We start from the raw sequence: 118,341 nt of genomic DNA, 5'->3' as shown, positions 1-118,341 counted from the left end.
TCAAACTTGAAAGATGGAATGGAAAGAGTTCATTTTGAAAATGAGAGGCGCGGGATACGTCGATTTGTATATATAAACCCTTATGCTTTCTGAGGACAAAGTTCAGCAGATAGTATTGTTGGCCAAATCAAAGAACCATAGAAGGGACTTTAAATATAACGATTGGTACTTGTTTTTAAAACTAGAAAATAGAATGTCGTGTACTCTCTTTAAGACTGTTAACAACACAGACTACAGATAGAATCAATGTTAATATCTAAAATCTGCATATTTGGCTAAGCACAATTCGTATGAATAAAAATACAAACATGGCTGTATATATTCATAGATCCTATTATACTTTGTATTCATTTGTCATTAGTTAAGCTATTTATATGGTATTACTGTGAGTAAGATTATCTTTTTCATCTCACCCATATCTTTAGGCTAAAGTTAAAAAATATGACATGACAAACCATGCATTAAATTTTAACTTTAGATCGAAAATTAGTAGATGAGATTTCTTTCTCCGAATCGATGTTCGATTCGGAGAAAAACATGAATGATTTGGAATTGGAGCCAATTCCAAATACCTGCTCGCGGACATACGGATTTTTGTTGGCAATGTAGCTGAAGGCATGTTTTGAAGATGCTGTGTATTCAAACAAAAACCAGCAGAATCACAGACAAGCAGCTGATACTTGAAGAACCAACACGAGATATATACTTCATTTATACCAAACATGGAGTCACATCTAAAGAAATGACAAGTCTGGGTTTCACAACTGGATAACTTTTTAAAAAGTTTACGTTTCAGCAAGGATAATTATACGTGTATTGTGATTGGACATGTGTATATGGGGACTATTAACCTGGCGTTCACTATACCAACAACATTATAGAAGCAACATATTGTACCAATAATGTTATAGGAGCAATTGTACCAACATTATAAGAGCATTGTACCAACAACATCATAGGAGTAACTGTACCAACAACATCATAGGAGTAATTGTACCAACAATATCATAGGAGTAATTGTACCAACAACATCATAGGAGTAACTGTACCAACAATATCATAGGAGTAATTGTACCAAAATTTTAAGAGTAATTGTACCAACAACATTATAAGCGCAATTGTACCAACAACGATATAGGACTAATTGTACCAATAACATTATAGGAGCTATTGTACTATAACATTACAGGAGCAACTGTACCAATAACAATAAAGGAGCAATTCTACCAAAGACATTATTGGAGCAATTGTACCAGCAACATTATAGAAGCATTTGTACCAAAAACGTTATAGGACCAATTTTACCACCATTATAGAAGCAATTGTATCAATAACAATTTAGAAACAATTGTACCAACAACATTCATGTCCTTATATATTTACATTCACCGAGTATTTTCTCATCTATTTCTTAAAATCAAACCTATTGCGATTCAATGAAACTACAAAAACATATCTGTGTATCGTATAAGCTGAAGTTGGCTTTATAATTCTTTTTTTATGTATACAAAACTACAGTTAGGTGCCTAATTTTTTAATGTTCTGTCTTTCTCATACGTAAGACCAGTATAGTAAATAAAAAGAATTTACAAAAGCTCACAGATATAACCTTTGTTAGTAAGCAACAAAATCTGATGAAAAGCCCAAGATTTGATCGCATGTCCATAGAAGTTCATATCCCAGAGAACAAGTTTGATATTGCTGTTTATTTAGCAAGGAATACGATCCATCAAATACGACTATTATACTCGGTTTTCTTAATAAAGTTAACGTCTTCCTAGCATGCTCTAAAATTGAACATTATGGCCAATTAGCTATATTCTGTTCATGAAAGAAAATACGGGAGATAACTCCAACTCAGTGCGTTTAATGTTAACATGGTGTGCAAATTTGATGTATCTATTTCGTAAATTTATGTCGACATCAAATGTCCAATCGTCCAAAGTTTAGTAGGATATAAAGTGCGAGGAGCTAAGAGCCATTCATGAGCTTCTGTAAGGTTGTTCATCTTTGAAATTTTAATGATCTAAGAAATATCAATATCAGTAAGGTTCTACATATCTTGCTATACTTCTCAGTTACGTATATATTCCAGACTGATTCTGTAAAATGCCTCCATATTTCCTTACTCTAAAAACATAACACAAAATCCATCCAGACTTTAGTTTTTGTTTGTTTATTTCATGCACCAAAAAGGTTCATCTATGGTAGCAACAAAAAGGTGGTGTATAAAACGTATATCCATGGCTACTGTAGGCACGGCGACTAAATATCCTGCTCAGCAGACGAGTCTCCATGACAACGACAAATTCAAAGAGGGTTAAAAATTTGAAGAGATACAATTATTTTAAACAATTATAAATATACCGGTATCGTTGACATTACTTTAACATTTACTTTAAAAATAATTTCTATGGTATAAAGACAGTTTCCATCTCCCTGTGAAACGAAAATGGGAGAAACAAATAAGCACCTTGTCACACTGTCTATGATTATGACGCGGCAAGGTCAACGGGTCAAAGTAAGCTGACGCAAAAGGCACGGTTGTTATGGAGACAAGTCGTCTTTCTTATAAATAACTTAATGAAATATTAACAAATATGCTATACGTAAAATGAAAAAAAATGTAACGTAAATATGAAACTCTAACATCCAACAAAAAAATGTTTGCTTAATTAATCAAACACAACCAAAATGAGGTGAGGTACGTATAACGGACGAAATGTACTGTAATGAACGTGTTGGATCAGGAAGAATAACTCTTGATAAATTTCATTTTTCAGGAGAGAGAACGAGAAAAAATAAAATGGAATTTATAAATATATAAACAATGTTTCATCATAGGAAAGGAAACAATAATACTTTTTTGTGTCTTCAGTTTTACAACAGGTGATTTTCTTATTGCACATTTTGGATTTAATCATCCACCTGACCCAACGAAAGTTGAGTAGTAAATAATACAGTTTATTCTTTATATGAAATCAACTATCCCATTACTCGTGAAAGCAAAGTAATTCACTACAACAAAGATAGTCCCTTTGTAGACTTAGCATGAATCAAAAGAATAACACATTCATTGGAGTCAATACAATATCAAAGAACTCTTTCTCTAGCAGTAAATCATAATCTTTTTTTCTGGAACATAATCCTACAACCACAAATCAAAAATAACAAGGACAAAAAAAAAAGCTCAGCATGCCATTGAATTCATTCAAAACTAAATTACAAAATTCTCTATTGAAAAAAAAAATCAAAACAGTTGAAATGTGTCATCAAATACAAGTGACACATTACGTCATTTTGTAGAATAACAACATTAAATATTCTCTTGAGAAACCCTAGTACATAGTATTAATGTATAAAATTGTCTTCCATTCATCTGCGATCATTTCCTCATTCCATTCATTCACACAAATCTCAAAAAAGCTGTATTTCTTAAGGTAGTACACTGCTACAAAAAGCATATAGGACTTGCCAAGGATATATAAATTTCTTGCATTTGATAAATAAAAACAAAATATGTTCACGAAATTTTTATAGAAACGGTAACCCATTCATGTACGTACGATGGTTTGATGGCTGATGACTGAGTATTTTGGTGTGCAGGTACATCATTTCAGTGGATGGGACTAAATGCCTCTCGAACAGTACAAAACGAATGAAAAGCTTTTTTCTCTCTAAATTTCACAATCAATCCATTTTGTAATAAATGCCTTCACAATTGACTCTTTTAAATTCATATTTTTTTTATAATCAAAGTCCCCATAATTTGGCAATTCGTTGAAGATAACTGATATCCCAGTCTGCAGTTTTAAGATTGTCATTTAAATGATGCAACCACAAAACAGGGGAAAAGAACATGTTTTGAATATGCAGCATACAAATTCATTTTCATACCCTTGTGTAATGCAGCTTTTTTTCTTCAAAACACTAAAAATTTCAATGAATTCATATATGTTGTACACACTTGACCAAAAAATTACAGATTTTTTTCATCAAAGACTTGTTTTTGCATTAGAAATACAGAGGACAATTCCAACACCTCAGCTAAACAGCAAGTAGTTGGGAGTAATGGCAACCTCTGACATTTTATGGCCACATCAACTGTCTTGCGGCACTGTCCGTCCTAGGATGGATAACTATCTTGTAATTTGATGGATGATTCTTGTTAGCAGTCTGCAGCCAATGAAATTTTCCCTCTTGTCCTGTAACAAAATAGAAAGCTTTTTTCAAACCATGAAATTCAAATTGAATTAGCTAATGAAGTTTTTTTTCTTTGTACCATGATAGAATGTGTATAAGATTTAGATCAGAGAGAAAAAAAACCACATTATAATTGTCTTTCCATTACAAATAATTACTTACATTGAACTCGTTGTACGTAATTTCCGGGGAAGGTTCCGAACATCCCCGTCCGACAAGAGGTTCCGACGTACCATCCATCGTCACATTTCTCCATTACATATACCTCGTCCTGTTCCCATAATTCCAGCTCATCATCGTTCATGGGCTTATATGCATAAATAGCTCGATATCTGAAATAGAAGATGCATTCAGTCAACAAAATGGTCAGTTTATAATCACTGAACTGCTGTTAACTATACAAGAAGCAAACCAAGTCTTAAAAAATGTATTATTTTATTGTTAATATTATACTGTAGCTACTACACCTTTCGAAGAGTATAACCTTGTTGGAACATAATAAATTATCTTATTTGGAATAAGGATCATAAACATTTTAGGAATTTCATGTGGGTCAAACAGAATATTCGCACTACATGTAATACGTGAAAGTGAACTACCGATAAATGGAAAGAAATCCACACACAAAACAAATTCCAGACATAATGTGTTGGAAAGATGTGCAAACATATAGGGACACAAATTCTAGGAGATTTTAATAAGTCTTTTTTTTCTATTATCACAACATACTCGATGGTTCACTCAAAGCTTACCGTTCATACAAAATATTCCCTACCACCATCATATTAAGCATTTCTCTGACAAAGACAAAACATGGAATCTAACTACAGGTTCTGGAAATATCGTCAGATGAAGTCAACTTAATCATGCAAAATTGTCTATCATTATTTTTTTCAGACATGCAAATTTAGAAGAAGAATCACAAACATACCAGTACTCAAAAAAGTACACAAATTTACAGTTTATTTCTTGGGATAAACTATTCTATAACATTACCAATTGCTTATTCATGCAGTGAAGCTCTGAATGAATATCATTTAAACAACTTTACTCACCTACTTAAGGCTAAATCCTCATCTACATTCTTATTCCTATAATGATCATTATTGTTCTCCATATAGTTTTTATTAGCACTGGGGGAGTAACCCATTTGTCTGTCAGAGTGTGTGGGGGACAGGGGCCCTCGCCCCGTCCCAGGGCTCTGCCTTGATCGTTGTGAATACTGATAAGATTCCCCTCCATTGTAATGGGGGGCATGTCCGTTGTCCATTCTGTCGTAATAACGCGGGGACATTGTCTTTTCTAGGCCAGGGCTCGCGTGATAGCCCTGCACATGTTGTGGAGATATTTCACTCTGTCTGTTTCCATATCTGTAGGCTGCTGGTGATTTGGGGGAGAATGCTCCTGGGGATGGCTGAGGGGGAGGGGTGGGGGCCTCCATACTCACTGGGGACAGCATCTCTGGGGTACCTGTTCAAAGTGATGAAGTGAAAATTATTAATTTTTTGTCTAAATAGGGCAAATCACTACACAAAAATCACAGGTTAACATATTAATGCAGATTTATTAGTAGAAGATTTTGTAGACAAGACTAGGAGATGTGGCCATTTTATAGATAGTGTTTTTTTTAATTTGAACAGAGAACAGATAGATGCATTTTATCTATAAATTATGTAATCTGCAGAATGCAAATGAATTTTATCATACAGAGATATCAATTAGTGAAAAAAACATAATAAGCTCAAAGATTACTGTATAGACCCAATAGTGATTAACGGCAAAGCCAACTAATCTAAATGAAGACAATATAATATAAAATTGGTAAAGGATGAGGAAGTATGAAGGAAAGAAGAGTAACAAGGGAGAACAAAAGACAGGTGTCCTGATATATACCTCTACCTGTCATAGGGGTGGTGATGACGGAGGGGGCGGGGGTGACCAGTGGTGTGGACGGCTCGTTAACCACCTCCACGTAGGCCACCGGGAAAATGCCCTGGCGATTTCCCGCTCGTCCCTCAAACCAGTTCTCATCCACTCTTCTCAGTAGTGTCACAATTTCTCCCTGTAAATACAGAAAACCAAATAAAGGTCATCATGTGACAAATCTGGACTTTCTGAGGTTTCTTTGTTTATCATATCTATGCAAAGAAACTATTTTCATCATATTGATCTCAATTCACTTGGTTTTAAAGATAGCACTGGATTTCAACAAACATCTTTGGAACAAATTGCAGAATAAGAGAGGATGTTGAATACCTTGCGTAAGGAAAGCTCCACGTTGGTCTGTCCATTGAAGTTGTATCTGGCCCGGGCCTGTCCTTCTGATTGCCGGGCTGCCTCCTGGGCCTGCTCAATGGAGGTGATCACCTAAGGAGGGAGAAAATGTTAAAAATTAAACTTTGTCTTCTTGAAAAACATATCACTAGTAATTATGACTGACTTTCACTTCATTTTGGTACATATACACTGTATACACTGTTGTTAAAGATTTTGGTGAGTTTGTACCTCCACGTAGTTACTGGGGAAGATTCCCTTTCTGCCATATCGCTCTCCTTCAAACCAGTTTCTGTCTATTTGACGAAGGAGATACAAGATGTCACCTTTCTTGAAAGAAAGTTCCCTAAAACAGAAAGTAAATCATCAAATGAAAATCTACAAGACAGACAACAAAGGGGAAAAAGAATTACCAATGACATCCACTCATTGTCAAGTGTTCAATGTATGACTATTTTCAAAGCAAAACTTTTTGCATTCATAAATCAAATGGACATTTATCCCTATGAAGTAAACTCTCCAGATGCAAGCAGAGAGACTTTAAAATCTTATCAGCACAGTATATGTACTTCTTGCAAATTTTACACACAAAAAAAACTGAAGGCTTCAGAGAAGTTAATATTCCCACCGATGCTGATGATCTGCCTCTACGTACCTGGGATTTTGAGCATTGAAGGTGTACAGAGCCTTGGCTTTGCCCTGAATCTGGAAGCCTCTCCTCCTGTCGGCGGGGACTCCATAGTGAGTGTTGATGGTCACAGGTTCGTCAAATCGGTCTGCTGGTATCGGCGACTTCTGAGAAGGACTGTAGATACCAAACAGCATTTCATTAATTCAGCGGTTCACAGATTTGAAAAACAAAACAATTTAATCTCATTATGTTGATCAACTGTCGCTTGTAACATCACATCAAGTTTTGTGTCAATGGTGTAAAGAAAACTATCAACAAAGAGATGGGTGTTCAAACAGAGATTTAAAACTGCAGACAGATCAAGAGAAAGTTGTGAAGACAGCTAAAGTGAAGATTTGAAGAAGAATGTGAGGTTAGAAAGCCAGAAGCCTTTGATTCTCAATTAGTAAGTAAGAAGCGTTGTTGTTAAAGACATCACAAATCCACTGGCACAAATGAAAACAACAGGAGCTTTCTGATGAAACCAAAAACTTTGGAAACATTGTAAGGAAACTTGTTCATCCATGCAAAAATGTCTTACACCATTGCTCAACATTCTGAAGCCATTAGAACTAAAAACTATTAATTACCATTCCCTTTGCTTTGCGTGTGTTAATCTTAACAAAGTTTGAGCCAACCTGAACGAACTTTACAGCAAAAAGCAAACTAGTATATATCCCAATTAATAAAAGTATCTAATTTTTGTCTATATGTATACATACTCTAAGCAATGATTTGTTAAATATGTACCAGGTATACCAAATAAATAATATTCGTGGTATACAAATGTGACTGCGTTCAATTAAGAATAAAATAAACCAAAAGCATTAATGTTGATGGCAAAATGATGGAATGTTAATCATATTTGGATGAGATGAACTTAGTTGTGGGGAGACTTAGCTCCCCTTTTTCCAAGAGATTAGTAGCGGTGTGTCCGGCAGGCAGCGTATACTCACGTCATATTGGGGTCTTGGTTTATGTTATTGGGATTGCTGGAGGGGACAAATTAATTTCGAAAAATCAGAATATGAAATCATAGTTGTGGATTAAATTCATATGTACAAAATGGGTTTCCCAAAGAGAGAAATTTAAAATAAAAACAAAATTATTCGGATAAATTGGGAAAGGGAATAAGTGATTAATCATTCTTAATAAATTAATGTGCAAATATATAAAATGGGAAAAGTTGAGATTTTTGTTCCCACCACCTGAATGCAAATATCTCTCTTCTTTTTGTTGTTCAACAAAACATAAGGAGTAATGAAAAGTTTTTTTTACTGTACTGAAATAACTTCTATTTTTTATATTTGAAAACATGACATAATTTCTCTGGTGTTTGTACTTACGTAAAGAAATCGTTGTGTCGCCTCGCCTCAATATCAGCCTCTTCCTGGAGTATTTTGCGGCGTCTCTCCTCCTCGTAAAGCTGTTCCTGTAATACATAGAACAAAGATGATCAACCCATGTTATATGTACCAGTTACAACAGCTTCTTTAATTCAATTAAAACATATTTTCAGCACATTCATGCATTATTGATATTCAAAGTTTCTTGTCAAGAAGGAGCCATATCCAAGAGGTAAAGAATTTTTTTTTAAGATATCTAGGAAAATAATGGACAGTTTGGTCCATGCTCAACAAAATCTAAGGCTTAAATTCTTGACCAATTAACCTTTGATCAAGATGATCAGTATATTATATATGACATTTCTTCGTTCAAATCACAGTATATACATCATTTAAAAAAAATCAAACAGCAGAACACTACACCTGAACAATATTGTTATTAAGCACATAAAGATTGTACATGTAATTAATCTTGTGGATAAATGTTATTATAATAACTTAAATTACCAGTCGCCTTCGCCTATACTCCTCCTCTTCCTCTTTCCGTCGCATGTATTTGGGGTCGTTAACTGGAGATGGCTTCCTCTGGTCTGAGGTGGTGTGTTTGAAAGCTACAAGTATATGTATATTATTAACTTCAGGTCAAGGTAAAATTAATTAGGGGAAATTACAAACCCACACAAAAACATGTAAAAAAAAAGAAGAAGAAAATGACCGAAAAAAAAATAAAATAAAAATATATTCAGGTCAATTATTGTATATATTTTTACAAAGGTTTATAAAAACCAAGGAATGTAAAATTTGACAGCGAAATTAAAATTGAACAACAGTTCAGGTTAGACAAAGGACATACAAGAATGCTAGCAAGGTTACAAGATATATAAGATATTAAATTGTTCATCTACATACATGTAGCTAGAATAAAGGAGCAGAAGCAATACAAATCATTATAGAGCTGAAAGCAAAGAAAATCAAAGATTTCCCAAACAGCTACTCAAAACACAGTCAATTTATAACAAAAAATTCTGCTAATTTGAAGTGCCAATGAACCATTGGTAGAAGGTAGTCTCTACACCTGTGATCCTCACAGGGCTACTAAAAGGGGGGACTGTGTGACATTAAAAGTCAGTTTCAGTTTGCATTCAACATTAACAACAAGATTAATTTTTTTGTTGGCTGGATGTTAGTATAGATTAAAGTCACAACTGTTAATCAACTCGGTGCTCCAAATGATACGACATTCCTGCTTGTAGAAACATTAGGGACAATATCTCGACCAATAGAAATCACGACCAACCATGCCACATATAGTCCACGATCAGATCAGGTACAAGTTGGAAATTTTTCATGCAACTGTAAATTTTCTTTTGAAAGAAGAAGAGCTAATCGATCTGACATGTAAAATAACTTACACTTTTTCCTCTCTGCACATTCTAAACAGGTATAGTACATTCAAAGTTTTGGGGAATATTTCACATTGCAATTGTTAATGTATTGGACAGAATTTTTTACAAACCTTTCTATATTTACTTCATGCTCGATAAAATGATTTCTTAAAATTCCAGTTACATTTGTAATATACATACTGAATATATTTGTACTGTAAGAATTATTCTACCTGTACTTGTACCGGTATATCATACATTTTTTCATATGTGACTTCATGCTCATAAAATGCAGATATATTTTAGTATAGTGTATAACATTATGCAAGAGTGATCGTGTGCAATTAAACTGAAAAAAAACTTGACCTAATAAATTCTGTTACAGTATTTCGAATGGATATTTTTGTAACTGTCCATGCTAGTATGATTCCTATACTCACCCTTCTCAAACTCTTTCAGAAAAGCAAACTCCTCATCAATAGCTGGGGATACAAAACGTAACATCAATTTAAATGGGGGAAGCCTATCACTTGGAGCACACATTACTTGGATTAAATTTTTGGTTGTTGGCCACACTTTTTCACCCAAGTAAGACACCAAAAATATAAGTATATTGCTATATAAACCCTTTTAATGCCAAAACCCTAATACAAAATATATATAGTGTGTGAGGAGCAAGCCAACTACTGCTGGTGAGACCAAAGAAAAACACACGTCAATCCAAAAAAAAATTTTAGGAGACAAATCTACTATAAGGCATTTAGATCTCGCCCAGCAAACAAGCAATACCTCCATTGGATTTGATTGGGGAAGGACTTGTGACCCCTAGCTGTTCGGCCGCCGATAGGCTACTACGTTGCCGAGGCAACTTGTAACCTCCTATCGTGATAGGGTGCTTCCGTACGGGAGGGGCAGGTGCCCCGTTAACCAAGTGGTTATCTACCCTGACTACAACTGGTTCGTATATATTGTAGAAGTGAGGTATGAGCTGAGGTTGAGGTGAGTGAGGAGGAGGAGGGACCTTTGGAGGCACCGCCTGGTCCTGCTCTTCTCTCTTTTCTATTTTAATAAAAACATGCAAAACAGAATGAAGAAAAAAAATATTCGAAGGGGAAAGAAATAAAAGTCATGCATGCAATACAGAATAACATAAAGCATGAATGTATATACAAAAGAGTCACATATCCTGAAACTTTAAACATTTGTTTTGGACTATTGAGTAACATTGACTTTAATTTGGTTTGTTAAATTTTTTTGGAGATTTTCCCCCTATGTATTCCACTATTTGTAACCCCTGATTAATATCATCCTCCCTTTTACTAACTTTTCTGGAATGCTCTCAACATAACTCTACATGAATAATCACACCATGCAATTAAAGTAAAACAATGATGACAGAGAAGTTGTTGTTTGGAAAAGAAACAAGCAATGAATCAGGAAGACATGCAAAGCTGGAGGGTGAGGGCTGGGGAGTCTGGGAAATGAAGTTTTATGAAATAATGACCTGCTATCGTCATGCTCTGCGTCTGATCTTGTTGCCCTCCAGATGACCGTGGTAGAGTTCCAGATGACCTTGGTAGAGTTCCAAATGACCTTGGGAGAGTACCACCACCAGCATTGTCACCCACTTTGAAAGTGGTTGGTGCCTTCCTGCTAGGAGCAGCTATTGTGTGATAATACCGATCCGGCATAGATTGTTGCAAAAACCCTCTCTTCAAAACAATGGGAGACTTTTTCTTTATTGGCATGTCCTGTTTGATCCTTTCTTGACTTCGGACATCAGACTTTGATGAAACTGCCACTTTTAAAGGCTTCTTCACCAAAACAAATTTCTTAACCCTGTTCCCTTGATCTACAGGGATGTTGTTATTATCATTTTTGAACATTTTTTGACTGTTACTCCACTCATGTTGAGGATCCTTGATTTTATCCTCTATCTGAACTGCTTTAGCGTCAACAACATCACTTGTTGATGAAGATGGATTTAACTTCAACTTGCCAACATCTTTATCAAACTGAAGACGATTTCTTTTCCCCATTTCTTTTCGTTCCTGAAATAGCTGCCTCAGACTCTTAACCTGACTGACAGTTCCTCCATCTTTGGACTGATCATTCTTGCTCAAATTCAGCTGAGACTTGGCAGACCTAGGCCTTAGGGGTATTTGATCCCCCTCCTTATTCTTGAGATCTGGGACAGACTTGGCTCTGGGGAACTCTTTATCTGCCTCTGAGAATCTCACACTTTGTGTCCCTTTGGTCACATCTGGAAGATTTACATCTGACTCTTCGTCACTATGCTTGACAATAAATGTTCCAGCGCTTTCATCAGATCCTACACTTTCAGTGTCATCTGAACTGTCATAATGATGATGTATAACTTCAGAATTTCCCCACTGTCTTGGTTCTGGGTACACCTCTTCTTGCTCTGACCTGTCAGTCTCTGAGGAGTAGAACCTCTCAGGATCACTGTCAATAAGTTCCAGCCTCTCGTTACTCCTGGAATGTTCCAGAACATCCTCCAAGTACTTCTCCATCATTGGCTGCCTATCCACCTGAGGCTTCATACTGAACCTACTCTGACTGAACTCATTGTTTTCTGCCAAACACCTCAGATTTCTAACATGAAACTTTACCCCACTACTACCAAGCTGGGTATTCTGACTAGTTATGACTGGCTTGGAATTATGCTCTTTAATGCAATTAGCTGTATCTTTCTGTTCATCAACTGGGTGCATTGTTGCTCTGTCAGAAATGTTCGAGTTGTCATGAAATTCTGCATGTTTTTGATTGTTTTCAAACATCTGCACACAGTTCTTAACATCCTGAATGGGAGAAGTGTCTACACCCCTCCTAGAAAAAACCCTGAGAGTGGAGGATTGCTTTGGGAGCACTTCTTTCTTTGATTCTTCTGGATATTCATTCCATAAAGCAGGATTCTCATTGACATAGGTGGCCATTATTTTCCGTCCATGAATCACAGAAATAGGCGATACTGAGAGAGATACTTTCTCTTCCACTGGAGGACCACCAAAGAAAGACTCCTTTGAGGAGTTGGTCCTAATGAGGGGGTTTCCATTCTCCACCTCTTTCTGAGTGTTTGGGGCAGAAAAAGACCTTACATGCAAAGCCTCAAGCCCTTTCAAACCTTTCTGATTTAGATTTCCTTCAACACATATTTCATATTTGTTTGGTGTCTGTCCTTCAGTCTGCATACTAGTAACAGCCATTTTTGAGGCAGGTGCTGTTTTAGTGTCGCTTGAATAAAAATCACTGCCTTGCCAAGACTGTTGTCTTTTTGATTTGGTGTGGTCAAAACTGTGATGGAAATCGTCATCAAAGAGTTTGAACTTTTCTGCTAGTGCTGCAAATTTCTTTTCCCGTCCCAAAGACCGTGTCCCATAAAATTTCCTATCAGAACCATCTTCAAACGAATCATCATTATCATATTTCATTTTTAGATCTTGAAGTGATTTTTGTTTTTGCATCAGTCCTTTATCAGCGTTTGGATTCCAATGCTTGTGAGCATGCTCACTTTTCCTGCTGAAAAACTCTTTATTTTTCTTGGCCTCATCTAACTCGAGGTAGAGATCTTCCAATTCCTCATCCTCAGCTGTGATGTCAGCATGCCAGCTTCTTGGCTTTTTTTCTGGCCTTAAACTTTTGCTACGTTTCCTCTCCAGCTCTGATATTCTTTCTAAGACCGAGTAGTGTTTCTGAAGGTTGAGAAACTTCTCAGACTTGCCACTGGAGTGCAGTAGTCCAGCAGTGTAAGACTGGTAGGTGTGTGGGTCAAGTCTAGAGGACCTTTCACTGCACATAGAGCTCTTGGCAGATAAGGAGTGCCACTGCCTATTTGAAGAGTTCCTGGAGTCATGTGGCTCAAAAGACATAATCTTTGACCAAGGATCCGGCATTGTGTATGTTGGATTGCTTGCCACAATTGGCTGAGATAATTCCTCTTTCTCAATATAATTTGCTGTAAGACCCTCATCATATTCTTGATGATGATCAACATCAGTACCCTCATCATAAAAATCTTCACCAGCATGATGCCTTGGTGAACTGTAAGGTGAATGCTTTGGTGATGCACTTGGCCTAGATGACAATGTCTTGATGTCATCTTTGAGCTGCAGAAAGTCTGAGGTTGACTTAGTGTCTCTGAACACATCTACAATTTTTCTTGGCTGGTTCCATTTCCTTTCAGTCTCCTCCTCCTGAATCAGTTTTTCCAGCCTCTCTTGCTCCTTCTCCATGTCAAGTGATGAGGAAACAACATCACTGCGAGGACTATGAGGAAGGAGGTCAGGCCTCCTCCTTAGTTGAGGACCATCCTTCTCCAGCTGTAAGTCTGAGGACTTTGGAGTGGAGTGTTTCTCTGGTATGAACTCCTCCAGACCAGCTGTTCTTTGGCTCCTCCTTCCTCCAAGATTTACTGTTCTCATACTTCTTGTGAGGACAGACATATTCCGGTCAACTTTCACTTTCTGTTTTCACAGTTTCCACCACCCACCTTGTTTGGTCTCTCAGCTTGCACAGTCAGTATATGTAGGTAACAATGTTTGATATAGCACTAGTCTCTATTCTATGTTAGTTCAGGGTAGACATGAGTTAGGATGAATACAAGTGAGAGCACAGTTACTGAGCACAATGTGTCACTAATGCACACTATGACTATGCCTGGCCAGTCTGCAAGAGAAAAACAGTAGAATGAGTTAAAGCATTCACTTCTTCAAAAGACAAAACAGGCAGCAAACTCTGGGTAAAGATTTCTAGCATACACATACATCAATTCTGAAATACCTATAAAAAGCAAATCCAAATGTTTATTATTATACTTTTTCTTTTTTTTTTCACAGTACATGTAACAGTCTTTTAGTAATTCCCAGAATTTATTTACAGTACAGAGTCACAGAAACACATGGGCCACACTAACTTTCATAAATCAATTTAAGACTTGAACAACTTCTGAGATTGATATTCATTAATGTTACTGGTAATATATTATTCATAAGAGATGACCTTGCAGTGACAGGCATGAAACAAGATGGCTGCTCAGACAAAGAGACAATGTGCACTAGTGAAACACAGATATTGGTTACCATGACAATTACACAAACACAGCCCAAAGCAAGATGACATGGAAATACAAAAATAAATGAGTGAGTCGTAATGCTAAGATGAACTGTTCTTCCTAGGTAGCTTAATACAGAGGCCATAGATGATGTACAGGGTCTAAAGAGACATTCCAGATTTCATTAGTTGTAAAAAATATTGCACTCTATTACGTAACAATGCGGATTAGTTTTTCTCGTAGCGAGTATAATGTTACTCCAGTATGATAATTAAGTACCATGGGACAGCCTATCAATATCTTATGTGCATGCGATACGTCGAAATTCTGTGTTAATTAATATTGTGGCTATAAAATACATGCAAAAACTATTCTGTGGTTTTCGGGATTTGGAGATTATTTTTGACCTCACTTCTAAAACAATGTTATAACAGCATAGTAGGCAATGAAAAAACAGCTTCTATGTCTTTGTTACCAAGCTATGTCAGAAAATTTATGACAAAAAATTATATGATTAAAGCAAATGGTCTTTTCACAAATATAGAACTAAAAGCAAAGAAGGTATTCTCTTTCTCTTTTCATTTCCTTGTTTTATTCAATTTTTTGCTTTTTTTTGGGGGGGGGGATTAATTTTTTGCAAAGAGGAAAAGGAGGAAAGGATAAGGATACTGGGTAAAAGAAATTGCAGATGGGATTTAAAAGGTGTTAAGTATTCAAACGACCGGGTGGTCTGGAATGGCAAGACATGTAAAAGTATCAAAGGTGATATAATAAATGTGATCAAAAGAGAACCAGTCAAACAATAAGCAGACAGTGACAGCTGGTCAGGGGAGGTTACTCACTGGATGGTTTCTCCGGGGCAGGCTTCTGAAGGCCCTTGATAGGGATGTCTCCCCCCTTCTGGACCATCTTGTAGGCCACGACAGGGTCTCCATTTTCCTCGTCTTTGAGATTCAGTGGGGCAGATCCTTGTTTCTTTCCCTCAGTGCTAAAATAAATGAATATTCGAATAATTTCCAAAAGGCTACTTGTGATAAAGTTTTAATTAAATCATTGGCAGGTAATGTAATATCTTTGCAAAATGATTTGAATAGGCCTCGATCAGTAAAAAAGAAGCTTGATAGTATGTGATAGTCTTACACATACAGGAAAAATATAAAGACTATAACTCAGATTTGTGAGTAAATTCACAATAATGAAGAATCATAAGTATACCTAAAGTTTTAGATATTTTTATGTTTAAAGTGCTTGTACTCTACATGTAGTGCATTAACAAGCTGTTCTTAAGGCAATCCAAATAATAACTACCGGTAATAATCAAACCATAGTAATATTCTTCACCTATTCTCCTCAATGGTATCCATGTTAGACACTATATGTATTCCTTCATATATACACAACACACCTTTAATCCTCCCTCCCTTGCTGACTATGTGGACTTGGTTGACCGACCAAATCAAAATTGAGTATTCCCACTCATGCTTATCCTTACTTATCTGGTTTTAGCATAATTTCCTTTATCCCAGCAGATAAATATTCATGAGGATCAGTCTCTAAATGAGATTATCTGGATGATAACCTCTTATTCCATTCTTTAAAATAATGTTGCAATATGTTACATATCCTAACATTTTTTATTAGATTACTGTTAAGAGTTATTTTATATCTTCTCTGTATGTGTTGATTAATTTGGCCAAGATCAGATTTGATGATGTGAAGGTAGGGTTTTCTTTATTTTCAAATTCTGTGGGTGTTTACAGCTATTTGTTCACTCTTCGTACTGATCGATGTTAGTCCTTATTTTCATGTAAAACCTATTGCTTTTTCAAAATGATATTCAATACATGTACCGCTATGTACACACCTAGTCTGCCCAATATCCGGGTCAGATTTCAAGACAAAACAATATATAATAACAGTACTCTAAAGCTAGCTGGTAGCCATATACATGAAACATGATGTAAAAGGACCCCTCTGTTATAGTAACTGCAGCCCTTATTCAAACAGTAAATGAATTTTGTAAGGGCCCCTACTTGGTTACCCAAGTGAAATGTTCAGATTTCATCAATATGATTGTGTGAGCTAGCCTATTGAATTCAACCTGCTCCTAATCTCTGCTTAATAACAATATGCATGTCACTGATAAACATGAAACTATACAGCTGGTTAACCAAATAGATTCAAAAATACCATACCATATCAGACAACTGCAATATTGTAGCAATGGGCACACCAGAACAACCATTACTATATGCAGCCTCAGTATCAGATATAAAAGTGTGTGAAGTCTGTAAATATTTCATTAGTTAGTGGACCTGGCCTAGCTTTCAGAATCATAAACTGAGATGAGCTCACTTTTGGTCCATGAGTTTCACCTTTTCCCCTAATATATATTCCTTTTAATATTGGTGAAAGAGTGAGAGCTTGAATAACACTTACGGCTTCTAGGTCTGATCCTCAGACAATAATTAAAAGTTAGGAGAGTGAATGAAACACCTATACTGGTTGGCCAATTGTACTGTACTAAACCCCCTAGGGACACAGGTCTGTTGATTATGACAATATTTATGTTCTGAGGTCAGACACACTTTGGGTGTGATTCTTTTCTGCCCATTGAGGGTTAATATAACAGGGTACTTGTGGAATCTTCTAACCCACTCCACCCACCCACTCACTGGGCCTCATGTCAACACAATTTGTGGGTTGCTAGAGTTTAGAAAACTGAGTTAATCTACAACAGGTGGCCGACAAAAAACTTTTGATAAGATGTCTTTTTTTTTTTTTGTAGGATTTATTTTTTCTTCCATCAAATGCTTCTTCAGCCTACACTGCATACACACCCATGTTTCCTTGAAGGCAATTGACAGATTGTTTGTGTTTTAATGCAGATGAAAGTGCACTCACCATTAAGAGATTGTATAGCAACTCTTGAGACCACTTCAGTTTTGGTAAATAAAATGCATGTTTTGTAAGTACATGTATATTTAACTTCAAAGACTTTTAATGGAGAGCAAGAGGGGAACACTGTGTTGTCAGCTTTCTGTTTATGAGTAAAGGATTTTAACACTGTGGACCTTGATAATTCACACTTTTTGACTACACCCACACTATGAAGTACCTAAATAACTGAGTCAATTAAATTTTTCTTCTGCTTTATTTACACTGTAAAGATATCTTATTTTTTATCGTTACTTTAAAGAATTAAATTAGCTGTAGTACTTGTGCGGTATATTCAGCCTTAAATGGTATAATATATAGAGAACTCTCAAGACACATGATACATATTTCAGGTAAACTTCTCTAATGGATTGACAATTGCACGTTGATATTATTAACAATTGATATAAGATCAATGATAAGATTAAGTGATTAGGACACTGGATGTCTCTCCCATTTCTGTCACTTTATCCCACCTCCCAATATAACATATAACCAGCCACTGAGGTGTTGGGCTAATTAGTTCACCAGTAATCATTATTACCCCATCAGTGGATTACAAATAAATACATTAGCACATGAAACACTTTCTACTCCCCTGGTTTTCTCGGGGCAGGCTATTAATTAAGGAATCCCAGCGCACAGCCCAGCTACCATGTGGCTCTGTTTACCCTGAAACAATCAAATTTTCTTGCCACTGCCCCGCTATTATTGACACTGCCCAGCTAAGCATATAAAACTTGTTTTGTGTGGAAAGCTGTCCTTTGTACTCAACAGCAGCCTCGGAGATTTCCTGGGCGTTTCTTCCTGGATAGGCCCCCATAAAACAAACTACATCAGTGTATACCCTCATTTCGAAGTAAACATGAAGCTTAGCACTTGCCCCAAACAAAAGATGACTGAATCAAAGTCAAATATCTTTCCCTGATAATACCTGTTTTAGCACTGATATATTTCACCCGAACTAATCTTTAAATGTTCAGGCACCCCCCTATCTCTCCGAAAAATGTCCAGCTTTTTCAAAGAGGTCCTGACACCCCTCTATGAATACACATTTACATGCCACTAGCTACCATAGAATAAGTGTATCCAGTTAAAAATCTGTGTATACACCAAGGTGTGCAATAAATAAAGGTGCCCCCCAAGTGTGGAGAGCTGCATAAGAGTTTTGAATTATTATTGACAAAAACATAACTAAAAGGATCAGCACACTTTAAAAAAATCAATATCAATGGGAACTTGACGAGTGAAGGGCTCATCTAGGAGCCATCCTTCTTATCTGTAGACGAGAAAAGCCCCCCAGGTAAAAAAAGTAAACTGGCACAAAGAGGCAATTTTTCCTTTTGATGCAAGCATTGCACACTTAATGTGTAATGTTTCCGCTGAATTATTGTGAAACGGCAATCAAACACAGTCAGTGTTCAATATCTCAATGAAAATATCCAATCGATTAAAAACTTCAAAGAAGAAGAATTCTAAGTGATGCATTTAACACTACATACCCATATAATTGCTCAATTAATTTCATCATTTTGAGGCAGGTGCACAGTAGGTAAAGTCCAGGCTGGATTAAATTTCCATTTAAACACTTTTTACAAACAAATCACATTACTAATCAGTTCATACACACATGCAGAATCATTTGTGAATTTTTCCCCGGCATCTGCTTTCAACAGAGAATTAAGAATGTCCACCGAACACTATTAGCTCCCGAGATCTATAGGAAGATTATGTCTCTCATTTTCAGTTTCATTCATCTTGAAACAAGTTGTTATCCATGTATTGTATCAGGCACTGCTGAGGCTCAACCAACTGTAACCCATACAACAAGCCGATCAGCAAATCTACCTAGGGGCAGACAACTCCAGCCAGTCTAAAAATTCCTTTGTGGAGTAGGGGGAATCGTAGAGTTATCTCTTTTCAGCTGTCAAAGGCCCCTTTAGGAATCTCTAATTAGGCCATAAAAACCCCAATGTACTGGACCTTTAACTTTTGTCTTCCTCCTGTGTTTATATCCACCCCACATTGCTTTTATTTACAAACTTGACAAGAATATAAACTGACTTCATATTGTTCACCATTCTCAATTAACCTTAAATACTGTGACATTCTTAGCACTTAGCTATAGACTTCATTAAGGATATATATCCTGTACCAGAATGCAGAGACAACTGTTAGAGTTCTTATCTATATACTGACATGAGACATTTATAGAGAGCCAAACGAAGATCTTTTTGTAAGTAATTAATTTCCTCATCAACAATTTGTCTTTGCCTAGCAGCATTAGAAATCCCTCAGATCCTTGATAAGTCAATTAATTTGAATTACTTATCTTCAGTTTAAGGTGGATCTACAGGGACAGTGCGAGCCACCTTAATTCTAACAGATTCTAAGTCAAACAAATAATCCAATAAAGATTTAATGCCGTCTCTTGAATGAAATACTTACTAGTCAAACAAAACATGCAATAAAAATTTAGTGTCTGAATGAAATACTTACTATCGACTGAACTGTCCAGGCTTCTCTATGGGTGGGTTATGAACAATGCCCTACAAAAATACAGGTCTCATTTAGTATTCGTGTTGCATGATGGTAGACATTTACTTGCGTTTGGTCAATAGTAAATGATAGAATTAGTTAACAATACCAAAGAGAATATAAAGGATTTCTATCCCATGCATAGTTCAAAATCCCAAATCTATCTATAGTATTGAATCGATGTCAGAAAAAGTCCAACATTTAAATTCAAAACTAAATTGTTTTATATGTTACATGTATATGCACTATAAAGCAACAATAAAAAAAATTCCAATTAAACAACTAACAAGCTAGCTCAGTAATCTAAATTATCTACAAAAACTCATATCAAAATTCAAGAGATAGGAAGCAAAAATTAAACATTGTTTGAAACCTATTTCATTAAAATTCATGCATTTTGATATTCAGCACAATTAACGCACTGCAGATTTAATCGAAAAAATTATACAGTCATGTATCTTCTTATTTTTCTTACAACAATCAGAATACACAGAAAATGAATCAAAACTTACTTAGTATTTTTTCTTCTCCACATATATAAGTACCGTATATTTTCTGTTACATTTGAAATCTTCCATAAACTGCATGTCATGCAGAAATATGAATGACATGATTACATATTGTGCACTCAACCAAATGCTGAATACCATTTTTGACATAAAAGAATACCATGCAGAGCCAACTACACAAGATACTGGCTACAGGAAGGTAATATATGCCTAACTAATGTGAAGCCTCGTGGAGCCTGCACTACAATATCGCGCAAGATTTAATGAAGTAGAGCAAGATAATATGACATAATAATAATAATGTATGCAATGATACAACATAAATATTCATTCCACAAGTCATGCATTATGTGAGTTTTCAGTGTCAGACCTGTTTAGAAAAACCATTATCTTTTCCAGCTGATTCATGACGTTATGCAAACAGAGTCAATTGGCTTTATAATCAACCGATAAAGTCAACAAAAAAAACGAGATTAGATCAAATGATGGTATTAATTGGTCGACAATGTTAGAGTTTTCCAGTTAATATCGTAAAACCGGTGTAAACAAAAAAACATACATGGGGGGAGGTAAAGGACCAGATAGCAAAAAGTTAACAAAACATCACCTCCTTACCCAATCTATAAAATAAATTCACCGTGTGAGAAAAGGGAGAAAGGTAGACATAAAAAAAAAATATTAAAAGGATCAGTACGTGTGCTTGTAACAACATTGATTAATAATGGGTCTACCTCACCACTTCACAACATAAAGATTTCAAAGTGAGTGTGTAAATAAAAAAATAAGTACTAAAAAAAAGATAAAAAAAAAAATAAACAAGAGAAAGCGGAAGAAAATGAAAGCTTTCCTGCACACCTAGAGGCAAATGGTCACATGACACACCTGGCCGAGACCGTTTTTTTAGGTGGTTATTATTATTGCACTTGTTCGTTACCTGTTCCTCTCTCTCCTTCCGACACTTATTCTCAAAGGTAGCGAAGGGGGTACTAGTGGATTTAGACCTATTCCTCCCACCGGTGCTCTACAGGACAATAACAAAGAACAAAAACATTGACTGGATCTGTACAGATGTCATCACGCTCACTCACGCCTACGGGAGATGTAGCGAGTCGTCAAACATCCAAGTCACACTGAGTAACAGCCACCTCTAACAAGCAACGTATACCCAATTAGTAGTCTCACCTGTCTGTTTATTTTCTATACTCCTATCCCCTCAATTAACACACCAGTGTCACATATGATGCTATATTATTAATAAAATCCTCAGTTGGAGGTGCTAATGCATGCACATATTGACTATAGATTAGTTAATTTTTCATTTTTTTGTCAAGAGGATTACAGTACTCAGCTCCCTATCAATCATAAAACCAGACTTACCTGGGCTAAAACACAATTTTACAGACCAGGTAATCCTTATAACCAAGAGAATTCTAAACAGCTGTATCTATCGAGCATTTCTGTCACAGAGTTATCTTTCCTTACCACAAAGGTTTCCAAAGGTCAATAGATAACAAATCAAGTCATCAACTCTCGACCCCCACTGAGAAAACATGTAGCATTTATAATTCAGGGATTTCCATCCCTGACATACCCACACAAGCAATTATACACCTCTCTAAAGAGGATATAACAAAGGAGACGTCATCTATTCTCCCTTGGGAGGCCTCAAGTTAAGCACACCTGTGTTCCGCAGCATCTCGGAATCAATATTTTGCCAGATAAAGAGATCAATAGCAATCAGAAACGTATATGGAGGACATATCATCAAATCCCTGACAATTCTCCAGCACAAGCCTAAGCCCTGTGTCTGCTCCCCTAATGCTATGCTTTATGACTATAAGGATGTTCAATTATTTATTATTTCCTTCTTACTGTGGATTTCTTTCAATTTATTGTATTATCTGACATGAAGTTGAATTTTCCCACAGGTAAAAAAAAAATAGAACAGCTGTTAGGATGAAAGAAAATGTAGAACCAAAGGACGATTTTTAACAAAATGCTACCTTCAAAAACAAACCCACATGCATCATAATGCACCATGAAGTAAACATGCTGATTGTCAAATAGAGGAGCATTCACCATTATCAATTTTACTCTTAAGAGAGCAAACTTAAGGAGAATTCAATCAATGCATTCTGAAATTCTGTTTTACAAATTGATATCCATGCCAATGTATAAAAAGAGATATAGTCAATTTGCATAATGTGGCTATTTCCTCTTAGTTAAATGTTTGCATTCTCACAATTCAATACAAACAGAAACTACTGTTCAAGACACAAATAAATTGTTTTGTTTTTTTTTTGTTAAAAAAAATTTGTTTACATACCACTTTGCTCTCTTGAAAGGCAATGGATGAAAATCCTGGTTCGTAATCAACGATGCTACGGGGCTGGTTTCTATATATCTCGATCTTGGAACGCACATGTGGTGGTGACCACTCGCTATTAGAGAGAGAACAGAAAAATCAATGCAAAACTCAATTCTGCATAAATTTCTCCTGTATTAAAAAAAATGAAAATCTATATTTGGTCATTCATCAAAGGCAACTCCCTTTATAAAATATGAAAGCATCTGTTACCACAAAGTTGTTCTTAAAGCTATATGCACTGAACACAGAGGTGTAAGGGATATAAATATCAATCAAGAAAATGCACTGTCTTAAAACTACAGAGTCAACAAATGTCTCGCCCACTTCCGCAAATGATAACATTGCACCCTGTTGGACAAATTTGCATATCTCTTGAGATTAGTAGTCGAATGAAAAAGGAATTGTCAAACAAACACAGAAAAAAAAAACTGAGGAAAACAACAGAGAAAGCAGGGTGTGAGACGTTAGTGATCTTATAGGTGATCAAATGAGGTGAATCCAAGTGAGCTGAGCCAACAAATGGCCAAGGTACCCATTTTAGGTGGAACTCGTTTCTTCACTTCCCACACATTAATTGTGGTTGTAAACTTGGGTATCTTTTTTACTTTGGGCGTCGACTCAATAGGGGTGGGACATAACAGCCGTTGTTTTTGAAATTGCTTGATTCAGCTATCATTAAAGTGTCATAATCTAAATCCACCCTCAATTTTGTCAACAGCATTAAGATACATGTAATTTAAGACGTTTTATCATTGCTCAATTTATACATGTAGACTTCATTTCTTGATAGAGAGAAGAATTATAATTATTATTATTGATTGCTAGATCTTATCAAATGCATGTTCAGAATCAATTACCTATAAAGATTTTTCTGATATTTGAAAGAAGGCATACAATGAAATACAAAGAAAATAACTATATGGGACAGAAAATGAGTACCTATAGTGGTTTAACCAAAGGAAATAACGTTAGAATCAAATAAATAACAAATAATAATTAATCATAACATTTTGAAATAAAATTATAAATACATGTATTAAAAAAATGAAAATAACATGGGTTTGGAAAAAAAAAATAATAAAATGGGAATAATTTTGGTAACAACACAACTTAATTGAATAACATGTAGCAACATACTCTAAATATTTGATGAAATCTTGCAAGTCTTTGGGCATTTCATAGTCTCTGAAAAGTGGAATGAGAATAAGCACACATATACACATGTATGGCTTAAGTCTATGAAATGATTTTAATTACTTTAAATAAACTTTAACTAAATATTTTCGACGGTTCATGATCATGAAGTATTAGGTGTTTAAATTACTTTTGTTACATTTTTATTTTAAAAGAAATGAATTTTTTACATTTATTTTATATTATATATAAATAAATTTTAACGACAGTGTAAATATATTTTTTCATGCCTATTATAAAGTTTAGGGAAAGTGCATATATCTTTTCTCTAGCCTAGAAGTTTTTCATGCATTTGAGTTACTTCCCTTTGGACATACGCTAACTTTAAAATGTGCTTCGTGAAACATGTAAATGATTTGATGACACAAAAACAGTTAGATGCAGATTAAGCCACAAGACAACTTCACACTGATTACGAATTAATCCATCCCATAATTCTTACACACATCACTACCTATGAGAACCATGCCTTCGTTTCCAACTTTGGCGACAGGAACTACAAACGATATTAGATTCTTCATGCCACACCAACCAGTTTTAGGCACATTTTATTTTTATTTTTAAAACACTCTGGAGCATAAGGTTCACTCTGTGACAAGATATTAACACATCGGGGTCAACGTCATCTATAAATGTAGAGTGGTTTTTCATATGGGTCATGCCATATATTATAAACAGTTTTCTATGCTAATGCGATACATTTAAGGAAATTTATGATATAGGTTTATAGATCTATGAGGAATGAAGAACATGCCCTCTTCACTTATAGGTACATGTACTACATAAATAAATCTAATGGTCATTCAAGGCAAAAATGTTACACACATTATTCACCAAGAGTTACGGTTACTGATGAACTACACAAATACTGGGAAAGGTTGGGTTTTTTTGTTTGTTTTTTTTTTTTTTGTGAGATATTGGGACAACACTACTTACGGCAAGCTAAAACAATGGAGGCAACCAGCAAATGAAACCAAAGTCATGTGCACAAAAAAAAAAAATAAAACCAAAGTCAGCCACACAAGCTTCTTTATCTCTAAAGATCAAAACCAAATCATCCAAATTTTCAATTACACATTTCAACAAAAATGCAAACTGATTAAAAGGGGAGATAACTGTGAACTCACATTGAGCGAGGTTCTCTGCTCTTGACGTCAGACAGACTTTTCGTTCTTTGTTTCAGTCTGTAGTTAAGCTCAGGTTCAGATCTATACCCGGCATCTACATCTGAAAGAAACAGTTATAAAACTGAAATATTTATTTTAGTCCCCCAAAATATTTGTTGCTTATGGTTCTGTCAATAATAGTAATCATTATATATAAAACATGTCTTTCTCAAATTAATTTTTATTTCAATCAAAATCAAATTTAATAATATATTCAATTGGCTAACAATCAATATCACTTAATTAATAAAATTTTGGTACTGGTAATTTCTAATGCTAATAAAAAATGTATAAGCATAGTTAGCTTACCATGCTTAGGTTTTCCAGAAAACGTATCACGTTTCTGTTCAAATGATTTCTTGGCTTCAGCCACTGATGGTGACTTGGAGGGAAGGGTGGACGCTTTGTCTAGGGTGGCAGAGCTGGTGAATTTGGATGGCAGTTCATAACTTGGACGATAAGGGTTTTCTTCTGAAATTACAACATTACAAGGAAAGTCAGTATGTGAAGTTTCCTGCCACAGAAATATTGTACATGTATCAAACATTTCTCTTTTTAAACAATTTGTAAAATGCAATCCATTAACTTTTTCAGATTAAATTTCAATGCATGCAATCAAATGAAATCCTTTAATCATAAATTATTTTATTTTATAAAATCAGGTTATTTTGTTGACATAATGTGAATATTATTGGATGCATGAATTTTTATAGGGCTATATATTAAGCCATAAAATCCAAATACATGAGGCATACATGATACTGAATTTATGATGTAAAACTAGGCACAATTCAGGAACACTTGTTTTTATACCTGGTATGCCACACTGAATTCAAAGATGTTGAAAAGCAGAATGCTTTACTTCGACAAAGAAGTATCATGTACATTTAAAGTATTTACTCATTATATATTTTTCCATGTACATGTAGTTATATCCATGCAGTAACCCATATCCCTATATATACTCACACCTATCCATACAGTTAACCATATCCCAGTATAATTAGTTACTTTTATTCCTATTTGTTCATGTACACATCTCCCTAAATCCTTAGTAACTTTTATTCCTACCCTTACAAGTACACATATCCCTATGACCTTACAGTAACTTTTACTTCTATATCCTTTATGCAGTAAAAATATATCCCTATATCCTTATAGTTACTTTAATTTTTACAAACACACATATACTTGTATATCCTTACAGTTACTTTTTTTCCTACTATCCTTAGAAATACACTTCTCTATATCCTTAGAGTTTCTTTTATTTCTATATCTTACAAATATATCCCTATATCCTCATAGTTACTTTTTTAAATCCCTATTTTATATCATTTATCCCCCACTTTCTTTCTCCCTATCCTTACAGTTACAAATATCCCTATCCTTACAAATATCCCTATCCTTACAGTTACAAATATCCCTATCCTTACAAATATCCCTGTCCTTACAGTTACAAATACCCCTATCCTTACAGTTACAAATATCCCTATACCTACAAATATCCCTATCCTTACAGTTACAAATATCCCTATCCTTACAAATATCCCTATCCTTACAGTTACATATATCCCTATCCTTAGTTACAATTATAATATCCTTACAGTTACAAATATCCCTATCCTTACAGTTACAAATATCCCTATCCTTACAGTTACAAATATCCCTGTCCTTACAGTATGCACTATTCACCACTTACTGGAGATTGTTTCCTCTTTTACGACAAGTTTAGGAGGACTAGGAGGTTCTGGATCTAAAATAACATGGAGGTAGATGATCACATGCAACAACACAGATACAACACTAGGTGAAGGGGAGTAAATCTACCATTACAATATATATAATATACACAAGAGGGAAATCAAGCTAGCAGAAGATTAATCATTGACACAATACACCTGGGTTTCTCATGCAAAAGATGTTCATGATATGTCTTTTCATCCATTCATCTCTCTCTCTCTCTCTCTCTCTCTCTCTCTCTCTCTCTCTCTCTCTCTCTCTCTCTCTCTCTCTCTCTCTCTCTCTCTCTCTCTCTCAGAATTCGATTATTTTGTATTTATGCTACCTCTTTATCATTTAACACTAAACTATTTTAAACTTAGAGCCACCTACAAACAGTATGATTGATAATGTAATAAATTTCCATTGTTAATGGTAGACGACGTCACATACAATCCATTAAACACTACTGGCAATCAAAACACTTCCATAAAAGGATAAAGATAATACAAACTACTTCATTACTACAGGTATCCGTTTATATAAATGTGGGATTCTAGCAGTATACAATCTGCCACAACAAAGTTTGCTGTGTTTATATATACTGGTACCTTTAGGTTTTGGAGATTCTTTCTCCTCAGGAAATGCATATGTTGGTTTGTAGGAGTTTGAGTCTGGAAAACAAAACAAAAAGTTGCTTTAAACTATATAGTTTACAAGTATTTTAAAGTCACTGGTCTGCTTTAGGATAATATACAGTTGAATGTTATTTTCAAGTTCAAAATGCATACACTAAAATTTTCTATGAACATCAAATCATTTTGACAACAGACATTCACATAAAAAAAAAACCTAAAAGTTTTAAATAGAAACAATCCATTTAAAATAAATTTGTAACAAATCATTCTCACCCGTTCCGAAAATATTTTTGACTTCAGAAAGCATATGAGTAAAAAACAAAAAAGAATATACTGAAATGCTCACAATTTTCAACAAACTAACACAGTAGGATGCACAGTCTGGTGTAACTGATGTGCAGATTAAATGACAATGACATTTAAAAAAAAAACACAAATGAACTGCAACATATTGATTGCATCAAGCATGCAGTGATTCACACATGTTATGTAATACACATACAACAGACATGTCAATTAAAGGGGAGTTTAACCAAACATAAGCCTTACAAATAAAGATCTAAAAAAAATGTCAAAATTTTTGGCGAATTAAATAAAAATTGAACTCAATTTGATTGACCAAAAATTTATATTTGCATGAAGATGATCTCCTGTGACCCATTTTTTAGGCTGTGTAATTTAAACAGGTTACGGGTGCTTAAGGCCTTAAAGCTTGGATTACAATATTGTTATTTAATCCTATTTGGGGTAACAAGTGTCTAATTCAATGTCTCTATTCATTCTGAAAACTGGTATCAATATTAAGTAGGTGTAATACCAACAGATTTTAAAGAGCACACATAAATGACATTAAACACTGGACGAAAGTAGTAGTTACAGTTCAGTAAAATATATATATACCCTTAGGCTCCAAATCTGTAATGTATATATATGTATCTATGTCATTAAAATAGGTATCATTTTATTTACACAGAATTATTGGTTTAATGCACAATGAGAGTTAGAGGGAAATTGTAATGGTGGGGAATTTCGGAGGGAACAAAACATGCTATTGGTCGTTGGAGTATTAAAAATGTCATGCCAATCATTTGAAATCAAAGCAAGAGAAAGCAGGATGTTGCATCAAAGTGTCACATAGTGAAGATTGTCAACTCGAATCAAAACTTAATCATTAATAATTCCACCAGCCCGATTCAAAGCATACTGAAAAACAATTCAGTATGCAATGCCAAACAGTTTGCTCTGGGATGCAAGTAACAGTGCAAATTAAGGGAAAATAAATTCAATGCTTGATATATCAACCTGCGTCTTGAAAAAGGCTATCCATAAGTCTAGCTAACTCTTCCAGATCTGAAAGAAATAGCCTGCAATGTTCACCACAAGGCAGAAACCAAAAGCAAATTGTTGTTCCTATTCTTACATGAACTTGTTAGAGTCGACCAGACTGTAAGTACAGTATCTAATGCACTAGGTTACTATACCTTCAATGAGTTTGCTATATTTCCTACTTTCCATACTCTAAGTTCTAATTTCAAAGTACACTTATATGTGTGCAATATTGCTACAATTATGTACCACTTATATAGGGCTGAAAAGACACTACTGCCTACTAGATAAATTTCACGTCTATATTTACATGAATGGAAAGTCTATGGTGAACACGATGTTCCTTTGTTCAGCTTCCTATGGTACTTAACAAAATTACATTGTTTCATTTCTAAGAACCTTTATTAAAGTTCACTAAAAAAAAAAAAAAAAAAAAAAAAAAGCTCTTGAAAGGTTAGTCTTTATACCAATTCACACTTTAAATTAAAAAAAAAACTTTGTAATGTGTAAAAAAAAAATTTAAAGGAAAAAAAAAACACCCTGATTTGTATACACAGTAACAGTCTAGCTATTACATATACTACTACACTGTACAAAGAGGAATCTGTCTGTAAAGACAAATGATACTGAAGGTTGTTACATTACATAATACACTACCAGATCTAGTACTAGAGACTTTGATCCAGCTTGTGTCCATGAGCTCTGAAATGTCACAAACATGCAATTTTAACACCTTGGTATGCTGAGCTGTCATAATTCATGGAGAGAATTTTCTTTTAAAAATGGCAAACTACCTTAAAAAATTTTGATTACCAAAAAAAACCCTTTTGTTCTTTGATTGATGAAAAAGGGGCACCTGCTTAACATTATTTAATCTTAACTACAAAACCTAATGTAAATAGGAACAAATGCATCCTAATGATAATAAATGGGCTACCCCTGTCTCTGTTGGGGATTTTTTTTCCTTTTGGAACCCAATTTTCATGGGACAAAAACCCCAAAGAATAGCATATTTGTTTAAAAGACCAAAGGTTGACAGCAAAAACAAACACAGGCATATGCCAACTTAACCCAGAAACAAAATATTTTCTGTCAACTAATGAAATGGAAGGTCTTTTGTCTCCTCAAATTTAACAGCTTGGTAAAATCTATTGGGAGATCCATACAATATCATTTTGCATACTCAGGTACTGAAATTTTTGCTCCAACACCAAATCCATCAGTTTCCATTTTAACAGCTTTTTATTTTCTTTTAGAACTTTGATTCTGTCGGACCACTTAAGGAAATGAATTAAAGGATAAATAAACATATTCAACTTAAGGCATCTTTGTTTACAAAATGATAAATGTACACACTAATGTCAACACGTTTAATTCTCCATCCTGTAGCTTTGTGTAAACTGACCCTAGTATATCCATAGGGATTTGTAGAATTTGCCGTGTTATGACAGAAACATTCTACAGCTATTAGGTTACAGTGAAATTCAATCTACTAGTATGATACATGGGGCATCCATTTCAGAACATGGTTTATAAAACATGCCAGTCACTCATGTTACTAACACAGTATCACATTGTACTGTTAATACTGACAATGACAATAACCGACAACACAGATGTTCACTTAATATAGTACATGTTTACAAAAAAAACCTATACCATAGTCATCCTAATAACCACAGCTTTCTCCAATATGTGCATATCAATATTAAATGTGATCTTATCTTCCAAAATTTTAAGCTTATTCTCTTGAAATCATTTAAATTTATGTGGGCCAAATTTGTGGATATAATTGCAAGATTTTTACAGGTTAATTTGGATTCACTTTTAAGTACATAGTACTGGTAAATAAAGATCAAGTTTCATAATTTGCTGAGGGTTGATGTCTTTATCTGCATTTTAAGTGAATCATAATATTTTCATAAATAAATGATCATGTAAGTTGTTAGCAATCCATATTGAATTGATGGAACAAAATAAGATTTAAAATTACTTGTTTATAAATCAATTTTTTTTAGAATTTGTATCCAAGTGACTATGCAAATCAGTAACACTTTATATTCTTCAATTTTTTTATTGTTATTAGGACAATTATGGTATATTATAATAACTCTTTACATGCAAGTCCTGCTGATCTTGAGAACACCATTTATGTTACCCAGACAGGATAGTACACTGATTAAATAGGTCTTGAAATTACCATACTGACCCAATTCATAACTATATAAGCATTCAGTTTTCTGGGTCAAATTTGGTTACCTTCTTTCTTGCCGGTTTTGTGGAGACTCTTGAACATTTGTTTGTACCAGTCATGCTGCTTTTCTTCATCCACATTCTGTGAAAAATAAAAAGTAGAAAAAAATCAAGAGAGCTTCGACCAAAACCTGTATTTTTTCTACCATATATCCCATTCATGTTTTATAAAATTTAAAAACTTTTTTTAAGTTTTCAAGATTTCAAGAGTATAGAATGGTTTTACAGAATGATTTTTTTTCTTCCTCTTCAGAATCACATATGTACTAGCTATATAGCTTTTATGGAAATATGCTTGTTGGTGAAAAATAATATGTCTATTTTCAACGTACTGGAAAGTATTTTTCCATTGAAATAAGAAATTTTTAATTTTTTTATGAAGTAACCTAGTGACACAAATTTTGGAAACTTGTACTAGTTGGATTTCAAATCAAATAACAGATATATGTTATATCTGAGATCAATGCAAACCTTTTCATTGCCAAGATTTATTATAAGCAGTTAAGAGTTAATTGAACTATCAAAGTAAACATAATAGTTGGGTATGACAGAAATAATGTACTTAATTTGCAAATTGACACATCTTCCCCTGCAAATCTTAAATAACTACAAACAGCTTAACAAAAGAGCAAGAATGCAAATATATCCTCATTATCATATCTGGTTTCAAAGACCGATGCAATGATATCCACACGTATCTCTAAATGCTGGAAAAGAGCCGCGATTGCTCCCACTGATTTAAACATCAAATTCATATCATAACGAAGCGCCTTATCAAAGGTATCTGTAACTTTAATCTCATTTTGGATAACTGTTATTCAAGTCATTGTCAAAGTTCAATAGTCCTGGGCTTAGACAAACTCTTGACCTTTATCAATTCCATAAAAGACCATTCAGGACAAAAAACAATTCTATCCCTCTTTAGATAGTCCTTATTCTAATGGCAGAAATATCTTTTTTTATTCAATTAAGGGGTCTCTATAATGTAAACAACAACGCAGAGATTTTCCAATTTCCAGGTGTTTGATTTGATTTTAATTTCTCAGGACTAAATTCTTAAGACCCTCTTTGATTCCCACAGATATCCCATGGTGTGCAGTTTCAAGATGTGTTTGCTCTACTTATAAAAAAATATTTATGTTCCAATTTCGAATATATTTGGAAAATACTACCAACAAAAGCAAAGCCCATAAGTACAGGATACAGAATACACAAAATTGGTGTAATTATACGTCAAAATTTAAACAACCAATAGCTGCCTCACAATGGGAATAAGTGTGTAAAGAATTTTGAATTCTTTTCTTTTTGTTCTATACAGATAAAGAATAAATTAGGTCATGTCATAACAATGAAAATATGTCACAACAAAGAAAATTCAAGAATGTAAAAAATTTTAAATACCCGTCCGGTACTCTCTGACACGAGAGAACTGCCCTAACAAGACTTACTGGTATACCCCTCCCCCATGCAACTTGGATAGTTCACTAAACAGAGCCTAGCTCTTTTTAAAGTTCATACTAATCCAGTAAGTTACGAAATGCTTTCAATGCAGACAAATTTGAAGTCATTATAATATTAACTTAGACCTTGACATATGCAAAATGACCTTGACTGAAAGTTGAAAAGTGACTTTTTGATCTATTGTTTAGGGTTTTAACTTTTAGAACCAAGGGCTTTATTACAAGACAATCAAATCTACCATGTATTCTAAGTTCTTCTTATTTACTAGCGGTGGACAAAGAAAATTGTTTACAGACAATATTGATATACATAGAGATCAGTAAGGCAGGCAGTTTTGACATAAATTCCCAAGGGTTTAAATTAAGTTTTCGGGGGTTTCTTCTAAACAGTCTTAATGATGATAATCATAGCTGATTATAAACTAAACACAAACTCGCATCAATCAAAATTATCATACTAATGTATCATCTTTAAGTGACACATGGATTCCTTTGCTAACCAAATTCCACTGTTAAAAAGCATAAATTCATCCCCCTAATGACCCCTTGAGAAACCAAAAAAATTTCTTATCCTTTAAGTCAGGTATAAATAATTCTTAACTTCTTCTAATCAATTAAAATCTCTTTTTTTTAACAGACAGGTTGATTTTTTATGCACAGCATTTTAACAGCCTCCCCCATTATCAAGGGTGATACAGACGAACAGATCAAGAATTTGGTTGATTAGTGCTTGCACCTTCCATCTACCTGTCTAGTTTAACGCTATCCAGACCATTAGAGCTACATTCCATTGTAAAGGCCAGAGACACAGGGCTTTGTACATTGATTATACTGCTTATTTTTAACCTTACACATATCTTTTGATGATTATCAAGCTTCTATGTTATCTAGTCACATACGTATGTTGTGTACAACCTTATTTTGTGAAAATTACAATTCTGCATTAATTATTCAAAAGAACACATTTTCTCAAGTCGCATGCAACATGGACTGCATATTAATTTCAACAAGAAGCTTGATGTCTTCATAATTAAACAAAGGGTTAACCAGTGAACAACATATCAAGCATTTAGAAAACACATACCATTCTAAAGGCCAGTGGCATGCCCTTCTCGTCGATGGGTCCAATTCCATCGTACTTCTTTGGTTTTCGTTCCACGATTTGGGAGTCCGTGATTTCCTCTTTGGCAGGCATTGCATAGTATGTATCCGTGGTCTTCACGCCTCCGTTTACTGAGCTTTGCTCCGAGATATATATTGCACCTTTAGGTATTTGACCTTCTGTAAAAGTGGAAAAGGAAAAAATGGTGTCAACAATTTTACCTTTGCATAAAGGTATTTATACATATCAAAATATACATATAAATTATAAATTATCATCCCAGGCCCTCAGTGTTATGAAAACTCACCAGAGCTATGAACATTAACAAAAAACAAGCACAGCACTCGACAACAAAGGCTTGTAGCTAAATCACCTTTCGTCTACCTTTTAACAAAAACATCTTATTCTTGTCACTAAGTGAAAAAAGAGGAAACTCAAGTCAAATATTATCAAGGAAAGCCATCACACATCTTTCCATCTCGTTTTTTGGCCCTGGGGGCACAATGCAGTATTTCTGGCCCAGGAATGTATGTAGTAAAGTGTGACTGCAGTGTTCTGAATGAAGTCTGTTCCTGGTCATTTACATGTCACGCCCGACCGGTCAGGAATGTGCTGCAGTATGAGGGGGATACAGTCGGCCTGTCGTGTCTGGCTACATCAGATTGTCGGTCCTGACAGGTGCCTTCCTCACATTACAGACAAGTTAGTGGTCGTTAAATCAGTTAATACACACATTTCTGTCACCTTGTGAATACAACAGCCTTGTTACTTATCCGTTATTGTTACCAAGATGTAACCTATGAGTGACAGTTTACAATGGCAACTCTTCTAAAAAGCATTTATCAATAAAACAGACATAAAGTTTAATGCTTTAAAAAGGTTTACCTCAAAGATTTTTATTTTTAAATTCATTTTATTTTTCCTTATCTGTGCAATGTCAATTAGACAGTTGTAAACTGTGGAATGTGATGTTTTTCTCAGAAAATATCTTATTTCAATCAAGATGACACAAACTAAGGAAGGATTGTCAAATTAAATTCTTAAACCATAATTTCTCCTGTAAGAGTTTTTTTAAACACAGACTCAAGTAAATTATAAAATAAATAAATGCTTTCAGTCTAATTCTCTTACATAATGACACTAAATCCATTACAAACAAGATGACCTAACATTTTCTCAGATGTACCATTGTAGATTTAAGCAACAACATTCACATTAAGTCAAGAAATTAGTAGTCAAGAGTCTATCCACAAAGGAATGTCAAACATTGGTTAAACTTTGCAGCGTTTAGAGTAATCATTATACTGTTTCTAAAAACACACAGGCTCGTACAATCCACCCCTTAAAGAGAGTCAACATTGACACAAAGCAGCATTAATCTCCCCCTGCCACCGATCGCTCACCCCACGTCAACTTCTCCTATTCAACACTTCCCACATATACAAACAATTTACTGTGGCAGCTATCAATAATAATTGTGTATTGCATGCAGAAGCCAACGCTAAAAATGGCTGGAACTTCTAATGGTTGCATGGAAGCTCTCATCTCTACAATTCCTTAAATTCACTTCTAAAGTGGGAAGGGGGGGGGGGTGTTCTTCTATCTCTTTTCTTTCCCCTTTTCCCCCTCTATAATCACTTAAAAGATGACTCAAATAGAAATCAAAGAATTCATGAAGGAGATTTCAAAGAGAGCTTTCAAATAAATATCAATTATAGTGCCTGAATAAATTTAATATCTGTTAAGAACTGCCTTTAAAACTTCTATTTAGTAAAAGGTGTTTGAGCAATTACACATATTACCATTATATATAGGTGAGTGATAAATGAAAAATCAATTATTTCCCTTCAATGCATTCAATGATTTCTCTTTCGACACCATCATCTGTTAACCTTGAACCAGTACATACGAGGAAATAGCTTTATTAGAAGGCACTGATAAGCTAAAATACCTATATTTGACATGTATACTTATTGCAAATCGAGGCAAGATAAACATGCACTCTCTAGCTTATTTCCTTATGACTCACACAGTGCATAGTAAATTAATTTGCAAAAAACAGTGCAAAGTGCCCATACTCCAGGTATATACAACAACTAGACAGGAAAAATACTTCTTTCTGTATAGCCAAAAACAAAGATATAGACTATTTGACAAATCTGATCCAGGCATGCATGAACTTTATAGTCCTAATTAGTTTGTTTTATCAATTAATTAATATCACGATGATCTTGTGGTTTAATTAATAATATAGTAGCTGTATTTAAATAAACACAAACGAGCTGTGATGGATGCATTCTGTACAGTACACATATTGGCAGCTAATTACAGCCCTATTTATGTGCATAGGAAATAAAATAAATTATAGAAATTGAGAAAAAAATAAGATAAAAACTAAAAACAAAAGCAGCATTCCGTGTTCCCCTCATCTTACCCTGTGTAACTACGACAGATGGATGGTCGGAGATCAAATCCTCATAGCCGTTCTCTGAAATAATCACACGGTCATGCAAAAACCAGTCATCCAAAAAAACAAGCAAATCACTCGGAAAAAATAAAACAGTATTAAATCCCAGACTCTAATTGGTGGATATTCACTAATTAAGAGTAATTAATTAAAATAAATATTTTAAACACACCAACAGTTAGCCAGTTCTAGATTTAACATTCCAACACAGTGAATTCCTCAAGGTGTAATGTACTGAGGGGAAAAAAGGACAAGAGACAGTGCCTGATCTATCACGTCACGCTTCAGCAATTTTCACAGTTAGAAGTCCGAAACTTTCACTATTTATAAATATAGAAATACACCTTTCATTTCCTGGATCTCACAAGTGCCAAATTTCCAATCACAATTATTTTCATTAATTCTCGCTTGCCGGAACCGATTTCAGTGTTGGCTCCCAGTTATAAACAGAACACCCAAATCCCTTTGAATTTACGGGGCTTTAAACAAATCAATACAAGAGAACAGTGCTTCTATATTAATTTTTCCGAGTTGTTTTTAAGTGGTGCCAAAACCACTCCAGGTTATCGTGCTACCTTTGGGTTTGAGGGTATGTGTAACAATCGGTAATAATATTAACCAGTCAGAACCCTGGGCATTTACAGAATAAACAAATGTTTGTACACCCCTGTTCTAGCCTTATCTTGGCCTGCAGGGGCCTTTAAATGGCTTTAACCTGCACTACTACATATTTTCCACCTATCATACCTCTTTTCATTAGATACATACCCTTCCCCTTTGTTTTTCTTCAATTTGGCAAAATTACTGTCTGGGCAGGATAAAAAAAAAATGCCTGCACTTCAGAATTGAACTAATTAAACAGCAGAAATTGGGAGCATTCACGCATCATTAGTTTTCACTGATGACTTCCAGATCTAGGTAACTGTTTGACACTTTAGTCAGGAGTATGTCACAACCAATCAAACCTTGTGAAAATCACTGAAAAACGACAACATTTTTCTAACCCTAGTCATCCCGACTAGACAAGATCTACGGGACTTGGTTGTTACAACTGTTCCGACTAGCCTTAAACATTCAGTTGAAATGAAACAGCCACTGTGATAGCATCAGGCACTCAGACTTGTCTACCCACAAACAGTGAAAGATTTGGTCATAAAAATGTGAGAGGACAAAATTTGGTTTCAAAATTCAAAAACAAAATTTTTTTTAGTGAAGTGGGAATGAAAAACAAACTTCAAAAACATGACCAAAGAAGGGAAACTTTGAGAAATAAAATAAACATGATTTCCAAGAGAACTCTAGATGTTTACCTCTGTTTTTCTGCAGCAGTGTGACATAGGGACTCTGAGTGGATGGCAGTCGGCTTATACTGGGTTCCTCTCTGTGGGGGTAGTGACGACTGTCCACGTCCCTCTCCTGGCCCCCGTTCATGTGTCCGTGGGAGGCGAAGGTGTTGGAGGGGCCAGTGTCCGTGCTGATGGTGGGTGAGGCGGTAGTGAAGGCAGTGGGGGGCGGGGCCCCATAGGAGTAACCAGACAGCATGCTGTCTGTCATGCTGCTGTCATCGTCCGCTGCAGAGTGGCTGGTGAAGCTCTCCTCTTGGGGTGGGGAGGTTATTTGCTCTTCTTTCTACAAACCATTGAACATAGATAACAAACTTTCTGCGCTTACAATACACACACCAACAAAATCTTCTCACATTTGGTCACCATTGGTGGATCCACCTTAACTTCGATTGCAAAATTTATTCATATAGGATATAGTAAAAATAAGTGTCAGTTCCAAAATAAAAATGGCTCATGAACACTTCTCCACCCAAAACATGTTTGGAAATATTTAATACTAATGCAGTGCAATTGCTGATCAGCAGTAAAAATATCCACAAGTTAAAGGCTTAGTTCACTGTATTAACTACAGATTAATTAGAATTACTCATTTCAAACATGCAATTGGAACAGTATCAAACAGAGAAATTCATTTGATAATACATTACTGAAAAATAAATTAACATCAGTAAATCTGTAACAGAGTGGCATAAATTACTTCAAATTGTTGGGAATTTAGCAAAAGATAGAAAATATTGCATTGTTTATCTTAACAGTGATTTACTACTTTGCTAATCTGGCTCCTTTATACAAGGAAATAAGGGTCAGTACCTCCTCTGCTGTCCAACATGCCAAATGCATCATTGTTCACATTACACAGTGAGCAGACATTGATCCACACTAAGAAACATTGACAGCCGAGGTGAATATCCCCTATGACAAAATATCATACAGGCTGTTTTGCCTCACTCTAAATTCATGTGAATTTCACATGAAGATTCACATGAAACTTGGATTTCAAGTGAGGCACAATTGGCTATGGAACACCTGAAAAAAAAAACTCTTATTAGAGAATAGGTGGAGGCTAACCTTTTGGTTGAACCGTTTTTCCGGTTTGGGTGAGGTATCCAGTCGCACCGGTTTGTACTCCTTCTTTACTAGGGAAGGACCGGAAGGTTTCCAGATAGCTGGAGTGCTCTTCACCAGATTAGTAGGGGACCGAGGGGACTTGGCTTTCTGCTGTTCGAAGAAGGACCGAGATTCTGGTTGTGGTTGATCTACATCAGGAAAAAACATTCAATTTACAGTGTATTACAGTTTTTTTTAAATTAATATGGTTACATGTAAACTAAAAGATACACTAGAATACTGTAGAAGTACTTTTGTCCGCGTGGTATTTATTTACGCTATGAACGCGGGCACAAATTGTCCGCGGAATTTTTTCCCAGTGTACTTAAAGTGCATTTTGGAATTGCATTACATGAATAAGGATACTAGTAATCGGAAGTTACTACATTATAGAACACTTGCATACACGTGTACCCAATGTATATCGTCTTTATCTATGCAAACTGTCAAACAAATTTGTATTGAGAATTCACATAATAAATAATTTAATCTCCTAAAGATTTGAATTTTCTGTAAATTTACTTACATGAAATTTAAACTTCTCCAAGCTTGAGATAACGGCACGTGTCAGACGACAAATAGCCCCAAGCGGATCTGTCTTTCAATGACCCAATTAACTATACGCTAAGACCCGTGTTTTTACTGCAATTTTTAGATCCCTTGTGCTCTGATTTTTAATTGATTAAACAAATCAACTCATAATTTAAACGACACGAGAACCCGTAAATTGACAGTTAATAAAGATTAAATGGTGTCTCAGACGATTTTAGCCAGCGTCGTAACATCTTGACGGCTAACTAATGACTACCGACCAGTGCACAACCGATAATTACTGTTCACTGTGAACAGTTCTTACAATTTAAGTCCAAAGTTGGACAAATTCTATGTAATGAAAATCGCTCCGAACTATATTTAATAATAGTTATTCAAATGATTTTTTTTTCGTTCAAAGAATCCGCGTAAATTTTTACCCGCGGATTAAATTGATATTGTGATTCCGCGGAATTATGACCCCGTGGAAAAAAATACGTCTACAGTATGCACACAGGCAGACGTATACATGGATAATCAAATCAGCCCTAATTCCGTTTCCTAACAATCATCCAAATCATGAATTCAAATTCAGCTAACAAGAAGAGCGAAAAATAAAATCATAGTATAAAGAGAAGAAAACCCTGATTTTTTTTTCAACAAAAATCTTCTGCAACCAACCTTTGCAATTCCAGACACAAGATTTCACTGAACAACTATATTTTCACATTAATTGTTAAATGGTCGATTTCCCTCTTCTTCCACTATGAAATCTGACTTAATTTGTGACAATTGCCACCTAGGTCTGGAACCTCACAAGACAACATTGTGTATATATGTAAGTATACTGTGACTTTTGTATGCAAAATTGTGGTACAAATTATAGGTTTCTCTCCCGTCTGTCACTTTAAACGGACATAAAAAATCCTGCAATCCAATTTGGTGAAGACAAATTGGAGGGGATTACTTTAAATCTACCATAGAGAGCTAGTGACACCTTCAATAAACAGGCCAAGGGAAAATCTCTCTCCTATCTCTCCTACACAATCATTACCAATGATCTACTACCAACCATTGAAGAATTGACACTCTCACTGTCATAACTGTGCATAGGTTTTTCGGAAGATCTAATTCCACACACAAACAATTGTGCTCCACATGGTGGATGCCTTTTCATGATTGTAATCCATGAATAGTGTCAAATCCTAATTCTCCTTGCTGGTGATGAACCCCATTCAGCCATTCAGCAACGCATTGTGAGCGCATCCATAGCACGCAATGAGAAATCAATACGGGCCAATTACACTACCCAAAACAATGAAAGCAAACGTTTAAAATCCACCCCTTGATTAGAATTAAGACAGCCTTGGTGATAAAAGGTGAAATTGAAACTGTGAGTGACCTATCGGTTGCAGTTGGGCCCTGATTTAACTGTATCGATATTTCTGATCAATGAAGATTCACGATAGGTTTGTGACCGGTTGATTGCGAGGCAACATCTGGCCACATAACTGCTCTTATTACACCATAAACGTACATCAAAGAAATGTAAGCTTTTCGCCTTTATGAACCGCAAATAAAAACAATTTGAAGTTACAAAGTAAATATATTTTTATATAAATATATATTTGGATATCTATAGAATGAACATTTATATTGAGCATAACTTTGAAAATTAATGGTAGCCATCAAATAATCTAATTTTAGAAAGAATCCAAAACATTCTGTAAGTGATTATTTCAGTTAAATACATTTTGTATTTTGAGAATAAATTGGAATTTTGAGAACTTAAATTGGAATAGAAAGAAAAGATTAACACTCCAATTAATTTAATGAATGGATGTTTAAACTAAAAGTATTATTTTAAGATACTTACCCAAGTTGTTGAATTGCTTTGGCTGCTGCCCATACTCATCTCTGTTGTCATTCACTGATAAAAACAAAAACGATACATTGGGTTAATTGGTAGTTCAGAACCCTCTTCACATTCTTGCCACGGATAAGCAAGACATTAATTAATCATTGAGTCTTCATCTGAAGTTATCTTGGAAAAACCAGCAAACAAAGCAATATATTCTTATCTAATAACTAAACTACAAAAACACTATCGAAACAATGCAAGGAAAGCTTTGCCAAAAAGGAAAATCATAAAAGTATAGCTAACCACAATACAAACTGAGCTAGGTAGCCCTTTATAGAAAGAGAATAACAAAATGGGCATATTGCTTTTATCTCTGGGCTGAATGATTCACAAATGCTTTTTGTCATGGCTTAAGTGAGCATCTAAACTAATCACAGATGAAGATACACAATTGCTAGTGGTATATGTCATCGACCTAGCTTTCAAACCTTAAAATACCAGCAAATACCACCTTTAAAAATCTACACCTGCCTCGCACAAATCTAAGAGATCTTTTCCCAGCTATCTGAGAATTGTATCACTTGGTATTGATGGAAACAGAGGAAATGACTGTGCAAGTGTTGCAGATGTTGCAATGATGAGTTGCCGTCTGCTTTGATCAAAAGAGGGAAGTAAGTTAGCTCCCCTCTTTCTTTTTTTTGCTTACTTCCTTTCAATGAGCACTGTTTTTGTATCTAATCTCCTTTAGTATTTCTTATCTTTTGAACCATACTGCTAATCTCATCTCAGATTTCTTTTTTTACCATGACCTAGAAACTTTTTTCATTCATCCTAATTTCCCCTCTGAATCATTCACAACTGAATTAAACAATTTGAATGAAATGGAGATAAAACTGAAGACACTAGTAATTTTGTAAATACTGCGCAAGACATTCCATAAACAAGGAAATTTGAGAACATTTACTGTGAAGTCAATACTTACAGCTAGAGAGAGACTTCCAAGGTCTTACAACTGCCATTGTATGCTATAATTCCTTATATAACACTGATCACAAAGACAGTCTTTCCTAACTTTACACTGTAATGACCTAGCCAGATGCTTCAAGAAACATTCTGGCAAATGCCTAATGTTATTAAGTGTTTATAATGTCCATGATGTGCTGGACCGGAATCAGAACTATTGATTGACATCACCCACAGAGTATTTGGTCCAAGATTTTGATCTTATCCAGAAAGAAGAAAATCCTGTCCTTCCATAGTTGCAAAAATCTCAGCTTTTAGTGTATGACTTCCCCTAATTTCCTTTTTACCAGAAACCAAGTCTATGTAACACACCAATATGTCCAAGAATACATAAAACAAGCCATATGATACTTGACTTATCCAGAATAAATCAATACACAACAGAAATGAAATGTCAAATTATGATAATTACTGTATTGGGCCAGCCAAATTCCTTATCATTCTATATAAACTGGTACTCTACTGCATGTTTCATGCACAGTATATCAGCATCCAATGGGACAAACCACAGACACAATGTTACATGAAATAACACTAAGAGAACCTAAGAACAATCCATAAATCAACTGCTGAAAGTATAAAGCATAAAAAAAACTAGAACCAAAAATGAAGCATTAAAAACATTTCTCTAAATAAACACAAACTTTTATACTCAGAACTAAAAGAATATAGGCTTCTATGTTTGCATTTTCAGAAACAAATAAAATAATATTAAATTGTGCGCTGCAAAAAAAAGTGATTAAAAAACTGAAAATGAAGTCTGGACATGGATTAGTATGGGGGTTTGTATAGGTTTCATTATTCAGGAACAAGACAATTTTTAATGCCAATTTTTAGTTTGAAGGAAGATCAACATATTAGTTTACGTCCCATGCTGACTCGGAACCTCACATGCCGGGGTTGAACTGTCCTGTTAGTGTGTTCATCCAAGTGCAGTGTTCACATGCTGGAAGTTCAATGCATCAGAACACCATGCATCAGAACACCATGCCTACCTGAACCTTGTTTATCACAGTGAGGAATGCTGGGAGGAGCCTCCTCATGGTGAACCTGTAGCTGGACAAATCGGGGGCAGGGCATCCTCGCTCTGTCCCTCTGCTCCTCCGGCAAGGTCTCACTCCCAGAATCTTCAAATCCCTCCGGTACCGGCAAGCGTGGATAACTCTCATTGTCTGAGGTCTCCACGACTTGCTTTGGTGGACTCGAAAATAAACTTCCTATCTTTTTCCCTAGATCTACCTGTTTAGGTTCAGGGGACGGCTCTCTGTAGCTACTGCTGAAACTGTTATCTAGACTTTGGATTTCTCTTGGTGATGTGTAACTCTGACTGTCTCCAGGAGTAAAACTTGGACTTTTCACAGAATACACACCACTTTGGTTGTCTTGTGAAGATGTGAAGCTCTGATCTTTATCTTCAGGTTTTTTTGAAGATTTATCCTTGGTACCAAAGTATGCATCCACCCCGGACATCAGCTCTTGTGTTATGTTATTCAAATCAGACATATAGTCCCTGTCAAATGGTTTTGGGCCTTTCCCCATCTGAATAGGTTTGCTAGAGCCTTTAGCAGGACCTTTTCCAATGCTACGATTATCCCTAACAAAGAAATCAACATCAGTGGAATAACCCTCAGATATCGGTTGCTGAGTTTTATGTGGGGCCCACTTTGATCGAAAGTCGGGCTTCCTTCCATATTCAGCCTCACTTTCATACCCTCTGTGTCCTTGATTTTTCTTAAAATTTGGAAGAGTTGAATATGAGTGAAATTCAGCATCATCATAATCAGGCTCTGCCACAATTTTCTGTTGTGATTTCTTCACAGGTAATGTGGCATAAGACCCAGGACTGTAGTTATTAGCCTGCCCTTTCCCAAAGTTCTCACTCTGCCAAGAGGATCCCCGACTGGTTATTCCAGAGTCATAGGACCTGGTTTCTTCAGTGATGGAATTCCTTGTATCTGGGGCAGATGATGTCTGTATAGTCAGTGGAACAGAATTTTCTAGAGGTAAGTTATGACCTCTGGAAGGGTTTTGTTTTGCTGGAAGAGGACACTCCAGTTCCATAGAACGATCCTGTGCATGTTGCCTTTCAAATATATGCTTTACAGGATTTGGCTTCTCTACCAGCACAGGCTCTATTGTCTGTTCCATTGGGACAGGAGAGTCCTTTTTATATGAATACTGAACTGGGACCTGTCTTTCAATTTCAACTGACTTTTTGGGGGAAGCCATTGAATGTTCCTGTTTGAATGAGTGATGAATTGGAACAGGGCGCTCCACTTCCACTTTCTGTTCAGAAGGTGCAGCTTGTTCAATGTGAACAAACTTTTCCTGTGGAACAGACTGTTCAATTCTCACATGATGTTCTTTAGGAGTCGAATGGCTGACTGGTGTTTCTGCTGAGCTGGTTTGCTTGGGTGACATATAAGAATACTGAATTGGAATTTCATGAACTTTTCTCGGAGTATGTGCACCTTCAGACACGTCTGCCTTTGCAAAACTACTGTCCTTTTGTACAGGAGTGAAAGTTGCCTCACTTGAGAAGCTCTGTAGCTTCGGTTCACTGCCTGGACTCCATCCGTCAAAGCCTTTGACTGAGGTAGGAGTACCATCCACCTTATCCAACTTTGCATAAGTTAAGGTTTGTGGAGAGGAAGCCACAGTGTGGAATTTTCCATGTGAGGGTGGAGTTGCTCGTTGTATCTTGATCTCCCTACCTTGTGAAGGTGGATGGTGTTCGATTTTGATTTCTCTGGTGACTGTTGGGTTGGTATTGCCTTGGGGGGACCCCATATGCTGAAAGTTTTTAGGAGTGTTCACATGTTGTATCTTAAGTTCCCTTGGCTGCGAATCTGCAAACATGGATGGAGGTTCTGGCGTTAGAGACATGACGGTCTGGGACTGTTCATCTATTTTTGTTTGGGATGGGTCTGATGTCACGAGAGGAGAGAAACAAAAGTAATTCAATTAAACAATCTCACAGCAAACAAACACAAAAACAGATCAAGGAAAGCCAGAATCTAGTTTAGTTATTGTTTTATCAATTGTTAAACTTCAGGATTTTCAACGAAGAAGATGGCAATACATTGTATGTGTATTACAAAGTCTAGACAAAAATGAAAATATCCTAGGATCTAAATGTGAATTGTAACATGAGGGAACTGAATAAACTCAAAACATGAACTTAAAATAAAACATGGCTTGCTTTGAACAATTATCTACCACAGCCTAACCAAAGATATCTGATTACAAGATTTTCTAATGATACACAACTCCTTTCAGTCTTGTCAATCAAAAAGGTTTTGAATAATGGATAGATTTTCTTTCTATAGAAAATTATCAAGACATGATCTAAGGAGTTAATGTCAGAATGTTCACTGCTGGTTTTTTTCATTTACCTTAAGTGGTTATTTCTATGAGGAATGATAGATTTCAGATCAAGTGCAAGGGTTTTTTTTTCACAGATAAGAATTGGGTAAGAGATGTGAATGTGAATAAAAGTCAGGAGAGGTAACTCCAGAAAGACAATTAGTACAAGAACAGAAACAATGCAAATCAATATATTGAACACAACTGTCAAAAAATAATAAATGGAAACAATTTCATTGTCATGCTGAACTCAAATCAAGTTCAAAAAACACCAGAAGAGCACAGAAAAGCACTAGAGAATAGGTGAGGGGAGGAATATTCATGCATTGGCCACGAAACCATCTACCTTGCTCATCGCTGCCTAACTTTGATATTTTTTCCATCTGTCGGAAGAACAGATCCAGACCCTTTGAGGAGCTACCCGGGGAAGCACTGGGTGTAGTGAAATTGCTCAGGGTATCTGCTTCAGGCAGACTCTTAGAACCCATTATAGGAATCGGTTTACTCTTGGGTTTGGGAGGAGGTGCGGGTTTGGGCAAGTGCCGCCGCTGAATGGCTGGTGAAATGACCGGTGATGAGCGGGCAGAGTCACTGGTGTAATAGGAGGTGGACCAGAGACTGGGGGAGGAGCGGTCCCAGGAGGAATCTATAGTGGAGCAGACTACATAGAACAACATTAAGGCTCTAACAGCGAGCAGCTCAGACAAGGAGACCAACTGCTACCTCTTTTTTTGCTGAAGCAAAATTATCTTTGCTTTGATTTTGATTCATCAATTACTTTTCTTAATGTTTAACTGAACATTTCATAAATATTAATCATATATGAAAAATTATTTGACATTTTGTGTACTATTTCAGTAGTAATTCTTTATGCATGATATCAGATCTTGAATGCAGATTATTATTAGCATAATTATCTCCTTGTCTGATCATTGACAACATCAATTTTTTTTTTCAACAGGGACTGTCCTTATATTCCATGTGTTTATTTAAGCTTTTCAGCCTGATTTCATACTACATAACTTTACACTCAAATTCTACTCTAGCATATAGTCCCTGTTGAAACAAACAAAATGATCACAGGTTCATGTATCACCATTAAATATTGAAACTTTACAACATCGATACACAATTATGGTATCAGTTTGTTTCACTTATCACTGCAGATCTATAAGCAGACTTTGAAAAAAAATAAAGCGGTAGCAAAAACAGCTTAGTTACAGAAGATATTGACTGTTTAGGTTTACGGAGTAGAAATTCCAAAAAATCAGTAGATCATGAAGAATTATTTTTAATAATTCATTTGTTTTTCACAAATTCCCTGAAGGTTTCTATGAAAATTATTTCTGACATTATTTCTTGAACAAAAAATGAAAACTTCAAATTTGAAAGAAACATTTTGGATCATGAAAGCAACATGTATCAACTAAAGCAAAATTTTTAGAACTGTTGGGTAAGAGGGGGTATTCACACCATGCAATTGTGCATAAAACAATATAAACTTAGCAATGTGTTTGTATGACATGTACGTGTGCTTGCTTGATGTGAGCCAAGAGCTTGTAAGTAGCATTTCCTTTTTAGATTCCAAGAGAGAATTGCGGATTGCCAGGCTTTATCACACATCTAGTCATCCACAGAAAGTATTTTGTTTTTTACCCCTGATCCTCTGCAGAGGTTTGGGAGATATAGGGACCATGAGTTTGGACCTAAATCTAGGGCTTGATGGGACAGACCTGGATATTCGACCTGTGTAACGACCACAAAGTTACATACAATACTGGAAAAAAATCTTGATATCATGAATATTTCAAAACGTTTCTTTTTTTACCCCCTGGTGATTGGATAACGTACCAAGACTTGGGTGCACTGTGACCGATGATGATGTGGCGGGCCGCACAGAGGTGGTGCTGTTGGTGGTAGCTGTGGTAGCCACACGGTTGTTGGAGAAGGACACTGGTTTGTAGGACTTTGTGGTCTGCTCCCCTAAAATTCAATACAAATCTGTCATTTCATTTCCTCCAAATGGTGTACCAAATTATGTGAATCATTATGCACAAGAAAACGCAACAGTTCATAAGAAAGAGCTAGAGAAAGACATACAATATTACAGAGCAATAAAGATTAGGATTTCAGCTATATTGCAGCAATTAATATTCTGGTTATAATATAAGCAGATCTTTTCAATATTTAATTTCTTTCTGATTTCACATAAAAAGCACAGAAATAAATACAAATACTTGTTGTTTATGAATGCAACAGACCCTTTCATTACGACCCTTGCGGGGAGACATGCTGTCTATTATATGATTACCTTCAGATATGGATAATTTGAAATCTAAATATACGGTAGTAATTCTTGTAAGGGGTTCTTCCTTTGTTGTATTCACAAGAGAGATCATAAAGTTGATTTATTTCTGTTATTCTGCGACAGAGGAATTGAGAAAACACCCACTCATTTTGTCTGTGAACCTTTTTCTCCCTTATCAGCTATTTATTGGCGTACCCATGACTTCTCTATTTGTAATCCAATTTACTAATACTTGACTAAAGAACATATACACATATATACCAAGGTATTGAAATAAACCAATTGCCTTATCTTAAAATATATGGTATATTAAATTTAGAAGATCTTTCAACTCAGTAAAATATTTCTTTACAAAAACTATTCACAAATATGGTTATCAATAATATGATAATTTAAAAATTTTTAATTTCACTATTGAGGATTCTTTTTTAAAAATATATCTGAAAAGAAAAATTTTAGGAGTACTCTAAAACTTATTCAGATAATTTACAACAGCAAACAACACATCAGATTTTTTAAAACTATTTCTCCAATGTGAAGCAGACACAAACCCTTAGGGGACCAAACAGAAGAAAAAGATTTAGATGCAAGGCCATCTCCATAGCGACTAGTATCCATGGTTTTATTGGATGACCTAGAAATCCCGCCACCTGCAAGCATCAGTAATAGCTATCATATCTTAATGTAAGATTAAAGCAACAAAAAAATATTAGAAACTGCCCACCACCATAAAAAGCATGCATCTTAGCCATAACCAGGTGGTTATAATTAAATGGAAAAGTACAAAATTATGAATCAAACATAATTTCCATTAATATCAAGTAAAGCACATGCAGAGTATCTGTTTATTAAATAAATATTGTAAAAATAAAATTGACTAAATAAAAGTCTACATTACAAAATTCATTGTAAATATATTCATAATATATACAGGGTATTAAAGCCTGTTTTATGAAATATGATAACAAAAAAATACCAAGGTATTGATTCGCGGTTATTTTACACCTCTCTTAAAAGTAAAAGTATGTGTCACACATAGATCATGGGTCAATATCGATCTGTGGAATCAATCACGCCATAGCTGTGCAAAATTTGGGATCTTTAAAATGGCCTAAAAACAAATCTGCAAGAGTCTGTGTTATCTGTGTAATTAAAGAGAGAGGTTCCACATAAAACCCGGATGGTGATTGTGACATGTTAAAAATACTAATTCATTGTTTATGAAGTGTACATCATGTACATAGTGACAATTGTGAACTCAATCATCAGTTGACCACTGCAGCAATTGGGTGATGTTATAAAGTACTTAATGAAGAACACCAGGGTATAAACGGAAAAAACTGTACCTGTGGTTTTTTTTATTTATCTCTTTCCTCTACATCTACCTTATCACAGTCTGGTCAAGATTTCTTTGAATTTTCACAACACAATTTTTAAATAGTAGGCTGACCAAGTACCAATAGATGTTTTATTGTGGAGTCACTTTAGAGTACCAGCACATTATACTGTATTTTATCATAATATTTAAATCAATGTATCTGTTACCTTACTGGTACTGATGTATGATCTAAAAAAATTTTTTCTTCCAATATCGACGAAGAAATTTTATTATCAAAGCTAATAATCTTAAGAGTATACTAATTAATGGTAATACATGTACATGTTATAAGTTAACTAAACTGTACATTTATAATACCAGATACACTATAAGACTAGCATATAATATGCTCCAGGTACTATGCTAAAGCATTGATACAGAACACTAGCAGCTTTCAGCCACAATAAAGGTATAGCTATGATATCCATCTATCCAATGGGTTGATACAAAATGGCTCTACAAAGCTTAGGGGAGATAATGTTCTAAGGGGCAAAGAGGTCCTAAAATGCCAAGATGTCCATGATAGAATGAGGCTACTACATGTATCTGTGAAAGACTGCATGACTTTTTAGTGTTCAAGTCACTCCAAAAAGATAATGTCTGTAAAAGGCAGAAGCCCAGAGTTAAGAGGTATAAAGCCACTCATTGAGTTGTCTTACATTGCGGCTCCACGATCATTCGTGGGGTGGCACGGAAAATCCCTGAAGTTAATAAAAAGTCGCAAGTTTTTCATCACCCTGGTTGCATTGCTATTTAACTGCCATTACCACTGCTCAATGTGACAGAAATTCAATTTTGAAAAAAATCAAAACAAAAACATAAAAAAGACAAAAAATTATCCAAAACAGTGTATGTACCATTCAAAAATGAACACTGAGTATCATTGTACAATGTGCTTGAAATGATAAGCTACCCAACTCGTGGATGGAAACAATACCTGACACATTCTCCAGCGAGTGGGTATGTAAGTCTCCGTTCATTTGTCCATTCATGACGGCTGAGCCAGATCTGAAAGCAGAGATCACACTGTAATCGTATTGTACGTACAGAAAAATGACAACAGTTACAGATGCAGTGTGTGGCAGATGGACACAGTTTAATAAAAGTTTCTATCTTCTACAATCAATCTATGATTCATACACTAAAATAACACAGTACATTAAACAACAGGTGTCAATCTGAATTCGTTTTTACACTAAGCAGGATGTTCTTCTTTAACTGCATATATTATTGTATACTGTATACAGGGTTATTTTCATCCCATGTTATTTTCGTCATTCTTCTCTTGCAAATGGTTTTGTCCCGTCTTGAATTCACCCAGACAAAGTTGTGTTTAAAGAGAGATCATTTGAGACATTGAAATTCACTAATTCTTAAATTTGCCCGCTGACAACAAGATGAAAATGGGCCAAAATAAAATGGGGGCAAATATTTCCCTGTATATGGTATCATCATAATCCCAAGTCCTCTGCTTGATGTTCTTCCGAACTACAGTCAAACTTCGTTACCTCGAACAAGATGGGACCGATTAAAAACTTCGAGATATCTGAGTATTCGAAATATAAAGGGTAAATTACTTCGAAAATAAGTGAGTGGGACATAAAAATCCCTTTGACATATCCATTGTATTTGAGATATCAGTGTTCAAGATATCAAAGTTCAACTGTACTTGTATGCTGTACATAGTGAAAAGAGTTCAACAAATCAAAAATAGACCTTTCAGAATGCAGGAAAACTAACCTTTTTTTTTTTATTAAGATCAAGCAATCACAACTGGTCATCAATAAAGGTTTATTACTGCTTAAACTAACACTTTTAGTGGTCATAGGAAGATAGGAAGGGTCAATACTCTTCTCAATCTACACTAATGATTTCAAGGATGTTTTCAAACACTGATTATCCTGTTATGTTGCATGCATGCAGCTAGCATAATTCAATAAAGGCCTCTATAGATTATAAATTATAGATCTATAAGAGTCTAATCCTGTTTTTTTTTTCTTTCTCAGTGGTGGAGTTTGAATCAAGAAAGGTCAGAAAGAAAAGTCCTACTGAGAAAGTCTTAGTACTGAACAGCTAGGGCAAATCAATTGAAAATTGGGCTCTACAATCAATAAGACACAGCATAAGACACAGACACTGCACTATCAGCACTTTTGGGTAAAGCTGAACAGATTTGAAACTTGAATCCATGTGAGCTATGGCCAGTTCAGTAATTATTTTATGTACATTTTAATCAAAACATTTGGCATAATTTTCATGGATTTCATGCCCTCCCTCCATTTCCAACAAATCTACCAGTACAGTCTCAACAAAACAAAATATTAATTCATTAACCATACAAGAAAATCCACTAATTTGCGTTCCTATCCACTAGTGGCAACCCACGAAAATTGGCGATCATAAATTTTGGTAATTCCACGATGCTTCATAATTTGAAGAAGCATATTCAAATATCGCCATATAAAGTATCAATTTAAAGTTTCAGGAAATCCACTACAGAAATCTAGATTATGATACATATTTACAAAATAAGAAGTTACTAATGTTTATAAATACATTTAAAATGCTTACAAACTACAGGTATATACATGTATATATACAGTGTCTTTTACGGAGAAACATTTTTGGGTTGTTTTGCACAAAACATTTCAAGGTCTATCTTTTTTTATAACCATTGATTAAGACTGTAAACTTTTTTCAAAGTGTCAGCTCTTAAATGTTTGTATAGGCTATTATTTAGCTATTTTTCAACTTTTGACAACTAAATCAATTGTTTGTAATTGTTAGGTTTATAAGGCAGCTAGTATTTACTGTTCTTCAGTGCTATCACTGGCTATGGACTTCTCAATAACAAATTGTCTGCTCTGACAACTTCAGATTCTGTTGTGCAAACCAAAGTTTGAGAGTTTGAATCTTGATCAAAACAGTACTATCAACTTGACTGAGAAGCAAGTTCTCTTCTTAAAAAGACCTGCAAAATCATTGCTTTAATGTGTTACATATATGCAAGCAAGTTGTGTCAATTGTACGTCTAGAGAACCCCTTACTTCTATTACCAAACAAGAAATCTATTTCTTTTAGAAATACATTAGAAAGCATTAATGGTAAACAATGGTAAATGAGTTCAAAATTTTAAGCTGAAACAGATCAACCTATTGAGTTATAGTGCAAACTGCATTATATCAGATAAATTCAGTTGAAACCTTCAGGACTTCGACCAATTCTTGCCAAGTACCAGTTCTTGCCAATGCTTTAAAATATTCACAATTTAATATGCTGGCAAGAATAGGTACTTTGCAAGAATTGGTCTTGGGCAAGTATGGAATTGAACTCTAAAGTTTAAGTTCTATGATCAAAACGAACCTGTCGAGTTGTAGTGCTAACTCTCCACTGGCAATCTTGATAAGTTGCTGCACATCGTTGTGTAAGAGTCCTTCTGTCTTTTGTCCGTTCAGTGACTCTATAAGGTCCCCTACCTTGATGCCTTCTACGTATGCCTTACTATTCGGGTTGATCTGAAGATACAGAAAAGAGAATGATCTGTGATTAATTCTGGATCAAGATTTTGTACACAAAGAAGGGCTGGAGTAGAGAAAATGTTTGCAGTGGCTGGAAGTGAGTTTGTGTGGTGGAGAAAAAACACATGGACAAGGTATAGACCATGTCTGACCTGCCAAATGGTAATTAAGATTCATATATACATATCTAAGGAAGGTCATATGGCAGGGAAATCTTTTACTCCTCTTACCAAAAAAATCACATACAACAATGGTACTGTACTTATAAAGAAAACATATTTAGAGGAGCACAAAAAAATGTTTTTCTTCTCAACATCATTAACACAAAACTAAATACCAGTACAACACCGGATGCACTGCTTAACCACTAGGACAATATTATTAGAATTTTTTTCACTTTGCACTGATCTATTGTACATCAGCAACATTTGTTTACAGTATGTTTCCATGGCAATGCTCCTGACTGCTAGACAGCAAGAACATGTATACAGAAGACAATCAGAGGCAGCTGGGCAGACATCTTCTGATTCCTAAACAACCATCATTCTGTGTTGCTCATAACAGGTTCCTCTTGTTACTCAGAACTGTGGAATGTTTTGAATTTTACATCCATGCTGTCAGTGATGAATCAAGAGATTCATTTAACTCTTATCAGATGCTTCCATTTTTTTTGTTGGTAAAAATATTGCTCTTAACAAAAAATACAAGGAGTGAAAATGATTTTAAAAGCATTTAAGTTGTGCAGTAATGCACATATCTATCTGCAAGCAGACATCTAAAAATACACATCATATATATAAAGCTGCTGATGTAAGAATTCATGTTGAAATTCATTAAACGTTTTACTCAGAATCCATATACTGAATCACCGATTAAAAACCAAGGACCAAACAATCTTTTATATTTACTATAAAAAAGATGTTTAGCCAAAAGCCATGCACAAACTTTATTTATCATTAGAAGTAATTAGGCAACTACAGCATACATTTTTTTTATCTTAATTTATGTGTCAATTTACCATCTGGCACTAATTTATATACATGACTCAATAAAAAAACAGATAGTAGTATCTATAAAGTTTACTGATGTTTCTGTCGTTAAAAACTTAGAATTGTTTTCATTGCCACAACAAGCCAAGTATTTTTCTCTTCATTTTGGTCTAAAGTCTTCATGAATCAATAATCAATATCAGCTAGCCTATCACAATAAATAAAAAGATCTACAGATTGCAAGTTTTCTTTGCATAAATCTTGCACGTTTAAGCCAACACTCATCAAAAGGATGAGTTCATACATATCCTAGTGATTCCCGATCTGTGTCCTTATTTCACAGGTCATTCTCTTTGTTGTTAAATGGATTTACACCAACGTCAATATAAGAGTACAAATAAGGGCCCCTCTTGTAGCTACTGAATAATAGCAACGGGAGCTTACCGAAGAAATCAGAAGTTGTAAAATGGTTAATGGCTTGACAGTGTAAGAAATAGGTGTATAATTTACCTAGATCCACAACACCTGCAAGGTGAACAAACTACAGATGATTGTTTAGTAATACCAACAATTACATTCAGTCAAGTCTTTTTGATTTGAAGGTTGGTTTTAAAAGTTTGTCCAAACCAGAAGCACAACAATACACCAGTCTGTGTGAAGGGGACTGCCATTCATGGTCACATCTTGCAATATAAACCTTTCACTAGCAAAAAGCTTCAAGCCCCTTTAAGACCTTCAACAAATACCAAGAAACTGTTCGTTGGCTGTGATTGTTGTAAAGTGTCAATACAACCTGTTTCTTCTGACCCATAGCAGTAACCAATGCAAAATGACAAAACATGTTTTTGAGTAATCTGACAATTAAAACAATTGCGAATAGAAGTACATTGTATAATTTTTTGCGGCAAATTGATCTTGGCGTTAAACCTGCATACAAAACAAAATATTGATATTCTTTGATCGTATGAAATAGTGTAAGTTCAAGGTTTTTAAAGATTTTAATCAGAAAGGAAGTGCATTAAAGTCATTCTGGATCTTTTTTTTTTCAAACATTAATTTTATCTGTATCCATAAATCAATATCTTTGAAAAAATTAAGAGTCAATGCCTGTAATTGCCTGATAAGTGTATTTTCTCTCCAAGTCTTAGAGTTGTTAGCAATGAGTTTTGTTGACATTAGAATGTGAAAATACTTATTGCCCTACTATCCATTAAAAGATAAGTTGACTGCATCCTTAAGTAAAAAATGCAATTTTATCTTCTTCTGGATTTCAAACAACCATTTTGCACCTAATTCCCTTCCTCACCCAATCCATCAGAGGAATTCCTTGGTCTATCTTTAAACTAAAGCATGCTGAATTGACAAGTTTGATTTGAGCGATTTACTTTTCCTCTTTTTTTTGTTTAACCCTTCCTCTAAACTAATAGGTTCACCTGTCAGAAGGCTAGAGGAAATAATAAAACTGGTATTGGTGTGACAACTTACAAGAAGGTCTGCTAGATAATACAAACTGTTGGAATGCAGGGATCCGTGCACTCTGTGCTGCCGTCTGCTCCTGCTAGGAAATCATGGAGAGATGGAGACAATGCTTGGAAACCAAACAGTGCACAAAGGTGCTTCATACTCTTCAAGTTTATTGAGCAGTAAATAAAATCTTTAACTACTTATAACTAGGTACAAGGGAATCAATTCCAAAAGGATTTCATACTCATCATTTTCAGAAATGATAATTGAACTGACAAATTTCTTAAAGGCTTCTGCTCAGAAACAACCAGGTTCTCAGTCAAGTTGTTTCATTGGAATGTACAGTTTATATGTATACAGGTTAGATGGTTCAAGTGCAATGTGCTCATGAAGTAACCCCGTATTGAAAATAGGAGTTTAAACATCAATTTCTAATGATCCATAGTGTATACTGTATACTACCAGTATTGCAAAACTGAGTATATTAAATAATGCCAGAATCTATTGAATAATCTCAGTAATTTGCTAGAAATTTATCTTTCAGATGATTCATTAAAAGATACGAAGGCTGAAAAAAAAAAGAAACATGATAGAAATCTAAATCAGAGTCCAATGTACACCAGATGCTCAGCTAAATAAAAAACATCAAAGACCCCTAAATAACATGTAAATAGGTTATCGTACAGGAACGTCTCTTGACATCTTTCATACTTCTGAGCATATGTCTTTGTCATAATCAATCAGAGTCTTGGAGCAACAAGACATCATCATATTTTTGAAGGGCGAGGAAAAATCTTCTCTTCCGCTTTGAGATACTGTAGCTTAGTGATGATACAAATAAGACTTTATCTGATCATCTGTTGAGCCTGGAGCTGAGGTTACCCTCAGACAGGTGAATAGAGGGTGTAATTGTGGCTATAACAACTTCCTGTTTGTGAGGGATGGAGGCGACCCCCTACATAAGGTTAAAGGATCTTCATCACCAATGTGTCACATTTTTCCTTCAGGAATAAATTCCCATCACATAAAAAACTCACAAAAGGAGATAACCTCATACTGCCAGTATCTGTGTTATAAACAGTTATTCCTCCCAAAAATATAATTACTTTATCCACACTTAGGGCAATAAAAAATACCAATAACATGATGAATGCCCTTGAAGGCAATAAATCAATAAGTGTAGTACTAGACCTATCTTCTCTTTAAAATTTTGTGGAGATCTTGACACCCTTTCAAGGAGGTCAAATTTTTAATTACTCACTTTAAGTGTTCAAAGGTTATCTTTGAAGCAATCTTTTATCAGTACAGAAGCTATTCTGATGATGTACATATGATGAAGACCAGACCAGTGAATTCTAACAACAATTGTGACTGATGAGAAAAGATGCAACATACTATGCTACATGAATATTTGTTTTTCTTTTATAAACATTAATGTAAAAATTGTTCAGTCTGTAAAGAAAAAACTAGTTATTCATGTGATACATTAAGGAAACAAGTTAGGAACTGGTTTTCAAACTTGGCCAAAGTTTTTGCATATAGATTTCAAGACACTGAAGCTGAACTAAACCCATGTTCCTGCTATAAGTGATGGTCAATATGCTACCAATATTCATCACAAAGGTGTAAAGAATTCAATAGCTATGTTTAGTTATGCATTGTATTTTATAAGTAAAACCTCATTAAAACTCTTACCCTCTGCAGTGCTGTAGAACAATAGGCTATTTTGCATACATGCGTGTACATTGTCGGATGAAAATGTTATTGTCATCATTATGTTTGCAAAACAAATTGGCAATGCAATGATATTTAAACTATTTTGTTCACACATCTACACAAAATAGTTTGAAACAATGATATCAATTTGCTGAACACACAAACAGGATAATAAGAGATATGTACTAACTACAGCTTATCCAGACACAGTACTGAATGCCGAACAAAGAGATCCCTGCATTCTAGAACACATGTTCAAGCTTAAACCATTAAACCAAAATTGGCAATTCAATAATCCATAACTATGTGTATATAAATATCTACTGAATGTAAGAAGAAAGGTCAAAGGGGTATTAAGTAGGAATTGCAGAAAATATGCAGGACACTGAACTACTGGAACCAAAGGAATGTTTAAATGGATCAAGTTCTGATCGTGTTGATCAAATGAATTATACTTATTGCAAGACCCCAATGCATTCTTGTGTTTCTTAAATGCTGAACTTCATTTGACTACATATGAAATGTCATACGTGTTCCTTGATCCATTCTTAAATTTCATTAGGTCATGTTTTTAATTGATCCCCATCTATGAGCTTAGATGTAAAGTTATGATTAATACAGGGTAGGACGATTGTAAAAGTATGTTATTTCAAATGACCTACAACAAAATAAACTTGAAATACTCTGGGAGGGGGTGTTTCTGCATACTTTAACATCAATAAACTCTTGCTCTTTTTTTTTCCCTTCTCCAAAAATATATATTTTCTCAGAATTGTTTGATGTTTTGCACTTGCATTGCCATATCTCCCAGTAGGACTCTAGATCATGCAATCAATCCTTGTAAAAACAAAATTCTTTCTTAAAGCATTTACTGAACACAAATTGAATCACATATACAAGCAGTGAAGATAATAAAGAATGGTGACGAGAGCGTAAGATAAAAAACTTTTACAAAATGCTCTTTTCCTCATAACTATTGACATGCAAGGTCAATTTTTCCACATCCTGTAATCTGAACAGAAAAGATATGCATCATAGCCATTTAATAAGGATCAAAAGCAATTTCATGCAAGTCAGCATAATAACCTTGATAACTTACTTTTTCTCCATAAAAATCCTATTTACACACAAAACACACAAAAAACACCTTTAAATCCTATGAGAGATGTGAACAAGAAGGCACTATGTAAAACCAGAAATCCGGTTGTCTGTTTTGTCTGATACGATCAGGGTCCAATTTCAAATCACTCTTTTCTTTTGTCAAAATCTACCTTTCATCATCCTGTCCGCCTTCCTTGTTATTGTAACTAATCCAAAAATCAAAAAAGGCACTACCAAGTTGTGGCTCAAACAAGACCCAAGGGGTGTTACCACAGCAAGAGAACTGTGTGTGGGGACCAACAAAAGTAAAATGAAAGCAAGAATAAACTTGGTAAGTCTAAACTTGGTATAGTGCACGATAAATCTCTTTTTTTATTCTTATTTCAATACATCAATAAAGAAATACACGCAAGACATTTAACTTTGTCAAACAATGACTCACGATTGTAAAACTGCATGTCACAGGTTTCTAGGATGTGCTGTTTAGAGGTTTAATTATATCACAATACATGTTCTAGAGCACCGGGGTTTTAATATGAAGCTTCGACTTACACAATGGGTCAGAGAGGTGAGAATATTTGCACACAATAAACAGCTAGAATCTGCAAGACAAACAGATAATGAGATAAGCACCTTGTTTCTTCATTACAAACCCAAATCAAAAGACCTCTTTACTGATTGCCTTTGATCCTAATGAATTAAAAGAGTTAGGTTCATAATTGCCTTCTTGTGGGGGAAGTGAAGCTATGTACAGCAAAACAAATCTTCAAGCAAATAAACATGTTTTTGTAAATGCAGAGCTTGATCAGCATAAAAAGACCATCATATCTTAATCTGGCATTTATGTCTTTTTTCCAACATCTATCATTTATCCAAATCTTGAATTTTCACATCATTCATATTTTAAAATTCACTTTTTAATCTCAGAGATTTCAGACTTCATAAAAATTTTCTTATCTGGGTGGTTCCAGAGTGGAGCTACGTGCAACTGAACAAGGTTGCAAACACTGGCGCAACCAAAAGTCTGCAAATTTGCCATTACCTAGCTGCCATGACAAATACAATGTCCTTCACTTGACAATTTTTATCATTGATTCATCGATTCATGGCCTGAATCTGAAGACTTATGACACAAAACTCCATTCATCTGCCAAAAGTAGCTAAAAATACTTTTTTGAATTAAAAAAGTTTTTAGGTGCAAATGTTCTCTCTCTCTCTCTCTCTCTCTCTCTCTCTCTCTCTCTCTCTCTCTCTCTCATATATTCAATGGGGCATTCCCCTACTGCAGCAGTTACATCCCCTTTAACTTCGATTCAATTTAGCAGCACATGCTCTCAAAACTGCTTCTTGATTATTTTGCCATTTCTGAAATTCTTTGATAATCATGCCAGAATGTTTTCCACAGACAGGCCCTGCTAGAGGTTTGATGCACTAGGGTTATCCAGGTGGGACTCGGTTTCCATCCATCAAGATTAATTTCTGAAATTCATGAGGAAAAAGGGGGAAACTGTATTTGCAGGCTCCAGGGGATGATAGTGGGATTTTTTCCCCTCTCTTCTTCATTAATTTTTAAAGTGCTTTACATCTGACAGCTGCACTTTTTCATGTAATGAAATGTAATGAAGCAGTGTTTCTGGAAGGAACACAAAGAAAGGGAACATCTCAAAGATGTCATTTGTGGAATGGAAACACAAATCTATTTTGTATGGTAAATACTTATATGGTATATGAAACAATCATTTTTATACCGGTACATATTTTTCTGTCCATAATTGTCTCACTGTGATTAATCCAAAAAGTTGCAATATCCAACATGTCAAATGACAAATCATACACAACTGAACATTGTGCCATTTTTAATTTGAGTTTAAGTCACTTTTTATACACATTTGTCATTGGTTAAATATTTTTTTTACAGGGAACATGCTATAAAAATTATCCTTTTAGAGCGCTTCAAATTCACAGCAGAGAAAGCAAGATAGTGAGAGAGAAAAAAATACCCAATCGTCTAGTAAGATATCAAAGAGATCCGTCAAAGTCCTTCAAAGATAGAGGAAAAGTGGAATCCTGGAAGTATTGCGACCAGACTACCAGTAACCTTGACAATGTCTACCGTCTTACACCTCAGTAAAATCTCTTCACAGCTGAGGTAAACAATTAATTAGTGCTGTCGACCTTTCATGCGCCACTTTGCCAACATGTGTTTTCTGTTTTTTAACCATTTTTACCCTCTACGGTTTAGCCAGTGCAATTTGTAAAGGGAGAAGATCCACTTCAGGTTTTATGGCCAACAATCAAAAGTTGTGAAAATCTTATTGTTTGACCTGGTATCTTCCTTCTCTCAATCCATAAAACAAGCATCCCCAATTAGCTTTAATACCCAGCCGAGCAGATTGACCCTCAGGGCTCCATCTCCATGCACTGTGTGTCTGAAAATGCCCTGAAGTGTACATGAATAAGACTACTTCCCAATGAAATAGAGGCATTTTGTACATTCAACAGCAACTAGCCTACCAAATGCTTCATTATAGAAGTCATACAATCTTCAAATGTATTAAAGGCATGTTGTATATTCAACTACACAAAGTGTTTCCTACCAAATTGACTAACTTCTTCCTGAGAACAGACTACAAATTTCAAAACCTGATGGCTCCACTAGATTCATGTATTTTGGACTATTAAAAGTACCAACTTCAGAATGATACAAGACTAAGGTTGAATGGTTGTCTTAAAGGGGTAAAGCTTAGTCTGGCTTGTGAGTGTAGTTGGTGGGATATCCTATACGACTAGGTCTTTATTGTCTTAAAGCCTGTCAGAGACTGAGGTTATGACATCACAGGTTCATTATACTTTATCCGTAACATTAACAACTATAGCCTAATAGGAACTCACACTAATAAAGAAGATACTTGGGACACATTCAACGTGAATATCTTGGGTTGTGTTGATATTTGGTGATTAATAACCACAAGATCATTACAGTATCTGCATCAGGCATCTTTAGCTGTTAGCATGTTTTCATTTTCTTTTTATTGTTAATACCTACAAATGAGTACATTGAGGTCACTCAAAAGGTGTATAGAGTATCTATTTAAACTGATAAACTTTTACTTAAAAACTTCATAACCTAACACGCAAGTTATCTTACTTGAACATGAAATGTGATAGAGAAATGTAATTGCATTTAGGCTGCAATACTTTGGTAGGAAGTAATCTTTTAACCCAGGAATGTTAAAACATGCACCTATTTGAAGAGGATGATATTTTCCAAATGCATGTGCTGAAAAATCTGTAATGCACCCACATATATCAGACAATTGTACATGATAGTTAGGGATGCCCTGCTGAGAAAAGCTGTTTCTATCAGGTGATGGCACAATATGGCTGTCTTAGTGAGAACAGGCCCACACTCAATTATCTTATCTGAGGCTGATAATTAGGAGAAATTGTGTTCTGAGAGGAAAAGGGGGAAGGTGGCCATTGTAGCCACAAAAGAGAAATTAGCCAGCATAAACAAAATGCTTGCACACATACAGGGCTATCTAATCTTCCCCATTCTCAACAGACTAAACAAACTGCGAAGAAGAAATTTCTCCTCAATTGTGTCTCAATTGAATGAATTTCAAAGCTATATATGCATGCTGTTCCCACAATTTCTCTTATTACCAAACAATTTTTTTTTCAAATTGGAATGTTTATTTCAATGCATGGTGCATGATTCTAAGTGTAGTGTTTCTTTTAAAAAATTCTCTCGTTTCACATACATACCCTTCTATGATTATTTTTAAAAAAACAAACTTATTTTTAACTTTACAGCCTTGCTTTAAGCTAGTCAAGCATTGAAATAAAAAGTAAAAAATTAATAAGTACAAGTATTCCAATATATGAATATAATGAAAACAGGTATCGCTCTAAAGCTCTTTACGGGTCTTTGAACAGGTGGTTTATCTGTAATAAATATCACAATACTCATCAGCTGTAGTAAAAACGTACCTACAGGAGAGAAATTCTTATAAAAAGATAAAAAGGAAAACCATTTAATCCTAGTATATATAACCCATAAAAATAGATGTCAATGGCAACTCAAAGGATTTTCTAACAAGAGTTGAATTCTAATCAGAATTACTGACCCTTACAATTGTAATCTAGGCCTCGGCCATCTGTTTCATTGAATAACCTCCCATTTGTGAACATAGATAATGATAGATACCTAGTTACAATTATGGAGTATTTAAATCAACCTAGAGCTAGGAAACGGGCTGGAATGCAACTAATTACAAGTAATCGGCAGTTAACATGTGTCTCTGATATACACTTCAACATCTTCCGACGTCAAAACCTATTGCAGCAATAGCTGAACCACATGAGAAATTAACATTCTTTTCATTTCCAAATCTTGTAATCCATCAACAAATCTCAAAAATATCATTAAAAGATTTTATACTTACTTCTTCTTTTGTTTGATCAAAATCTCTTTTTTTTCGAATTTGAATAATCCCACCACCGAAAAAGAGGAACCCAGTTTCCTCAGCAACTAGCACATATCACATGATGGAAAAAGAAATTCACTGGTGCAGTGACCTCTGAGGTCATCGCCATGGCGTCAGAATCTATTGTCAGAACTTTTTTTTTATTTGGTTGGGATTGTTTCATTGCTGCTGTTCAACTCAATGATAAGAGCAAGCCCCCTTCAAATAGTACTTTAGAAATGAGGATTTTTATTTAGTAACTACAGCACATTAAACTCAGTGTGTAAGCTGCCAGAGCCTAAAAATATTTCAATTAAGACTTCATCTTTCTAATTGACTGCTATTTTTTTGTGTTAGTCATGCTCTAAATATCTGTACAGCAACGTTAAAATTAAGCAATAAACTTGAAAGACGTGATTATTGGTGTACAAACGGGGGATAGGTTACGGTGATATGGCTGATGCTCCTCCAGAAATAGCATCCCCCCAATGTTTAAATATATCAGCCCCTCACTGCCAAGATACACACAGTCATGATGTGATTATTCTGCAACAAGCATACGTCATTCAGACTCAACTCTTGAAAGTCTTAAAGTAAAGAGGGTGGATCCATTGCACATCTTGAAGCCAGAAAATGAATTTACTGACAATGATCAAAGTGCTTTATTGAACTATTAGTCTAATAGAATAACTCCGCACCACGATATATATTCATAGGTTTATACATGTATTTACAAAAAAAAGCTTTTAAATTTAAATAATATTTTTTATTTCATTTTTTTTGAGTCACTCCCAAAAAAACAGAATTCAAAAAAGAAGTAAAAGAAATTGCTGAGACATCGATTTCAAACACTTCAACTAAAAAAAAAGAAAAAGAGATAACCCTGAACAAACAAGATATTTACAGGTCTCATTTCACACCTGCATGTGCATGCATGTGCAGCTTCACCGGCGGCCTGCAGTAGACAGTTATTATATCATCCCAGATACAACTGTGTTGGCAAGAGCTCCAATCTAACCGTGATCTGCAACCTGTACAGTGAATACACAGCAGCCAAAAATGTCTCATTAATAATCTCATATTCTGTTCAATCATATTGCTCTAAACTTTAATCGCTGATGAAAATATAACAGGTTCTTATAAATGGCTATTTGTTTAAAAGTTTGGGTTTTTTAAAATCAATATATGCTGGTAATTTTCCCAGTTAAAACAAACAGTTGGAGGAATTCATCATATTACCTTCGCTTCAAACAGAAAAAAAAAATTCATAGCGTAATGAATAAACAGGCTTTCCAAAATAATTACTTCCTCCTAGCAAAGGGTCATAGTTAGGTAAAACTCGACAGGGTCAAAGATTTATACTACAATTACATGTCTCCTAACGAATTCATTGAACTGTATTTTTTTCTATTTGGTTATGCCATTTTACATACTCGTTTGGTATTCATCTACCTAAGCCACTTGACCCCACCTTAAATAAACGTCAGTCTGCCAAACCAAACTAACAGATCATAAGGTCTCATAAAGTTATGCAAAGCCATGCATGGTCAATTGCCAGAGTCTGTATGCATTTTACATTTGGAGTCGTAAATCAGACATGTTCTTGCCAATCCTTAGCAAATAATTCTTAATAAGAGGGAATCTTGTTATTTGCCAATCCACGAACGAACGTCTCAACAGTAAAAAAAAAAAATTGTTTTTCACTGCACAATATTCTCTCTCTCCTTCTTTTTTTGCTGATCATTCATTCATTTAATATGCAGAATTAAGAACCAAGAAATAGTAATTAAATCCAGAATGAGTCAAAACTGTCAAAATTTGCAGCATACAATGAATTAAGAACTTGCTGACACATAGGGTTCCTACAGGAAAGGTAGTAAACCTTTCAAAACAATGAGTTACTTTTCTTTGATAATAAAAATAGCTATTCCTTTTCTTTCATCTAAAAAGTGTGGGGGGTTTTCACCAAACCAACAGCTCTATGTTAAATGCTTTTTCAATATTTGTATTTCAGCTTGAATATACAGCAGGCTGCATTATGACCTGAAGGGTGTATTTCATCTGGAAAACCAGGAAGATCCCTCTAAGTCAGCCTAAAATGATAGACAAACAAAAATTCCTCACTCCACTGCTAAAACCCATCCAGGAGAGGGTTAATGAACTGTGTAATAGCATTAAGTCAGTCTGTTGCTGGCTCTTCCTTTGCCAACCATGATTAATAAATATGTAACTAAATAACTAACATGTGGTAAAATAATCACCGCAAAAGGGAAACAATTTGGATTAATATTAATTTTTTAATAATGATTAAAAATAAAAAAAGTTGGCATTTGGGCAGTATGATGCAACAACAATTTTTGCAAAAAAAATAATTTATCATGAAGTCAGTCATTGAATAGGAAAGTTAAACAGACAACACCTTTGATACACAAAACAGGAGTCACTTATGGAAAACACTTGAGTGTCAAGCTTGTCTACAACAGAAGTTGATTCAACTCAAGAGATTGAAGAACTTCGTTATCTCTTAGATGTATATGTACAATTCAATGCATAAAAACAGGGAGATCTGAATCTTTTCAGAGCTGTGCCTTTACCCAAATAAATTTTTCTCCCTCCTGTCTTAATCTTGAAAAAATATCTTGATATCAAATGTTTCAAATTTTATCTATACCGAGAGTCAGGCACAGCCACATGGTTTTTTAGTAAGTTTTTTTTTTCTTTTTATTTTTGCCTTGAGATTTGGTGTACAGTGCAGGAATAAGCCAAAGCCCTACTCGCAGAGCTCTCTCAATCCTCTTTCTGTGCTGAATCACTTTGGGCTGGATCCAATAAGAGATCATCTATTGGATCAGACAAGGCACTATCTCCCCTGAAGAGTTTCCATACTTCCTCATCATCTACCAGATCTTGTTCATGGTGTTCTAATAATTCATTGCAAAAATCTACACTACACATGCACTCTCTCACAGAAAACACATCAGACTAATGCACACAGACATACACACGCTTGCATCTTTTGCGGGCAATATTATTCATAACAATTACCAAGAAATGACACCGGATACCTGTACTGCTGCAATTAACACAAGTTGCAATAATAGGATTGCTCAAGCACCGTAATGTATGCTATCTTGAAATTGTCTTCATTATACCTCTCTTTTTTATCATTTTTTCAATGGGCAGTAACAATTGTGTATTGTATTTCATCATATTACAAAGGCACATTTCAAGACTAAAGTTCTTTTACAAAGATAAAGTTGAACTTTACATTATTTCGTTTTGGAGAAAACATTGAAAAGCTACATCATTAGGGGTCTTAATTGACTAATTTTACAACTTTCTCAACTATTCAATACTTGAGCCTTTAAAAAATTTTTGTTCCATACCTGACTGCAATTTCCGGTGGTTTGAAAGAAAAGCAAACAGAGGAGATGGAAGGACTATTCATATTTCGACATTAAAATGTTCTACCATTAATCATTATCTGCTGCCAGGTTTATCAAGGCAAATTTTATCAAATGAGATGAAAAAATTACCAGCTAAATATAGAACTTCTCTATCAGTTCACAAAATACCTATCTACCGACTACCGGAAACTGAACAGCTGAAGTTCATTCAGAATTAGATTTTTTTTAAAGAAGTTTTTGTATCTACTGTCTTTGAATATTAAAATAAGTGTTGACTAACAGGTCGAGAAAAACTGCATTATTTAAAATATCATTATAAAGCACTTGCTGATTTCATGTAGGTTTAAGAGGATTTTGAAAAATTCTAAGGATCTCTTATATCAGGACTCTATAAGAAAAGTCTTCCTTTGATTCCTATTACAAAGCTATGTCAACTTAAATCATGTAATATTAAAGAAACCTAATTCAGACCTATTTAACCACAATACCAACATGTTTACTTAATTGGGATTATTTCCATTATAAGCCATTTAACAGTTTTAACTGCTGATAGGTTTTAAACCATTGTGAATGCTAACGGAATTAAAGATCAAAATGACATCTTTATCTAACACTTAAATGCTTGAGAACCCATTGTATCAAACATTATATTTAAAGAGTACCATCGATTTATTAAGACCTGTCATATTTTACATTCATGATGTAAAACTTTGAAAGTCAATAACAAATTTTAAAAAAATAATACGCTAGTAATTATTTTCTACCCTTAATGAAAGTTTCCCTGTTATCCAAACCACCGTCAAAAATACATACACCATTAAAGATCATTCATTAAAAACTTCAACTACTTTCATATTCAGTGCTAGCTTACAATATTCATATTCCCTACACCTAATGCAGGTAGTTTGTAACTTCTGAGAAAAAAATTATTGAAAATCTCATTAAATGGCAACTTCAAATAAGTGAAAAATACACACCTTGGCGACTGATATCGGTTCGTTAAATTCCTTTCCACCCTGGATCCTAAATCCCCAGGGTGGCCCACCCTTCAGAACTACGGCATAAGACATCACGTATATTCTCCTAGACCGCCATCAAGTTTATAAACTAAAGAACCAAATGGGAGTAATGTGAAGGTCGTCTACCTGAAGGGAAGCTTGCTTGGCCAAAAATAGATTTACGTTGCAACTTTTCGTGAAAACGTTATTGTATTTTTATCTTACAAACCAAAAGAGTTTTATATTAATTCAACTTTTTTAAAATGTTTATCAAACTGTTTTATAAGAAATCAGGTATTTCACACATAGTGAATATTGTCCTTTCGGTTCTCCCGTTTTGTCACTGTCAAAATATGATGCAAACGAGTTGTCCAGCTATCTGTTTCCCATTTCAAATAATCAGCATGTAAAAAGATAAGGTTACAAGTGATATCAGTATTTTTCAAATTTCTTTTCTTCACATTTTGAAATATTTTTTCGGGTTTAAATTTTTTTTCCAACTTCTTCTTTTATCATACTTCCGGTGTCATGGCAGCGCACACACAATAGTTGGATTTCCTGAACTGAGGGGAAAGAATATACACCTATTTTTGTACCATCATGTGTGAGTAATCGTCTAAGTGTCTTGCTTTTCAAATGTTAAAATACAAAATTAGTATTTATGTTTTCAACGTTTTTTGTTGTTCCATAGAGTTATTTAGCTTTAAAAATGACATGACAACAGAATACATTTGATTTATTTTTATTTTAGAGTTATGTAAATATCTTTGTATCAAAGACAGTTTTGAATGCTCATTTTTTGTAGTGAATGCAATTTTAGTGCGCAGAATATCGACAAGTCTCTGGAGAACCTTTTATATTTTCCTATTTAAAGTTGTAAAGAATATTGAGCATGTTGACATAACTTGAATCTTAATATGATCTGTTATAGTCTGTCCCAAGTTATTGCTTCCATCACTTTTTGATGAATTTTAATAAAAATTCACATACCTGTTAAAGAAATACAGTTGAAATCGGTTAAAGGGAATATGTCCAAGATATCTTCATTGAACAATTATCATTTTTCACTCATAAAAGTTCACAGGAACGAAAACAAATTTCTTACGGAGATTTATAATGGGAAATGTTTACATCTTTTCTCCATTTGGAAGTACTCGGTACACCACGCATAATTTTTCAACGTTATCATCCGGGCTTATTAATGGCTGATGCAATGCAAAATCCCTTTAGACTTTCTATTTATGGATGTATATTGAAACCTGAAGCGGTAGATGGGGCGTTTCAAAACAGATAATGTGGACATTTTTCATATTAGTGGATGAACGTAGTTTGAGCACAAAGGTTATCGAAAGGTTATCCGATTATCGAAATATCAAGCAAAAAGTGGTGGAAGCAAAAACTTGGGACAGAGTATAACATTCAACATTGCATCTTAGGACACCTAAATTTGACTGACTGTTCCTCAATTTCACTAAAAAATATTTGGCATTTACAAACCACAGACAAAATACATCTGCCAGAACAAATAAAAATCTTATTCTATGACTATGTAAGAAAGCTTTAAATGTACTTATTTGTAAAGTAGTGAATTCAGAATACATACACCTGTTAAAGAAGTATGATTTAGAAAGCTTCCCTTTGCCATCTATGAGATTGATCAACCTTATAATATTAGTACTAAACCTAAAAAGTAATAGTATTATTACATGGCAGTTTTAATATGGCATCCTATATTTGCTTGAGAGCCATTAGTTTGATGGCTGATAAACAGCAAGCGAAGGCAGATATGAGATGCAATATAAAAAATACCAAGTCATCATTTATATTTCATATACTTACAGTAATCCGGTGAATATACTACGCAGTAGTGTACAATATGCACCTCCACTTAGGGCCTGAAAATGGTGAAAAAAGCTTGTTGGGATGTATAATACGCATCCAAAAAATTGACCAACTGGTAATCCTGAGTATCAACAAAGCAGTTATACTTTGTATGCACGCTCAACTTCATCGCGGGAATATGCTACTGGAAATAAGAAAAACACAATATTTTCTTCGTATCTTTAATTCATAATCAATGTTTTAAATAGACCTAGTATTAAATATTCTACCGTAAATAAAATCAACTACTTTAAACAAGCGTTATATTGTTTCGTCATTACAATCCCTGTGAAGTGAAAACGGACAATGTACAGGTATGGAGATAACGGACCTAATTAAATTCTTAAATGATTCCGATCAAAGTGATCAATTAGAGGCCTGGAACATAATAAAATATGTGCACAAATAGTTGTGTTGTGTATAGTACACATAGCCTAAGGGGGGTGTCTGAGATACCCAAGAAGTCAAGCGTTAGCGGTGGGGGAGCACAACTTTTCAATGGCTTCAATTAACGGAATAGGTTATAGAATTATTTATATTCATAATTATTTGCAATAAATCAATTAGCAATACATGAAAATGGTTAAAAATGAGCCAAATGATGTGTAAGCTGTTTTCAAAGATCGGTTACAAATAGCACGTGGCCATCCAAGTCCGCATTTTATTAATAACAGCTGTAATGGCGGCGTACACAGAGATAAAGAATAGGCAGTTCAAATTAATTTTTAAAGGCCATTTTGAAACAGTTTATTTATTAACAGACTTAAAATATACATTTTCTTTAATTATATGCTATAACAATGATTTCCTAAGGGTTAAATAATAATATATATGTGATAATGAAGGATGTTATGATGTATAGCAGGGTATCGGTCCTGTTTGTGAACAGCATAGGTAATACGGCAGTATGATACCCCGTGCTTTAGCTAGGGAAAAAAAATGTCCAAATCCTATAGGGATGTATAATACGCACCCCTTTCTCACGGTAAAAAATGCTGGAAAAAAGTGTGTATTATATTTACTGGATTACGGTAATATAGAAAATATCGAAGAAACAAAAAAAACATCATATGATGAGCAATTATTGTCAACAGATCGCTTGGTGTCATGTACTTGTCTCATATTTTTTTGTTAATTTGAACCAGTTGTTTGTATACTATTAATTAAATTTGATGTCGATGTAATGATTTGATGATGCACTCGGACAACAGAATTGAACGAAACGTACTGAATTCTACGTCATGTGAGCCAACGATTAAATTAAGGTAAAAGGTGTTTCATTACAAACAGAGGTTGCTGGAATGGGGTATGTAGTAAAGTTAATTACACACCCTAGGGTTTATTATACACGAGTAGGTGAATTTTATGTTTATATTGCACAGGGCAGAAAATGGTATATTTTCTATAAATATGCGATATACTGTGGAAGCACATATTTTCGTTGGGTTAAAATTTCATTTGCGTTTAATTTCTTCATATTGTAATCCCTAAAATGTATCACTGATCAACTATTTATTTATAAGTGCTTGGGTAAAAAATTTGTCATGGATTGAATTTCGTTGATTTATACTATTTATTTATAAGTGCCTGGGTAAAAAATTCATCATGGATTGAATTTCGTTGATTTATACTGCCAACAAAATAACGAAATTAAATCCCCAACAAATATTTCTGCTTCTACATGATCCATATTTTGCTACATGATCAAGTAAACTTGTCTAATACAATATTGTAAAATGAACATAATTTGTTCCATATTCCATTTTCATGTACTTAAAGTTTTTGGGGTTTTTTTTCACTTGTACTTGCTTTAAAAAGAGATTTTGCTGTTATAGCGATATGAACTGAGAGTTCTAGTTGTTTTAAAACATACTATCAAGCTGAACAGGATATTTATTTGAAAAACAGATTACTTTAATGATAAAATTATGTTCCAAGTTATGTTTAAAACACAACAAACTCGTGTAAAATACTTCTCTTATTTTCATACACTGAACCAGAATTCTTGTTTCCTTTAAATGAGTCAACAAACTTTGAACAAAAGTAAAAAGCAATAGAGGCTGTATATTTTACATAAGTGTAAGAATATTTTTGTGTTGCAATTAAGTTGCAGTGAATGCTAGGATAATTGAAGTAAAGCTGTTAGAGAAAGCTTCTGGAGCCTACGAAAGGTCATAAAGTTGGAGTAAAAGGTCATAGATTCCTTTTCTTTTTAACCTTTATTTTTATAAGGTCAAGGTTATGGGTATACTTGTAAAAAGGTCATTAGGTCAAAAGTCAAATTTTGCTTTAGCATTTGAATTGGATGGTAATGCATATTTTTTAATCTCATGCATCTAGTATGATCTACATACTGGTATATTAATGTGGAGAGAGAGAAAGATGGAGGGAGGGGGAGGGACAAAGTTACTACCATTGATTACTTTATTACTTTTGCATTATTGATCATTGTCTCAAAACTATTGCATTTGGGTATTGATAAATGCATTGGGTAAAATAGGTTAATTACCTTTCAGCACTATATCAAAAGTCCACCAGTATCTCTGCACTTTTATTAAGAATTCAATCAAGTTGGTTGGAGATCTGTGCAAATTCAAAAATCAACATTCTCTGTGAGTGCAACTTTCAAAATGTCATTCAAGTCAGAAAAAATTATAACATTGAGAGATCAATTCAAATATTTCAGCAGAAAGATAATGCAAATGTCAAGACAGAGATAGGGATTGTAATGTATCATTGATCAAGTGTGGTGTATTTGATGCTAGAACTATTTTTTTCTCTTTTCTAGTGTAGTAGAGGTGTCTGATAGTGTTTAACATGTATCGGTGACCAAACAATGTTAAATAATAACCCCAAATCCCCTCTCTGCTGTTTTAGAGTTGATGTTTTGTATTCAGGTTTAATAGGGGATGTTTTAAAAACTAATTATTATAATAAATATTAAAATGTTCACCATAAATTGAAAATATAGTTGATGGATATGAAATATTGCATACCCCACAGCTCAAAATCATTGGCCTGATGGTTTGGGAACAGAACATTTTAAATTTAGGCTTCCACCTTTTTTTGTATATATTGGTCAAGCATGTATAGGTAAATTTTCATTTGACCAATGAAAATCTAGCTGAAAGACCAAGTGACTAGAAAAATAATTTAATTTATATCCATGTTTAATTAATTACAGTTATATGAAGAGGTTCAATTATAATGAAATTTTATAAATAACCAAAAAAAATAAACAAACAAAAAAATGGAAAAAAGAAAGAAAAAAAAACATCAAATTTTATTTCATGAATAAATTGAATTGTTATAGGCACCTTGATTAAATTTGAATGTAAATAAATCATCAAAATTATTCTCACAGTTGTAAGATTGTTGCAATGTGCCTTATGGTAAGTACTTGGACAAGAACCAAACTGTTAAATTACAAGGATTAAATAGGGGGAGTTTGCAGTCTGGTTTTCATTGTGTTTTTTTTATTTTGTGCATTATTTTGTGCATGGATGAAATGTTGTTCCGACTAAGTAATTGAAATTGAACACACCATTTCTGTAACCCTGAGATGAAGATGGTTCATTCAACTGGAATTTGCCATAAATAGGGTTAGTTTTTTTTCCCTTGCTTAATTTGAGTTCATCCTTAAGAAGATACAATGCTTGGACCGCCTTTGACTCGATAACTTGTAAGAAATTAATTTAGAACTGTCTTAGGGGAGACATTTATTCTCATTACTGTACAAAGTCTAACTTCCACATAGTCAGCTGCTCCAAAAGGATTTAACTTCGATTTTCGCTGGAAAATAGGATTAGTTGTCATACATGTAGCCTTTAAAACAATCAATTGTTAATGGTTTTATTGCACAATAATGGAATTATGTACAGGTCAAATCATTCCGTAGAAGGGGGATACTCTGAAAGGCAAGCTTGACCTTTGGTGACCCACAGTCATCATGTTATGAATATTCAGATGGGTTAATTATTGGGTAGACCAACTTGCCTGCTACTTATTCCCACTCTCTCTCTCTCCCTCTCTCTCCATCAATGAATGAAAATCCTGCATGAACTTACTGCTATTTCGAGAGAAGAGAGTTCCGTATTTGTAATTTTAAATGCCCAGCAGGAAGGGGAAAAAATGATTGACAATACATTGGCTGAAGGATTGGAGATTTTTCTCTCCATACAAAAGCAGATAACATTGTGCAGTGTGTCACATTTCCACTCTGGATCATTAGGATTTAACAGATCATAATTTAATTGACAAAATATATGAAGTTTTTTTTTCTCTCTCTCTTTCTCTCTAGCTAGCATTGTGAGTCTCTCTCTCTGGTGGCCTGAGAGATAGATTTTTATTGAGGCGTGTGCATTTGCCGATACAGTAACAATAGATATTATTAATACCAAAGTGTGTGCTTAGTTAAGCATAAAAAAATGATGGAGTCTGCTTTGTCTTGTCAAGCGGAAGAGAGCGAGGACATTCTAAACATGGTGGAGAGCCTAAGGTTGTCATCAGACGAACCCGAAAAGTGTCTGGATCGTATTCTTAAGTTCCTGTTAGTGGAGCAAGATGGTGAGTATTCATGTCAAAATTTTAACTGTGAACTTCATTTCTCAAGTGATTAAAAATGTTGATAATTGATGGTACAATCGGATAGTTAATCAGTTGATTATTCTATAGGTTGATCAGATACTGCTCAATCATTTGTTTAATAATAATAATATTCAATGAATAGCTAATTCACCCAGGGTCTGTGAAGAAGCGATAATCGGTATTTAATCGGCTATGACTTTGTATTGTCTGTTAATGGAAGGGGATGGTAAAATCTCCGTTCCTCTGATGCCAGATTTAAGATCTTTATATGGGCTGTTTTACTGTACTTGAAGCCCTCAAATGCAACAGAGATTCAGTGCCATGCATTATTGATAATTGTTAATTCTGGGATTTTACGAGGTGTGCTTAATAAATGTTTGATGGTTCTACGTCTTATAATGTCCTTTGTTATCCGGGTCTCTTGATACAAATTCTCTTTCATGGCACACATGAAACATATTTTTAACTTAATGTATTGCACATTTTTAGAAGGAGATAAAATGTCATGTCATAATGATTTAGAGAAAATGATAATGTACAATAGTAATAGGTTTATAGTATAAGTTCTTAAGAAATTTTATATAGGAAGTATAAAGAGATCAATATTAAAATAGTAAGATTAGATGTGTCATCAAGTGGAGATTAGAAAAATGATAAAAACCCTTTTACAATATCATTGCAAACTGAATTGAACAATGCAGATGAATTTTAAAAAAAATCAATTTTTAAATAAAAAAGGAGAAATATGATGTTAACATTTTTATACATGAAACAAAATTAATCTTTTGTAGAAGAAGATTTGGACCAAGCGTTGGAGACAGCAGTTGAAAACGGCATGCTTGGAGATCTCTACGACATCATGACACACACATCCGACGGAACATTATGCAAGGTCATCCAAATTCTGGCAGAACTCGGCAAAACAGGTACAATGACACGAACGCAGAGATATCTGATATTCCAGAGCTTTAAGGCAAATCTCGGTGCCCTGAGAGGGGGCTTTTGAACCTGCTTGATATCATTTGCTCTTATCCTAGACGATGGTGTGATGATTAAATCTGGCCACATCAATATTGATTACAAAGCACACTTACAGTAGGTAGAAAGCACCATAAACACAATTGACTCATGCCTGCCAGAGAGTACACATATAATGTACTGCAAACAGCAGTCCAATTTCATTCAATACATACTGGTGCAAATCTGGCTGTTGTTGAAAGTTTACCCGGTAATCACTCTTCAAGGCTGACAGAAAAAAAGCTGGTTAAATATAGTCAAAATTGAAAATAGCTAATTAATTAGATTTTAAAGGGCATTATTAAGCTGCTAGCCTGATATTAGAGAAATTAAATGTCAGGGGTATACTATGTTTTCCAATTAAGCCTTTTTCTGTCTAATCCTGCATAGCTCCGAACAGTAAGTTTAAGGGAAAATTAATTTTGATTTAACAGAATTGAATTGATTTTATAGGATCCCATGGAGCTTTTAGTAATTGCTGTGCCCTTCAGTCAGTCTGTGTGTCAACATTTAGTCTGATGCAAAAAGTTATGCAGCCAACTTTTTTCATGCCTCTTATACCTGCAGCTATTCATAATTCATGATTCATGTGGCAGTTCATGATGATGTAAAAATCAAAGTACTGAAAGTAGATATGGACTCATAGATGCATTTTATTTGTATTCTGACAGAAGTCTGCAATTTTCCATAGATGATTATGTTAACGACATGCATCAAAGCTCCTGCACTGATTTTTCTCAGCAATGAGGAACTCATTTAATAAAGCTCCATCAAAATCTCTTGCTCCATTGCAAAGGTCTTGGTGTGATGTCAGATTCCTTTTCCAGCAATATGCATCTGTAAAAAAAAAAATCAAGTAAAAAAGAGAAAATTACCAAATTTGGATGGATTGTGAAACAGTAAATTTTACAAGCTCCCAAATTTTCAAAGCACAAGTTCAATGAAGCTGGACTGGGGATCAAAAGATTGGAGAGATGATATTTCCACTAGGCACTTAGCACTACTACTTGCACTAAACAATGATCAATCATATTTGAAGAACTTATGTTAGCAACAAAAATTGTTTTAGCTCTACAGCAATTTGAAGTTTTAATAGTCTGTCCCAAAATATTTATGCCACACATTTTGACAATTTTTCATAAAAATACACATACTTGTGAAAGAAGTGCAATTGAAATAGATGAAAGAGAAAATTTCCAAGATATCTTAATTGACTTATTGTCGTCTTTCACTCGGAAAATTCACAGGAACAAAAATCAATTTCTTACGGAGATTTATACTGGGGAATGTTAACATCTTTTCTCTATTCAGAAGTCACACAGAATACCTTACACAATTTTTCAGCCTTATCATCCGGGTACCTTCATCTCTTGAGCAATGGAAAATTCCCGTACACTTTTAAATTTTAGCCATGTATTGAAATCTGACAAGCTAAAAGGGGCATTTCAAATGGGAAGATTTTTTTATGCTATTGAATGAACATCGTTTGAATCCAGAGGTATTTATAGATAAAGAACAATTTAAGAAAATATGTGGCAAAAATATTTTGGGACAGACTATAGTGTGTTTAACATGTTTAGACTTTGTTGTTTAATTATTCCTTGTTTTTCTCTCACTTTGATGACAGAAACGATCCGTGAGCCATGTGTAATGCAGGGCTTTGTCCCCATCCTACTGCAGCACCTCAAGTCTGATGACATCATAATGGCCACACAGGCTTGCCGAGCCCTTGGAAACATCTGCTTTGAAAATGGTGGGTACTAAATAGAACTAGTAGTTCCTGCAATACTTACTCTCAAAAGTTGAAAAGTTATTTCATGAATTTCACAAGATTTTGGTTGTTGAAAATACTTTTTACTGCCTACCAATACATCTATTTTTTTTTTTTTAAATACTTTTTAAGTAGATAAAATGCCTCAATCTTGAAAATTAGTCAGTGAACCAGTTTATCAACTTACAATAAAATTTAAAATGAAGTTGAAGGAAGCTGACACTATGAAAGGCTGCTTTACAGTTATATGTGAGGGTCTTTAAGTTTGATAGTTACACTTTTGCTGCTGTTCAGTCAAAGAAAGAAGTTTGGTTGGTTTGAACGTTGAAGTCAAGTTGTGCTGTTTTAGAGAGAGAGTGGGAGATGTGAGAAAGATAAGAGAGAAATAACCATGTTTATTTGAGTCTTATGACCCTGGTAAAGATATCCAGACAAAGATCTGAAGGCCCCTATAAGGGATTTGAAAAAGAGGTTATGAAGAATTTATCCTCTTTAGATGACCAATAGTTAGAAGTTATTGTTCTAAAGAAAAGGAGTACTGGGAAGGGGGAGAAAATTAAGATTTTTAAATTCAACTATTTTTTACTTTGCAAGGTTTGAAAACTTATGGTTTTAAATAATCTGAGAGAGAGAAAGAGAGAGAGAGAGAGAGAGAGAGAGAGAGAGAGAGAGAGAGAGAGAGAGAGAGAGAGAGAGAGAGAGAGAGCATCAGCATCAGATTACATTGTCTGTCAGATAAAATCAGCTAAAAATTTAATAGAAATATATGTATGCATGTATATTTAGTTCTATATGATTACCTGTCATGAAAATGGTCAAATAAGATTCACATCTCTAATTTTTCATTCTTTGTTGGTACTAGTATGTCTGATTTATTGGTCATTTCTTTCTTTGTTGGTACCAGAAGTATCTCTCAATACCATTGTCAGGAATCACCCCCTCCCCCTCCCCTTCATCCAAGTCTATTACAGCAAATTATTACATTACCTGGTACTCTTGATGTAAATAAACTACCTTTTCATCACAAAGGCAGGTATCTATGAGATCTCTAACTATAGGTATTATTCCAACTGATTTGTGTATTGCACTGCGTATTTAAACAAGATGAGATTAAAACCTACAGTTGTTCCGTGGGTTGAAGTCTTTCTGGGGTTTTGCCCTTTCCCTCTGCTTTTATCCTATAGGTGTGTTGTTTTTCCTTTCATTTCCTGATTAGCTACATGTAGGATTGTTTTAGGGGACAAACAGACAACAGTGTTCACATGCGTAGTAAAACTAAATGAACTATTCTTAATTTCAATGGAAAAGCAATTACAGTAGTATCCCCCTCTACAAAAACTTTTATGATTGATGAAGTAAGAAGTCATTTTTATTATTCCTATGCTTATAGATTTTATGTACAGTGGGTGTTGAGGATAGGTTTGAAGAGGAAATATCAGTTGGAGGTAGGGAATGGCCATGTCAATTACTTGGGGAAACTCAGAGTTTCGTGGGGACTTCATTTCCCACCAGGTTTTGATAAACTGGAAAATTAGAAAATGTCATCTTTCAATGACAGCAGACATTTTGGCTGGGCAGAACAGGAGATCAAATGCTCTTCATAAAATCATCTCACAGATGACAACAATAAATTGGTTTTGAACAATCCATTTACATAAACAAGCTTATATTGATCAATTGACACGCAAGCTCAGTTTTAAATGACTTTCAACAGAAGGATTTTACTATGTTTAGTTCTAGTATTATAATAGGTAGATTTAGGTTTTTGTATGATTTGCAGGACTTATTTTGCATTTGGTACTAGCTCTACACACTCTAAGAATGTTTTTTTAAATCAGTAGAATCTTTGGAGCACATGGCTAAGTGGTGTTGGGCCAGTCACCCAAAGGTCACTGGTTCAAGCCCTGTTATGGTCACCTTGTGTTTGTGTCCTTAGAGAATGCATTTTATCTGCATTGTCTCAGTCCACTCAGCTGAATTTGGTACTGGGGGTTTACCTGCAATGACTGGTGTCCCATTCACGGGGAGGCGATGACTCTCATTCTCTTAGCACTATGGGAAACATGGGAAACAGATGTAAGCATCAGCCTCTATGGGCCTCATGGGTTTTACTTTAAAGTAGAATCAGGTCAGAATGTTAAATTTTATTATTTTTGTGCAAGACCATGTGATAGTAAAATGGGCAAACTGTTAAGGAGAAAATGATAGTGATGATCCCTCCACATATTTACAGCTCACTTACTGTGGTTTCATTAATTTTCAAGGGTATCAATTTTCGAGGATAAAGTGAAAATCACAGTTTCAAGGATACGTAAATTCGTGGCCAATGACCATACCAATTCAAAATGTTGATAGAAATTGCACTTCAGTTAACACTTAGTTTTGTGGATCAACTGAATAACGAAATCCACGAAAATTGGTATTCAACGAATATTGACCACCAATTAACAAGATCAACAGATGGTGATGCTAAATGTATCTAGGATAATAATAATAGTATATTATTCTTAATCCATCAATGAAATAGTGAAATTTGATCTTAAGTTTTTAGACATATTAAAACATAGATTGTTTTACATATACATACAGTTGTTTATAGATACAGACATGGCCATTATAGGGATTGTTTAGATTTCTTTCTAAATTGTGAAGGAGCCAATCAGATTTGGGCATGATTTAGTCTTTCAAACAAGAAAAATTTGGTTAATTGACAAACAATCAGTAAGGGTGTGGATTTCCGACAATAGCATGCTTGATGTAAGTCACACGAAGTCTTCAGTTAGATATAAAACCCAAAGACTTTTGAAAAGCATTTGAGTTCATCTTATTGAAGAAGAAAGGTCAAATGTCTAGCTTTGGGAGGAAATTTGTAGATCTATAGGATATTCTGCAGTGGAGTCTGTTCATAAGTAAAGTTTTATAATAGCTCTGTAGTATAACCAAGCATGTATATAGACTGATTATGTATCAGTTATTGTATATAGACTGATTATGTATCAGTTATTGTATATAGACTGATTATGTATCAGTTATTGTATATAGACTGATTATGTATCAGTTATTGTATATAGACTGATTATGTATCAGTTATTGTATATAGACTGATTATGTATCAGTTATTGTATATAGACTGATTATGTATCAGTTATTGTATATAGACTGATTATGTATCAGTTATTGTATATAGACTGATTATGTATCAGTTATTCAGACATCTTAAGTGGGGCTTATGGTCAGAAAAGAGAATGCAGTTGGTAATTTAAAGCGCCCGGGTGTTGTAATGCCAATAAGCATTCACATAACATTACTCTTACTCTGGAAAACTACATTACTTCCTTAATTCCTAATCTATAATAGAAAACAAAAACCTATTCAGAGTCCTTGTAATCTGTGTAACACTTCAACGGTGTTTTAGAAATTAATGGTCATGAAAGAAAGGTCAAGGTCATTTTCCAAAAATCTTTTTTTTTTAAAAAGGAAAGTTTTATTTGCCTAAAAGTGCAATTGAAATTATATCACATTGACAATGCAAAGGAGTCTTATTTTTTAAACAGCAATGAAAGAATGTTCTTTTTATAACCAACTGTGAATTTAAATTGTCCATGTTGATGCATTGCATGAACAAGCTAGTAGAGCTATGCCCTTGGTTTTTTTTCTTAACAGAATTTCATGCTCGAAAAAAATAAGGTTGATGAGATTATTTGGCATTAGCGTTTCATGATGAACTCCTGTATTTCCACAAATCACTTCTTTGTGTGCTAAGAGCCCTTGTCAACAACTAGATAGAACCATTAGAGTATATACTAAGGCTTCTTCAACTTACGAGAGTAAATGAAAAAAATTCTTTGTAATGAAATCATTTTTCCGTGGGAAGATGGAAGGCTTTGAAAAGGAGAAAATTGAGAAATACGATAAATGTACGAATTTCTTCTCTGACTCCTAATGATTGTTTATTATATACTTGGGTGCCTTTGTATAACGCTGCTCATTAAATTTCTAGACTTCCCATCAAGAGAGAGAGGGGGAGTTTGGAAGATGGGATCCTCCAGAGGATTAAAAACTCTTTATCATCCTTTCACTTACACTTCATTCTATTAAGATCTCTAATTTCCTATGAGCAAATACCTCATCAACTTTGACCCTTTTCAGGCAAGATAAAGACCCCTCTCCATTTGATGTGCAGATTGTTAGCAATTTATTTAACAATTTTGTCTGACCTTGAGTTATTGCAGGAAATCAGGGTTATTGGGCATACATCTTGAGCATTTTGGCAGATCGGTGAGATGGCTCCTACCTCTTAAGCTGAAACCTGTCTATTTTTGTTCCAAATGTCATGCCAGTTTCAGAGATTCTAGGATTCTGTTACAGTCTCTTTGAAATGAAATATATGTGAGCCATCCATAAAGAATGCCCGTATGCTTTTAAGTACAGAACCCTGCATTGTAACAACACAAAAGGATGCTTTAATAGCTAGTGTACTTTGAATCCTCTGGCAGATTGTTAAAAGCCATTCAACAAAAATTTTTATTTAGAAGAAAAACTGTAGTTAAGTGTAGGAAATCATTATGATTTTTTATTGTATACACACATAAATTATATAAAATATTAAATGTTTGCTACAATATTGAATACTAAGGAGGTATGGAACAAAATAACAGACCACTGTGTTGTGAAAAATTTTGAATTAATGAATAAGCTGTTGTAATAAATACTTATTATAGAATTAGAATATGCATGGATAACGATGTTTTCTTGTGCTGGAAATCATTGACATTTCATCAATGAACAATAAATATCTGATCATACGTAGATGCTCATGCACACTATTTACAAGGTAAGAACAAACCATGAAAATTACAAGGAAACGATGGTATAGATTCATTTGAATAATGTTGGGAAAAGGAATGTGACATCATCCAGCTTAAGACCCTCTTTAAGTCAGAATTTCAGTCGTTTGTCAATACTCATTGATCGTAACTTCAATCTGCACCAATATAAATGTGTATTACATACCGGTATTATGATGTGTATAAATTCTGACTAAAGACTAAGACTGTTTCATCATCTTGAAGCTAGTTCTATTGGATCAGTACATGTTACAGTGAAAAAAGGATTTACTTCGATATAACCGTTATATCCGTATAATGAATTCGTAATAATAACTATTGCAGATTCACTATATACCTGTTTTCTTTCACCAGAGTACAATTTTTGTCTAAAAAAACTTCGCTATATCCGAGATTTCGCTTTATCTGTGTTCGTACTAAACGAGTTTTACTGTATTTGGTAAAAAAGTAAATGCATTGTATTTTGGATTTCCTGAGACTTTATGTCAATATACTGCAAAATCCATTTACTTCAAAAATGGTTTCCTGCAGTTTGAAGACATTTTATTTGAATTTAATAACACATCACCAGATCTGAACAATTTTCTCTATTTTTTCCCATTTGAAAAACAATTTGCTGTATTTAGTGAATAAGAAGTCTTATCCTACATGTTTTATTATTCAGTTAATTTTTAGAGTGCAATTCAATGGGGTGAAGAGAAAGGGAAAAAGATCTGTCTGTGATTTATGAATGCAGGATATAATTTACCTTGCAAAGATATCATTTTATGAATGCAAATTTCATACGGAGCTAAGTGCTCCTTTTCCTGCAGGAATGCACCAATCAATTTATATGTTCAGCAGAGGAATAGATACATGGAGGCATGCATAATCGGTTTTGTCATGGCCTTCTGTATCTTCTCAGTTTCTGACGTTTGGGATTTTTAAAAATTTTTTTTTTTTTTTTACTTTGCTTTCAATTAAAGGACAATGTAACCTCAAGGTCAAATTACAAACCATTCTACTTCAGGGTTAATTTGCAAATCATTGATGGAATTTGACAGTAATTACAGTATCGTTAAGAATCAATAAGGGAGACATTTGTCACTTTATGTCATTTTAAATGTTTTTTGTTCACCAAAAATTTAAAGTCCTTTTTTACATGTGTTGAAATCTTTCAAAACTGAAAATCAATCCATAATTTTTATTTCAAACAGCCAATTTTTACCTGATAAAGACAAAAATCAAGCCATTCCATGTTTCACAACAATATTTAACTTAATTGATTGATTTGTATTGACTCAATCTATTTTGTAAATGGTACTTTTATACCAGAAGATATTTGGCAAATTTTAGATGTCTAGAAATTTAATTCAAATACAAATTTGATTAAGGTTCTCTGATCCTCAGCCTCAAAGTATTTTTTTTTCATCATAAAGATGTTATTTTTCTTTCAAACTTTATAAATAAAATAAAATTAAATTAAATTTTTAGATGGTATTCATGCATTTTACAAAGTTATTGCAAATTTGCCTACGATGAATATAATGGAATAAATAAATAAGTTGAGGTTGAAAAAAAAAGTACCAATGCATCGGTGTCTCAAAACTCTTTACCAACGTGTAATTGAATAGTAGTTCTCGGTGGATCCACTACACCAAGCATGTTGTTGTGTAACTAATGGTAATACTAACACTATAAAACTAATTAAAATTGTCAGTATAAAAGTCAGATTTATCAGAAAAAAAGAAATCTGGATAGTTCAGAGTTACCGAACATTGCTGAGGATCGGAGATCGTTAAACAGATTAAGATGAATGTGAGTACATTTAGTATTACACATGTATTTATAGAAGTTTATTTTAATGCGAAAAACATACTACAGTATACAGGTGCATTTTCGCCCTTCTATACTTGCAAACTGTTTCGCCCCATCTTGAATTCGTCCTGAAATACTGTGGTTTCATCAATATTTGTTGAATACCAATGTTCGTGGATTTCGTTGTAAAGTTTATCCATGAAATAAAATGTTCATTGAAGTGCAATTTCTATTAACATTTTGTATTGATGGGGATCATTGGCTACGAATTTACGTATCCTCGAAACTGTGATTTTCACTTTATCCACGAAAATTGATACCCTTGAATAATAATGAATCCACAGTAGATACTCTATTTAATTAGTACAGTTATTTAAAAATTGTTTAAAATTTGAACTTGCACAGTCTTAAATTCGCCTTTTGACGAGAATGAAAATAGAATGGGGGCGAATTCTGTTAGCATAAAACAAAAACCTGTATGATAATAAGATTTTTTTTAAAAGCCTATAATTTTATCAAGAAAAAGGTTTCTGTTCTGGAAAACAAAGACAGCAATAATGTAATTTTATAAAAAGCTTTTTCCATTAAAATATGACCTACTGATACAGAATTTTATATACCAGAGGACTTTTTTGCCATAAAGTGGTTTATCTTTTTGAATTGTAAAGAATAAAACTAAACATACATACAATCATTAAACCTTTTGCACATCACAATGCAATTCATTAATATGATATTTATAAAACTGTGTGTCCTCAGGTTTTTAATGCTATGCAATCAATCTTTTTTTTTTTCTCCATCCTTCCTGAAATGAAAAAGCGGATTTCTCTTTTTTTTGTGAAGGATATTGATTGGCGATTTGGCCGTGTTGCTTTTCATGGAATAGTCTCGTAACAGGAAAGTCGAAGATAATTACTCCTTAAAGAGATGACTTTGTCTCCTCCGTGTCTCCTCTCTGAACCCCCTTTTCTTCCATCAATGGTACATAGGCATCCATTATTCCTCTAAACAGAACTGGGGCTCTCAAGAGTTTCCAATCTATAGTCCCTGTTGTTGTTGTAGTGTGTAGCTCTAGATAAGGCATTGCAGTTTAGTAATTAGTCATTTTCCAAGTGGAATTGTTTTTGTTTCTAAAATTCACATTTGGGGTTTTGGCGATAATTATTATCTGTAACATGCTGGAAGTGTCCATAATTTTTTTTTCCTTTTTTGCTCTTGGCATGAATTAAAGCAATTACCCCTCAAGTTACATGTCATGCGTTGCGAAAAAAAGGTTAGAAAACCATTTAGATGTGCATGTTAACATTACATTGTGGAAACTGCCATGCTCAATTGGCAAATTTTGTGAAATTTACCGTATTACAATAGAGTCCTCAGGAAAATGACTGGGGGGAAAAACCTATCGTGATGTTGGATGTCTTTCAATATTGCTAAGAAGAGGAAATATTCTATTATCAAGCTTTTAGCAAGTGTAAGACAGAAAAAAGAAAATCTCATTGTCATTTTGTTTAAGCTTCTATTTGCCACTTATATTGATAAGGATATAAGGATATGTTGTCCCGTTCGACTTCGCTGATTGACTTAAAGGTGGGCAGCACAAACATTGAGGTTTCACAGAGGTTTCAACCTTTTTTTCCCATGTACATGTACATGTTCATGTGATATAATTTTTAGGCTCTGATATGTTATACCCCTGCAAATAAAGTGTTGAATGGGGAGTGGATTTAGGAATCTGTCCATCCCACTTTTGTGTCAAGTCCATACTTTTTTAGAGCGCTCTTACTTGGCTCAAGTCAAGGTATGCTTAAAGTTGGGTCATGACCCTTAATCAAGTTCATTTAACCAATGTCAAGGTCACATTAACTCCATCAACATTGCATTTCTAAAATGAGAAAAGGCTTGACAGAGGTATTAGATTTTCTTTAGGACAGGTTATATTCATACAACAATACAAATTGTTGCTTGTATTTTCATACTGTTAGAATTTTCTCTATATTCCAGCTTGATTTGTCTATTGTTTAATCAGATATTGACAACAGTTGTCAATAAAGATCTGTTATAATTTCTTTTAAATTCAAAATCAGATATTGGGAGAAATGCAGTGGACGAAAATGATGGCATTCTATTACTGCTCAAACTGCTGAGGGAACACGTTAAAAGCACAGAAGATGGAGCTGACAGACTTCGAACCATTGCTTGTGGATTTCTACTCAACGTCACCAATACACATGGTTAGTCTTAGGAAGTTGGGTTTTTGGGGGGGAGGGGGGGGGGGGGGGGGGGGGGGGGGTTGGGTTTTTTTTTTGTTTTTTTTTGGGGGGGGGGGTCATCTTCTCTAATTTTTTGAGTTAAAATATAGGAATGTCAACATGGTAGTAAAATCAGTGCTTGTAACATGTAATAAACTGATGCATGCATGCTTTCAATATGAGAGAAAGAAAGAGAGAGAGAGAGAGATTATGCATGAATTCATTGTTTTTTATTGTTAGAGTAATACAATTTTACAGCTAGTGCATTGTGATGATAAAAAAACCAGATGAGGTTCTCTATCATATTAGTCATGCGAAAGGAGTAGACAATTCAACACAAATTACATTACTGACTTCAGAGACACAGTTTGTCCTGCTTATTTTGACACCTGCACAATATAACAAGGGCTGTTACAAGGAATATAGTAGGCCAAATAGGATTTCTATGTTTCCTTTCTCTCTCAAATATGTTGTTACAGTTCCCAAGATTCCATCGTAGGTGTCACGATTATGATCTATTTGATTTTTATTGGGTTAATGGGTGAATTAGGATATTTTTTTTTATTCCCCTTTGGATGTTGAATAACTCTGCTTTGATGTATTTATAACAAATTTTTTTCGTGAATTGAAGTCAGGCGACCTAGTTTTTGGTTGGTAATTGAATGGTCTAAATTTTATAGATAAATTTCTCTATGATGTTATTTTGTTAATGAGGTTTTGAATGATATTAATTTATTAAAAAAATTTTGAAGGAAATATTGAAAAATTTATTTTCAAGATAAACTGAATTTAGCAAATTAAAATAAGTTTTATGGTCCACAAATATCATTTTGGCATGATTCTGTGTGTTTTCATCTTCTCCGTACAATATACTCTACACTGTACAGTAAAACTTGCTTGAAAAGGAGGTCTTGCTTTATCATGTTAACCTGAATAGACTGTAGATATCATCCATGTAGATTACAAATCTTTACTGCTCTTTTGCAAGGCAAAATTTGTATAGATTTGCTAAGTTTTGTGAATATTATTAACAATTACTTTTTACATCATATTTCACTCAAATAATTCGCCTGGCAAAAAAAAAAAAATACCACAGTTATTTCGTAGGGGTCCGTTAATTATCATGTGAATTTTTCCCCCCAAGACAGCCTAATGCAGAAGGCGTTGCGAATGGGTCCGTTAATTATCATGTGAATTTTTTTTCTCCCCCAGACAGCCTAATGCAGAAAGCGTTGCAAAGGGGTCCATTAATTATCATGTTAATTTTTTTTCTCCCCAAGACAGCCTAATGCAGAAGGTGATGCAAGGGTCCATTAATTATCATGTGAATTTTTTTCTCCCCCAGACAGCCTAATGCAGAAGGCGGTGGACGGGGGAGCCCTAGACGTCCTGGATGAATACATCAGATACCACCAGCAGGACCATGGCCTGTGTAACATGGTGCTACTCACCCTCGGCAGTTTTATTGATTCAGGTATACACTGGAGCCAAGATCAGTTAGCAGAGGGCAACGGTCAGTAAATGACTGGTCATCCGATAACATAATCGCCCAAGATGCGTCCGAAAACTTGCGATTTTTGATTGATCGTGACTTCTGATTGGAGTGATATTAAAGGGGGCTAGGGATCGTAAACGACTCTGATTTGCTGATGGGTTGTTTGATGGAGAATTTGATCAGAGTATTTATATGCTTTATCAGAGTTTACATTAAATGTATTATGATACCATGTCCCAATATTAATCAATATGAAATAAATGGTTTAATCCTCTCTTTTTTTAAATAAATTTCAGGTACATTTTAGACTTCAGAAGTAAAAAATTGCATATTTTCAATTAAGTATATTTGAATGGTGTTTCAATCTGAATTTGAAAGCCAGTGATAAAGATTTTGTTTGCTTGACCAAGTGGTTTCCCAATCATCCTTGAATAACCTTTAAAAACATTTGAAAATTCATTTGAAAATAATAATTGAAAGTTTTTCACATACATTTACATGGACAAAGTGCCCCTTGGGCAGAGCATCTCTTCAAGTCATTATATCATATCTATGTTATTTGAAAATGAAATGATTATAAAGAGAATTGTAATTTCAGAGATTTGCCGCCAGAAATTTACAGAGTCCTCCCTACTGTCCACCATTGTGGGTCTACTGGACTCACAGACCGGGGAGGTTTATCAGGAGACCGTGCTCGACCTACTTATTAACCTTTCTGAGTGGGGTACGTGTCCTTGAATAATAAAAGTTTTTTCTAGAGATATTTCAAAAAATGTGTCTAAATGCCAGTTGTAATGAATGAATTTTTAAACAAATTTTGTTGCAATAGAAGTTTTTTTTTAATTTATTTTAAGTTTACAGAGTATCAGTACAGTATAACATGGTTACAGCTAATATGCTTATAACGAATTCATGCTTACAGTGAAGTCAATTTACATATTATGTTTAAAACGAATCAATATTGCTTGTTCCTAGTGCTTTGCTATAATCATTTATTGCCAAATGTATTCTTTTTTAAGTTATTAAAGGACTATGTGCGATATGGTCAAATATCTGCCCCCCACATAACCAATTTTTAGATAGTATCGTATAAAAATCAAATCTTCATAAATCATTGTACAGATGATGCCTATCACTTTAATCTTGATTTTAGTCATCATTGCTCATTTGCTGTTTATCTATGACGTCACCTAAATGACCTTATTCCTGCAAATTTGCAAACAAATGAAAATATTCTCAATTTTTCATTCGGAAGTATAAAGCGCAGATCTGCTCAAGTACGATTTTAACGTATGTTTTTCTTCAGATAGTTATACATATTATACTAAAAAATGGTACTTGAGCAAGCCTGCGCCTGAAGTTTTCCAGTCGAAAAAACATCGGAAAACACCCATATTTTGCTACAAAACATCACTTTATCAAAATAAGGCAATCTTCACGAAGTCATTTCTACATTATGACGTCACTGTGGTAATAACCTTTTACACCCTTATTTTCAATATAATTTTAACTATCTTTCACCTTATTTTTAAAGCTCTTTATAAAACTTTGATTTTGGGGCCAAAAAATGCATAATACCTCACATAGTACTTTAAATATATAAGGACAAGACATTGTTGTGTGTTGTTAAATTATGTGACATTGTTGTATTGTTGTAGATGAGGTGAAGGATGTGTTGGCAGAGACCAGCCTCAGTAACAACCTGATACAGATCATCCAGGTCAACCAAGGCAAGCTGGACCCCGAGAGCCAGCAGCTCATCAAAATGGCCTCCGACCTGCTCATCCTGCTGCTAACCGGAGGTAGGGAACTGGATTACAGTTGAACTTCTGTTCCTCAAACACTGATGTCTCAAATATCATGTATATGTCAAAGTGATTTAATGGCCGAACCACTTATTCTCTAGGTATTATAACCTTGATATCTCAAATCTTTTGATATCTCAGTGTTTTTCTCAGTTCCATGTAGTTCAAAAATCAAGGTTTGACTGTATAAACTAATAGATATTTGATAGTTTTAAAAGATATTTCGTATGAGATGTTTACAATTTCATTCACAGAATATATGTTGTTGGTCACAAAGGTCACAAATCAAAGCCATACTGGGGGGGGGGGGGGGGGGGGGGGGGTTCAGAAAAACATGAAATTACAAGCCCCAAAATTTCATTCTTTTGTTTGAATATGCTGACACAATTTTTTTTTTACTGTCTACACAGATAAAGGAGCTGAAACCATGTTTGCTAATGGAGAAGGTCCAGTTTTTATTGAATCTGTTAAATGGCTGGAGGATGAGGACAGCAGATTACAAATGGCCGCTGTGCTGGCCATAGGGAACTTTGCAAGGAATGGTCAGTTATATGAATTATAATGCAATAGGTATTCAGTGCAAAGTAGATTCACTGGTTTTCTGTAACCAAATTAGAATTTTCTGATTCAAAGTATAAGTAGCAATCATATGTGTTCTGTAACTAAATAAGAGAAAGAGAATGAACTGGATCCTTGTTGAGTTGATCCTCTTGCTGTATAGTTGTGTATTTTGTTGACAGACAACCACTGCCAGAGACTAGTGGAGGAGGGGATTGTGGAACATTTGGTCGAGATTCTGAAGGAGCACCGAGATCACGAGGCTGACATGACGTTACAGCATGCTATTCTTAGCGCCCTCAGAAACCTAGCTATTCCAGGTAAACTGTTCTTTTCGCATATCCACAAGCTATCACCAGTTACAAGTCAGTCTAGATATTTCTGGTTAAGTTTACTGCCATTGTAGAAACCTACCATTCCAGGTTAGCTTCACAGCTCCAAATATTCTTCTGTTGCAAGTAAATCTTGTTGCTTCAAAGAAAAATTGCTACCCTTCTTATCAATTTAGCTCTTGTATATTGCAAGGCTTATCCTTATAATTTACCAAACTTCAAATCATAACCCCTATTTACCCCCCCCCCCCCCAAAAAAAAAAAAAAAAACAAGAAAAAAACAAGAAGACGTGTTCCTAATGACTGTCAGGAAATGAACATTTTGATAAATATTTCCATTTTCATGATTTATCTCTGCTAAACTGCATTAGAAAATAATTCAATCTTGAAGTATGATTTCTATTATGTATAAAACATTCATTTTCCTAACTTTACTCATAAGAAAAAAGCATATCAGCTGAGGGGATTATATTCAAAGCAAATGCAGTACGTCTCAGCTGGCATAGTTCAGAAGATAAACATGCATTGACTCATCACTGTGCACTTTCTCCAGACAAGACGATTGTTGACAATGTTGCTTTGAATATTCATAAAACATCATCTCTTCTTTGTAACAGCTAGAATTAGAAATCTGTTTCTAGCCGATTTGAGACAAAGTCTGAAGTTAAACATAGTGCATGTTATTGTTTTTATTTTATCTACAACAAAAATAAAACAACCTGTTGTAATGTTTTGCTATACAGGTATTTCTCTTTCATCACAACAACAAAAACAACAGGGGGTATTTTATTACCAGATAGCAACGGATAAAGAAATATTTATATTAATGATGACATATTCCAGGAGAGTCCTATAACATCTAGTTAAATCAAGCTGTTATGTCATCTGACTGAATGCAGAAATGTTGTCTGTTGTTCGTACGACTAAGTCACATTTTTTTTCCCCGATGTCACGTAGTAGACAAATGATGCATCACATTTAATGGGTGCACTAGTATGTCTGAGGCTGATGGGATGACAAGATGCAAATATTCACGAAATCCAAATAATCTTCTAGATTAAATGATTGATAGTGACATTAAGAAACCCTTAACCTTATCCACACACACCAGAGAAGACAAAAGACAGTGGAAATTTCAAATGAATTATACAAAATTCTGGGATATTCTTAAAATTGGCCTTTTGAAATCAATGGTAAAATTAACAGATTAAGCATAGTAAATTATTTTTTATGTAGAACTGTGAATGGCTCCGAATAAGATGTCATCATTCATTAGCATCGCACTAATTATTTGCGTTTGTTTTTGTATTGCAGCTAGAAATAAGCCGGCGTTGTTGATGGCAGGTGTCCTTGAGACGGTCTTGCTTCTGCTCTCCTCAGACACAATGGCTGTCGTGTTCAAACTCTTGGGAGTTTTACGAATGTTGGTTGACGGACAAGGTGAGAAGCGGCGGGCACAGAGTGTTCATCTTCTTGGGTAAAAACTTTGTGATGCGTAGAAAGCGTGTGCTAGTCACATGTCCAAGATTTACTGAAAGTGAAGAGGTGCAATTAAGTTATGTGGGGGGTAGGGGAAGGGGGGGGGGGGCATGTGGTTATTTGGTATTTGGTTTTATATTATCAGTCATTGGCACTAACTCTTCTTAAGATTGGAGTTTCTGACAGACGGTTGTTATAATAGTTGATGAATCCTTCCAGGCCCCTAGTGAAGTTCTTTATGAGAACATCAGTTCCGTTACACAGAGAAATATTGTGTTGTTGTTTCGCCCCATAGGTCATACGAGGGAGCCCTTAAAAGTACATTGAGTGTAAGAGTGCATCAGAGAAGGATGTAGATGATGGGGAAAGACTTTTATCGTCTATTAATGACATCGCATTTCAGATACACTTGCAGTCAGATCTTAAATTGAGGGGAAAAAATTAATGATATTTTTGTGCATTCCTAAATTAAACTCCTGCAAGGTTGTTTGCTTTTTTGGCAAGATTGAAATCGTTTTGATGTATGAGTGTCAGACGTTATGTTTTGTTGTGATAGGGAGGGGGTTGTCCATCACTCTCACTGCCAGTGATAACAAACAGAATCACATGCTCAATACATCCTGGTATTTGATGATCTCAGAGTGAGGCCATACCAAAAACTTTTTATGTTTATTAATGTGCGTGAGCGATTTTTTTTTAACACTTAACTCACTTTTTCATGAAAATTTAGTACTCTGATATTTTTTATAACTAGTACTCTGATATTTTTTATGACTGGTATGCACAGCTTCGATGTCATTTTATTAATCAAGTACATCTAAAAAAAATTTGGTGAATAAAATGTAAAATTAAGAGAATCTGATCCAAATCTGCTTTCTTTTGGTAAAAAAAAATTATATTTGTATATTGAATCTGTTGAATTTCGACAGAGAATTCATTAATAGGTGAACATCATATTTATTAATTACCATTTTTATGATGATAATTACAATAATCATTATTTGGGTGACAGATTAAAACACAATTAGGAGAATGTTTCCTCTTGGCCTTAAATGTGCAAGATCTAACTAAGGGAGACAGGAAGAAAACAGACAAGTAAACCTGATTATTGTTTCTCCACTGGTGATAAATAACAGTATAATTGTGCAGAAAACATAAGAATGGGCGCCAGGGAGTATTAAATGAGCCAAGTCAATTTTCTGATAAAACCACTGGCCTCCATTCACCTGGTCACTGGATGGAAGTGAGGGGAATCGACCGTTGAATCGGTCCCTCTCACCACCCACGTTTACTTCCTGTGCTGTTATAGGTGGGGCCAGTTAGCGCAGCACTGAAAGATCAAGTCAAGTGTATGATTACCTTGAATCGTATCTTTGGGCTGAATTTATCATCATCAGCATCATTATTATCAAAATTACAGTTTTATGTAGGTCACATATCAGAAAATGAATATCTTTAATTTGATAAAAATAGATACTCATTTTCATTAGTTTGGTGAAAAATGATGTCATTTTTGTTGATATCCAATTTTTGTTTCCAAGCACACCAGATCATGTGGAATTTCTCAATCATTATTCATAGAATAGAGACAAAATCATCAAAGTGCAAATATGAATCAGTTCACATTATGAAAAAAAAATATATAAATATAAACCATTTCCTTTTTGATAATTGATAAAAATTGGCCTCTTCTTTATCTTTATATTTGCACTTCCTGGAATTTTGATAATGAAAAATGGTTTGTCATGAAATATGTCATAAGAAATCACTCCAAATGAATCATCAAATTTTGAGATAACCCCCCACATTCCAACACATGCTTTTTTTTTCTTCAACCTCTCCCCTCTCTCTCTTTATCGGCTACATCTGATGTAAGGATGGAAGGTGCCAGTCAGCTGATTGGGGTGTGATGCAAGACAGTGAACACTTGCTATAGGGAGATATCAGGAGATACCAGGGGCCTACAGTCTCCCTCCAAAGCCCCTTGTTATAACTGGCTATTAACTTCATCAGCTGGATAAGAATAGATGTATGGCTTACAGTTATCTGGTGGTTTATGGATCGAGGCTTGTTGAGGGTTTTTTGTTAGGTTGCTGAGAATGGACTATTTACTTGAATGCTTGGCTTTCTTTGATAGCAGTTCTTTTGTAACTGTAGACTCTGCAGGGTCAATAAAAGATTCCGATTATTTGTTGTGCGAGGTTTCCCAGACCTGTTTTGCATGTTTATCTGACAGGCTGCGGATTTCTACGGTTCCTTTCTTCTGTCCCTAAAATGAGAGTCTCTTTTCATATTTAAGAAAGGCCATGGTCATAAGTTCTAGGTAATGGTTTCTGAAATTTGAGATTACTGCAGCATAGATTGTAGGTAAAAAGGTTAAATAAAAGCCTGTTACACTGTCATATGAAAAAACAGCTACAAATATTGGAGTTTTTGCCATGTTTGACAAGTAAGAAACTAAGTTGTCATGGGTTGTTTTTACATACAGTTTGGCATTGTAAAATGATGGTAACTTATGAACCCAGATATTCTTTTTTTTCATAGTGCTAAACAAAGTATCAACAAAGCATCTTTGATGCCCAGTTTCTCAGTGTGAAATGACCACACCTTGTGATTTCAGAGACTGCGGCCCTGCAGCTGGGTACAGATCGAGGCTTCATGGACCGTCTGGTGGGTTGGTGCGAGGTGGACGAACACGCTGGAGTCCAGGGTAAAGAGGGGGGTGTCCTTAGTGTACTTTACTAATTTGGAGGGCTTTTTTCTGTGGGAAAGTTAATGCAATCAATATACATTTGTATCATATTATAACAACAATGACAAATTCATGATGCAATTTACATGTAAAAGAGAATCATTACATTGTATGATTTTTGTAAACTTTAATAGACTATGAAGTTTCATTGTAAGAAATAATTTTTTTTGATAATGGGAATTTTTGAACTGCAATTTTATTTTGGTAGTCTTTCCATAAATTTTCAAACATATCAGGATAAGAATGTTTGTATATGCATGAATTTAACAAATACCATTACAATTATTATTTTACTGAAAGAAGTTTTATTTGTGTCCTTTATTGAAAATTGATGTTTTTGTGTTTAGGAGAGGGAACTCGGTTATTGGCTTCACTGGTGAAGAACGGTCGATCTGTGGAGCTAATGAGAAATGTGGTCAAATGTCAGGGAATCCCCCCTCTGGTTGCCATGGTGTCATCAGAACACTTAGTGATGCAAAATGAAGCTCTGGTGGCCTTGACCCTGATAAGTTCTACAGTATTAGGTTTGTCAAGTCAAGGTCAAATTGAAAATTGCAAACTCTCTTTAGTTTTATGATGTTTTAGATTCCATTTTCTCATGCATATCTGATCTTTAACTTCTGTAAAATTTAATGAACATTTTTGAGATATGGTCAAGTTTTCACTAGTTTTTATTAAGAAGATTATTAGATAAACTGCTAAGATTCAGAGTTTTTTTTCACAAATTCATGAATTTAAAATCCAATTTTTTGTGATGAATGAAGTGAAACAGTTGATTTAGCTATCAAATTTTTTTAGTGAAAACCAGAAGGAGCTTTCATGGAATTTCTTTTTGGATTTAATGAGATGATAAGAAATATCAAACTTGACACAGCAAAAATCTCTGACTCTTAAGTATTATTGATCAACAAAGAAGCAAGTTAATGATGGAGATTGTGACTTGGTGTGCAACCATTGAAGTAATGCGATATATTTTGGGGTGTTTTTTTTTTTCTCTCCTCAGATGAAGCGGCACTTCCACTGAAACAGTCAGAATTGACAGAAACCATATCTTCTCTTCTTGGCAATAAATCAACACTGCCAGAAATATTATGCAACACGCTGACGCTAACAAAGACGCTGTGTAGTGCAGGTAGGGTACATATCAAGAAAGGTAACTCTGCCTTTGGCAGAATAACGAGTGCACCACAGCTATGTTTTTTAATTTTTTTTTATTTGTTCCTTTCTCTTGATATAATGTTTTTTCTTGTTGCTATGGGGTTATAACAATACTTGTTTGATCATTCTGTCTGTGGTTTAAAATTTTTGGCTGTTTCTGTAAATTACTACATGTATTATTTTTCCTAGTCTTTCCATTGGGGTCTTATAGTTTTCATCAAGTTTGATACATTTTAATGCAATTTTTCCTTTTGCTATATGTGGCAATATGGTTTGTGAATTAAAAAGTAAAGAATTTGATTCCTTAACTCTTTTCTCTTTATTTCTGTTCATTACCTTCTTTTTTGTGGAAGTTTTCCATTTAGTCCGAGGACATTTTGCCAAACTGCATGATACTTTCATTGATTAGACAACAATTCTTGATAAAGATTTTGTCCTCCCTAATATATGGAACTGTTGAACAAGAAAACAAGTGTTGTCTATTGATGGAAGTGTTCACTTAATATTTTTGTTTTGTTTTTGTACAAGTTTTTGGAAAGGGGAGGGGGGTTGTTGGTCCTGAATATGTTTGATGGACTTGTTGTGACAGAGACTTGGGTGTCACTGTTTGTTTTATGCTGTATTTCTTGCAGTGTCTGAGTCACCCCCCAGCACCCTATCCTGTAAACTGTTGGCCTGTACAGGACGAGTCACAAACATGCAACGTAAATTGTCAATGTTGTCGTCGTCGTAAAACTCTGATCCAGCATGACATGTTCTCTTGATCGGTTTTTTTTTAAGCTGTGCAGTTATATTTCTTTCTTTCCAATATTTTTTTAGGCAGCCCATGTTTGTTGTACAGTGTAAATATGTTATAACGAATTCCATATTTCCCAATTTTTTCTCTCTCTCCTCCTTTTTTTTTTTTTTTTTTATAATAATTGACAGTTTTGTGTGTTTAAACATTTTTTGCGCTTGTCCCATTTATACAACTTCACCTTACACATGTTGATTATTGTTTGTTATGTGAGGTATTTCTTTCATACTTGCCTCTTTTTGAGTCATGAATGAATTCTGTTGTGTAACTGTTTTATGCTGCAGTTGCAAATATTGCAATTTTTATGGCAAAATAGGTACATTTAATTTTTGTTAATTTATTCTTTGATGGTTTATTGATGATTCATAAAAAAAAAAAAATATAATATTAAACCCATAGTTGCAATTGATTTTTGTTTGTTTGAGATGATACTGCAAAAGATAGCACCCTGCAGAAAAATCCAGTTACACAGTATTTTGGCTCAGTTGTCAAACAAATTAAATTCCATTACTCCAAGATTGAATATCCCAGTGGTTTGTTGTAGGCTCTTCACTCGTTTTCTGCCGTTTAGGGGGGAATAAAAAGTAGAATTTTTAATGAATTCATCAATTATTTAATGATATTTCATGCCATTCTACCATTTTTATGTTTACTTTTCACAGAATCATTGAAAGAGGAGATAATGACATCGGGAATTGTTGACATAGCCAGACAGTTGTCTTGTCATGAAGAGGAAAAAGTTCGGGAGGCCGCAAACACGTTTGTTGCTGTTCTAGAGGAAGCTCCTCTGGAGAGGTGAACTGAGCAAAGTACAAAAATGTATAGAACCTCAGAGTGGCTCTCATTGTGCTGTTGAGTTGAGATTAGACAAACTGAGATAGAATGAGTGTTGATGCCAAAATGCGAGACTTGGACACCTGCCAGCAAGGAGCACCTGTAGCAAACACACCTTGATTAGCTGTTGTCTTAGTTTGGATGAGGAGATATTGTCAAGCTCACTTTGTAAAAATGACAATTACTATTGCTTAGCTCAAAGAGCACCAGCAAAATGTGTAAAACTGAACAAACCATTGCATTCATTAACTTACTAGCCACCATTTTTTTTCTTGTTTTGTTGTTGGTGATATATTTTAAGTGACATGTTTTTGTTTATCTAAGGTAACTGTAAGCTGTGAAACTTTTTTCTTTCTCCCAAGATACAAAGATTTAGCGATAACAAAATCTGAATTTTTTAAGATTGAAATTTTTTCCTCCAATTCATTAAAGCACCTTATCAATTTTTTTTTATTTGTATATGGTACTTCACTAGTCACTTCACCTTCTTTGAAAGTACTTAGAATTGCCTTTTGTCAGCCTTGAAATAACAAAACTAATAAATTTTGCTAGTATTGGGCAAAAATCTTATCACTCAACTATTCAAGGCTTTTTAATGATATTTCATTGAGAAAAAAAAAGAGGCTTTTATACATGTTTCTTTCTTTGTCGGTTTAATTATCGTTAGCAGGAAAACTTAAAAACATCTGTTGCGTTTCATGAAAAAAACAAAAGAGGTTTAGTAATGATTAAGAACTTGATGGAAAATTTCACCAAGGAAGTCAGATTTTCTTTTCTTAGAAACAAAAACATGCTGAAATGTGGCAGAAAATATACAAAACAAACAATTAACAAATACCGTAGACTTCTTGTTAGAAACTTTTTCTTTTCTTTTTTTCTTTTTTTTTTCATTTTGCCATACAGTTCCTTTTTTTTAAATTCTAGATTAGTCGCTGAATTTAGTGCTTAGTGCAATACATCACAAAAGATTCAGGTTTTATTCCTGTTTTATAATTTATCCAGAGGCAATCATTCTATGTATATAAACAATGATAAAACCACCCATATTTTTTACCTTTATACATATAGCTGTTCTTTTGTGTTTACATTATCGTATTTTTGGTTTGTATACTTGCGCCGTTGGTTTTATAAAAGAGTGTATGTTCTGTGTCCACCTGGGTTTTGTGATGAAGCATGCTGTATATTTTTTGTGATCACGTTAAGTCCTTTTCTAATTTTAGATTATTACTGGCATGTCTAACATATTCTTAGAATTGACATCTGATTTCTGAGTGACAGATGGACTAGAATACAGAATCTAGATGTGCGAAATAGTTTCCCATATATTGCAGCATTCAGTATGTTTTAAAATACCGAGCACAATTTTATGTATAAAATGCTCAAAACCAAGGTACTATTGCATGTTATATCATGAGCCAATCTTTTCTTTGTATTTAATGTGAAACAGAACAAATGAATAGAAATTTAGTACAATTTTCATGCTCTGAGCTCATTTTTCTTTATTTCAAGGTATGACTACATGTATAAACAAGGGAGATTATTGAATTTCCCGCAAAATCTTAAAATGCCAATATTTCTGTAATATTTTTTATTTATTATTTGGAACACCGTAGGTTTATTTATGTTGCTTCTAAAACACTTCTCTTTTTATAAAAGAAGAAAAGTATAATTTTTTGAGATTTGAGGAGTATTTTCCTATGTAGCATTGCAGAGTGGGAAAAATATGATATAATTAGAGAATTTTCTTATAAACACAAGTAGTTTTACTTTGCCAAGTTTAAATGATAGTAAAATACGAACATAGGGATTCTACATGTAGCAGTATGTAACAAGAGGAAAATGGAGGTCTATTTTGACATGCATATTACATATATCTGTTTGCAGAATCTACTGTATGTAACAATATGTAGTAATGAACATATGTCATCTACTTTCTAAGAATTTCTCTGTGTTAGTTTCTTAGTTCTTTTGTACCTGTGTTTACAAGAAAATGTGCATGTGGTCTGGTTTTTATTAGAAATCAAAATATGTCAATGCATTCCAGTGTATATTTTTTAGTTTTGATAATCTTTATTTTGGTGACTTTATAGATTGACAATTAATCCAAAAAGAGGTGGTGAGATGGTATAATCTGTATACATTTGGTTTTTCTGTGTTAAATCAAGTATTTTGTGTCCCATTATTATGGCATTTATTTTTTACTTTGATTGTTAGTTTATCATTGTTTTTTTTTCTTCTTTAAGTCTATGATTTTTTCTTACTTTTAGTACATTTCTTGTGACATTTGTTGGTTAAGTTCAATTTTGAATAGATGTGATTTTCATCTTGCATAAAATTTAGTTTTTCCTTTGATAAACAGCCAAATCAATGATAAGCATGTGAGAAAATTGTAATATAAAGACTGTACCTGTATAATTTAAATATATTGTTTATTGCAACAATTACAGACTGATATAAAATACAGATGTCGTGTTTTGCTTGAAATATCTCCTGAATATCTTGTACATGTATGTGATTGAGGTATTGCATTAGGTTAATTTGGAGTTATCTCTCTTGGGAAAATTGGCCATTAGCCGCGGAGTGGAAGGTAATGCGATCTCTGTAACCGGAGGGAGTTTATGGTCGTAATATTACTGAGAGATATGAACTTAGGATGACATTTACCGGGTGGATTTAATTATTTTGCGGAGTGCAGTCACCCAGTCAGGGTTTCAGCGGTGGGATAAGATTTCAACATTAATTTGGCGTCCAATCTGCCTCGATTGTGCACGGTTTCGTGTGTGTTTAAGTGTGGTATATACCGGTATATGCAAGTGTAATAAAATACGGGTGTATTGTTGAAGAGCAAAGGAAAAAAAATTCGACTTTCCAAAATTTAATTGTTTTGTACTTCACGCAATCTTTTTAACCACTTGAAAATTTTGATTTTTTTCCTCAAACTAAATTGAAATATCAAATTGACTTTAAGTGGAGCTTTTGCCAGAGCCTCTAGTGAGACATTTTAACTGATCACAAAATAACAGAGCCTTTTCTCCCCCTCCCCCATTCCCTCCCCTCCCTTCCCTATTTGACGTTACGTCGTTGACTAAAGAACTATTTATGTACATGTACCAATATTCCATATTTCACATTTTTTTTAATGCATCCATTCCCCTCTCGCACTTTATGCAAGGAATCATTATTTTTGTACATGTAATGAGAACATTTTTCCCCCGGATTATATCGACCCAACGTCATAAAGACGGATAGCTGAGATTTCGATCGATACGGTCCCCCCGTGTGTTTTCTCATCTTCTTGATTAATACGACTTGTAAATTTTTTAATTCTCCTCAGCGCGCGATTTCCCGGATAATTCCATCCCTTAATTGTCTTTGTGATCATTGGACATGCTAGGATCGATATGTGGATTTCTATTACGTTGGAGGAATTAAGTAAGTCGTCTGGGTCAAAACATGGGTGGATCTAATGGCTTGTCTAGATGCTGCGGGTCATGTGCCGATGGCTGCAATTAAAAGCTTGTATTGCACACTCCGAAATCAATGATATAGTGAGTCGTAATCATGTGCTGTTTTCCTTGAGCTTGTGTAAGAAGAATTGACAGCTCTCTCTCTCTCTCTCTCTCTCTCTCTCTCTCTCTCTCTCTGTGTGTGTGCTGTGACGTATTTCTTTTATAGACTATCCAGAGTATTTTTATGGCTGTATACAAAAATCACCTCTGTGCAGCACTTTTAAATAAACTGCATATATATTACACTTATATTTAAAAAAAATACATAAAAACAAATTGTAACACGTGCGCGATTTTGACATTTGTATGTCCTATTGTACTAAATGGATATTGCAAGGATCAGTGTGTTTACATTTCAGTAATTACACACTTTGAATTTTTAATATATATTTTGGCTATTCATTACAGATATTTCCTCCCAAGTGTTTTCCTTGTGGAACCGGGCATTCATAGAGCTGAAATCTATCTGCAAACATAAGAAAACTCTACGGCCATTTCATAAACCTTCACAAGTACACACCAAGAATATATTGACACGCCATATATATTTCTCATTTTGAAAAAAGCCGTTTAAACCCCCGTGTGTTTGTTTTAGAAAGGTATTATTTGGGCGAAGGCAATCCGGATGATGGGGGCTTTCATTATGTAAATGACTTTTTCTTTCAAAAGCAAATATCAAATATTTTGTTATCCTTATGATTGTGAAACCGGCGGATATATCACGCGAGTTAAGTGTTATTTTAATGTATTTGATTTCCCTGATTGCACGACCGAGTCTCTCTGTAATATTCCGGGTATATGTACCCGGCGCGTGGTGGTGTACTAGCGCGGTGGGGTGCGGAAATATTAAGCAGATAAAACCGAGCATAATCGTGAAGTGGTTATTTTTCTCTATCACGTGCAGGGAAGAGCGATATTGTGGCAATTAGAACAAGAGGATATGCATAACACAACAAAGAAATGTAAATATTTGTTTTGATTTCGTGTAGTTTTATCTTCGTGATACTTTTTGTTGTAATTATTTTAATGTAGTGTGTGATAAGGATAAGAAGGATTTTATCAAAGCCTTTGATGGTGATATGTTTTTGGCCGTCTAAATTATCGACAGGGGTTGGCGGGGGGGGGGGGCAAAATTTCACTACGTGTGACACTGGCAATCGCCAAAATGCTTATACATATATTACTATGTTTTATTTTAGAATAAATATATTCAGCGTCAGTATTTGGATTGATGAATTAATAATCTCATTTAAAGCTTGACTGTTTGTGAAGATTACTTGGGAAACGATAATATTTCCGCGCAAACATTTTAACAAATATCGGAAATTCTTCTTATAAGCAATGTTGCAAACGTCTTCTCAAATACGCAAAATGTTATTTTGAGTTCCTCTCCGAGTCAAATACCCACCCCTTTAAAGGGGTATAGAGAGAATTTTACCACAGAGAAAGACATACAAATCGTTCAAGGTCTCATCGGTTAAAAAACAAGTGCTAAGTGAATCTGTTCGATTGTATATTTTAGATAATATCTCCAACGGCTTTTAAAATCGCCTGTTCTTTCCAGACTTCTCAACCCAGTGAGGGGCACCCATGATCTAACATACTTAAACAGTAATCGATCATACAGAGTCACTCACAAAGTTAAACCCACCCGGTCGTAAGCAAACATCCAACAGAATAAGGCATGTGCATGCGTCGAAATGCACGACACTATTTATATGATATCGATACAGTTTATAAAGATTTCAAGTCTGTGTATATCATGTTTTATTATACTGGCCATTTTTGCAACATTTTGAAAAATAAAAAATCTCTCTCTCTCTCTCTCTCTCTCTCTCTCTCTCTCTCTCTCTCTCTCTGTCAGTTGTTAAATTATTAAATATCATAAAAAATGAAGAATAAAAAAAATAGGTAGCATATTATTTATTACTTATATAGTCAGGGTCCAAATCGGCCAAGCTGGCATAACAAATAACAGACGATTCAAGGTCATTTAGTCGCTCTCAAAAGTAAAGGAAAAACATGTTGAACCTAAAAATACTGTCCAGATTGCAGCCAGCAGACAGTACATTTAATTTGCAATGACTAGTAATTCAGGATCAGGTCTCAAAACTACGGAAGCGTATTAGGGTCGCAGCAGTATTTTTTATTAATTTGTTATAACAGATTATTAATTTGTTATAACAGATTAGTAATTTGTTATAACAGATTAATAATTTGTTATAACAAATTAGTAATTTGTTATAACAAATTAATAATTTGTTATAACAGATTAGTAATTTGTTATAACAGATTAATAATTTGTTATAACAGATTATCAATTTGTTTAAACAAATTATCAATTTGTTAAAACAGATTAATAATTTGTTATAACAGATTATCAATTTGTTATAACAAATTAGTAATTTGATATAACAAATTAATAATTTGTTTTAACAGATTAATAATAGCATACAGATATCATAGCATAGCATAGAAATCTCATAGCATTACATTTTTATACTATTTTTTGGTAAATTAAAATGCTGTCTGACGATATATGATATTACATGATTTGATATGCAGTGCTAGGTTTTGTTATGCTATGATGAATGAGAATCAAATGATATGCTATAAGATTCAATCCTATGCAATGTAATTCCAATGATATGTTTACAGTAATATCTAATTTCATAGCATAGCATTGGAATTACATTATATACCATTGGAATCTTATAGCATATAATTTGATTTTCATTCATCAAAGCATAGCATCATTTAGCCTTTTATATCCATAACATTGAATAGTATCGAAATATCATAGCATATCATTATATGCTTTTGTTTTAGTAAATTTAAATAAAATGCTTTATGAAGATATACATGTATGATATTACATGATATGGTATGCTGTGCTAGGTTTTGTTATGCTATGATGAATGAGAATCAAGTGATATGCTATAAGATTCCAATGTTATGTCATACGATTTTAATGCTATGTTATTTAAATTTCATAGCATAGCATCGATATACATTATAAAGCATTTGAATCCTATAGCATTTCATATGATTCTCACTGATCATAGCATTGCTTACCATAACATTAAGCATTTCGTTTCAATTTAATATAGCATAGCATAGAAATCTTACAGAATTCCATAGGAATCTCATATCATTGCTTATGAATCTCGAAACATTACTCGAATCTCATAGCATAGCATGAGATTGTATAAGATATGCATAAAATGACGGTCAAATATCATAGGATAGCAATGGAATCTTATTACAAAACATTGAAAATATTATAGCATACCAAAAAATAATATAAAAATGCAATGCTATGAGATTTCTATGTAATGCTATGATATCTCTCTGCTATTATTAATTTGTTAAAACAAATTAGTATTTTGTTATAACAAATTAGTATTTTGTTATAACAAATTATTAATTTGTTTTATCAAATTACTAATTTGTTATAACAAAATGATAATTTGTTATAACAAATTAATAATTTGTTATAACAAAATACTAATTTGTTATAACAAATTGATAATCTGTTATAACAAATTACTAATCTGTTATATCAAATTTCTAATTTGTTATAACAAATTGATAATCTGTTATAACAAATTACTAATTTGTTATAACAAATTACTAATCTGTTATAACAAATTACTAATTTGATATAACAAATTGATAATCTGTTATAACAAATTACTAATCTGTTATATCAAATTACTAATTTGTTATAACAAATTACTAATCTGTTATAACAAATTAATAAAAAATACTGCTGCGGCCCTAATACGCTGCCGTACAAAACTTACCATAGATATACATTTTCTTATCATATACTATGATACATTGACTTTTTGGATGAGATACGTACGCATACAATAATATGAGCATTGAAGCGATGAACCCAAATAACTCCTCCGTGTCAAATTAGTCCTCAAATCAATTATAATTCACACGAATTTTTACAAATCCAGGCAGCTCTGAAAAGGTAAATCAGTAATGTACGCATTCATTTTAACCATCTGTAAGGTTCATGACATGTAGAAATAAAAAAGGAAATAAATTCGCCCCTTTTAACTGATATGTAGATCTCTATATGCACTGTGAATTTGACACCTCTCTTTGTATGGTTCACGGGCATGAAATACGACGTTTTTTTCTGCTGTCTGATTACATATTCAAATTCCGACTTTATCTAGGTGTGTATTGTGTGACTGCATTGTGGATCTGACAACTCTAACTGAAGGGTTTACCAACACCGAAGGTATATGTGTGATAATGTAACAAAATTAGTTTTCAGTGAGTAGCTTGGTTTGAGAAAGGGGGAGGAGGGGGCATATATGTGTGCCCTTTGTGCACCGATCATGTGATGAAATTTCCCGCGCGAAATAATATTGCTTTTAAACAATAGCAATTATTAATTGTTCACTTTTTAATTAGTGTAAAAATCTTTAATGCATCAGCAAGCGAACTTACACGTGTATTTTATGTTCAAACTCATTTCCAGCGAAAACTTTTTCAGTGTTTGACCAGTACGTCACTAGAGGGCGCGCTGTCAGATTATAAACAGAGAGAGGACTCAGCAGCAGCTGACTCATGTGAACTCTGCGAACGGAGGGTTATTTGAAAACAGGAAGGTTGCAGCGGATGTAAAAGGCCGGAAAAAAGGAATTGACTACAATGGACGCTAAGCTTAGTGTACCACTTTAAAGCTCTCTGTTTTATAGCGAGTAAACGTATTTTCACACAAGCCATCAAGTGTCATCTCGGGAAACCTCTGAAGCGTGATTTTTGCGTTGACAGTCCAACATGGCGGAGGTAGCCACACAAGTCACGGTTCCTATTCTCGATATGAATATGTTCATGAGTAACATCAAGACAGACTTTCAGGGGAAAGTTGGTCCATCAGTGACACAGATATCTGGAAGTACCATTTACGAAGAGAACAAAGAAAATGAAGGTCATGTTGAGGTAAGAATCGATAAAAATGTTCAGGTCCCATTAAAGAGCCATCTGTCATATGCTGCCTTTCGTGTAAACAAAAAGAGCACGTGTGTTACACACGACAGTAGAAGAATCATACGTGGATGATTGATCTAAATAAGTCGAAAATAATAAAGTTTTGATTCAAGGAAGGAAATTGCACACAAAATTTCATATAACTGTCGCGTCTAAAAATTTTACTTCCCTTCAGAATTATAACCTTGAAATATTAAGGAAAATCTTCATGTTTTCTAAGTATTTGATTCAAATAAAAGATTTTCTTGAAAGACATGTTCTAAAAAAATAGAAATATGCTAATGCCAATAGCGGAGAAGGTATTGTTGCCATTCTAAATTGCCCTGTAGGTGAAAAGCAACAGCCTTTGTGACATTTCTCTCTCTCAGCAGGTGCTTGTCTCAAATTTGACAAGTACTAGATCCAACTGTAGGATTACTGATATTTCCTCTCATGTTTGTCTTCTATAATTGTCTTGACTGTATAACTTTTGAAACGAATTTCTCTGTAGCATGTTTAAAACCCTGATTGATCATATATACCGATAATTGATAAGTGGATCTTCCTTTATTTACATTTCTGCGTTGAATGATATGACATCTGCATGACTAAATTATCCATTTACTGAAAAGCATATCTCAAACTTTTTTAAAATTTCAGGAATATTGACTATAATGACAACCTTTGGTAAGAAAACGCAATGCATTGTAGTTGACAAAAAAAAAATACATTTGGAAAGTGTTCACTCAAGAACTGCATCTCATAAACAAGCATGCATCAAAACCTCTGTATTCTTATTTTTTGCCAAAAAAAAAATAAATCACCTGATATGATGTATGTGTTTGAATAACCATCTTGATACATGTATGAAGCATGGCTGGTAATTAATATTATCATATACAGAAATCAAATACGCCTGTTTCATTTCCCTGTCTTTTCAGAATACAGGGGTTTCTGTACTCCCGAAATTCTGGTCTGCAAAACTTAGTATTTGTGTATAGTTTTGAATGAAGTACTGATGATTGCCTACTAAAAAAAAACCTATTCTGAGTATTGTTTGATTCATTTATTGCATGGAATTGATATATTTAAGTTGGAATATTTTAAGCATGCATGTGGTTGCCATCATGACTTGAACATTAACACTTTGCTGTATTTCCCTGTAGGTGTGTGCGAATCTAGATCTACATTGTAACAAGTATACTTTAAATTCTTTCTGCTAGGAAACCTCGCAGTCTTCTTAGACCCTTCTTTACAAGATTAAATATTAATAGTCAGTCTTTGTGGCTTTCTTGAAAAGTTGGAGCTAATTTTAGATAAAAGGACAACAACAAAAAACTCTTGCTTTCATTTAATTTTTTAGCTTTTCCTGTTTTCTTGGATGTTTCTGAATTGAACACACAAACGAAAAGTTGGAACAGAAAATCCCTGTAAATTCTCATTCATGTGTACCCATCTGATCAAAAACAGTAATTAATAATTCAAGGTTTTAGTTTCAGAGTATCGATTTTAGCACCAATGTACTATAGACATGGATGTCCCTTGACTATTCCTTGTCCAAAAATTTAGAACCATGTAATGACTTTTGCTGTGAATATCCGTCATTAAAGTCACATTTCTAGGCTAGCAACTTGTTTCAGTATTGTTCTTGTTACCCATAAATGTCTCACGGAAGAAGGGTACCTTGGCTGCCTTTTGTTTTGTTGCTTGCAAAACATGTTGCATGCACAAATAAAAATTTGGTAATTTCGATAACATATTTTCGGTAGGTGCTGTAATAACTTTTATTTCCCAGACAAAGAAACATGAATTTTTTATCAAGTAAAGTAAAAAACCTCACACTTTATTGATTATTCTTAAACATGTTTGATTGAAAGTGTGTAAGTTTTCATGACTTTTTACACTTAAAGTCATCTCTTCTTTTTTTCCCTTCATTTTTATTTGTTTGCTAATATGGATGCACATTTGTTTGCTAGGAAAACACACTTTGTAGCAAATATGCATGATGGATATATTTTTTTTCTTGTAGATTATATAAGTCAATCAGGAAATTTCATGGTCAGAGTTTGGGTTTTTCACATGTAATTGAGAATACGTGTTTTTGTGTGTATATTTAGTCTGCGTCAACTTCCTGACTGTGGCAGTTAACAAGCGACACAACAGGGTCATGTCTGAAGTGTGTAGTATGATGCACACACTTAACCATGGGTGTGTATGTGTAATTGCGTGGAAAATGTAGTTGACAAACTAAACAAGAAAGGCCTTTTGGTTTTAAGTACCTGTAAAACAAGACAGATGCTATCGGTCATGCAAAGGTGTTTGTCTCCGAGAACACTTATTAAATGGGCCCAATGCCCGGAGTGATAGGAACCATCACACAACATAAAAATATTCCCTTAACTACACTTTGTTGTATAGTCCCTAACAAAATTCCCAATACATTTATGCCAATTTCCTGTTTTTCTTATGAATATTGATAAGGATTTGATGTAAGTAATATCACCAGTGTTTTTTTTCTTTTTTCGTACCTACGGGCAATTCTGCTTAATATACAGGACGAGCTATGAAGAGGCTCTACATAACGTGACTCAAGATTTATATCAAGTCAGGTCAATAAATTAATGAAAATTTGTTCTTTTCACTTATATTTTAAAGTGCAACCTGGAGTGTTTTGCTAGTACATTCAAGTGTCAGCAAGCTCTGCTCTCCAGCGCAGGCCAGGGTTACAAATGTAAATTGCCCTAAATTGTGCAGGTGCTTGGGGCCAAAATTCTACCATCTAAACACACCACAGTACAGAACATAGTAATTAAATAGTCAAGGCAAACATTAATGGGCAAGTTTTAGTACAAACTGGGTAGGAGTTTGTTATCAGAAGGTAGAAACATTGAACTATAAATGGGAAGTTGGGACGGTGTTTCGGAGGGGAAATAATAGTCTGATAACTGGTCGTCTGGAAAATAGGGAGACTAGAATTGCATTGGTTTGCACGGTACTACAGTACAAGTTTGGACATAATTGTTATTGATCGGAAGAAATCTAAGTCCCTGGTATGTGATTTATGAATTGTCCGATTCTCGTCTCCAGTGACGAGGGCTTTGTTTTGAGAGTATCGATTCATTCTTTTCTTTATGACCAGTTGATATCCAAACCAGAAGTATCCCTCAGGTATTTGTCTTCCCGGCATTAGTTTCTGTCATTTAGGTGTCTTTAAGTAATGTCTTAATGTTGTGGATTGACATTTTATCTAATCTTTAAACCACTTGATTCATGTTTATGAATGTGGTAGATAAAATGCAAATATTGGAGTTCAGGAGAGGTATAGGGGTTATCGGTATTCAAATATGCAAATTGACTTTAACAGGATATTAATGGGCGAATGAAAGTGATATTAGATAGTCCTTTTCCAAGATTTTCAAATTTCAAGCCTTATCAACGCCATATACAGTCATTTACCATGATTTTCAAATGTTGGTGCTTACTCTATGTACAAACCTTTATTAAACAAAGTTAACTTGTTTTTTGAATTTTTTTTTTGAATCGGGGTGCATGATGATAAATATCAGTATGGTGACTATGGTCAGCAATGGAAAATAGATTGATTGTCTCAAAAGCATGTATGGACAAATTTTGAATGATATTTAATCATTGAAATTTGTGGAACAAAGATTTATTTGTTGAAATAAAATAAAGCCTTGTGTTGTTTGTATGGGCTGGCAGGATACACAACAGATTAGCCAGATAGTTTAATTCAGTCAACAAGTTGGTCTTTATCCCAAATAATCCTACCACGCTTCATTATATACACAAATCACATTCCACACTTGCTATCCCCCAAACAAACAAGATTACCAAGCTATTGTTGGTTGATTTTCAACATTTATTAGCCTGTTTATACAACTCATTGTACATTTGAGGCAAAGACCACCAAAGTCACCATTATTATTGTGCAGCTTTCCCTAAAATTAAGAAAATTTTCCAATAATCAGATTAGCGATTATAACTCCATGTGACAATATTTTGTTTGTGGTAATAGATAATGTGTCATTGTATATACTTTCAAAGTTTAAAAAACATTTGATGCAGCATTATAGATGCTAAATTCTCTTTTCATAAAATTGACTCTTTGTTGAAAGCTTTCCATTGGCAAGTTTAAATTTTTTGCACAAATGCCCTTTTGTTTGAAGGAGAAAAGCCAGTCATTGTAATTGATTGTTCCAAGTAAGTCACTAGTGCAAAGTCTGACTAACTAACACTCGTATGTCATCTGACATGCTTTTGTTACAAGGCATCACTAAACACTTCAGATCACTGATTTCAAAGGAAGGAAGGCTGCTGAAAATAGAGCTTACTGAATATAACGGATAGAGGGTCCGGATAGAGGGTCCGATAGAGGTTCTAACAAAGACTCTTGTAGGCCTGACAGGCTCAGCATCTTTAGGAAGAATTAGAAGAAACTGCTGTCAAATTTCTCTTTCATCAAATGCGATGACATCATTACTAGATTAGATCGCTTTTATCTCCGAGCACCATTACTTCCTGAAGATAATTAATGGCTATTGATTATCATGTTGCACATTGGTGTTTTTCGAACTGTTCATGTGTTTAATATTGGTTTATACAATGTAATTTAACCATATCTCTGTCTCGCTCTCTGTCTCTCTCTCTCTTTCTCTTCTCTTCTCTTCTCTTCTCTTCTCTTCTCTCTCTCTCTCTCTCTCTCTCTCTCTCTCTCTCTCTCTCTCTCTCTCTCTCAATATCCTAGGAGTTTTAAGATAAAGCAAAATAGGAAGAGAAAAAATAAGACACTGAATGACACTATGAGAAATGTTTTCACTTGTGTATCAGTTACACATGCCTTTAACAAAGCTGAAATTTGAGGAGCTGGGCATTAACTTAGGGCTGAGTCCACTTAAAAACGGGGGCATTATAGCATCAGCTGAATTGAATATTGTTTTTAATTGATCAAATGCAAACACCCCTCAAACCTCTTACAGTCTCCATTTCATAAATCGTGAATTGTTCGTGTGCACTTTATTTGTAACAATTACAAGGATCAAACAGTGCTATATTGCTCACGGATGGATGACTCTATTCCTATGTTATTTTTACTGGTGCCTGGGCTTTTGTTAGATCTCAGCATTGATAATGAGTAATGCGAGGGGTATGGACACATTTGGGGAAAAAACGGGCCATGCCAGGGTACCTGATCTAAACTCTGCCAAGCTCCGGGTAGATTAATTAAGTTGGAAACGATAAATCATACAACCTGGGGCTTTGTTCTCCTGCCTTGCGATTCAATTTCATAGCTTTGTATGCAAATTTGTTCATGTCATTTCTTGCTAGCTCGGAATATCTTGACTGATCGAAACTTGATAAAAACAAACAGGTTTTTGTTTTCATATATAAAATTAAATAAGTGCATAAAAAGTCATAGCTCCAACAATGAAAGTATTTTTCCACATTGAGTCATGCAATAAGGGTGTGAAGTGTATTCAAGTGTATCAAATGTTACATATTTTTCGAGTCAAGGTTGGATTTTCCCTTGGGCAGTGAATAGAATTGGAAACTGCATAGGTCATAGTAATTTTTGTAGGTAACCAAGCTGAACATCTTGACCCTAAAGACACATATTATGTAGGTCACAATCTGTTCACAACATATTGTATGTTATTCAAAGAGATAAAACTGGATTTCTTTGAAAGAAAACCAGTCGATGGAAATAAGGCATTGATAAAAATAAGATGGCTTCAAAATTAACGAAATATCCCTGTCAATCACCCATGAGTACTGCCAAAAAAAGTTTTTGAAATTATTATCTTTAAATTAGTAAATTTTGATTCACAACTGTGCAGACGAAATAATCTAATCTACCATTTATCATTATCATTAATTCAGTTAAATATCCCAGTATTTAATGAGCGTTTGAACTAGGAACAACAATATGCATGCATGTGTATCAAAAGATCATCTACACCATTTATTCTTAATGTTTGGATTATGTTTCATGGGATATATCTTGTATTACTTACAAAAAATATGTCCAGACAACTAATGCAGACATAATCTTTAATTACATAAAACAATGAAATGAGGTAAATGTCCTTGTAAGTTCTGAGAAGTGACTGCAAAGTGTGTGCTCTCTCTCTCTCTCTCTCTCTCCTCTCTCTCTCTCTCTCTCTCTCCAAATTTTTATCCATTTGAAACATTGCAATTCAATTTTGTAAATCGTATGCTTTCATCATTCTTTCTTAACATGATATATATTTTTTATCCTACATTAATTAATGATACCTGTTTGTAATAAGGATTCTACATTCATCTGCAGAAAAGATCAAGCAAATGTTGAAAAATAATCTTCTTCTTATGATGATGGAAAAATCTTGAAGAGTACTGATATTTCAAGCAAATCCATGATAGGGGAAGATAATTAAAAAGGGAAAAATTGCGAATCCTGTGAGATCCTAATTAGAATTTTATTAATAACAAATTAAATTGGATCAGGTATTCATTAGTCACCTTGTTTTGCTGAGCTAAACCTGAGGAGTAATGTTATAATGAGCAGGATAGAGCAGTCCAGGGGCCACGTAACGCCACATCACACACCACCCTGTTGATAGATGTGGGGCCTGGGGCTCAGTAACTACCTGGCTACTAGCTGGTTTGGTACTCCCATAATTCATTTAACTCTTGCTTAGGGATAAATTTCATGACTTTGAGATGGCCACAAAAATAATGTGCTGTCACAACAGTTTGTCAGATTCGTCTAAGTTCTGCTAATTCATTATTTAGCCACAAATGCTCTGAAGTGACCAAGGATAGAGCATTTGCTACAAACATTGACATGCTCTGTGTTCGAGTCCAAAGGTTTATTTTTTGATGCTGTGTGTGTATATATTTGTGTTGGAGTTTATAGCTCGTGTTGCAGTGAATATCAGAATTAGATACAGGATTTCCGTGATCTCTTGGGAAGAAAAAAAAACAGAGGGAAAATGGTAAGTTGTTCATTTGTGAAATTTAAAATTCCTGCTGGGGAACAACACCAATAAATCATGGTTATCTTTTCAAATATAATGCCATTAACAGCTTAGGGTGTTAAAGGCCAGAAATTGCAAAAGTTAAGAAAGATTTAAACTCAAAACCTGAAGCTCTGATTTGTAAATTGATCTAATCTTTGGGTCTAATCATTTACAAGACTTTCTCCTTTTTCCTCTGCAAGACATGATATGATTGTTAGTTTAACATTATGAAAGTTGATCCCAGCTGTCAGTTTTGTCCCAGGTTAAAAACCCAAAGCCCAATATCAAATGTGCTCCGAGAAAGTCCAGGTAATCAATTTAAAATTAAAGCATTAGAGTGCGTAATAGACAGGCAAGGAGAGAGATGGCCATGTTCTCTGTCATTGTTTAACAATATAGCGTCACAAAGCCTAGCTGCGCTCCAGGTATTCGAGGGAATTGTGATAGCTCTTGACCCGTGTCTCATTACCATCTAGACACTCCAGGTTAAACTAGGCAGGTTTTTCTACTCCCTTGGACTGTGCTTGCTCTCGGAAGAAAAATTCTCTCTCCTTAGTTATGCCTCGTCACAATGTCAACTTTTATCTATATGACCAAGTGATTATATAGGAGGAGTTTTAAATGACCATTACGGAGGAGCTATGATAAGAAGGGGCCTAGCACATGTTGTGCGCCTAGATTAATTCTCATGATGGTGAAACTGTCTCCATGAGGGGACGTCTAACTCAGCTTGCTTTGTTTACGGCCCGTTGTTGATTTCTGTTTTTCACGAGAAAGACAAATGTGATTACCCTTGGCTCTTACCTGGATTTTTCTCACCTGAGTGTGTGTGTGTTTGCAAGTGTGTGAATCCAATCAATTAGTGACTTTTGTGTTGGGCTGTGATGAACAGATGTGCTACATGTATCTCATTATAATATCTTCCTCCTAGCGGTGGAATGTTATTGACAACACAACTCATTGCACCTGTGAGTATAAATGCAAATTTTTTTTTATAATAAGCTGTTTCAATCGACATTTAGGTCTTGTTTATATCATCTATAGCCTCCTCTCGTTACGTTATGCTATGTTAGATTCATTTTCAGGGCCATTTTTTACGTGTAAATTACTGCAAAATCAATAGATGGGAGCTGGTTATAAATCACGAAAATGAAAGCTATTGATTTTTCTATTTTTCCTTTTGTGTTGTTGACTGCATTTGTCTCCCTTTGAGCATGTTTCTGTACAGAAACACTTTTGACCTAACATCTAAACAGCTAGCAAGGTTAATGAATGATAGATAAAAATCCCTAGAGGGTGTACGTCTATTAAGAGCCATGTAAGTTTGTAAGTTATCCCCTGTCTTCCAGCATGTTGTACATTAAAGAGATATCTAGCAGGTGACAAGCCTTTCCCTTAGGTCAGGTGCTGGTAACAGTTTGAAAAGATTAAAACTACCATACTCCTGATTAACACCGAAAGGGGCCGTTATAAATATTCCTTTGATGGCCAAATTTCATAAAGTTTTAGAAATGGGAAGTGTTATCTATGTTGTAAAAATTTTTATTGCTGGTCCAAAGGAAAGTGATTGAAAGGAGGGTTGACTCCAGCCCTTGTTTGTTTACTTTTGACTTGTATATTTTTAATGCCTTCATCTACTCTCTTGTCTTGTACCCTGAAGATTAAAGGTGTTGGGGTACCTTTAAATACCTGGTTCGAGGATAGTACCCCACTACCAACACAGTTATGTCTGACATGCACAATGTGCTGTCAGCTTTAAAGGGTTAATGTCTCAGGAAGGAAATCAAATTAAATCTCCAATCTGCCTTGCTCTTCTGTTGATCCGTGAAATGTGCTTATAATTGCAAGCATTGACTCAAAGATGGCCCCTGCGATTCAGGGTATATATCAGACTTCAATCTATCAAAGCTTTTGATCTCCCAGATGTTTGAAAGAGTAATATACCTTGAAACTCTATATGCTGTAAAAAAAATTGTTGTAGTATATGTAATGCTTAAAGTTTTGTTGTCAGACTTTTTAGATGCCATGTTTTGCTGTATCACTATGGAAACTAGATAAAAGATGAAATTGTGAAATCGGAGTTATTTCCCTTACTCTGCAGCATCAGCAGTTTACATGCAATTTACATGTACATAGTGTACATAGCATTTGTTGATTACTGCAGCTGAATCTTTGATTGGCATGTTGTAAGTTTCATCTTTGACAATAATGCCGTCTGCTATTTCATATTTTGGTAAATTGGTAAAGTCACTAAGAAAATGTATCCTGTTTTTGAATCAGGACAAAAGGTTTTTGCCTCTATCATAAATGACTGGGAATCCATCAATGAAGAAGTTTGGGTATGTTTTAAATGTCCAACTCCTGATACAGCTCTCAAAATTTCAGGTTTAATTACTCTAGCAGTTAAAATCACAGATATATGTCATGGTGGAATGTTATCATTTTGAACATATCATTAATCACTTGTCTTTTTTTTTTAAAGATTTTTATTTAAGAATTTAAAAAAAAGGAGTTGGCATAAAGTTTGTTTACTTTTTATGTGAGGATTTTTTTTTTTTGCACTGAAAATTGTTCACACAGCCTCCCTGTTACCCCTTATCTCAGACGGCTCCAAATCCAAGTTTGGAACATGCTGTTAACCAATGGATGTTGGTAGATACCATATGACCCCCATAGACAAGATGGGGCTTAATTTACACCAGATGCTGGCACATTTGTTCCCTTTACATCAGTTTTTGATAACACACCGCCATTTTGGATGGTGTGATTTCCAAGAGAAAAAGTTTTAAGAGATTTATTTAAACATGAATCCCATGATGTGGCCAGGAGCACCTTTGACCAAAGCTTTGGTAATAACATTTTCTGTATATTTATGTGGGTTTCTGTGGTTTTGGGGAATATTTGTAAACTTTGTCATTTGTGTTTGTTATATAATGGTGGAACAAGGAGAAATTTAGTGTAAAAATTAATCATGAAATGTTATGTGGGCCAGCTGTGCCCTTGATGGGTAAGTTTTTATGTTTAGCAAGTTTGTCACTGTAGGTATACATACTTTTAGGCTACAGTTAATTAGAAAATCAATTTATCTGTATTATAACCCTAATTTGTGCATGAAATGAGAGTATTATATTTAACCTTTCATGGTTTATACAAATTGGATCTAATGCCCGTATAATGTAGATAACGCTCAACTGGGAGTATCATTTTGTACAGTTACAAGTACACGATCAAAATGTGGTTGCCAGTGCATTCTATGGGAGCCTCTGCCAATTCTGTGCAGGATTTACAATTCTTGAACATGGTAAATTTATATCTGTTATGGCCAGGCTGGTTTTGTAGATGTTTGAATTTTATATAGCTTTTGAAAATTAATAATACCTCATTTTCATTTGCCTATAATGATAATTAGTAAGAAAAATGGTTTAGATGTGTATCATCACGTTTTGGCATGAGATAAGGGAAGAAAATGTCTTCCTTGAGTAATGTGCAAGTCTCGATGAGGAATTTACCATTCAGAGCTGATAAACCGGTTGTCATGGAAATCTATTGGAATTTTCACACACAGGGAATTAGAAATGTTAAGACTGGGGGAAAAAACCTGTGTTATGTTAGCATTCTGTTTACTTTTACTGTCCAGGAGGAAGTGAGATTTATAACCCTCCTTCCTTCTTAATCTATTTTTAGATGTTTCAAACAAGATCTCTTCTTTGTTCCACGTAAATTCATACAGGCATTATAAATTGACTTGCTAATAGAAAGCATTTTCTCAGGGGAAAATGTAAATTGAATAGGAATTGATTAGATTTTCTCCAGCAGTAATTTGATATATGAAATGAGTATATAGTCTACCTATTAGAATTTGAATTATTAACCTCTGTGTATCTTAAATAATTCAGTTGATTTTGTGAATGAGGATATTGAGGAAATAATCAAGTACTTGTTTATAATAGCCCACAGTTTGACACTGCAATTCTCTAAATACCCCTCCTTTCCATGTTTATTACCCCACATGTGTGAGTGTAAGGCTTGTATCCCAGTGGGATGGCTCCCCCCACCCTTAGGCATACAGCCTTGTTTATTGACTAGAAGGGATTAAACAGTGAGGGTTCAGAGGAAGTAGGTGTCACATCTGGTTATATCATGTCTGCCTGTATTATACACACAGCCACATATATATACACATACACCCTCTCACAGTACATTGACAGTGGTCCATCTTCAGCTGGTCAATAATTGACATCATTTACCATCGAGTCACACTCTCAGGCAGTAGTCTTCAACAAGAGGAATCCTCTCATTAATGCTCCTGCTGGCATTTTCATCATCAGTTTGTGACTTCTTTTGTGAATACTGAGTGGGTTGCAGCTGTTGTTGTATAGATGTGCTTTGTGCTTGTGTATTGTTGAGATTTTCTGGTGAGAGAGAGAGAGAGATATTGTACACAAACAAGATGGTGCTAGGATCTGCCATGATTCGAGCTCCAGTGGCTTTTCAGGTAACTAAAAAATAATCATTTTTTTTTTTAAAGTCTGATTTAATGATGTAATAAATTTTTTTTTGTTTTAATTTTCCACACTGGTTTAACCATGCATATGCTGGCCAAACACAATAAATTTACAAGTGCAGCGTTAGAGCATACTGATTAGTCATGTGGGGATCTCTTTGTCTATTGCCCTAACTGCTCAGAAACTGTGTGGCAGATTTAGCTACAGAGGGTGTTATTCTGAAAGAGAAAGAATGCTAATTCAATTGTTACCCATGAGGCTCTCTGCAAGGCCTAAAATTGATCATTCCTTACCATGGTGCCTGTACTGTTACATCGTAATATGGCAGAGATAAGGGGGAAATTGCCAATTCTCAACTCTTTGGACAAAAAGGTTGGAGATTTGTAGTCGTCTTGGTTTATTTATTTTTAAATTTTGGTTTAATAGTGTTTCTGAGTGGAACAGCCATATGTTTTTTTCACTGGGATTTGTTATTTGCTTTTATTTCTGTGGCCTGTATTTCCTTTCGGCATGGTTCCAGCATTTTGCATCAGTTGTTGATTTTACAACATATGTGATGTTTATAGGAAACTACTTCTGAGCCGTAGGGCTATACTTTTTGTAAAAGCAGTCTAATGAAACATTGATTTTTAGTACAGTAATATAGTGTTGCAATTAGCCTGAAATTGTCTGAAAATCATTTGGTTTGCATGGTTATCAAATTTTCAAGGGATATTATCTGACTTGTAAATTTATAGAAATTCCAGTATTAGTATTTAGTAACAAAATACTGAAAATAGGTATGGGCATTGGCTTCCCCCTTTTTTCATCCAAACGAGAATCGGATAATTCATTTGGTCTAGACTTTGACATCTGTCATCGTACTTGTTAAACACCAAAACCGAAACTGTCACAGAGCGATTAAAACAGAATTTGGACTGACAGTTGGACATAAAACAATGTGAGGGGTTTAACTTGCACCCAGACTCAATTTCCTGTCGCAAATTGACATCATAATTTTCAGAGTCGGTCTAAATCTGGTGTGGTAGCTGAATTAAGGCTCCACACACACATACACATACAAATACACATCAACATCAATGTTATAAGTGCAGGACTGGTTGTTCATGCTTGGAAAAGGATCAAATCAAGTAGGAAGGAAGTGAGTACTTGTGACTTCGTTGAGGAAGGCATGAGCTTTTGTTTGGTGTGTGGTGTACAGTATTTTGTTATTAATGGCGGACCCTGACATGGTATTTCAGTTCTATGTTTATTGCTTACGTTAACATGTTGGTGAGTGCTTTTACCTATACAAAAACGGTTATCTTATTTATTCTTTTTTTCTTGCAGCACATGGTGCAGAATCAAATGACATCTGCATACCCGTATGCGGCACAGACAGGGATAGATGAATACGGCCATCCCCAGCAAGTGGTGGTCACTAGTCAGCCCGTCTCAGTGGCGGCCTCAGCTGAACAGGCAGCTACATTCAAAGCAGACTCTGCCACCTACCCCACCACCACAGTCGCCGCCAATGGTGGTGTGGAACAGCAGACGGTAAGAACGGGAAACCACAGTGTTCGTTTCAACTCTTTTATTTTCTAGGCATGAGCTGGAATGAGTTTGCCTGGCGACCAGTTTAGTTGAATATACATATGTATTTGGATTCTGTGTGGGTTCATTATGAAATTCATTAACAGAATTTCCCTGGGATGTTTTAGGTTTCAGGCATTCACTCTGCTCAAAATAGTCATTTAGCATGTGATGT

The 118,341-nt window shown here is 34.5% G+C and overlaps 3 protein-coding genes and 1 long non-coding RNA gene across 52 annotated transcripts in view; 3 read left to right on the top strand and 1 right to left on the bottom strand.

The window, feature by feature from the left end:
- Positions 1-2,160: 2,160 nt before the first annotated feature.
- Positions 2,161-67,342, bottom strand: LOC105332198 (sorbin and SH3 domain-containing protein 1). 35 transcript variants are annotated; one of them, XM_066065589.1, is made up of 39 exons: positions 67,188-67,342; positions 52,910-53,061; positions 50,484-50,554; positions 50,206-50,247; positions 48,720-48,818; positions 47,712-47,843; positions 47,517-47,606; positions 46,207-46,521; positions 43,490-45,421; positions 41,487-41,540; positions 39,041-39,228; positions 37,937-38,255; positions 36,594-36,647; positions 34,142-34,338; positions 31,604-31,679; positions 30,002-30,046; positions 28,292-28,312; positions 27,992-28,054; positions 27,361-27,414; positions 25,971-26,132; positions 25,623-25,722; positions 24,439-24,486; positions 23,260-23,374; positions 21,868-21,954; positions 20,386-20,435; positions 15,792-15,937; positions 10,319-10,360; positions 9,906-9,926; positions 9,001-9,104; positions 8,494-8,579; positions 8,104-8,139; positions 7,133-7,282; positions 6,709-6,823; positions 6,460-6,570; positions 6,097-6,265; positions 5,259-5,673; positions 4,956-5,000; positions 4,366-4,535; positions 2,161-4,205 (listed from the first exon to the last, which is right to left on the bottom strand). In XM_066065589.1, coding segments are annotated over exons 1-39 (6,171 nt in total). In that variant the 5' UTR covers positions 67,281-67,342; the 3' UTR covers positions 2,161-4,203. The 35 variants fall into 35 exon arrangements, with proteins under 35 accessions (XP_065921661.1, XP_065921637.1, XP_065921639.1 ...); XM_066065565.1 differs by lacking the exons at positions 9,906-9,926; positions 10,319-10,360 and adding an exon at positions 10,668-10,937; XM_066065567.1 differs by lacking the exons at positions 9,906-9,926; positions 10,319-10,360 and adding an exon at positions 10,668-10,937 and having other exon boundaries at positions 6,103-6,265.
- On the top strand, positions 58,553-65,419 carry LOC117684668 (uncharacterized). The gene is made up of 3 exons (XR_010707471.1): positions 58,553-58,665; positions 60,253-60,483; positions 64,818-65,419. It is a non-coding gene; the product is annotated as an uncharacterized lncRNA (long non-coding RNA).
- A 327-nt stretch (positions 67,343-67,669) lies between the features above and the next one.
- Positions 67,670-99,037, top strand: LOC105332197 (rap1 GTPase-GDP dissociation stimulator 1-B). 3 transcript variants are annotated; one of them, XM_034457765.2, is made up of 16 exons: positions 67,670-67,812; positions 73,545-73,655; positions 74,468-74,602; positions 76,321-76,446; positions 85,193-85,339; positions 86,703-86,831; positions 87,451-87,576; positions 88,511-88,654; positions 89,068-89,199; positions 89,398-89,535; positions 90,862-90,987; positions 93,647-93,736; positions 94,126-94,302; positions 94,782-94,910; positions 95,569-95,640; positions 96,395-99,037. In XM_034457765.2, the coding sequence occupies exons 1-16, from the start codon at positions 67,809-67,811 to the stop codon at positions 96,529-96,531; spliced, it is 1,923 nt and encodes a 640-aa protein (XP_034313656.2). In that variant the 5' UTR covers positions 67,670-67,808; the 3' UTR covers positions 96,532-99,037. The 3 variants fall into 3 exon arrangements, with proteins under 3 accessions (XP_034313656.2, XP_065921675.1, XP_065921676.1); XM_066065603.1 differs by lacking the exon at positions 67,670-67,812 and having other exon boundaries at positions 73,399-73,655; XM_066065604.1 differs by lacking the exons at positions 67,670-67,812; positions 95,569-95,640 and having other exon boundaries at positions 73,400-73,655.
- A 5,235-nt stretch (positions 99,038-104,272) lies between these two features.
- Positions 104,273-118,341, top strand: part of LOC105332195 (RNA binding protein fox-1 homolog 2) — a 29,507-nt gene continuing 15,438 nt past the window's right edge. Inside the window, exons 1-3 of one of the 13 annotated variants that reach the window (XM_066066710.1) lie at positions 104,273-104,336; positions 104,595-105,043; positions 117,924-118,130. In XM_066066710.1, coding sequence (XP_065922782.1) covers positions 104,882-105,043; positions 117,924-118,130 — 369 coding nt within the window. In that variant the 5' untranslated portion in view covers positions 104,273-104,336; positions 104,595-104,881. Of the gene's footprint in view, positions 104,337-104,594; positions 105,044-105,730; positions 105,758-111,847; positions 112,066-112,567; positions 113,058-114,784; positions 114,939-115,251; positions 115,391-116,337; positions 116,585-116,813; positions 116,967-117,675; positions 117,827-117,923; positions 118,131-118,341 lie in introns of those variants that run through there. The other 12 variants (XM_011434668.4, XM_011434671.4, XM_011434680.4 and 9 more) reach the window with 12 other exon arrangements.

The sequence above is a fragment of the Magallana gigas genome, chromosome 7 (genome assembly GCF_963853765.1).
Source record: "Magallana gigas chromosome 7, xbMagGiga1.1, whole genome shotgun sequence".
NCBI classification, from domain to species: Eukaryota; Metazoa; Mollusca; class Bivalvia; order Ostreida; family Ostreidae; genus Magallana; species Magallana gigas.
Note: the sequence above shows the minus strand (reverse complement) of the source record. Positions and strands in the feature narration are given on the sequence as shown.

What these genes read in the sequence shown, in the direction of transcription:
- LOC105332198 (XM_066065565.1), bottom strand. Translation starts at nt 67,280, where the DNA reads ATGTCTTATGCCGTAGTTCTGAAGGGTGGGCCACCCTGGGGATTTAGG. An exon ending in AAAAGAGGAAACAATCTCCA is followed by an intron (nt 26,133 to 27,360) that starts GTAAGTGGTGAA and finishes TTGTAATTTCAG; the next exon opens with AAGAAAACCCTTATCGTCCA. An exon ending in CCTTTCAAGAGAGCAAAGTG is followed by an intron (nt 21,955 to 23,259) that starts GTATGTAAACAA and finishes ATTGTCCTGTAG; the next exon opens with AGCACCGGTGGGAGGAATAG.
- LOC105332197 (XM_066065603.1), top strand. Translation starts at nt 73,517, where the DNA reads ATGATGGAGTCTGCTTTGTCTTGTCAAGCGGAAGAGAGCGAGGACATT. An exon ending in TATTAACCTTTCTGAGTGGG is followed by an intron (nt 87,577 to 88,510) that starts GTACGTGTCCTT and finishes GTATTGTTGTAG; the next exon opens with ATGAGGTGAAGGATGTGTTG. An exon ending in ACGAGTCACAAACATGCAAC is followed by an intron (nt 95,641 to 96,394) that starts GTAAATTGTCAA and finishes TACTTTTCACAG; the next exon opens with AATCATTGAAAGAGGAGATA.